The sequence below is a fragment of the Vombatus ursinus genome, unplaced genomic scaffold (assembly GCF_900497805.2).
Source record: "Vombatus ursinus unplaced genomic scaffold, bare-nosed wombat genome assembly UNPS02014778.1, whole genome shotgun sequence".
Lineage (NCBI taxonomy): Eukaryota > Metazoa > Chordata > Mammalia > Diprotodontia > Vombatidae > Vombatus > Vombatus ursinus.
In genome coordinates, this window is record NW_020954556.1 from 57230031 (window position 1) to 57374209 (window position 144179).

The following is a 144179-nucleotide window of genomic DNA, read 5'->3' on the forward strand; positions in this document are numbered from 1 at the left end:
CCTTTCAGGAGAAGAGGAAAATAGGAAAGAAGTCAAAGTAAGGGCACCTGGGAGGAAGGAAAAAGGAGAGGTGACTCTCCTACTCACAATTCTTTTCCCTGTTTGGCAGAAATAAACAAAACTTGACGTAGCTAAGTGGTTTGCCACTACTTTTTCAGTAAGCATGTTAAGAGCTAAAAACACAGAGTGACCAATACAAGAACACTAGATTCCTCCTATGAACTATGATTCCTACAAGAGACAGGACATTTGCGGCACTCTAGAGAGACGTATCCTTGGGGTGTGTTTTTATTAGGTACCTTGTGAAATAGACCAGCAGTCACCGAAGCCTATTTTGGGATAGGAAGGAAAACCAGGTTATTGCTGCCTGTCCTGGGAGAATTTTCTTACTAATTCAGCTGAAGTGCTATTCAATTAGGTTCAGCCTTTGGCACTCTCTAAATTGAAATGGACCGCTTACTTTCTACTCTAAAGGAAAATAATGTGAAATCCAGAATCCAGCCAAGGTACTTTGAAATGAGTATGAATTTCCCCAAGTATATTCACCTCCCTGTTAAGAACTTTTTAACAAAGACCCTTGTAGAAAGGAAAATGAAGATCAATCATAATCAAACTCTCAACACCCCTGTGTGAGCAGTACTATTTTCCTATTCAAAGAAAGCATTCTTTCTGTTCATTGTCTTGAAATACACCTACATTTTTGCTCACTCAGTTCCCCACGCCTTAACAGCTCACCTTCTCCTCTATCTCCATCAAAATCCATTTGTGTTTGAAGCCAGAGGACCTGGGTTCAAAGTCCAACTCCGCTCCTTATTACCTTTGGGCAAGTCACATAACCTTTCTGGGGCTCAGATTTCTCATGTGTAAAACAAGGGTGTCAGACTAGAACCTAATCTCCGAGCTCCCTTGCAGCTGGGATAGATACTTCAAAACCTAGGTCATATCTCACTCCCTCCGTGATGTTCTCCCTTTCCACTGCAGCCCATAATGATCTCCCCCCTCCGCTGAACTCCTAGAGCAATTTGTCTTTACCTTCATTTGGCACTACCTACCTTTTTATGCGTTGGCTTTGTCCATACACAGAATCACAGAAACTCAGAGTTTAATGGACCTTCAGAGGACCATCTACTCCACCCCATACCTGATCAAGAAACCGCTCTTCTCAAATACCAACAAGTGGTCATCCAGGTTTTGCTTAAAAACCTCTCAGGAGGAAGGGGAATCCACTGCCTTCTAAGCCAATCCATTCCTCTTTTTTGGATAGCTCTAATTGTTAGGAAGTTCTCCTATACATCAAGCTTAAAGCTTCTCAATCAGCCCTCTGGGACCACATCCAGTATCTTTTCTGCATGCTAACCTTCAGATAGAGGAAGACAACACGGTGGTCCCCCCATCACGCCAGCTGCACAGTCTCTGACCCTCCAATCCCTGTTCCCATGGTACCATCAATGGCTCTTCACAATTAGAGTTAGCTTCCCCTGGATGTTCTCCAACTTAATAATCTCTTCCCAAATAAATTATGAATCTTTGCAAAGCATAAATAATATGTATTAAATGCCTACTGCATACAGAACAGTGACTGTTAGGTCACTTTGTAACTATTATTGAAAGATGTCAAGAGACAGTGCTTGATTGGGCAGCTAGATGGCGCAATGGATAGAGCTCCAGCCTTTGAGTCAGGAGGACCTGAGTTCAAATGTGGCCTCACATGCTCGATACTTAACTAGCTGTGTGACCCTGGACAAGTCACTTAACCTCCACTGCCTAAGCAAAAAAACAAACAAACAAACGAACAAAAAGACAGTGTGTGACTTTAAAGAGTATATACATAGTACAATACTGGGTAGAAGAGCCTCAGTGGGGGGAACTGGTTGGTGGTGCAGTGGATAGAGCCCAGGAGTCAGGAAGACTTGAGTTCAAATGCAACCTCAGGAACTTCCTAGCTGTGTGGCCCTGGGCATCGCTTTCCTCATTTGTAAAATGGGAAGGATAACAGCCCCTACCTCCCTTCCTTGTTGTGAGGGTCAAATGAGGTAATACGTGTAAAGCTTTATAAACTTTAGAAGTGCAGTTTAAGTGCTGGCTATTATCAGAAATGCCTATCGAAGGCCTGAATGATGGAAAACAAGCTCCCTGGGACCAGGTCTGCACACATCCCAGGAAAGGGCACTCAACCTTGACAAATGTGGGCCAGGAACCCTTCCCCCTCACCAAGGGTGGGGTTTGTTTGTTTGTTTTAGGTGGGAAGGAGCCTACTGTTCTCTTCTAGGCAGTTAGGGGGTAGAGTGAACAGAATGCTGGGCCTGGTGCCAAGAAGACCCAAGTTCAAATCCAGCCTCAGACAGCTCCTAGCAGCGTGAACCTGGACAAGTCACTGCTTGCCTCAGTTCTTCAAATGTGAAATGGGGATAATAATAGAATCTGCCTCCCAGAGTTGTTCTGAGGATCATAGGAGATGATATTGGTAGAGGAGACAGGAATAAGCATTTATGTAACACCTTTGATGACAAAGGTCTATATAGTCAAAGCTACGGTTTCTCCAGTAGCGATGTATGGCTGGGAGAATGGAAAGCTGAGCACCACAGAATTAATGCTTTTGAACTGCGGTGCTGGAGAAGATTTCGGAGGGTCCTTCGGACAGCAAGGAGGTCAACTCAATTAATACTTAAATTAATTCAGGCTATTCACTGGAAAGGAAGCTGAAGCTTAAATACTTTGGCCGCATAATGAAAAGATGGGACTCGTGTGAAAAGACCTTGATGTTGGGAAAGATTGAAGGCAAAAGGAAAAGGGAACAGCAGAGGATGAGATGGAGAGATAGTGTCATGGATGCAAGGATCACAATGTTGGTCAGACTTTGAGAGACGGCAGCAGATAGAAGGGTCTGATAGGCTATGATGCATGGGGTCACTAACAGCAGACACGACTCAATTACTGAACGACAACAAAACACACCAGGTGCTTTTATAAACACTATCCCCTTTGTAACTATTATCTCCCACCTCCCCCATCTTCCTGACTTGATATGGTCTGAAATCAACACATTCCTCAGTTGAGGGCTCCACCTTCTTCAGAAAAGCCCATTCTCTTACACCCTCTACACTCTCTCCTGGCCCTGCTGCCAGGTAACAATAATAACAGCTGGCATTTATGTAGGAAGTACTGCGTGCCCGGCACTGTGCTAAACACTTTACGCATGTTCTCAAGTTTCTGTGTGTTCCTTACACAGCTGTGCAGGACTGTACATTATACTGCACCTAGCAATTCCCCCTGGACCAGCCCTTTACAGACTCCTTGTGACCTAAAATAGTTTTCTTCTGGAATCCTTCCCTTCCTGTGGACCCTGGAAACCCTATTATGATTTTTGCAAGCATAAGGCATTTCCATGAGTGAATGAAGCATTTATTAAGCACTTACTATGTGCAGAGCCCTGAGGATACAAATATAAAAGACAGGCTCTGCTATTAAGGAACCCACTCTCTAATGAGGAAGACAGCCCAGATTTTCACTAGGACTCCCATCCCTTCTGAGCAGGAAGACAGGGTTGGTTTTTTTTTTGTTTTTTTGGGTATTGGGTTTTGTTTTTGGTTTGTTTGTTTTTTTTTTCACCAAAGCTGTAGGGCTTTCTTTACTACTGAGAATCTTCCATCTTTCATGAGAATCAGCATGGTACAGTGGGATTTGGAGTCAGCCTAGCTTCAGATCTCACCTCTGCTCCTTAATCCTGTGACATTTATTTCATTTTTGGCCTTTAAAATGTATAAGAAGCCAAAAACATGAAGAACATCTGGACTGGACCAAATATACCTGGAGGACCTCTGCTAGAAGAGGTCCTATTTCAAGGGTATTGAGAAATCAATTTTTAATATATTTGAAAGAAAAAAGAATTCAAAACATGAGGGGAAAAAATTGGACCTTACTATTACTCCCCCCAAAACAGGCAACCAAGAAAATGTTAGTAACTATTGACCTAGATGCTTACTTTCCCATTTCTACTAAATTTGAGAATAATCTTTGTGCATGTTGCTGAACAGACACATTTTGACCAGTGATATTCCACAGCAGACTGCTTTCATGTGTCCATGTGTGTATAAAAGCATGACCGTATTAAAATGCCTAAACACTAGTGAAAGTATATGATCCTTACTGCGCAAGCTTTTAAAAGAAACAGACATGGAGGTATAATTGATATTGTTATAATTTTATTATCTAATGACTCTATTTTGAATGATGTAGCTTTTCCTGCTTGGCTCAATGACCAGACTATCCACACATGGAAAAAAAGTGGATGATAAATGCCTATTACTCAGTCTATGATATGCACTTGGGTCAATGGCTCACAAAGCTGGGCCATCAACATATTTATCTTGGACAGACACTGCACATTGACAAAGAATTGGGCTGAAAATTAAATAGGAGGAAAGCAGGCTATATCTCATTTGAGAAACTGCATAGTGCTTCTCATTATCCCAAGCTTCTCTCTGAAGCAAAGATCCATCTTTTACCATCAATAGTCTTCCAGTGATGCTAGTGGCTATTGTTCTCTAGAATGTTCAAATAATTAAAATAGTGGGTCACCCAAAGGGCATTGGATAGATACAGGGCAAGCATAAGTAGGTCGCAGCCCCACCAACAGAAGACTTTACAAGATAAGGATTTAATGAGAAAACTGTATGTCTGGGTGAAGAGGTGAAGTGTTCTCACTCAACAAGAATGCAATTGTAACCTATAGGTACTGACAAAACATCAGGAAAGCTAGAGCATGTGAGGTGGATGCCCTGCAGTAATTTAATGGAAGGATATGGATTGAGAGATGGATGGGTGAGAAGACGTGGGTGGCTTCTGATGGAGAGAACCGCCGTGTGAATAAGATCACATTTCCATATCTTTATCAAAATAGTATGTATGACCTACAATTACTGATGTTTGTGTAACGTTCTCTTGCTAACTGGATTGCAAGTTCCTTAAGATAGTGGGCATGCTTTATTACCGTTATTGGGGAGGTAACCCTCAAAGTACCTAGTGCCTCAAATGTAGTTTTTGTTGTTGAGTCGTTTCAGTTGTGTCCAACACTTCATGACCCATTTGGGCTTTTCTTGACAAAGATACTGGATTAGTTTGTCATTTCCTTCTCCAGATTATTTTACAGATTAAGTAACTGAGGCAAACAGGGTGAAGTGACTTGGCCAGGGTCACACAGTTAGTAAGTTTAGGTCGTATGTGAACTCAGGAAGATGAATTTTCTTCACTCCAGGCCCAGCATTACATCCACTGCACCACCTAGGTGCCCCCTTGCATGTGGTAGGAGTTCAATAAATGTTTACTGGTGATATGCATAATGGCACTAGAATTGAACCTGTCTGGACATTGTCAGTGACAACGATTTGACAAAACTGATTTTTTTTTTCACTCAGAACATAAAATTATTCTTTGCCACTAGCAATCAGGGTATACAATGGGGAGAATGGGGAAACTGGATTCCAAGTTCCGTACAATTCATGGCACAACTAGAGAAACTCAAGGCTGGGACAACATGGAAATTTGTTTTGCCTGAGTATGCATATTTGTTACAGGCTTTGTTTTCTTTTTTTTCCTTTTCTGGAGAAAAGTGGAAATAAGTATTTAAATAAATAAAAAATGGAGGGAAGAACAAAAGGAAGGTCAGAAAGAAACAGCTTTTTGTAGGACAGCTCTGAAAGCTACAGTTTGAATTTATACTTAAAAGTCATACATGGAAGAATGTGGGGAGGTTCCAAAGATGATTAAAGAAAATAGTGTATGATTTGGTAAAAGAAGTATTGAATTCTCTCACGTGTTTTATTTTTAATTAAAGACAGGGTCACCCAATTGTCTAAAAACTAAAAAAAAAAAAAAAAAAAGACAGGGTCAGCCCTAGCCAAAATGTCCTTTCCCCCCTTCATCAGCACCTACTTTAAATACCCAGCTCTCTGTACCCTTCCAATGTCCTCCCTTGCCTTCCCCTACTCCTAGAGCATCTTCCTCAGTGACCCCATGCCTTTAAGCCAAATGTGCTTCAGGCTTCATGTCCATGACCTAACCTCCAGGACTGGGGGTCAAAGATGTCTGCTGACCTCCTGAGTTCAATGCAACAAGCTGGCATTTGCAATGAGGAGCAGACAACAGCAGCACGGGGCATAGGATCACATAGTTGTAAGATACTCGAGAGATCACCTATTTCCTCTGAAATCACTTTGTATTTACTTGGGGGATGGGGGGGTTTTCTCTGATAGAATATAAGCTCCTTCAAGGAACCAGCTATTATATTTTTGTCTGTATCTCCAGGATGTAGTCCATTTTTTTTTTTTAACTAGACCTATAATTTCAGGAATGTAAGGAATGTCTAATGAGGTGACTTCTTCCACCAAGGCAATCTGCACTCTCTCTACCATTTAGAGTCTTACCAAGTGGCCTTAAATTGGCTTGCCCTGCACCATATAGCTACTGCACTGTAGAGGAAGGCCCAAATCTCAAACTTCCTGACTTTCCAGGTAGCTTTCCATCCACCATGCCGCCATGATGGAAGCATTGAGATCCAGAAAGAGGAAATGATTTGCCCACAATAATCTGGATTTATTGGACAAATCAATATATGCTGAGAACCCAGATTCAAATTTCACAATAAGACAGCATATTATTGTTATTGTTTCATTGTTTTCAGTCATATCTTACTCTTTGTGGTTTTCTTGGCAAAGATACTGGAGTGGTTTGCCATTTCCTTTTCCAGATCATTTTACAGATGAGGAAACTAAGTTAAACAGAGTTAAGTGACTTGCCCAGGGTCACACGGCTAGTAAGTACCCGAAAGTGAGTTGGAACTCAGGAAGATGAATCTTCCTGAATCCAGGCCCAGCGCTCTATCGGTTGCACCACCTAGCTGCCTATGTAAAACAGCACAGTGATTTTTTTTTTTTAAATATAAGCCTTCCCTTGAGTAATAAACAAAACTGACAATTTGGTAAAAGTTTGTCAATGGAATCCAGTCACTCTTAAGAGGCAGAGAAAGTCTGGATACTTTATCTAGGAAGCCAACTGGGAGCATAGAGATGGTAAAAGGCAGCAGCCTGAAATGTGGGCATTCAAATAACTCTAGACAGGGGTTCTTAACCTTTTCTTATGTCATGGACCCCTGGTGAAGCCTATGGACCCCTGCTCAGAATGATGCTTTAAATGCACAAAATACACAAGATTTCAAAGGAAACCAACTATGAGGTGATGAGAGCCTGTACCCTGGTAATAGTAGTGTCCAAGGAGAGAAAAAGCTATATTGGAAAGATGCTATTAGGATTAAATTGACAAGACTTTGCAACAGATTTGTGTGGAGGGAAGGGATGGTGAAAGTGAATGAGGATTCCAGGATAGCACTTGTCAAAATATTTTAAAAACAAGTCCACAGGTCTCAGGTGAAGAGTCCTGCAGAGGGCCCACTTCTCACTGTCAGGTGGTCAGCAAGCCTTTATTAGCACAAAGGATACTTTGTGCCAGGCATGGTGGGAGGCCCTGGGGCTACAAAAAAGGCAAAAATACTTCCTACCCTGAAGGAGCTCCCATTTTAATGGAGGAAAAAATGTGAGAAAAACTATATCCACACAAGATATATACAGTACCAATGGAAGGCCATCTCAGAAGCAAGGCATTAGCAGCGGGGAAGACTGGGAAAGACCTCCAGTATGTGTGAATCGAGGAAGGCAGAGAATGGAGGGAGGGTAGAGGAAGAGCATTCCAGGCATGGCAGGAGGGCAGCCTGTGCCATAGACAGCACAGAGACACTGTGGAGATAGGGTATCTCACTCATGGTGTGTGTGTGTGTGTGTGTGTGAAAAACGGCAAATAAGCCAGCGTGGCCAAGTGTAAGAAGACGGGAAAGGGAGGAAGGGACCAGGTGGTGAAGTGCTTTAAATATCAAAGAACGAATTTTACATTTCTTTCTGGAGCTACCTCTCATTATAACATTATAGCTTACTCGAATCTTAAAGACTCAACTATTCCCTATTAAGATATAAATGATGGGGATGGAGTATGTCGAAAGCTAACATTTATCAGTGGATAACACCTTTTTAGATATTACTGTACAAGAGAATTGAGAACAAGGATACATGCATGTGGGTGGATGGATATGTTCATGGCAAGAACTTGAAGGAAAGGCACAGATGAAAAGAAAGGAATTGAGAAGGAACCAAAGACAAGCTTTGCGTACTTGAGAATTTTGTTTGGGGCTGGCCCTAAAGTTTGTTCCTGGTCTATAACTCTCCCCACACTATAGGCAAGAAGGGAAAAGGGCTTGGGTACTCTTTAGAGGCCAAATTGTTAACTTTGTAAGGGCAGAAACCTTTTTTTTAAAAATATTTTTATACTTTCCATGGAATTTGGTAGGGAACTTAGCACACTAATCTTTATAATATTTGTTGAAGCTTTAATTTTTTTCCTCTACACATGTCCCAATGTCATCTCTCTCTCTCACACACACACATACACATTCCTGTTCCCATAAACTCATCTCTAATAACAAACAATTAAACCTAACCAATATATCAACCACGTGGAAAACATTTGTATTTGGAACCTGCTGTTTTCCACCTCTCTATTCGGGGAAGGGAAGTCTGTTTCATCAGCTGACCTCCAGAGCCAGTACTGGTCATTGCCTTCAATCAATGCTTCTTGATTGGAGAAGGCCCCAAAGCAGGAACCATCACCAGTCAGTAGAATAAAGGCCAGGAGCTTTTTGCTAATGGATTGTCTGGGACTTCTCATGGTCTAGAAGCATTTCTTTCTAAATAATTTAAGCTTAAGGCCGTCTGCAAAACTTTGTCCACTTCCCTCAATTCTAGCTCATTATCTTTCAAAATAGGTTCAGCCTTCCTTTCTTTTAACAATTGACAGACTTTTTCAGGAAAATATATTTTATAAGAAGTTTTATTTAAGGGTTTGTTAGGAAGTATCTGCTTTGTAAAAAAAATAAAATGCGTCTTTTTTTTTAAAAAAAGAAGTTCTCTTGAAGAGCTCTGAACAAGAGAGAAGAAAATGAATCTCTTTCTCCTTTGCAGAGGTGGCGGTCTGTGGCTGTAGAACATGGCATATACCATCAGACTTAGTTGATATGTTAATTTTATAGAATAGCTTTTTTTCTCTCTTCTTTAAAGAAAATCTTCAGAAATTTCTTTGTCTCCCAGACCACTAGTCCTGCTTCCAATCCAGCTCCCATAGTCATCACTAAAGGGGAGCACTCATTGAGAAGGGCCCAACATCCCTGTCCCTACTAATACCAGCCACTGGCCAACCACTAGTGATAGTCATGTAAGCCCAAAGGAGCCAATAATAGCAGTACCGCCCCACCATCCCAACTCTGCCACTGTCTTGCCTTTCTTTATAACCCCAGCACTTAGCACAGTACCTGGCCCATAGTAGGTGCTTAATAGATGCTCATTGACTTATTGTCATCCTCTCCCAACCCTCAGTCGTGTCCAGGGGTGCAAGCTTTGCAGAAGTGTGACCACCAAAAGTTTTGGCCTTCCCGGATGGTTGAATACCAGAAACAGATGTATTTTTACCAATGGAAATTACTTTGAATATGCATTATCAAATACTGTGCACCCTCAGGATCATGGGACCTTTGCTTCTGACCTGCAGCTGAAAATCATAACTGTTGTTTGGGGAGTTTTTTTGGAAATTCAGTCCAGAAAAATCCTGTTATAACATGGCTCATTGTCACCTGGCATGATGTGTAAGGATAAATCATGTATACCTTTGAGCCCTATAGAAATTATTAGCAATAACAGTATTATCCTTCCTGCTCATATTAGGAAGAGGCAGCATTGGTGCATAGAGGGAAAAGTACATTGGTTCTATAGTAAAGAAGACATAGAAGTGAATCCTGGCCCTGCTATTCTGAGGTAGCTAGGTGACATAGGGCATCTTGTAAGGAAGATCTGAGTTCACATCCTGCCTCAGGCATTTACTAGCTGGGTGACCTGGGTAGCAGCTGCCTGGGGACCTTCCTATCTCTAGAGGTCTTCCAAGCAAGGGCTAAATGAATGACTTCAGATCTGATAAATTGTAGAGGGGATCTTGGCCAGATGTGACTTGTGAGATGCCTTCCACCTCTGAAATTCTTTTGGATTCCATGAGTTCTTGAATTAAAAGTTTGGCCCAAATAAGGCTTGGCTGGTCATCATTAGTAAACTCTTGTCAAAGTTAAAGAACACATACTTCCTTTGGGTAAATCCTAAGCTGACTTTTGAGAGGGTGGAACCAAGTCACAACCCCTCTGAGCCTCAGTTTCCTCCTCTGTAAATGGGAATAATAATAAGCAAGGATATTATAGAATCAAATGAGATCATATAAATATAGTGCTTCATAAACCTTAAAGCAAAATATAAGTATTAGCTGTTAATTAGTTAACCTCTCTGGGTCTCAGCTTTCTCATCTGCTCAAGGACCAGAATGGTATAAGATCCCTTCCAAAAACAAATCCTACGTTAAACCTACATCCTCTACACAATCACATATAGTTTCTTTGTGCATCACAGGAAGCTTTATTCAATTCAACTCAACAGATATGACATGCCCACTAAGTAGGAGGCACTCTGCTAGGAGATGGAAAACCCCCCAATGAAACAGTCCCTGAGTCTGAAGGCATTTCCATTCTCTGGACGCCCTTTCATTTAAAAAAGGAGAATTCAGAGGCCCAGATAGTTAAAATGACTTGGTAACAAGGGTTGTGAACCCATGTCTGAAATGAAATTTGATTTGTAAAATCAGTATTATAATCTACTCTATATTAACATGGGCTATTATTTTTGTCTCCCATCTAAGCACTGTAAGATAAGATCTTCTCCTCTGATGAGTCTTTGAGGCAAGATGGCAGCCTTGAGTTCTTGAAAGTTATGCCAGTGGAGTGAAGGCAATGGCAGCTCCCACCAAGCTGGAAAGGCTTGGGGCATGGCATCAGTGATTAACCGGGTCATCCCCCTGCACCTGGGGCCATCTCCAGTTGTCCTGATCTATATCTTGCCACTGGACCCAGATGGCTCCGGAGGAGAAAGTGAGGCTGGTGACTGCACAGCCCTCCCCTCACTTAAATCCAATTCACTTACAAGTCATGGCATCACTTTCCTGATGTCATGGTCCTCTTTGAGAACAAAGGACAAGCAACAACAACACCAATCTGAGGTCTAGCTTAGCTGAGACTAGAGATATTCATTACTAGGTTGTCTGTAGGGCAAATACAACTTTTAACACCCTGCAACTCACAAAAATCATTTATTAAGGCATGAGGAAGAGAGATTGTGATTCATCCGGGGAGTACCCACACCTATGAAACTATTCCATATTTAAGTATTACTCTTACACAATTGCTGGGCTATCCACTTCCCTTATTTATTTATTGACTTCCTCCTTTCTGTTGCTCATCTTCCAGATGTTTTACCACTTGGAATCCCAGATGAAAACATAGGAAATTGTGAAAATAGTTGTTAATAACCAATATCTTGGGGAGATTCAGTTCTCTCCCCTTCTTTCAAGGTCCTGAAAGTTCATTCTCTCGAAGGACATCACTGATAATGAGATTGAAATAACTCTTCTGATCTTGCTTGAACCCCCTTACAAGGAATTTAACATAAGGTGCAGAAGGCCACTGTGTGCTACTCCAGCTTGGATGGAGACAGATCCTTTAGTCTAGATAGCCCAAGGCCGGGACGGGTCTGATATAGAGATATTTTCTATGTACAAGGGGGACATGATGATGGCTCAACTCAGCCCCTCATTGAAAGGGTATTTAAACTGTGAGCCCCCACTGCCATGACTGTCTTTGGTCTAAGAGAAATGACCAAATGACCATCCTTTTATAAATAATCTGATGGCCTTATTAATGAAATGATTACATTACCCCAAAACTGCGTCTCTCGAACCTTTTTAAATGTCACAAAACCAATGAGATATCAAAATCAAATCAGTCAATTTTGCTAATTGATTATCAACTTTTCACTGGACCCATTGTCAAGGCCTTTCCAGCTTAGCAGGCCCAGCGACTGATCTCCACAGCCACTGCTTTCGAGAATCCAGGGTCACTCCCATGCTTTAAGGAAACATTGGAATAGAAATTTATTGTCCAGTATTGGAACACATACTGTTGTCCAAGGACCAGACTAGATACATTCAAAGAGACTCATCATCAGGTTGGCCATAACATGATGAATTTTTCAACCACAACAATCCTCAAAGGCCATCTACTAATTTATAAAGAAATTGTTAGTTACACGTGATGAAGAGAGTACCCACTACCATGAAAACACGGATCCTTAAAGAACTAAAGTGGTAGCAGCTGCCTGGGGACCTTCTTGTCCCAATGGTGTTTCATGTAAAGGTTAAATGAGTGACCTCTGGGGCAGCTAGGTGGCTCTGTGGATAGAGCACCCGCCCTGAAGTCAGGAGGACCTGAGTTCAAATCCGGCCTCAGACCAAACACTTGACACTTACTAGCTGTGTGACCTTGGGCAAGTCACTTAACCCCAATTGCCTAAAAAAAAAAAAAAAAAAAAAGGCAAAAAACAAAAAAAATGAGTGACCCCTGATCAGATATGTTGCAGAGGGGATCTTGGCCAGCTGTGACTTGGCCTTCAAGGCCTTTGAGATCCCGGCCACCTCTAAGATTCTTTTGGATTCCATAAGTTCTTGAATGAAAAGTTTGGCACAGATGAGGCTCTGCTAGTCATTAGTATACTCCTGTTGAAATTAAAGGCCACATCCCTCCTTTCTATAAATTACAACCAAGCTGTTTTGAGGGAGGGTATAGGATATACACTTTGTAAAGGGCTTTCTTGGAGTGGTTGTTAAGAAGTATCTGCTGTAGGAGAACAAAATGTATCAATAAATTAAAAATAGACAAAAATTCTGTTCATTGATTTTTGACCTTTCATTTTTCTAAGTTACCTCTGACCTTTAATATCTTGGATAATTGAGAGATGACGGCACAAGATAAATTTCCATGTTCTTTAGGAAATGGATGTTTTAAATATGAGAATGAGAAAATGCATATTTAAAAGGAGAAATTAAAGTATATATTTTTAAATTATTCAAAAGCTTGGAAAGCTAAAAGATTATGTACACTGTCGTAAACTGGATTCTGAGTGGCAGGGACTCCACTTGGGTATTCAACAGGTGAAGCCAGGAATGTGCAGTGACTGGGCCTGCCGGTAAATGGAAACACTCTACTCCTGTCAAAAGGTGATGGCCAGTGTGGTGAGGTGAAAGAGCAGCAGGTTGTGAGTCAAAGGACCTGGGTTCAAATCTACATTCTGCCGCTTACTATTTGTGTGCCCTTGAACTAATTGTTTACCTCTCTCAGTTTGCTCAAACAATACATAGTTTATAGAAGATGCAGCAACTTACTAACAAAGAAATGTGCCGGCACAGTGTCAAGGATATCATGAGAAAGGCACTTGATCAAAAGAGGAGATGCGGGAAAAACTCAATTAGATAATAGGCTCTAATTTGTTGTGGCTGTTCAGTCACGGCTGCTTCTTCATGACCCCGCTTGGGGTTTTATTGGTAAAGATACTGGAGTAGTTTACCATTTCCTTCTCATTTTACAAATGAGGAAACTGAGGCAAACAGGCTCAAGTGACTTGATCAGTGTCACACAGCTAGTTAGTGTCTGAGACTAGAGTTGAACTCAGGTCCTGGGCCTTTGCTTTAACCCACTGTGCCACCAGCCGCCCTCATTAGCCTCTAAACACTTTTGCTAATTCTCCATTTAACTAAGGTCCAAACCTCAGGGCAGTTTGCTACTTCAATAAAAAGAATCAGAACTGAAAACCCTGAATCTGTGTTAGAATTCAGAGTGAAAAAGCATTTTAGAAATAAAACAATCCTGTCCCTTTATTTTTCACTTGAAGATACAGAGGCACAGAGCAGGATGTGCTTTGCCCAAGGTCATATAGGTAGCAAGTAGCAGGGTCTGGATTCGAATGCAGGTCTTCTGCCCCACTGGTCTTCAATCATAGGCGTAGGGCTAGAAGGGAGCTTAGAGGTCCTCTAGGCCAATCCATTTATTTTACAGGTGAGGAAACTGAGCCCCAAGACAGTGAAGTAACTTGCCCAACGTTATACAGGTGAGTAAGCATCAGAAGTGGCCGAGGTGGTACAGTGGATTGAGCGCCAGACCTGGAGTTAGGAAGATTCATCTTCCCGAGTTCAAATTTGGCCTCAGACATTTACTGTTAGCCTCAGCTTTCTCATCTGTAAAATGAACTGGAGAAGGAAATGGCAAACCACTGCAGTATCTCTACCAAGAAAACCCCATGCAGAGCTAGACACAATTGAAAAACAACTGAACAGCCATCACCACCTCTGGCTCCAGTCAGTACCCTTTTTTTCCTCTGCATCGATCACAATCTTCAGGTCTGATCCTTACAAATACTTCCTCAGGATGGCCGTATCTGTCTACTCTTACTATTTATTTTAAAGAGAATTAATTGTAGATCTCCTGTTACTGTCTGTTCCTTAGTCCTACATGTTTTCTTTGGCTCATTTTGTCAGAGATCCTAAAAGTGACCTACAAATTAAATAATCAAGTTTTGTCCTCCAGGACATCTAAATCCCTCCATAGCAGTAAGTTGTTAGGTGCCCAAGTAAAATACAGTAGGGGTGGGGGTAGGAAGGAAGGTGCACAGGGCATCTTCCCTAAGAGGTAATCAAGAAGGGATCACTGATTTCTTAATTAAAAAAATTTTTTTTTCAAGAAATTAATGCCAATGGATGAGCCTCAGAGGTGGAAAGAAAAGTGATTCCAAATCCAGAGGACCCAAGTTTAGACATCAGCTCTACCACCTCAGTTGTTAATTCACTTCAATTTCTTCATTTGTAAAATAAGGAAGATATATTACCTGCCTCAAAGGGTTTTGAGGCTGGGTTCTGTAACCTGTAAAGTTCTGTAGAAATAGGTTTTTGTTTTCTCCTAGTACATAAGACTCTAAAAGCATTAGGGAAGTCACTAATTTTGGAGAATAATCCATCCCCTGAAGTGATCTCATGTATTCAAATTTGCACTATTTGAAGTTATGCTTAGGTAAAATAAGGTCATTGCTTCCAGCCAAATGGAAATAGGTAGTGCATATTCAAATAATGTGACCACTTTGGGGGGGGGGCTGCTTATTCCTGGACCTTGCTAGAAAGAAGTATCAGTCCTAGTGATCTGAGAAGTTAATGCACCCTCCCAGCTCCTTCGTGGACAGCTATGGGGAAATGGGTGGGAGGGGGAGGTGTGGAATGGGAATAGATGAAGAAACCAGCAACTATCCCTTGAGCCCCTACTGCATGCAAGATGCTATGCTAGGGGTGTTAGTACTATCTTCAGTAGCCTCAAAACATCTCCCTTTAATTTCTTTATTTATTTTAGAAGGAGTTAATATTAGGTCTCATTTAAAATTAAAAAAGAGATAGACAATTTTCCTCCTTTCAAATACTGTTAGTTTTCTGATTAGTTTAGTTATCACTGATTGTGTGTCAGGAGGGCTTAAGGATTATTTAACCACAGTAAACTTGTGGGTACCAGTAGAATAACTAGAAACAAATGCTTTTCTCTTCACTGATGCTACATTCTCCAGAAGTAGCTGCGGTCAAAAGAGCCAAAGCATTTGTTGCAACGATACAGTCCCTTTTTTGCACTTCCCAATCATTTACTCCATATCCAGGATTTCATCACTGTGGGAAACTCCTGGTGTGGAAATTCCATCCACAGTTGCAAATCAATAACAAAGGCATAGAGAGTTCACCGAGGCATTTGCCTACGACTTCTGACTTGACCTTGGCCACACAACTAGTATACGGCAAAGCCCAGAACTTGAACTCTCCAGGTCTTCCTGCTTCTAGTCTGGACATACTATGCCAAGCAATATCTACTTCCTAATTATAATGGTTAACATTTAGAGACAGAAAGGGACATTTTAAAAATAGCCCACAAGATGATATAAAAATGAACTGCTAGATACTTAGAATATGTTTCCTGTTGGTTGATATGCATACATTCAGATATCAAGATTCCAATACTGTTTATGTAATAAAGACTTCTTTTCCCTGAATGAGAGAATATATAGCTTGTCGTTGTTTTCTAACCTGCCCCAAAAATGTGCTTTGTATTGGAATTCATTGATAAAGATACTCTGAATATGGTAGCAGGCTGAGTAAACTCTATCCATCCATGCCTTCATCCAGTTTCCTCCCAGTGACAAATAGCTTTGTGTTGAGGATTCTTAAGTAAGTTACACAAAGTCCTTAAACTGCTGCTTTAAATGAGATTGTCTACCAGTATAGTCTCTTTAATCATCCATTCCATTTCTCCTTCCTTAATCAGATGTAAATCTAAAGAAGTTTTCTAAATCTCTGCATATATGGAAATTGCATTCAGACAACACTACAAGATGGCATAGAGATAGATTATATTTGACTTGCTACTGTACCACAATGGTGAGGTTTTCTTTATGATCTTCCTGACTGTCTAACCCTGCCCCTATTCATGATCATGGATATATGCATAAAGCTCCAATCCTGAAATATTCAATTAAGATAGCAGAAGCTAACAGAAAAATATTGCAGCATTTTAGCAAGGGATAATAGGAATAATGATTTTACACCTTCTTAGATCTGTGGTCTCACTGATGTGGGTGCTTTCTCCAACCATGGAGATCAGAAATCATAAATATCCTCTCATCACGCTGGACTCTTGCCCATGTCCTCCCACAAATTCTCAGCCCATGAAAATATTTAACATTGCTACAATTTAATTAGAAATCTGACCCTTCAATGACTACCTGAAGTATCAGTTGATGTATTTTGAATTTAAATCAGTAAACAGTCCAATAAACACCTGATTTTTCTTTTTTGTAAAAAATTAAAATATCTCTCATTTTAAATAATTCAAAGCACATAAAAAGCATATCTACTTACCCCTACAATAGTTGCTATGATTAAATTCTTCTCAGGATCAGAGCTTGTATGAGTGAGAAATTAATGTAAAAATAAAAAGAGCAGCAGTAGAGAGCTAGCTTGTTTGACTTACCCTGGAATGAGACTGTCACATACCAATCAGTGACTTTAAATGCAGGGATAACTAATGCCTCTTCTCATTATATAATCTCTAGGTCAAATCCTAGCATCAACTGATCATAAAACCAAACTATGTTGAATTTCATAGAACAAAAAGAGATTGATAAAAAAGTTAATGATTTTGATCTTTAAAAAAAATAAAAATTGAAAGCTTTGTATTTTGAAATCATTTTATAGCATTAAAAAGTTAATACTTAAAGAGTAAACTTTGAAAATACATTTTCCTCCTCTGGTGTTCTTGTATAAATCAGCTACTTTGGTAGGGTGGTATTTTCAGGGAAAAGTCAATTTGAAAAGGTGACATTGAGAAGCAAAATACAAAGAAAATGAAACTTGTTTCAATGTAGTTATTTCTCTATAAATCGTTATTTTAAAATATTGATACAATTCTTTATGTCCTTATATCTCTTGAAATTTTGTTATACTTTCTTTTAGTCACCCTGACTTTATTCCCTTGGAGTGCCTACTACAATGACAATATGTATTATTTATTCAATAGTGTGGTATAGTGAAAATTAGTCTTAGATATGGAGCCAGAAAAATCTGGCTTTGCTCCCACTGCCTATATAACTTTGGACAAGTCATTTCAACTCTCTGGGCCCATGTTTCCCATATTTATAAAATGGGGAAGGGGGAGAAGGGTCCACAAGATAATTTCCAAGATCAATTTCTGTGCAAAGACTGTGATTCTATTAACACCTAATAATGTGCTTTATCTCCCAGAGGAAATAAATTTCAACTGATGATACTGTAAAAGCTTATATTTTCTTCCAAAGAAATCCTAAACACTGCTAATTTTCATAAAGATTGCTTTACTAATTAAGAACTATTCCCTAAGTGATATGTGGACAAGGCATATGAATAGTTTTCAAAGGAAAAAGCACGAATTGTCAACAACCATCTGAAAAATTGTTCAAAAGCACTAGTAAGCAGATAAATGAGAATTGAAACAACTCTGAGGAATCTATTCACACCCATCAAAGATGGAAAAATTTAATGCTGGAAGGCCTGTGAAATGACAGGCATGCTAATTCACTGCTGGTGAGGCTGTGAATTGGTCCAACCATTCTGGAAAATAAGGTAGAATTCTGCAAGAACTAGTGCATATTCTTGGACCCAGAAATCTAACTACTAGGTTTATAACTCAAAGAGATAATTGACAAGAGGAAAAGATATATGTGTGTTTGTGTGTATACACTATATACGCAAATATACACAAATATATGTGCATATATATATATATTCATAACAGCACTATTTAAATAGGAAAAAAGCTATGTGCCTAATAATTGGAGAATGGCTGAACAAGCTGCATGGTAGAGTATAATATGAGGGAAGGGGCCAGGTCTTATGCTCAAACACACCCTTGTGATATGTTAATTAATGGAATATGATTATACTATGATACTAATGATGAATATGAAGAATTTGGGAAGAATACTTTAATATCACCTTAAACAACCAGGTTCATCAACCTCTTAAACTCTAACGATTTCCATCTTCCCTTGACATTGGCCACACAAAGGGATAATTATAACCTCAATCTAACCAGCACCCATAGCTATCCCGTTTCCAGGATTCAGAACTCTGAAACTCTTCTTTTCAGTCATAGCCATCTATTTACTATTTAGACCTCTGCCCCACTATTCCTAACCCTATTGTTCTTCCTCACTGTGATTTCACTCATCCCTGGTAACCCAATCTATCACCCTTGTATTGCTGTCATTGAATAGCTAATAATAATAATAATGATGATAGCTAACATTTCATATATTGTTTTACATATATTATCTCATTAGATCTTCACACCAACCATATAAGGTAGGTATTATTATCATCCCCATTTTACAGACCAAGAAACCGTGACTTAGAGAGGAAGTGGCTTGCCCAAGGTTACCTAGCCAGTAAGTGTCTGAGACAGCATTTTAATTCAGGTCCTCCCAAGTCCAAGTTCAGCACTCTGCCTATTCATTATGCAGCTAGCTTCCTTTCACCATGTCAACTATATTATTAAACAGTTCAGATATACACTAACAGCTACCTTTGAATCTCCTGCCTCCTGCCCTATTGTACTATCACTGATAATGCTTTGCCAGACTCCTACCCTGGTTTTCTCTCTCTCCCATCCCCAGCCTGCCTTCCCCATCCATACTTACCTGCTGCAGAATACTGCTGAATAGAAACACAACTGTGCCAACTGGATTCACTTCAAGTTCATGTTGTCTAATCTTAACTGGACTCTCACTGCCGTCTAGCAATCCTCTTCTTCTCTGATTGATTCTAACCATAGCAGCTATTCCAAACTTTCTCCCTTCTCCTCAAGCCTTCTATACTCATTCCTCCACTCTCCCTCTTAGTATAGGACCTTCCTTTCTACTTTACTGGGAGGGAAAAGCCATGTCTTGTAGGCTTCCTTATTTCCTTTACTCCACACCTCAAAACTCATCTTTGTCATTCTGCAGCCTAAATTAGAACTGCTCTCAACAGCAACTAGCATAAAAATCAGGAGACAATCAGTTTCTCCTACTCATTTCAATTCTTCTACCTGTCCCAAATGGCTCCACAAATTGAGAAATTATGTAGTAACCCAGGCATCAGCACTAGGGAGAAGAAAAAGAAACTCATACACAAGGCTTAAGAGTTCAAATGAAATTTGTTCAAAGAAATTCTTTATAATCATCTGACAATGGGAGTGGGGGACTTCCAATTCTGCATCCAGACTGGAGAGATCATGTGGCAGTTCCCCAGATTGGGGTGGTGTGACAACTCCAAAATGGCTTTCCAGTTTTCCCTCTTTATGGAGGAAAAGTCTCATTTCTGACACATGCTGGAGATGCTCCCTTCTTTATGGAGTTTCTAGGATGGTGATTGATAGGGAGCAAACTACATTTCCAGATCGATATTTTGGCCATAGCATTGGAGCATAGTATGGGTAGAATGGGATGACAACATGGGACTGAAATGCTTCCTGATTTTCCTAAGATTTGCTGACAAGGGGGATAAAAAGGCTCTTATCTATGGTGTCATGACCCATGACACTGTGATGTTAAGTGAGTGGGAGAAGAAGGAGAGACCTCAGATGGTTTTAAGGGTGATAGCAAAAAGTAATGGACAAATAACACATTATAAATGCCAATTGTCTAGCAAATACAAGAAGAATGTTATCTCTACCACCCATAACTTGATGGGTTTGGGGTTATTCTCTCAAGAATCAAAGGATTTATTGAGGTGTTAATGTTTTATTTTTTCCTTTTAGAATGCTATTCATGAAGTAACTTTACTCAGATTCCACAGAAGAAAGGGAGTAAACTTCCAATACACAAAGATTCTAACAAAGGTACTAAGATCTAATTTATAAGTACAACTGTATATAAATATATATATATATGCATGTATATATTCTATACCAAGGGATAATGATTTATTTATATTTGGGGATTATAAAGTGAAGAAGGATGGCACTTGCAATTACAAAATTCTAAGAAACAAAACCACATACGTATACATATAAGAATTATAGAAATACAAAGAAATGGAAAGCATTGTAACAGTTAAAGTTTTGTTGGTCCTGCCACATAAGTCTCTTCCCCTCTACTCCAAGCTCTGAGAGAGAAGTGGTCTTTCTCCTTGCCAAGGCCAACTGCTACAACTGTGTTCTTGATCTCATCTCTTCCCATCTCTTTCAGAGTTTTCCCCCCTCTCTCATATCATCAATCTTTCCTTAGCTGCTGGATCCTTCCCTACCACCTACATACACATTCATATCCCTCTATCCAATAACAACAAAAACAAACCAAAAGGAAAAAAAACCCCAAAAACCATTACCTGATTCAGTCATCCCCTCAAGTTATTTTTCTACATTACTCATCTATTCTACAGCCAAACTGCTTTAAAAAAAAATAAATAAATAAAAAGCCGACACTCATTGCCATCATTTCATCAAGTCCCACTCTCTTCTCCTTATCTTGCAAGCTGGCTCCCTGCTTCTGGTCTCTCTCCTCTCCAAACCATGCTCCACATGATGATCAAATTGATATTAATAAAGACCAATCGGATCATGCCCCTCTCCCACTCAAAAATCTTCAGTGACTCACTTTTCCCTCAAAGATAAAATATATGATACATATGACTCCTACCAAATTTTCCAATTTATTTCATATTAATCTCCACATACCCCCATTCTGTCCATTCCAGCCAAACTGGCTTAACTGTTCCTCCATCTCCTATATTATTGCTTGCCCTCTCAGTGAGTGGGGGAAGGGCTGGAGAGAGAGAATTTGGAACTAAGTTTTTTTAAAATTAATGTTGGAAATAAATAATAAAACTCCCACAAAACTCCATCTCCCACCTCAATGCCATTACACTTGGTGTCCCACAATATCTAGCATGAATGCTTTCCTCACCTTTGCCTTTTAGAATCCCTAACTTTTTTTAAAAACAAAACTTAAATGTCATTTCTAAATAGGAAGGTATTATCAATTATGAGGTTTTTCAGAGGTGTTTATTGACAGATAATTGTGTTGATTGCATTTCGGTCCATAGTACTGCAGAATTTCCTTGGTGAGATCTATGGTCTGTGACCATAGATACTAACGTTGGGAACACAGAATGAGTGTTAAGAAACATTTATTGCCCAGTTTATGACATGTAGCTAGGCACTGAGTTAGCCCATCAATGAAGTTATCTTGGACAGTTACTGCATGGAATTGAATAGGTGGAAGAAAACGGGGTGGATCCCACTTGGCCAATTTCACAGCATTCTCAATGGTCCCAAGCTGTTCTTGGCCACAATATCCCATCTTTTAAACACCAATAGTGTTTAAACCACCATAGTGCTCCATGACTGAGAATCATGAAACACCATGATCTCCAAAGTCTCAAATTACAGGTGACCCAAAGGTACAACAGAAATGTGAAAGGTTGGTTTAATTAGGATCAAGGATTTTACCAAAAAGATGTATAACAGATACCATCAACGACACGTGTAACTGGAGGAGGCGGGGGGAGAGAGAGGCAGAAGATGTGGACAGGTTACCTAATAGGAGTAAAGGATAATGGAAGGACAGCTAAAGCATTGTATTCATATCCATGAAATATTAAAATAAAGGAAGATCTACAACAAAGTAAGATGATATACAGAGGATTACTTCTTTAGAATTTTTTATTATGAACTTTACGAACATCAAATAAAATGAACATCTATATATTCATAGAAAAGAAAAAGTAGATTATAAACAAAACTACTTTTCTTTTTAAACACATAAATTCAACACATGAATTCCAAAGCTGTCCTGCTTGTCAGATTCCTCCTGGCATATATGGAGGATTTACAGAAACACAAGATTAAGAATCACACAAGAACGTTCACATAGGCTATTATTTGTATTGATGGACAAAAATGAGATCACAAATCCACTTATCATCAAAGAGTAAGTATAATTTAGTAATGTGCTTTTCTCTTGTAGTCAGATCTAGGGGTAGAGGCTGTTCGAACTAATCAATAATCTCTCCCTACTTGTTAGTCAATGAGCCTTTATTAACCACCTACTATGTGCCAGGCACTATGACAATCTATGTTAAAACTCTTCAGGGCTCTCCTGAGAATCCTGAGGGGAGATGTAGCAGCCCTGCTCAGGGAACCCAGCCAGATAGTGTGAGTATAAGTTGCTCTCATTTTAAAATTCTATTGTTTTATATACATGCATACATGTATATACAAACACAATTTTGGGACATAAAAGACCTTTTCAGTTCTTACTGTGCTTAATCTTCAGAATCTCTCTGTGGTTACACATTTTTATGTTGAGGATGCATACGAACTCCATTTTCACAGGAGAAAACAAAAGCCCCAAGCTGATAATTGACTTTCCCAAGATTACACAGAAATTTTAAGAAACAGCTCTCCACTATGTTATATATTTGGTTTATTAGAACAGGCTGTTTCAAGTTAGGCTTCCTGCAACTTTTAAAATGTTTCTCCCAATTAATACTTTTTGTTCATTCATGCTTTTAAAGATATATATGCATACATCTATAGGCATATATGTGTGTGTATATGTATCACTTCCCAATATATGCCGCATTCACCGAAGCTCAGCCTTACTTGGACTGGTATCATTTACATTAATGTTGCCATTGTATATGTTGTTCTCATTTCTATTTTTTCCACGCTTTGTTAATTCATATAAGTTTTCCCAGGGTTCTCTGAATTGCTCATATTTGTCCATTTTTATAGTGCAATATTTCCTGACATTCCTATGCCACAATTTCTTCAGCCATTCCTTAACTGATGGGAACCCTCTCAGAATTTATTTCAAACTATCTTTTAAACTCTGAAAATAAAGTTGCAAACGGAGAAATGGATGGATGATTTTATTGGCTAACTCACAGTACAGTAACTAGCGTATGAAACTTTTAAGGGAAACATTCGGCCATAATTGCTTAAGATTAACATCAACTTGAACGTTTGTACTTTAGTTTAGAGACCTTCTACATCTGTAGCTTCAGTTTCAGCCCCGGCGCCGCTGTGTAATGAAAGGTACCACTCCATTCCAATCCACGAATGTCAGTATACTCTCCCTTACCTTCCACCCTGAAACAGTAAAAATGTAAGGTAGTTAATATGATGTACTCTGTTCAGAAGGATCTGTTCACTTGATGAGTAAAGCACTGCTGGCGTAACTGATGCACTTTGGACCCCAGACCCTTGTTTCTTTCCTGTTTCAAACTCTGGCTTGATATCAAAGTGTGAGATTAGTGCAGGGTTCCAGGATTTTATTCCAGCCAGCTCCCTGTCCCTCAGCATAGCTGATAAATGGGATATAGACAGCTAATGAGTTTCTGATGTGTTAACATCCTATTATCCCTTCAAGTATGAACACAGCTCTGATTTAGTCAGAAGAAAAGGATTTCATTAAATGATCAAAAAATGGGACAAATCCTTGTAGGATTTCAAACAGCCAAGCCCTGGAAAAGTTAGCAGTTTAGGTGAATGGAGGCAGGAGCTAGTACCTGAAGAACTAAGCTCTTCGAGGGAAGATAGGATTTTCTCTCCCCTTCCTCCTACCCTGCTTCGCCCCAAAGGCATGTAGCATCAGAGCTATTCACCCAGGGAACAGCTCATCAGAGAGTCAGCTGGAGGAAGAGGCAGCTAGAAAGAGTTCAAGGCACACTACAGACAGACAAAAATATAGAGTAAAAATACAGGAGCAGCATCTCTGGCAACGGAAAAAGGAAGAGTCTGGCAATGAAGAGCTGTAGAAAGGAGCAGACCCTGGGAACTCAAGGTTAGCTCTCTCTTGAATCTGTAGCCAGTAACTTGGTCACCTAATGGGAGGGTGGGGGTGGGCAGAGGAGAGAAAATCCTGAACGCTTCTTGTGTCTCCTTAAGAAGTGGTAAAATCCTCTTGATAATATGAACTCATCTAACTCATGGTAAAGTATAAACTCAATTTGTCCTGGGCATTCTGGGTCCTTCCACATCACATCTGAGGATGAGACTGAGTTATGGCTGGTCGTATACCCTTGGACTAGTCTTTGAAATGAGGTCTAGAAAGCTATGGACCGAAACAGAATCAGAGCTGAGCCAATCAGAAAAGAAGTCAGTGATACACAGACTGACATCTTTGGGGGAAGCCTGCCCAGCCATGTGACAGTGGCCCTTCTCTAAGGAACCACATAATCTCAGGAGAGGAGACACCCAGGCAGCACGACCGGCGGAGAAGGAGGAAGGGCAAGGAGTTCTGAGCCAGGAGCTACGGAAACAGGAGCCAGTGGAAGTGGAGAGGAGCTCCGGGGCAGGCAGAGTAATTCAAAGAGTAACTCTTCTGGATCCAGAGAAGGAGTTCCTGGGCTACAAACCTCCTGCTGAGAACAGGAAGAGTCCTAGACCAAGGGAGGGAGCGCTGGGACAAAGCAGCCCAGGTGGAGCTGAAGAGACTACATGGATGAGCGAACCCTTCTCTGGGAGGATCCAGGAGGAAAGAACAGACTCTGTCGCAATGCCAGAATGCTACCCTCTTGTTGGGAGTCTTAACCACCTGTGTTAAGTCTGGAGGACTGTGTCAGTCCCTGGGGGATCCCCTGGGGCTCACCATGGGGGAGGGCTGCTTGACTTTCTAGTGACCTGGGTGCTTCCCTTGTGCAGGGCCCTTAGTCCCAGCAAAGTATGCTACCCCTTGGGGGCTGTGGAGGCTCACCACAGAGCTAAGAAAAGTGGTTTTAACTGTTTGTGCAAGTCCCTTCTTTTGTGAGCTTTGTCAAGGTAAATAATGCTAGTGCTATATTTAATGCAACTGGAGTGCTGCCAAGGACCTAAGTGACTTTTTCCTTTTGTCATGGTGACCTAGTCATGAGCTACATAGTGATGCTCCCAGGGGAAATCCTGACATGGGAGCATGAGCCAGATAGAGATTTATATGAGAGATGTTCCCAAGATTTAACCCGGTTCATGAAAAAACAGTCCCTGGGCCATGGGTTCACCTAAATAGTCTTTTCATTACTAAAATATTTAGAGGGATTTTCTTAAATTAAAAAAAAAAAATTAAGATTTTTTCATTTGGTTTCACCAAAGCTGGCTTGAACCATTCTCTTTCCAATAGGATGCCATAAGATTGGAGGCGAGAGTTTGCCTTGTGGAACCCTGTTCTTTTAAAACTTGCTATTATTTTTCAATATGCAAATATATACTTTAAAAGGTCCTATTTTTATAACTTGTAATCTAACTTATTTTGCTCACATCTTTCCAAAAGATAAAAAAAAAAAAAATGCTATCACCAGCCGTAGCCATAGAGGAACCTCATAAAGTAAACTGAAAAGTTTGTGTAAGTTCCATGATTGGACCTCAATTATCAGAATATTTTAGGTGACAGTAGTTTTTTATCTGAATTTCTCAGAAAACTGCACGAATCTCCCACTTCATATGAGCTGTACACACAAGCATAACCAACAGAAGAAGAGCTTAGCAGGGGAGTGTTCCTGAAAAGCTAAACACGACAAAATGAAATCACTGATTATATTCTAACAAATATCTACTATGCTGCTCCACTTTAGAGAACATGTATGAAACATCTGCAAACATCAAAACAAATCAAATCCATCTACACCTCACAAATGAGTGTTGCTGGTTTTACATGTTCTTTTTATGCTTCTTTAAATTGCAAGTCTATCACTTGCCCAAGTGTGCTAGTTTAACCTAATTTGCTCCTAATTTCAATAGCACATTACATATTATTTTATCTCATTATCTCATTACATTTTATCTCATTATACATCTATTTTATCTCACTCGATTTCCAAAAGAATAGGACAATCCCTCTGCAAAGAGCCATCATATGGATCACAGAACCATATACTTAAGAGATGGGAGGGAACTTAGAGGTCCTTTGAGTCCAACTCCCTCATTTTATAGATGAGGAAACTGAGGCCCAGAGAGGTTAAGTGACTTGCTTGTAGTCACACAGCAAGCGTCAGAGGTGGAATTTGAACCTAGCTCTTTTTTTTGTTTCCCCAGCCAAAGACAAGGTTTATTAGAACATCTGCCATATTGGCCAGACTCTTAAGGAATCTAAGTGTTTGTATTGCTAATGCAAGAGGGCCAGATTTTAAGAATCTGAGCACTTTAATGGAGACGAGATGAATCTTATAAACAAAAAAACTGTAGGAGGGATCCGGGAGTGGCCAAGAAGTCTGGGGGGTGTCTGGAGGAGGGGTCTAATGAGGATCTGGATGGGAGTGGCCAGGAAGCCGGGGTGAACAGTACGCCAGGGACCCGGACCGCACGGCCGAGAGAGAATGGAGTCTAGATAGGACTAAGGGTGGGAAGTGGCCAGCGGCAATCAGGACGTAACAGAACAGAACTGGGAGATCAGAATCCAGTTCTTCTTGACTCCAATTCCCACATTCTATGTCGGTGTAGACATCTACTCTACAGTTAAACTGCCTTTAAGTATCATATTTATCATGCAACACACAGATTTTTAGTTTTTTCAGTGTGTTCTCTTGATATTATCTCATTTGATCGCCATAATCTTCCCCAGGTAGGTTAAGTATTATTACCTCCATTTTATAGATGAAGAAATTAAAGTACAGAAAGTTTAAGTAATTATCCTGATGTCATGTGAGGAGTTAGAAGTAAGGCTGACACTTTACTCCAGACTCAAGCATCGATGCAAAAGAAGAAAGGGAAAACCTGAAAAAAAAGTCAGGTCAGATTTGTAATGAAAAAAGTTCTGCACTCAACATGGAAGGCATGAATAAATAATAAGTAAAGAAATTAAAATTAAAGAAATGCAATTTAAAGTATATTTCCTTTTGGAAACCCAAAGCATAATTCCTGTTTTGGTCTTTCCCTCTCTGGTCTTCTCTCAAATAAGACTAACAATGCTTGGAAACTTAATTTATTTTAAAAGATTATATTTTATGTAGGTGTGATATTTAAAGAAACTACTCTGAAATGCAGCTAAGTGGCTCAGTGAATAGAGGGCTGGGCCTGGAGTCAGGAAGACCTCAGTTCAAATCTGACCTCAAACACTTACTAGCTGTATGACCCTGGGCAAGTCATTTAACCTCTGTTTGCCTTAAATCCACTAGAAAAGGAAATGGCGAACACTCCAGTATCTTTGCCAAGAAAACCCCATGGATAGTATTGGCATGCTATAGTCGACAGGGTCACAAAAAGCTAGACACAGCTGAAAAATAACAACTCTGAAAGGAAAAAGCAGTAATAATATGGTTTAACTAGAATATTACATTTTTGAAAATTTCACCTGTTTTCTACAAAACTTCCGGTGTATTTTGCTCCATTTGGGAATGTATAAGTCCCTATTCCGTGATACATGTTGTCCTTGAACTCTCCTTCATATACTGCTCCTGAAAAATGCTCAAGTCTTCCGATTCCATTCATCTGTTTAGATAAAAAGGAAAACTAGTGACTTGTTTTCATAGGCATTCCCAGATCTTATATAACTATGAGGGCGACTGACCAACGAGGGCCAGTTCGTAAAGCATTTGCAGATATTCTCTGCCTGGTTTCAGTCCTTAAAGCAAAGGTTCTTAACTTTTTTTGTGTTAGGGTCCTCTTTAGCAGTCTGGTGAAGTCTACAGATCCCTTCTCAGAACAATGTTTTCAGGTGCATAAAATACATAGAATTACAAGGGAAACCAATTATGTTTAAATACAAATAAAGTTTTTATTAAAAAAAAAACAATACTTCCAAGGACCCAGGCCTTAGAGTATGCTCAGGTACTTTTTGTCTGCTTCAGATGAAACCACATGAAAACTTTGGGGAGCTCTTTTTGAGCCAACTCTTCTAATTGGCTTCAGAACTGGAAAAACTGATGATGATTCAGGAGCTATTTCAAAATTGCATTAAAAAGCTGTGATCCAGGCCTCTCCCAATCTCTTTTCCTAAGAGGGCAACTACTTTGAAGTGTCGGGTGGGGGAGGGGGATCTGGCCTCATTCCTCAACCTGCTTGCCACATGTCACTGCCTTGGTTCCATTTGTGTTTATTCTTTCCTCATCTTAGGAGTATTCTGAAATGGGAATAGCCAGCGGCAGTAATCCCTGAAGTAGTGGTGGCTGACTACAAAAAGAGACAGATTGTGAGCCTTAGTGAGAGAAAGAGTGGTAGCTATGGATCTTATCAAGGCACTAACCCTCAGTGCCCAAAAAAGAACTATACCTAGAAGAAATTTCATGAGCACTCCACAAAGAAGAAAGGGACCTCCAGGGCCAGGCCAATACACACTGGCCATGTGTGTTCTCTAATACGTGCACCTCACTAACACTGCATTTCAAGGTTGAATCTGTATTTCCAGCAGGACTTTGTGAATGCAAAGGAGGTAGGTGCCTCAGGTTTAAAGGGAATGTTCTGCATTGATTCTTCTGTATCTGCCTTCTCAGTAAGTCCAAAGCTAATGGAGTTTCAGTTAGTTGAGTGATAATGAAGAGTACACAAAAGGGAAAAATTCAGGACAGAGTTGGAAACCACACTCCATCAGCATTACTGGATAGCACCCTAAAAGCAGTCAGGAGCAGCTGCTCTCTTCGGACTCAGTCAGCCAGCTGTCAGTATATGCAGCAGGAGTGCCCCAAAAGGGGTGCTACATGTAGTACAGATACAAGTCCGCCATCCACCCGAGTGTGCTAGTTTAATCTAGTTTGCGCTTAATTTCAGTAATCTGATTAGCAGATTATTCTAGTTCTATTTTACCTCTCACAAAAACAGGACAACCCCTTTCTTGAGAGCATTCATGTGTGTCTGTGGCCACATACAATACAGTTCGATTGTCTTTAAGCTTTAGATATCACATGCAGCGCTCCACACACTAGGATTATTTACCCATGCTGAGTACTCTACTAATAACAGCATACTAATTACAAGTGAAAAGAGCTTGTATTACTTTGTCATCTTTCCAGGCCCCTACATAGGTTATTCCATTGGGGGTGGTATGAACCCCTGCTCCATTTCTTTCAAAGACTCCAGGAGATATTCTCGTACAGTCACCCTCTAAAACAAGAAAAAATATCCAAGATTGGATGCAAACATAAAGTGTTTTGGCAGAATGTGCATTTTGTGCCTTAATGAACCTCTTCTTCTAGCCCTCTCTGTCCCATGGGTCTGAGGTGTAGTACATGATCTGTCCAAGGTCTGGAAGTCAGCATCAGAGCCTAAGGCTCAAATTCTGGAAGCCCAGTGCATTTTCCACCTAAGGGGTTCCTATTTGGGTATGCCCTTTTTAATGGCTAAAACATTTTAAACCCTCACATGATAGTAGTTACATAATAATAATAATAGTACTTATGTAGGGCTTTAAGTTTTACAAGGCACTTTACAAATATGAACTCATTTGACACATCAAACAATCCTATGAGATAGAGGCTATTATTACCCACATTTTACAAATGAGGAAAGTAAGGCACAGAGATATTGACTTGCCCAGGGTCACACCTAGCTACTGTCTGAGGTAGTATTCAGACTCAGGTCTTTTCTTACTTTAAGTCTTTTGCTCTAATCACTGTGCCAATATATGATAAAATGATAATTTTTGGTGCACATATGGATTTTCAGACCATTTGTAATAATTCAACTCCTAAGCCTTACTATATTCTACTATACTAAACCACTTACTATATTCTACTATACTAAACAAACAAACAAACAAACAAACAAAAACTTTTAATCTTCTACTTTGACTTCTGTGCTTTATGTTCCAAAAGACTGGCTCCTAGGTGATTAATTTGGGGGCTACTGAAATCCATTATGTTTAAGAATTAAAATGTTTAATACAAGTGTTACAAAAAAATGTGGCTCTCAGTTTTTATTTGTCATTTAATATTTACTTACATAAAAAGTAATTTAAAGAAATTCTTACCGTATTTGTCTCCATTTGGAAATATATAGCATATTTTATATACTTCTGGGTCTGTTTTTAGAAAGAACAAATATTATTTAAGCTTGAAGATTTTCTTATCACAAGATATATCACAATTAGCACACATTGACCCACTATATCTTATCACAGCAATATCACCATGATTTGGAGTGTCTTTGATATCTACTTGGTTAGTGCAGAGAAATAATGCAACACATCCACCTAGGTTCCAGTCATCCATCAAGCTATTTCAAGTCTCTTGCCTTTTGTTTACATATCTATACAATTTCAAAGTTCCATTTGAGACCTATCACAAAACCACCTGCAAAGTGTCCTCCTGATTAGACTCATAGGAGTAGAGTGGAGAATATTAAAGACAGAGGCTTATGCTGAGCTTTTGTTAATAGATGGGTAGATATATATTGGAATATTCTGAGCACAACTCCCATTCCCCAACTATTTTATTGAATGTAGAGCGGCAAACATCTGAGAGGTCTTCTAGTTCAACCTCATTATTTCCATAACTGAGGAGGCAGAGGCCCAGAGATAACTAAATGATTTGCCTCAGGTCTGACAGTGGTAACTATACAGAATTTGAACCCAGGTACTAACTACACGTCCAGGGCCTCTTCCATTACATCACACTACCTTTACATCTCTTTCCATTTCACCAAAAAGGCTTTACCCACCCCACCTTTCCTTTCTTTCCCTAATTCCCACCTCATTCTGCACCCATATTGATTCCAAACACCTCCACAGTTGTATGCTCCAGTTCACAATCTACCCATGCCTAACAGTTCAGCACAGTATGCATTCTTTTTAAAATTAAAGTGATTGTATTTTGGAGATGTCATGATACAACACAGAGACTGTGGAATTAAATTCCAGCTCTTCTCCCCTGCCTGTGTGTTACCTTGGCAAGATGGCTCAACCTTTCTGGGCCTCAGTTTCCTCCTCTGGAAACGAGGGGATTGGCCTAGATGCCCTTCTGGCTCCATGGTACCCCTCGGGACAAAGATAATCCTTCTCTGGTGGCACTGCGGGCACTCAGCTTTGGCACACCCTTTCCTGGGCACCCCACGGACACACCAGCAAAGACAGAGCCCGCAGAGGAGTTGTCGCAGCAGTTGTAGGCCCCCCCCCCCCCCCCCGCTGTATTACTCGGTCCAACCGGCTCTGTTTTACAAATATGGCAACTGAGGCCGGAGGGGTCGTGAACCTGTAGCAGCTAAAGGTTCCCTCATCTAGCTCAACTTCACCTCCCTCAATTTAACAGTTGGGGAAACTGAGGCCCGGGGCGGCCCAGCGATTTGTCCACTGTCATGCGGTAAATAGGGGGAAGGCTGGAGGTAGGGGCAGCCCCCGCCCCCACCCCGGCCACCTTTGAACTCTTCTGCCGGCACCTCGTTCATTTTCAGGAGGGGCAAAGATTTCCGGACGCTCGGCGGCGGCGGCTACTGGATCACCCCCTCCCACACCCACTCCCCACACCCGCAGCCCACCGAGCCGCCTCTGGTGCGGCCTCAAACTGGCTCCACCCGGGGAGAAGTCCGGCCAGACGCGCGCCCCGGTCGTCAGGGAGACGCCCTCCCTACCCCCAACCGCGCTTCTTACCCGGAAGTGGAAGTGCCGAGGTACCGCCCTCCGCGGAGGAGCCAATCAGGAGGCGGCGGGGTCGTGAGGGGGCTGGACCAGCACCGCCCGGGGACAGCGGCCTATCCGAAGCTGGTCCTCGCCCCGGACAGCCTCAGAGATCGAGCTGTCTGCCTCCTCCCGCACCCGGGGCGAGGTAAGCGGATAGGGAGACCAGACTCCTGCCGCCGCAGCAGCAGCCCTCAGGTCGTGGGCGCTGCCGCTCGACCTCGGGAGGGCTGAGGACTGTCGGGTCTGAGCCTGCGCTTGGTCGCAGGCCGTCGCTGCCGGTCTTGGGGGGAGGGTGGTGCGACATCCTTTTCTGGGGGGGATGCGGGGAGGGCCAGGATCCCGGTGGTGTGGGATGAAGGGGGACCGAGGGGTTCTCCGGCAGATTTAAGGTAAAGCTGGGCTTTCTGGATGGTCATCTCCATCCCGAAGAGAGTAGAAATGGGCTCCTGGGAGGGAGAAAGGGGAGGGGAGGGGGAGGCAGATGTGGAAGGGGTTCCATCGTGTGCCTAGAAATGTAGGGGTATTACGAGGAAGGGAGCGAGGATAGAAGGGGGTAGGTGCCGTGCAAAGAACCCTGAGTTTGGAGTGGGTAAATCTAGGTTCCAGTACCGGTTCTGCCACTCACTGGGTGACTTCACACACTGAACACCGAGTCTTAGCTTCTTTGTCTTTAAAATTAAGGGATTGGTTTAAATAATCTTTAACCACCCCCCACCCCCAGTTAAGGGATAATGGTAGACCAAGCCTAGGTATGAACTAGGGGGTAATAGCTTTTTTTTTTTAAACATTTTTTTTTTAAATTTTGAGTTCCAAATTCTCTCCCTCCCCCACTCATTGAGGAGGTAAGCAATATGATAGCCATTATATGTGTGAAGTCATGCATAACATATTTTAAAAGGTAATTTCTAATGCTAAAACCTAAGGATTAGAAATCTTTTCCTTTTGTGTCTAGAATGTAAGAAAATGTAATGTGAATCTGATACTCTGATTAAAATAGATTGGATAATATAGTATGTATATGTGAGTTATAGGGTATGTTTATAGCTCTTTATTTCCAAGTCTAGGAATAATGTGAGAAGGTAATGTGTGGGGAGAGTTATGTAAGGTGTAAGAAGAGTGTGACACCTCAAAACTTCAATTAATGCCACTAACAAGTTGCTCTATACCCTGATTAACTCACTTTATTAAATGAGTTATAGAATCAGTCAAAGGCATGAACTAGGTATGAACAATTCTGGGACACTTCTGTTGAACCTCTCAGTCGTGTAAACTAGAACAGACAAAGCATTAATTTGGGGGAAATGGAATACTTGAGTCACTGAATGAAAGCAGATGGCACTACATAGGCAATGTTTTGTGGTTGATTGAAGAGATCTAATCAAACCCTGTGAAGCTTTAGATATAAAGGCTACCTGATTTGGAGTTGGGCATTCCAGTAGTAGGCTAGCCTAGTGGTGGCACAGCTTTGGCCAAGTACCTGAAAGGGGTTCACTTGGGAGTAGGAGGTTCATTCTTCTACTCCCAACCCTCCATCAGAGGATGACTTTGTGAATTTCAAAAGGCCAAAATGTGGACTTCCATCAGTGCCTTGGGTAGCAGTGTCCTTGAATCCCAAGGCAGATACTGCCATTAGCCACTGTTGTTCTAGGGAAACTGATTCAAGAGTTAAGCTCTGGTAGCTCTGAGGCGCTATACCCAGAGGTTTCATGGGGAACCAAATCATAGGGAAGGGGGGGGTGTGAGGGGCTGGGAGGACTTCAAACAGATCAATCACCCTGATCTTGAAAAGGCAATGCAGGTAGTGCCTACCATCAGAGTGACACAGTGGACAGAGATTTTGGGGCAGCTGGTCGAAAAATAGATAAGAGTATGAACCTGGAATCAGGATGATGTGAATTCAAATCCTGCCTCAGATGCTTATGAGCTGTGTGACTCTGGGCAAGTCACTTTACCTCCCTCAGCCTCAGTTTCCCCATCTGCAAAATGAGGGATTTTACTTAATGACTTCCAAGGGTCCTTACATTTCTGAATCTATAATCTTTTGATCCTATGATAAGTCCAGGATCTTAATTTTGAATCTTTGGAAGCAGTGGTCAGGTAGTATACAGACTAATGCTACCACAACACTGCAACTGATCATGCTAAAGGAGCTGATTGATACTGAGATCTTACCCCCTTTGCTGTGTTAACTTTAGCAATGGTAACAGGGGTAGGGTAGAAAGGAAGGGAACAAGTATTTATATAGTGCCTACTATGTGCCAACCACTGTCAGACGTTTTTACAAGTATTATCTCATTTGATCCTCACAACAATCCTGGGAGGTGGGTACTATTATTATCCCCATTTTACAGTTCAAGACACTGAGGCAAACAGAGGTTAAGTGACTTGCCCGGCCACATTAGCTAGTATGAGTCTGAGGCCACATTTGAACTCAGATCTTCCTGACTCCTAGCATTCTTCTATCCACTTCACAACTAGCTTGCCTAACTATAATTCACATACCACAGGAATGGAAATCCACATAGTTGGTAAATCTACAGGCCCCACAGAAGGAAAGCACATACTTCTCACTGGTCTTATTCCTCAGTTTGATGGTTTTTATCAAAACTTATGGTCAGTGTTAGCCTTTTATTAGTATAAAATTTGGCACAGTGAACTCAATTGATGTGCTGGCTGAAGAAGAACAAAAACTGGTGGTACATTATCCATGATTGACATGCTGAAGTGAGGTTGTAAATGGAATATTTCTCTATGTATATTTCTGTCATATTCTAGGATCCCTTTTAATCATCTTCCTTGTTCATATTATTGTATAGCACCTGCTTGCTTTACTTAATGCTTTTTTATGTTTAAATACAAATGGACAGTAGAGGGATTCTTGATGTATAGAGCTGTTAAGTCAGTTTCGGAAGACTTTTTTTTTCCCCACTTTTTTTTTGACCAGAAGAATGAATTTTGGGGGATTGATAAATTGTCTTTAGAAAAACCAGAGAATCCCATGGTTGAGTGCTTGCTGCTTTGGAGCTTTTCTTGACCTTACCTTTGTGTAATTTGTATATATCTGTCTCTTTGCAAAGAAGGTGAGGGAATTTTACTCCATCCTCGTGTTGTTCTTGGATCAAGGCTGCAAACAGGAGCCAGAAGTCTCTTGTAATAGGAATTTTCATTTGGGTTGGTGGGGTTGTTGCTCTGCAGCAGAAAAATGATCTTGAGTCTAAAATCTGGTTGACTTTATTTTGCTTTAGTTACGACATTTTAAAACTTTGGAATTAGGAATACAGCGGGTGTAAATATGGTAAAGATATGCAGATGAGAGTGTTATTGTCCATAGAGTATGATTTTGTTACTGTCAGTAGACCTTAAACACAGTGAGATGGCTGTCTTAAAGTTCAGCAAACTCTTTAAGATGATGTTGGAATAAAATAATTTTCAAAGTAGGAAATAATAAAAATATCCTTGCGAAATTTACTTTTAACTTATTTCTAATTTGGGGAGAATGTCTACTTTACATATGTAAATGACCATTCACATAGTAAATATGTTTATGAAAAGATATGAGGCATGAACATGCAATTTCTTTGGTATAGGGAACTCCTACATGAGGAAACTCCTTCTACCAATGCAGATTGACACCTTCTAGTCTTAGCTGCCTTGAACATCAAGAGGGTAAGTGACTCACCCTAGGGTTACACAACCAGTATATGTCGACATAGGATTTGGACTCAGGTCTTCTTGACCCCAAAGCCATCTCTATGTCCACAAAGCCATGTTGCTTCTCTGTTTCTGAGAAGTTATATGGAAATTAAAGTTTGTAAATGTAATTTTTTAAAGTATTTTAGGGTTCCTTTCTTAATAGGAATCATGTGGTGAATCCTATTTCAGATTTGGATAAAACAATATGTACATGTAATTTAGCTAAACAGATTATGCAAATGCTTATGGTAAGAAGCCTTGAAATAATACTAATTTTATTTTCCCTCCTTTTAGGGAAAAATGAGCTCTTTTGTGAGAAGAAAAGGAAAGCCAAACAAAGGAGGTGGAAGAGGTGGTGGAAAAGGTGGAGGAGGAGGACGAGGTGGCAAGAGTCATGCTAATAAATCTCAAACCAGTGGCAGTAGAAAAGGCTCAAGTAAAATTTGGGATGATGGAGATGATTTTTGTGTCTTTGGTGAACCAGGAGTTTCATCCAGGTCATTATCCTTTTGGAGTTTTAAATCTGGGAACAATTTCAGTTGCATGAGTATAAAGCAACTTGAGTATAAAGTACAGATGTGTGAGAGAGTGTCAATAAATATAAGTTAATGTTTTCTTAAACTTATGTAAATACAGAAAAGCATCAACCTAAGATTCTATTTAAATATATGTGATAGAATGTAAGCTCCTTGAGAGCAGGGACTGTTTTATTTTTGTCCCCATTTTATCCTTATGTCCCTTCATGTGTTGTCCCTTACCATTCCCCTCTTCCCTCCCCGCCCCAACCTGGCATATACTAGGTACTTAATAAATGCTTATTAATTGATTAGTTGAAGTATAAAACTGCAGTTATCCTTTTTTGCAAAAAAGGTGCTTGGGTGTTGGTAAATTGAAATGCTGTGTTCTGGGAATAGTACATTTCTGAGACAGGCTAGCTGACAAGAGGATTTGAAAGTTGTTTTTTAGGTATTGCTGGATATCAGTAAATATTTTCGTTCAACAAATGTTTGTTAGGCTCCTTCTAGGTATTTGGGCTACAAAAAAAATAAAGAAAGAACAGTCCTTACCCTCAGTGGTCATACAACTTAATAGAAGGGATAAGACATGTTCACAAACAACTATCATTACAAAGACAAACAAGAGATCCAAACAAAGTGCTGTGAGAAATTTAAGGGTGAAGAGATCAATTCTACTTGGAGGTTTCATTAAAAGACCTTTGTCTTACCTTTCTTCTCTCTCTACCCCACCCTCAGTCAGTCACTTCACCTGACTGCCAGATCAATCCCTTTCTGCTGGCTCTGTCCAGCTACCACTCCTCCCTCCACGAGCTGCCTCCCAGTGTTCTATCCTTAGTCCACCGCACCTAACGACCAGGGAAGAAATTGAAAGTATCCTGCCCACGTCTGACCAGCCCTGACCAGTCACTAGTGTTTCTACTTTTTCTTCCCCTCATCCAAAAGGCTTTTCTGTGACCAATAAAATTGATTAATGAAGGGTTGAGACCTTTTTCCTTTGAAATCCTAATTTGTTTCATCCACCTACCTACCTACAATCCTGATTTTTCTCAGTCAGTGCTTAGGCTGTCAAATCAGGAAGGGGAACCTACAACAGTTGGAGTTCTTAGAGGGACAAACTAATGAATTAGCCTTCTGTTTTTCTTGTAAGAATTATTTTGTGCCAGATTCTTTCATTTATCATTATTGACTTTTCTGAATTTGGGGGTGGGGTGTTATTTGTATTATTTGGTGTACTAGAGAAGAGCTGTTTCTAGGAAATCAATTACTCTATCATCTTCCAAGGAATTTCAAGGACTCTTCCCCTTATTAGTCATCTTTATTCTGGGTTTTTGTTTTTTGTTTTTGTTTTGTTTTGTTTTTAGTTCTCCTGGCAAAGAAATGGAAGCAAAATAATTATTGATTAGTTCAACCTTCTCATCTTCTGTAATCATCATCCCATTTGTTCTAAGCAGTAATCCTGTGTCTTCTTTGATTTTACTTTTTTCCCCATTAGAGCGAGAAAAATTTCCTTTTTGTTCTTAGATTTCCTTTCCTATGTCAGCTTGTTTTGAACTTACAGGACCATGTTATGCTTTTGTATTAACTCTTGTTCACTTGCCCTTGCTTCTCTCTTCTGTATCATTCTCTAGGCTGGTTGATGACTTCCCTTTTTATCTATAGCAGTCTCTTTAGACAATTTCCCTTTTTCTTCCTCATCAGAATGTTTTTTATTTGTGCCTTCAGAATTCATCTCCTTGCAGACTCACACCTGGTACAGAATAGTAGGCCGAGAATATCCTACTTATATTTTCTGTGAACCATTAGAAATCAGTTCTGCTAACATTAATACCTCTCTGATGTGTTTTACCTCCTGTTGATTCTCACGGCCACCACCTGGTTATAGGTCTCATCACCTTTTATCTGGATTCTTGTAATAGGATTCTAACATTCTTCTGTCTGTAATTTATCCCTCCTCCAATCCATCCAGCACATTACTGCCAGAATAGTCCTGAAATCACAGCTTCCCTACCAATCAAAAAGCATCAGTGGTCAGAGAGGCAGTCTATTGTAGTGAACACAGCAGCGGACCTAGAGCCAGAAGAGCTAGATTCAGACCATGCTAGCTCTGGTGCCAGTCGTATGAGAATGGACAAATTGCTGTCTAGCTGAGACTCAGTTTCCTCACTGCTAAAATGGAAATAATGATACTCCTAGAGTTATTATTTGGAAAGCACTTTGTATACTTTAAAGGACTATAGGAATATGAATCATTACAAAAATTTAAGTGACACATAAAATAAACTGTTCACTTCACATTATCTTTCTAGCCCTATGTCCCACTACTGCCCTATACATAAGCAAACTGGACTACCCACTGGTCCTAGAATATTTCCTTCTTTCCCACCTCTACAACTTTGCTTATGTTCTTTCTTCTGCCTGAAATACTCTCCTTCTACATTACCATTAATTGAAATCCAGCCTGTTTTTCAAGAGTCAGTTTAAGTGACATTCCATAAAGAATTTTCAACATACCCCAATAGAATGATTTCTTCCTCCTCTACACTCTTATATTATTTCATTTGTACTCTTTTATGATACTTTTATTCTCTCGTTTTACAGTTATTTGTGTATTTGTTTTTTCCTCTTTTTTCTTCATTTAGATTGCAAGTTCCTTGAGGGCAGAGACTGAGTCTTGCCTTTATATCCTACAATATGTTGCACATAACAAGTTATACCTAACATTGACAAATAGGGAGAGACCATTAATTGTTTTCAGACTGCCACTGCCTTAGAGAATAAACTAATGATGATCTGACAACTTTGTGCAGCTCTGCCTCACAAATCCAATTCACACTTAAGTCAAGACATCACCTTATGATGTCACTGGTCCTCTTTGTGAACAAAGGATGAACAACAGTGATGATACCTCTTACTTCCAAAGTCTCGAGTCATAGAGTGAGTTGTGTTTTCCTGTTGTGCCTACTGGGTTAGTGAAAACAACCGTGAAACAGCTGTTTAACTGTTCATGTTCTTGTCAGGTTTTTCTAGACAATATAATGAGCTGGTCCCCTCCAGGGACCTGGAAGATAGACCTCTGTCCCTATCTTTACTTTCTTTGTCTTCTTTAGTAAGGTGCTTGACAATCCATTTAGTGCAAAGTGTGGTGGGTGACTCTGGGGGATAGGTAACCTCAGATCATGGCTAAATGTAGAATTCTGGTCTGATTTCCTTTTTAGGTCTAGCAGCAGCACTAGCAAAGGAGGAGCACACCCAAAACGGAGGCCTGAAACCAGAGTGCCCTTACAGACTCTCCATATGACTTCTGAGAATCAGGAGAAAGTCAAAGCTCTTCTTCGAGAACTCCAAGGACAGGACCCAGAGGCTGGATTCGAGTTAGTTGTTTTATCTGACTATGCCAAGGCCTTTGCAGACTCTTTTTAGTTATTTCTTCTTATCCACTGCTTTATTTTTGTGTCAATAATTGCTTCTGTGTCTCTCTTTGAAAAGAAAGTTGTGGTGGAACAAGTAAATTTGATCTTTAAGCAGGAGAATTTGAGTCCCTGAGCATTAAATATAGGACCACAAGAATCATAGAAATAGAACTTCAGGGGACCCATGGCAGTCATCCAGCCCCTAGTTTCACAATAAAAAATCCTGAGACCCACAGAAGTAAAATGTCTTACTCACAATTATCCAGGTTGTAGGAAGCAGATCTTGGCAATCAAGCCCATATCTTGTGACTTCCAGTGCAATGGTCTTTCCACCACACCATCTTACCCCCTATAACATAACAATCTTCCTGACACCATAGGCTTTCACCATAGCCTTGGTTATTTTCCTTTTTTTTTTTTTAATGGCATAAGACTCCCAACTTCAGATACAGAAATTGCCCATTTCACATCCCAAGAATTAATGTATAGTTAATTAACAGCTCCTTTTCCTTCGAATTCAATCATTAGTACCTGTTCCAAATTAAAGGGAAGGAGCTTTTGGGGGGAAATAAGGATTTTGGTGGTTGTTCTAGAAGGGAAAAGAATAGAGTGGGTGGTAGCTAAATTATTCAAGTCAACTAAGGCTTTATTGACCTTGGAGTGGTCACGATCTGCATCCTGAGGATTTGATTAGATTCCTCTTTGAAATAAACTAAAATTATATTATTATTTCAGTAATATGTTAATATCTCTTTTGTCAGAGGAGGTGCTTCTGGGGAAGAAGAAGAGGCTGATTGTTGTGATGATGAACAGTACTGGTCTGCCAGTCGGGAGGCTTCCCTTGTTTGTAACCATGACCCCATGGAACCTACTGGCTCTGTACTTGGGAAGCCTCACATTCCTGAATTTGAAATATCTCCATTTGCAGTCCAAAAACTCGCCAGGTAAGTTTTTATGCTTGGACACCTGCATGCCCTGCTCCTTTCCTCTCTCTTTGTATGTATGTCTCCTCCTTCCATCTTTTGTCATCCACTCTCCCTTCCTCTCTCTGTCCCCCCCTCACATATGCAGGTAGAGAGCCAGCTTGTAGGCAGGAAGATTTGGATTCAGACGCAGTGTTTAAGTGTTTGGGGTGCAAAGGGTGGCAAGGAGTGTGATAGGGCAGCCAAAAAAACTCATGCAATCTTGGGCTGTGTTGAGAAGCATACTCCTGTGTTCAGGACAAGGAAGGTGAGAGTCCTGCTGTACTTTGGTCACGTCTGGAGTGTTATGTTCAGTTCTGGGCATTGTTCTTTTTAGGAAGGACATTAATAAACTAGGGAGTGCCCAGAGAAGTGTAGTTAGTTTAGACTATAAATTTCAGGCAATCTTTTGATCGGTCAGCAAGCATTTAGCCCTTACTATGTGCCAGATGCTGTGGCAGGCACTCAGAATACGAGTATAAAGAATGGAACAATCTTACATTCTAAAGGGGGAGACAAGAAGTATATCTACAACATATTATTTTATGTATAAGGATGACTACATAACTATGAAGTAAAGAAATACAAAGTAATTAAATACTGTGTGGTTTGGGAGGAAGGGCAATTTGGGGGGTCAGGAAAGCTTCACCTGAATTTATAATGACCTGCTCTTGGGTCTGCTTGCCTCAAGTCTATCCTCACTCCAGTCCATCCTCTGTTCAGCCACAATCATGTCACACATGCTCTTCCGCCATCTTTCCCCTCCCCCAACTCCAGTGGCTTTCCTGTCTCTTCCAAGATCAAATGCAAAATTCTATGTTTGGCATCCAAAGCCTTTCATAACCTAGCCCCCTCCTACCTTTCTTTACAGTTTTCTTATACCTTACTACCTGACATACTGTGTACTCTTCAGTGCAGTGACTGTGGCTTCTTCGTGCTTCCATAAACAAAACACACAACCTCTCAGCTCTGGGCATGTTCTCTGACTGTCTTCCATGCCTAGAACACTCTCTGTCCTCATCTTCATCTATTGACCTCCCACTAAAATCCCACCTTCTATAGGAAGCCTTCTCATCCCTTCCAAATTATAGTGCCTTCCTCTGTTATTCCTATTTATGCCACATGTAGCTTGCTTTGTGTATATTTATTTATGTGTTGTCTCTCCCATTAGATTGTAAGCTCCTTGATGGCAGGGACTGTCTTTTGCCCTTTCTTGTATCCCCAGCACTTAGCATAGTGCCTGGCACATATTAGGTGCTTAATAAATGTTTACTGATTGATTGGGACTTGACCTTCGTGTTAAAGGAACAGTGGAATTGTGTGAGGCAGAAGTAAGGAGGTTGTACATTCTAGGCATAAGGGAGAAGCAGAGAAGATGGGGAATTCCCTATACCAGTGAAATTAATCTAGATCCTGGAGTAGGGGTGGGTACCTGTGGCCTTGAGGCCACATGTGGCCCTCTCAGTCCTCAAGTAAGGCCCTTTGACTGAATCCAAACTGTGCAGAGCAAATCCTTTTATTAAGGGGGTTTGTTCTGTGAAGTTTGGATTCAGTCAAAGGGCCTTACTTGTGGACTGAGAGGGCCACATGTGGCCTCAAGGCCGCAGGTTCCCACCCCTGTCCCAGAGTATATCTAAAGTCATTTTGGTATTTTCATCTTATATCTTGGAGCTATAAGACACTCTTACAATTTTGTTAGGCCTACTCAATAGAAGAACAGAGATCCTTATGACCAAAATCAGTCTGGCATCTACTGGAAGTTGATTCACTCAGAAATTTAAAAACAATTACTCAGAAGGGAAGAGGGAGAAGGGAGGAGACAAGCATTTCTATAGCACTATGTGCCAGACATGGTGCTAAGGACTTTACAATTATTATCTCATTTGTTCCTCACAACAACCTTGGGAGGGAGGTGCTATTATCACCCCCATTTTACAATTGAGGAAACTGAGACAAACAAGTGAAAAGACTTGCCCGGGGTCACACAGCTAGTAAGGGTCTGAGGCCACATGTGAACTTGGGTCCCTGACTCCAGGCCCAGTGCTCTGTGCACCAGAGCGTCTTATGTTCCCAGAGGCCTAGCTCGCCTCTTGGTTATTGATCAGCCTCCTTTTTTTAATGACAAATGAGCAAGTTTAAGACAACTGATAGTTTGTCTAACTGAGAAAGTCTAAAGCCTTTGGAATCCATGCCCGATGATCAGATGCAACCTGAGAAAGAAGAAATTCAGAGTCTATTTCAACTAATGGTCGTTAGTAATAGTGGATTTGTTTCTGTTACAGCAGGTAAGTATGACCATCTCCCTGTAATTGATAAGTTTAGAATGGATACTCCTGTTTCACTGTGTGTCTTCTTACATCACTGTCTCTTTCTACATCATGTTAGAGACTTGGATACTTGTCTTATCTTCCCAGTTAAGCTCAGAGTTCTTTAAATGATCTTGTCCCCAAAGTACCCTTTATAGTACTTTGCGCATTGTAGACAGTATAAAAGTATGAAAGTAAGTTTAATAATAATAAAAAATATTATTAGAGGGGCAGCTAGGTGGTGCAGTGGATAGAGCTCCGGGCCTTGGAGTTAGGAGGACCTGAGTTCACATCTGGCCCTCAACACTTGACACTGGGCCTAGAGTCTAGCCTTAGACATTTCCCAGCTGTGGGAACCTGGGCTAGTCATTTAATCTCTCTAGAGGTCCCCATGATTCCATATTAGCATATTTAGCAGAATTAAATTGCAGTTATTTCTTACTCCCATAGTAATTTCTCACTAATTCCAGGCTTATTTTCTCTTAATGTAGGTATGGTTTCAATACTGAATATTGTGAGGCAGCATTGAAGTCCTGTGATGGTGATGTTGGGGCCTCCCTGGAACATTTGCTCTCTCAGTGCTTTTCAGAAAGATATGCAGAGAGGATGGAGATCCCCGCAGCAGCGTCCTGTGTCAATCGGGAAGAGTGTATGGAACAACGTCAAGAAGAAGCCTTTGCTCTCCAGTCAATCTGTGGAGAAAAATTTGTGGAAAGAATTCAGAACAGAGTCTGGACAATTGGATTGGAGCTGGAGCACCTAACAAATAAACTCTGCAAATCCAAACAGAAGAAAAGTGCCAAAAATGTACAGACCTCACGTGAAATCTGTCAGTTCTATCTCCAAGGAAATTGTAGATTTGGATCAAAATGCAAATTTAGGCACGAAAATCCCTCAAGACAACTTTCAAGAAAAGCAGAGCGATCCATAGATGATTCTCATCTTAGATCTAATGGAGATGTCTCTTTTTTATATGAACTTGAAATTAGATTTTCTGAAGGTAGCAAATATCCCTTCCAAGCACCTCTGGTGGCATTTTATTCCACCAATGAAAATCTACCTCTGGCTTGTCGTTTACACATTTCTGAGTTTCTTTATGGGAAGGCCTTGACATTTGCTGAGACTGCTGAACCTGTAGTATATTCTTTGATAACCCTTTTGGAGGATGAAAAAGAAATTGCCCAGTTATTAACAAATACCCATCACAAGTATAGTGTTCCTCCAGTAAACTTGTTGCCAGTTCCCTCTGTGAACAGAACTAATTATACTGCCAGTCGTAAACCAGTGGTTCCAAATTGTTCCTTTGTTTCCAATCCTGTGCCAGAAGGTTTGTAAACTATCAAAAGTATTATTCTTTGGGTATTGAGTGGAGGAAATCCATATTGAATTTAGGAGTTAGACTTTCTGTTTGCTGCTTCCCATGTCTACCCATAATGATGGGCAAAGCATTTACCTTTTCTGCCATTAGAGTGGTCACAAGCAGAAAGTGAAAATGATTCCCACTTCCGGCCATACTTGTGAAGAAAATTATTTGACTTCTGTATGAGAAGTTTCTAGTTTTTAAATGAACTTATTTTATTTGCCCCAAAGATCTATTTGATTTAATTATAGACTCATGGGAAACCTGTATGATCTTAACATATGCATGAGAGGCAATATATTGCAATAGTCTTTAATGCTACATATTGTTTTTTTAATCGAATTTTTTTATGCTCAACAAAAAAGCACAGTGGGATTTTGTATTCTCTGAACATTTTAGTCATTTAGAATATAAAGTTGGTCTGCTGTGGACTTTCAAGAGATACTGTAGAGGTAGAAACAACATGATTTGGCTACTGATTAGATATGTGTGGTAGGAAAGAGTAAGGAATTGAGTATGATGCCAAGGTTGCAAATTTGAGTGACTGAAAGGATGAAAATAAGGAAATTCAAAAGGGGATTGGGTTTGGAGGAAAAAGATAATGAGTTCTGTTTTGGATATGTAGAATTTCAGCTGCCTATGGGACATCCAGTTCAAAATATCCAATAGGTGGTTGGAAATATGGGACTGAAGTTTAGGAGAAAGATTGGGCAGGATGTATAGATGTGAGAATCACCTGTTTAGAGATGATCATTAAACCCAGGGAAGCTGAGAAGGTCACCGACTGAGACTGTATAGAAGGAGAAAGAGGATGCCACACTAAAGAATGGCAAAAAGTTTGATATGGCAGCCAAGAAAATTCATGCAGTCTTAGGCTCTGCAGAAAAGAATAGTGTCCAGGAAGAGGAGGATGAGCATCCTGTCACATCTGGTCACATCTGGAGTACTGTGCTCAATTCTGGGCACCATTTTTGAGAAGGACATTGATAAACTGGGGAGTGTTCAGAGAAGAGTAACCAGAAAAGTGAAGGGCTTCCGATGCATAGGCCATATGAGGATCAGTTGAAGGCACTGACTGTAGAAAAGAATACATTAGGGGAACATGACAGACAAGTGTCTAACAAGCTGTCACATGGAAGTGACCTTAGATTTGTTCTGCTTGCCCCTAGTGGATAGAACAAGGAGAAGTTACAATGAGACATAAGGAAAAACTGCCTAATGGTGCTCTCAAAGTAGAATGCATTGCTTTTTAAGACAATGAGTTTACTCTCCCTGGAAGGCTTCAAACAAAGAACCAAGAAGAAGCAGTGTTTTCTGCAGGTCACTGCAAAATTTCCCTTGCTTGAAGTGAAACCTTCAGTCCTCTATTCTTATTGCTTGCTGTAGTAACCATCTCTAAAGGGAACTGCTATTGTAAACTACATGTTTGCCACACTTAATTTGCTAACCCTATGGACTCCTCAAGAATGCATTCTTTATAACTGATCTTTTCACATAAAATTTATTTCACATGGTTTCATGTGATAGCTCATACATTTTTTTAAAGCAATACTTCTTTATGCTACCAAAATTCCAACAGAAGCAGTGCCTTGATTTTTTATTTCACTGTCAGGTTTTAAATCTTACTTTAGCTGATATGTTCAAAGAAAGGTCTATAGACAGTTAACTATTTCAGAAGTTTTTAGTGGAATGAAAAGAAGCATCTGATTGAATATACTTTCAAATTTATCATAGCCTTAACCTACCTCCTCCCTCTCCATTTTTATAAATGTAATTGTTTTATTACTTGGACAGTGCCCTTTTTCTTTGTCAGTTTAGCTTGACGTTGAAAATGTTTCTTTTTTTTTTCTTTTTACTATCTAGTCAAGAAAGAACCAGAACTTGAGGAGGAGGAAGATGAGGATGAAGGTCTTACACCAGTTATGGTAGAGAATGAAAGCTATGTCAACCTCAAGAAAAAGATTTCCAGGAGATATGATTGGCAGGCTAAGTCTGTATATGCTGAAAATGCTAGGATTTGCAAGCAGTTTCAAATAAAAAAGGTAGAGTATGGTAAAACAGTGCTCAGCAGTTTATAATGGATAGAAGAAAGGAAGCCTGGTATTCCCCTTCCCACATCTTGTGGTCACTTTGGTCTGCTTAACTTTTCTGTATGTGAGGTTCTCTTCTGACTTTGAATATTAACCCACAGGGTAATGAACATAGTAATAGATGATTACGACATTCCAATCATTGTTAGAACCTTGTGGTTTTAGTGCAACAACAGACCAAGTGATGCTCTGAACAAAATTAGCCCTAAATTAGATATCTGCTAATAAAAAGATTAATTTCTGAAAGACACACATGATTTCAATAGCTATTAAGTAAACTGCCATGGCAAAGTTAGATCTATAACCTGGGGCAAGGCGTATCGCTATTTGAGGCCCATGTTTCCTCGTTTGTAAAATGGAACGGTTGGGCTGGGTGATCTCTAATGTCCCTTTCAGCTTCAAAACTTGATGATTTTACATTATGAGGAAAAATGCTAACTTGTATATTGTGAGGTCAACATTCAGAATCAGAGAAGGTTGTTTTTTGTTGTCACTGTAAATATCAAGGCAATCAAGCCTTTAAAAATAAGAATAGAACATCTCAGTTGTTCAGAAGTCACACATATATGCAAGTGAGATATGCTGGAAATTATAGGGTTTTATAAATTTCTTAGATGATAGAAAACTCTATTCACAGTTGTTCAAAAGTGGCGCCATGGCTGCTTAATGCTGAGCCGGGTCTCCAGATGAGGTTATTGTGCAAGAACCGTACTTATGTGAAGAAATTTGATTATTATTGTTATTGCTTTAGGTGATGGAGAAACTATTACTGGGTAAAGCAGGCAAAGAATTAAACCCAAGGAGTGAGTTTCTCTTGTGGGCTGTTTTTAATGTCCTCACGGCTTTGTGGGATAATGATTGCACAACCTGATTATCTTGATACCTTTGGATTATATTAGGCTTCCAGACAATACCAGTCAATTCTGCAAGAGAGACGATCACTCCCTGCTTGGGAAGAAAGAGAAACCATTCTTGATTTGCTGAGCAAGCACCAAGTGCTTGTTGTGAGTGGTATGACTGGGTAAGAGTATGATGTATTCATTTTTTGTTGTTGTTTTTTGGTTTTTGTTTTTTGGCAAGGCAGTTGGGGTTAAGTGACTTGCCCAGGGTCACACAGCCAGTAAGTATCATGTGTCTGAGGGCGGATTTGAACTCAGGTCCTCCTGACTCCAGGGCCAGTGCTCTATCCACTATGCCACCTCGCTGCCCCATGATGTATTCTTAGTGGAGATTTAATCTAAATGTTGGACTGTGGTAGGGCCCCTGGTTAACCTAGACCAATTATATTCTAGGAAAACAATATTTGTTTTCATCAGAGTAGAACTGTTTTTTGTTGTTATTGTTGTTTTTTAATAGAAGTTGGCACTATATTGTTGGTGGGGGTTTTTATTTATTTGGGCTATTTTAATTTTCTTTCTGGCAAGTGCTTACGAATAGGTGGAGGGATTGCCCACTTACAATACTTTAAGTATTGAAATACTTTTAGGGTAAGGTTCCCTAAGAGGGCTCATATTTGAGTTTAAAGAGAATAATTTCCGAGTATTCATTTTGAAGAGGAATTCATCTTTAGGATTTTCTGTGGTTTCTAGGTCTGTCATTTTGGGCATAATATATGATATCTTTTCCGTTTCTTCTTTCTCTGGTGGATAGGGAAATCTACCCAGGAGCAGAAGTAAACTTAATTTTGTATTGAGCAACTGTGAACCTAATTTAGTATATATTTTTTAACATATAAGCATATTTTATCAAGACTCAGAGGTATTTGCAATGGCTTCCCCCATCCTGCCTGAAATCTAAATGAATAAATATTAAGGGAAAAAATATTTAGTGATTAGTAATTAAGTATAATAATTAAGTATAATATTGTTATGTAGAAATATATGCTGCACTTTATAGTCTCTAGTGCATTTAGACATGAACTAATCTTTTAGCCAAAAGTATAATCTTCGGAAGTGTTATGCCTCAAAAAGAGAGGCAACTAGGTGGTACAGTAGATAGAGATCTGGACCTGGAGTCAGGAAGACCTGAGTTCAAATCTAGCCCCAGGCACTTATTGGTTATTTGGGCAAATCACTTACCTCTGTCTGCCTCAACTTCCTCATCTGTAAAATGGGGAAAACAATAGCACCTACTTTTCGGGGTTGTTATAAGGACCAAATGAAATAATATTTGTAAAGCATTTTACAAGCCTGAAAGTACTATAAAAATGCTAATCATTCTTATTGTTGTTGCTATTATCATTATCATGATCATCACCCCCATTTTATAGCCAAAGAAATAGATTTGTCAGGAGATTGATCTTTCCATCTGAGGTCTTCTAACTTGAAGATTCCTAATCCTTTGTTTAGCAACTATAAATTAAAAAGTTAAAGATTCTTTTTTCTCATAAATGAGATGAAGCTACACAGCTAAAAGTATAACTGGTTTTATCCTTTTCCCACAACATATGATCCCTTATTGATTTTTCTAGAGAAAAGCTAGGAAAAAACTACGGAAATTAAGACTTTCTCATATAAAGTTTGCTTGGGGTGGGGGGGGCTCTTTTTTCATATAGATGTGGGAAAACTACACAGATCCCTCAATTTATTCTGGATGATACTCTGCATGGGCCACCTGAGAAGGTAGCAAACATCATCTGTACCCAGCCTCGACGGATCTCTGCTATTTCCGTAGCTGAACGTGTGGCTAAAGAGAGAGCAGAAAAGATGGGTCTTACTGTGGGATACCAGATCCGCTTAGAGAGTGTCAAGGTTTGTATAATTTGTCCACTTATTGGTAATATATTTACTGTTGTTACTTTTTTTTTTTTTGGTGAGGCAATTGGGGCTAAGTGACGTGCCCAGAGTCACACAGCTAGTGAGTGTTATGTGTGTGAGACCAAATTTGAACTCAGGTCCTCCTGACTCCAGGGCCGGCGTTCTATCCACTGCGCCACCTAGCTGCCTCTACTATTGTTACTTTTAAAAGAATACTTTTGATCTAAAGATTTGTAGAAAATTGGATGATAAATCTTCAGGCAATCATCCTTAGAATACTGTGAAATGCTTTTAGAGAAATTTGAGGCAACTATTATTCAGATACATCTCTATTATTTCTATGGAGGTCTTTTATTTATTTTTTTTCACTTTGATTTTTTTTATTAATTTATTTTGAGTTATCTAATAATCACTTCCATAAGCTTTTGAGTTTTAAATTTTTCTCCCCCTTCCTCCACACCTTCCTCCCCAAGATGGCGTGCAATCTGATATAGACTATACATATACATTCCTATTAAGCATGTTTTCACTTCAGTCATCTTGTAAGGAAGAATTAGAACCAATGGGAGGAACCACAAGAAAGAGAAAACAAAACAGAAGAAAAAAAAGAGCAAAAAATGTGCTTGGATCTGCATTCAAACTCCATAGTTCTTTCTTTGGATGTGGATAGCATTTTCCATCATGAGACTTTTGGAGATATCTTAGATGCTTGCATTGCTGAGGACTAAGTCTATCAAAGTTAGTCATTACACAATGTAGCTGTTGCTGTGTACAACATTCTCCTGGTTCTGCTCACTTCAGTCAGCATCAGTCCATACAAGTCTTCCCAGGTTTTTCTAAAGTCTGCCTGCTCATTATTTCTTATAGCCCAATAGTATTCCATTATATTCATATACCACAACTCGTTCAGCCATTGCGCAGTTGATGGGCATCCCCTCAATTTCCAGTTCTTTGCCACCACAAAAAGAGCTGTTATGAATATTTTTGTACATGTGGGTCCTTTTCCCATTTGTATGATCTCTCTGGGATATAGCCCTAGAAGTGCTATTCCTGGGTCAAAGGGTATGCACATTTTTATAGCCCTTTGGGCATAGTTCCAAATTGCTCTCCAAAATGGTTGGATCATTTCACAACTCCACCAACAATGCATTAGTGTTCCAATTTTTCCACATCTTCTCCAGCATTTATCATTTCCCTGTTTTGTCATGTTGGCCAATCTGATAGGTGTGATGTGGTGCCTCAGTGTTGTTTTGATTTGCATTTCTCTAATCAATAATGATTTAGAGCATTTTTTCATATGACTATAGATGGCTTTAATTTCTTCATCTGAGAATTGCCTGTTCATATCCTTTAACCATTTTTCAATTGGGGAATGACATATATTCCTATAAATTTGACTTAGTTCTCTATATTTTAGAAATGAGGCCCTTATCAGAGAGACTGGTTGTAAAAATTCTTTCCCAATTTTCTGCTTCCCTCCTAATGTTGGTTGCATTGGCTTTGTTTGTGTGAAAACTTTTCAATTTAATGTAATCAAAATTATCTATTTTGTATTTCATAATGTTCTCTCTCTCCTGTTTGGTCATAAATTCTTCTGTTCTCCATAAATCTGACAGGTAAATTATTCCTTGCTCTCCCAGTTTGCTTATAGTATTAGCCTTTGTATCTAAATCATGAACCCGTTTTGACTTTATTTTGGTATATGGTGTGAGATTTTGGTCTATGCCTAGTTTCTGCCATACCCTTTTCCAATTTTCCTAGCAGTTTTTATCAAATAGCGAGTTCTAATCCCAGAAGCTGGGGTCTTTGGGTTTATCAGATAATAGATTACTGTAGTCATTGACTGCTGTCTTGCATATCTAATCTATTTCACTGATCCACCACTCTGTTTCTCAGCTACTATCAAGTAGTTTTGATGATTGCTGCTTTATAATACAATTTAAGATCTGGAACAGCCAGGCCACATTCCCCTGAATTTGTTTTCATTAGTTCTCTTGATACCCTGGACCTCTTGTTATTCCAAATGAATCTTGTTATTATTTTTTCTAGCTCTATAAAATAATTTTTGGTAGTTTGATTGGTATGGCACTGAATAAGTAAATTAGCTTAGGTAGAATTGTCATTTTTATTGTATTAGCTTGGCCTTCCCATGAGCAACTGATGTTTTTCCAGTTATTTAGATCTGACTTTACTTGTGTGAAAAGTGTTTTGTAATTGTGTTCATGTAGTTCCTGGGTTTGTTTTGGTAGGTAGACTCCTAAATATTTTATAATGTCTACAGTAACTTTAAATGGAATTTCTCTTTCTATCTCTTGCTGTTGGGCTTTGTTGGTAATATATAGAAATGCCTATGATTTATGTGAGTTTATTTTATAGCCTGTAACTTTGCTAAAGTTGTTTATTATTCCAAGTAATTTTTTACTTGATTCTCTAGGATTCTCTAAGTATATCATCATATCATCTGCAAAGAGTGGTAGCTTTGTTTCTTCTTTGCCTATTCTAATACCTTCAATTTCTTTTTCTTCTGTTATTGCTAAAGCGAACATTCCCAGTACCATATTGAACAACAGTGGTGATAATGGACATCCTTGTTTTACCCCTAATCTTATTGGAAATGCTTCCAGCTTATCCCCGATACATATGATGCTTGCTGGAGGTTTTAGATAGATGCTACTTATCATTTTAAGGAATACTCTATTTATTCCTATACTCTCTAGTGTTTTTAATAGGAATGGGTGTTGTATTTTGTCAAAAGCTTTTTCTGCATCTGTTGAGATGATCATGTAGTTTCTGTTAGTTTTGTTGTTGATATGATCAGTTATGCTGATAGTTTTCCTAATAGTGAATCAGCCCTGCATTCCTGGTATAAATCTTACCTGCTCATAATGTATTATTCTTGTAATAAGTTGCTATAATCTATTTGCTAATATTTTATTTAAAAATTTTGCACTTTTATTCATTAGAGAAATAGGTCTATAATTTTCTTTCTCTATTTTGACTCTTCCTGGTTTAGGTATCAGCACCATATTTATATCATAAAATTCCTTGCCTATTTTCCCAAATCATCTATATAGTATTGGAATTAATTATTCTTTAAATTTTGATAGAATTCACTTGTAAATCCATCTGGCCCTGGAGATTTTTTCCTAGGGAGTTCATCAATGGCTTCTTCAATTTCTTTTTCTGAGATGGGGTTATTTAAGTATTTTATTTCCTCTTCTGTTGATCTGAGCAATTTATATTTTTGTAAATATTCATCCATTTCACTAAGATTGTCAAATTTATTGGCATACAGTTGGGCAAAATAGTTCCTAATTATTATTTTAATTTCCTCTTCATTGGTTGTGGATTCACCCTTTTCATTTTTGATACTGGTAATTTGGCTTTCTTCTTACTTTTTTTAATTAAATTAACCAAAGGTTTATTTTATTGGGTTTTGTTTTGTTTTTGTTTTTTTCATAAAACCAGCTCTTAGTTTTATTTGTTCAATAGTTTTCGTAATTTCAATTTTACTAATCTCTCCTTGGTTTTTCAGTATTTCAAATTTGGTATTTAATTGAGGATTTTTTTAGTTTTTTTAGTTCCATGCCCAATTCATTGATCTCCTCTTTCTCTATTTTATTCATGTAAGCATTTGGAGATATAAAATTTCCCCTAAGAACTGCTTTTGCTGCATCCCATAAGTTTTGTTATGTTGTCTCATTATTGTCATTCCCTTGAATGAAGTTATTGATTGTTTCTATGATTTGTTGTTTGACCCACTCATTCTTTAGAATTAGATTATTTAGTTTCCAATTAATTTTTAGTCTATCTTTCCTTTATTACATATTTTATTACTTTATTACATGTAATTATGTATTTATTTTACATATATACTTTATGTGTATATGTAAATATATACTTTTTATATTTACAGATATTTTACACATGTAAAATTATTTTTACATATGTATTTATTACATATAATTTTTATTGCATCATGATCTGAGAAGGATGGATTTAATATTTCTGCCTTTCTGCATTGGATTATGAGGTGTTTATGCCCAAGTACATGGTCAATTTTTGTGTGTGACACGTACCGCCAAGAAAAAAGTATATTCCTTTCTATCCCCATTCAGTTTTCTCCAGAGGTCTACCATATCTAATTTTTCTAAAATTCTATTCATCTCCTTATCTTCTTTCTTGTTTATTTTGTGGTTAGATTTATCTAGTTTAGAGAAGGGGAGGTTGAGGTCTCCCACTAGTATAGTTTTGCTGTCTATTTCTTCCTGTAATTCCCTGAACTTCTCCTCTAAGAGTGTGGATGCTATACCACTTGGTGCATATATGTTTAGTAATGATATTGCTTCATTGTCTATGGTGCCTTTTAGCAGGATATAGTTTCCTTCTTTAGCTCTTTTAATAAGATCTATTTTTGATTTTGCTTTGTTTGAGATCAGGATTGCTACCCCTGGTTTTTTTTTTAACTTCAGCTGAAGCATAATATATTCTACTCCAGCCTTTTACCTTTACCCTGTGTGTGTCCCTCTGTTTCAAATATGTTTCCTGTAAACAACATATTGTAGGATTAGTTTTTTAATCTATTCTGCTATCCACTTTCATTTTATGAGAGAGTTCATCCCATTCGCATTCACAGTTATGATTACTATCTCTATCTTTCTCTCCATCCTATTTCCCCCTTTATGCTTTTTTCTCCTTTCTCCCTTTCCCTCCTCACTAGTGTTTTGGTTTTGATTACCGCCTCCCTCAGTCCCCTCTCCCTTCTATTAGCCCGCTCCCTTTTCTTCCCCTTTACCACTTCTTTTTTTTTTTTTTTTTTTTTGGCTAGGCAATGGGGTTAAGTTACTTGCCAAGGGTCACACAGCTAGTATGTGTTATGTGTCTGAGGCCGGATTTGAACTCAGGTCCTCCTGAATACAGGGCCGGTGCTCTATCCACTGCACCACCTAGCTGCCCCTCTTTTACCAATTATTCCCTCCCTTTTCTTTCCCCTTTTCCCTCTTATACCTAACTGATTATGTTATTCCCTCCTTGAGCCAAATATGATGAGAGTAAGATTCAAACAATGCTCATCTCCCTCCCTTCTTTCCCTCTAATGTAATAGGTTTTTGTGCCTTTTCCTGTAACATAATTTACCCTTGTCTGCCTCCTCCTTTCCTTTTCTCCCAGTACAATCCCTTAATTAGATACAATTAATCCACTTACTTAGATCCATTTAACCCACTTAATTAGATTTTTTTTATCATTACATCAAAGTCAACCTATACCCACCCCCTCTGTCTATGTATACTCCTTTAAAATGGTTGGTGTAATAACAATACAGTTCTCAAGAGTTACAAGTGTCAACTACACTTGTAGGGATGTAAGCAGTTTCCCCTTATTAATAACATGTTTTTGTTTTTTTTCTGTCCTGTTTACCTTTTCATGTCTCTCTTGAGTCTTATATTTGAAGATCAAATTTTCTGTTGATCTCTGGTCTTTTCATTAGGAAGGTTTGGAAGTCCCCTATTTCATTGAATGTCCATCTTGTCTCCTGAAAAATTACATTCAAGCTGCTGTGCCTTACAAATACCATATTCCGTGCCCTACTATCTTTTAATGTAGAAGCTGCAAGGTCCTGAGTAATCTTGACTATGATTCCATGATATTTAAATTGTTTCTTTCTGGCTGCTTGCAGTATTTTATCTTTGACCTGGTAATTTTGGAATTTGGCTACTATAGTATATCCCTTGGCATTTTCAATTTGGGATCTCTTTTAGGAGGTGATTGGTGGATTCTTTCTATGGCTATTTTACCCTCTAGTTCTAGGACCTCAGGGCAGTTTTCCTTGATGATTTCTGGAAAAATGCTGTCTAGGCTCTTTTTTACATTGTGGTTTCCAGGTAGACCAATAATTTTTAAATTGTCTCTCCTGGATCCATTTTCCAGGTCATTTGTTTTACCAGTGAGGTATTTTACGTTTTCATCTATTTTTTCGTTCTTTTGTTTCTGTTTGACTGATTTCTCACTCTCTCATAGAGTCATTAATTTCCACTTGCCCAATTCTATTTTTTAACAAATTGTTTTCTTCTATTAGATTTTGTACCTCCTTTTCCGTTTGGCCCATTTTACTTTTTAAGGAGGTCTTCTCCTCAGTGAGTTTTTGTGCCTCCTTTTCAGTCTGGCCAATTCTGCTTTTTAAGGAGTTGTTTTCTTCAGTGTACTTTTTTTTTTCCAGTTGGCCAATTGTATTTTTTAGGGACTTGATTTCTTCAGTGTGTTTTTTTTCCATTTAGCCATTTTTTTTTTAAGGACTTGTTTTCTACAGTTAATTTTTATCCTTCCTTTTCCAAGCTATTGACTCTCTCTTGTATACCTCTCATGTCTTTTCCCAATTTTTCTTCTACCTCTCTTATTTGACTTTTAAAATCTTTCTTGAGCTCTTCCAAGAAGGCTTTTTGGGCTTCAGACCAGTTCACATTCCTTTTTGGGGTTTTGGATGTGGGTTTGTTGACAGTGTTGTCCTCTTCAGAATTTCTGCTTTGATCTTCACTGTCCCCATAATAAGAATCTGTGGTCATTGTACGTTTCTTTTTGCTCATGGTGTTTGCTTATTTCCTGGCCTTTAAAAAAATTGAGTTGTCCTGCTGGGGACCAGGAAGCACTGACCCAAGCTTCTTGTGCTGGGAGCCCGGGGCCCGGTCACTAGCTTTGTGTGCTGGGGCCTCAGATGCTGGCAGTTGGAGGCTGTAGGGTTGTGGCAGCTTACCCGGTGTTGGGCTGGAATCAGCAACAGTGGAGCTCTGGGGGTAGGGGTGGGGAGTCTGGCCCCAGAGGATGCCTGCTCACCTGGGCCTTTCTCCTTTCTTTGGCTCCACGTAGATGGATGTTTCACTGCTGCAGGATGTTTCTACGCCTGTAGCTTTCCCTCTTGGAGATGTGCTTCCCAGAGTTTTGCTGAGGCAGTGGGAGACTCGGCTACCAGTAAATGCCATGGCATGTGGTGATTTTCCAAGCCTGCTTCCACTGGTTCCTCTGCCCATTCTGAGGCACTTGGGGGTCCTGGTGTTGGTGTTTGCCTGCTCTACCACCTGGGGTTCAGGATCTCCCCCTAGTATGCTAAGGTGGGACTTTCTGCCAGCTTGCTGGGATGTCTATCATTCTGTACTGCTCCCCCTTCCCCAGGGCAAGACGGGTCTTTCCTGTTAATCCCTCAAGCTTCCTGGGCTACAGGACTGCTGCACTCCATCTTTCTGCTAGTTCAGTTGTTCCAGGGTTTTTCCTGGGGTGATATTTTCTGGGCTTTCAGAGGTTAATAATGGAAGGTGAGAGCAACTTATTTCTCACTCTGCCCTCTTGGCTCCCAGAAGCACAACCCTATTTAGGGTCTTTTAATCTTCACTGACAGAAATTACCAATCAGTTGTTTTTTTTTTTTTAATTTTAATTTTTTGCTTTTTGTTGGGCTAGTGATTTATTGACCTTATTCAAACAAGAAACAGCTCAATTCTGATTTGTATTTACTGGCTATAGTCACTTGTCTGTTTTATAGTACTTTTGTATTTTATATTTGTAATTTGTATTTTGTATTTTATAATACTCTTGTTTTAGACTTGAAATTGTTATGTGAGGTAGAACAGTATTCACAGCAAAAATATTAGTTAAGTTTAGGTGTAAATGAACAGAATAAAATGATAGAGAATGCTAATTTATAAGGGCCCTTCAAGTTCAGTCATCTCAATTTACAGATAATATTAATTAGTTTAATTTTAATTAATTAAATTAATATTTTTTTAGTGCTTTAAGGCTCACAAAATTTTTTTCTCATAACTGCATTCAGATATTATTATTGCCATTTTACAGGTGAGAAAACTGAGTCCCATGACCTAGAGACTTAGTCATTTGACTAGATTCACAGAGTTGGTGTCAAAGCCCAAGGACTCCAGCCCAACTACGCAAACTGCCAAGCCAGTGCTTTTTCCTATTCCATATTGTACTCTGGTTATTCTATTAGTTTGTATCCCTTCCTATTCAGGGCTGTGGGATAGCAGAACTTTTGATGTTTATGTCTTGGTTTTTTTTGTTTTTTTTTTTTTAGCTGACTAAGTATCTGTCTTTTGTCTTTTTACATTTAAGTCCTCAGCTACCAGACTGTTATACTGCACTGCAGGAGTGCTGCTGAGAAGACTGGAAGGAGACACAGCTCTCCAGGGAGTCACCCATATTATTGTTGATGAAGTTCACGAGAGAACAGAAGAAAGGTAAGAGGCACAATTGCATAAAATTAGGACATAGTTGAAAGTTACTCCTAGGTCAGCTTCATAACACTAGTAATTATAGAGTGCTATAAAGAAGACCCAGGCTGGAGATTATGTCAAGACGTAATATCTCGTTTCTGTGGGACTGAAAATGCTAGACTGGCCACATCTACTCTAGTGAAGATTCCTTCATCATAGAAGGTTATGATGGTAGAGATAGCTACTTGTCAACATCATCATTATAATATATATTTTATGTATACATAGATATATTTTTTCACTTTATATCCTTTTTTTATTAATTTATTTTTAGTTTTCAATATTCACTTCCACAAGATTTTGAGTTCCAATTTTTCTCTCTCTCCCCTCCCTGCACCCCAAAATGGTATTCATTCTGAATATCCCTTCCCCCAATCTGCCCTCTCTATCACCCCCCCTTTTTTTATCCCCTTCCCCTTCTGTTTTCCTATAGAGCAAGATGGATTTCTATACCCCACTGCCTGTATACCTTATTTCCCAGTTGCACATAAAAATAATTTTTAACACTCATTTTTAAAACTTTGAGTTCCAAATTCTCTCCCTTCCCACCCACCCTCATTGAGAAGGCAAGCAATTCAATATAGATTATACATGTGTAGTTATACAAAATACTTCTGTAATAGTCATGTTGGGAAAGACTTAACTATATTTTCCTCCATTCTATTGCACTCCCTGTTTTTTCCATTTTTTTCCCTGTCCCTCCTCAAAAGTGTTTGTTTCTGATTACCCCCTCCCCTAATCTGCCCTCCCTTCTATCATCCCCCTTTCTCTTATTCCCTTCCCCCCTATTTTCTTGTAGGGTAAGATAGATTTCCATACCCAATTGAATGTGTATGTTATTCCTTCCTTAAGCCAAATCAGATGAGAGTAAGATTCATTCATTCCCTCTCACCTCCCCTCTCTTCCCCTCTACTGTAAAAGCTTTTTCTTGCCTCTTTTATATGAGATAATTTACCCCATTCTACCTCTCCCTTTCTCCTTTTCCCAGTAGAATCCTCTCTCACCCCTTAATTTTATTTTTTAGATATCATCCCTTCATATTCAACTTACTCTTTGCCCTCTATCTATATATGTGTTCCCTCCAACTACCCTAATACTGAGAAAGGTCTCATGAGTTACAAATATCATCTTTCCATGTAGGAATGTAAACAGTTCAACTTTAATAAATCCCTTATGATTTCTCTTTCCTGTTTACTTTTTCATGCTTGAGTATTGTATTTGAAAGTCAAATTTTCTATTTAGCTCTGGTCTTTTCATCAAGAATGCTCAAAAATCCTCTGTTTCATTGAATGTCTATTTTTCCCCCTGAAGGATTATGCTCGGTTTTGCTGGGTAGGTGATTCTTAGTTTTAATCCTAGCTCCTTTGACCTCCAAAATATATTCCAAGCCCCACAATCCCTTAATGTAGAAGCTGCTACATCTTGTGTTATCCTGATTGTGTTTCCACAATACTTGAATTATTTCTTTTTGGCTGATTGCAATATTTTCTCCTTGACCTGGGAACTCTGGAATTTGGTTGTAAAATTCCTAGGAGTTTTTGTTTTGGGATCTCTTTCAGGAGGTTATCAATAAATTCTTTCCATTTCTATTTTACCCTCAGGTTCTAGAATATCAGGGCAGTTTTCCTCGATAGTTTCTTGAAAGATGATGTCTAAGTTCTTTTTTTTAATCATGGCTTTCAGGTAGTCCAATAATTTTTAAATTATCTCTCCTGTTTTCCAGGTCAGCTGTTTTTCCAATGAGATTTTTCACATTGTCTTCTATTTTTTCATTCTTTTGGTTTTGTTTTATAATTTCTTGATTTCTCATAGAGTCATTAGCTTCCATTTCCTCCATTCTAATTTTTAAGGAATTACTTTTTTCAGTGAGTTTTTGGACCTCCTTTTCCATTTGGCCAATTCTGCTTTTTAAGGCATTTTTCTCCTCGTTGACTTTTTGGACCTCTTTTGCCATTTGGGTTAGTCTATTTTTTAAGGTGTTATTTTCTTCAGTGTTTTTTTTGGGGGCCTCTATTAGCAAGCTGTTGATTCATTTTTCATGGTTTTCTTACATCACTCACATTTCTCTTCCCAATTTTTCCTCTACTTCTCTTACTTGCTTTTCAAAATCCTTTTTGAGCTCTTCCTTGGCCTGAGACCAATTCATATTTTTCTTGGAGGCTTTGGATGTAGGAGCTTTGACTTTGTTGTCTTCTTCTGGTTGTATGTTTTGATCTTCTTTGTCACCAAAGTAAGATTCTATAGTCTGAGTTTTTTTCCTCTTTTTGCTCATGTTCCCAGGCAATTACGTGACTTTTTAAACTCTTTGTTAAGATAGGGCTCTGCTTCCAATGTGGAGTGTGTACTGTCCCAAGCTTCAGGGGTTTTGTGCAGCTGTTTTCAGAGATACTTCTAGGGACCTGTAAATTTTCAGTTTTTCCAAGGTGGTATGATCAAAGGAGAGGTATTTACTCCATTCCTGGACTGTGCTGTGGTCTATGAGTGACCACAAGAACTTTTTTCTGCCTTGGAACTGCGAGGAGGATTCCTTCTCCGCCACAGGCACAAGTTACACCACAGTAGCACTCCTCCTTGCTTCAGGACCACCACCCAGGACCACGACCCAGATCCAAGCACAGGCAAAGCAAGAGAATCCTGCCTCAGGGCCAACAAAGAGATCCCTGCAGTCCCCCTCTGATTAGCTGCTCTATCCCTCCACCATCTGTGGGCTGAGACCTGCACCAGGGCTGGTGCTGGACCACACTCCTCTGTTACCCAGGTCCAACAGATCTTTCCTACTGACCTTCTAAGTTGTCTTTGGCATTTGTGGGTTGAGAAGTCTGGAAACCACCACAACTGCCCGTGATTCAGTCCTCCAAGGGCTGCTCCAGGTTCTCTGGGGCCCCGTCTTTGCCTGCACAGCCCACGCTGAACTGCTCTCCTCTTTCAGCCCGGCACAACAGACCTTGCCATCAACCATCCAGGTTGTCTTGGGCTGGAAATTTGTTTTACTCTGTCTTTTTGTTGGTTCTGCTGCTCTAGAATTTGTTTAGAGTCATTTTTTACAGGTATTTGGAAAGGTTGGGGGGAGAGCTCAAGCAAGTAACTGCTTTTATTCCACCATCTTGGCTCTACCCTATAAATATATATTTTTTTAAAAACAAAAAAAAAATCTACTTGGGCATAATGCCATGCTTGATACATTTCATTCTGCCCCAGTCACCGGCTAACTCTCTTAATGTCTTTTAATCATTTAAGAGTTGTTAGTTGTTCCGAAAGAAGTTGGACTATTACGTGATGTAGTCCGGGGTTCAGGGCATGCTTCAGAGCTCTCTTAAAATAATTGGAAAAGGGGAGAGGCACCAAAATAGAAGTCATGTAACTATCCCCAACCAAAACAGAGGTACCTTGGGGCAACTAGGTGGTGCAGTGGATAGAGCACCAGCCCTGGAGTCAAGAGGACCTGAGTTCAAATCTGGCCTCAGACACATAACACTTACTAGCTGTGTTACCCTGGGCAAGTCACTTAACCCCATTGCCTAGCAGAAAAAACAAAACAAAACAAAAAAAGAGGTACCACAGCAAAGTGGAATGGCAAGACTATTCTGACTTAGTGACAGGGATAATCTTGAATACATTCAGTTTAACAAGCATTTATTAAGTGCCTGCGGTGTTCATGACCTTTGCTTCATGAATCTGTGATTTCACCCCATGAGAGATGTGAGGATGCTCCTGTCCAGCGTCAGCTAAGCTAGTCCTTGATGACAGATATCACTAGGCTAGCACTGCAAGCCCTTCAGCATGGTAGAGCCTGCTGGGCCTTGTTCTCTGTTGCCACTGCTTTCAAGAACCCAAGGCCAAGACAATTCCAAAAGACTCATGATAGAAAATACTATCCATATCCAGAGAAAGAATTGATGGAGTCTGAATGCAGATCAAAGCTTACTATTTTCACTTTTTTAAAAAAATTTTTTCCCCTTTTGTTCTGTTTCTTCTTTCATAACATGACTAATGTGGAAATATGTCTTCTGTGATTGCACATGTTTGACCTATATCAGATTGCTTGCCATCTTGGGGAGGGAGGGGAAGGGAGAAAGGGAAAAAAACTTGGAACTCAAAATCTTTCAAAAATTGAATATGAAAATTGTCTTTGTATGTAATTGGAAAAAAATAAAATACTATTAAATTTTAAAAAAACAAAACAAAATCCAGGGCCACCTCTGTGGCACCATGAGCAATTGGAGGAGGACGACCTAGAAAGACAAAGACAAAAACGAAATGTCCCTATCCCTCAGAGAGCTTATATTCTACTGAGGAGATGTAGCATGTACACAGATATAAAGATAAAATATAAATTGGAGGAGGAGGAAGCACTAACATGTATGGAGGAGGAGAGTCAGAGGGCATCAACAAAGGTGTTGGTACATAGTCTGTGCTTTCATGAGAGGCGGAGACAACGAGGGTGTATTCCAGGCAGGGTGGTGCAGTTTATATGAGTGCACAGAGGTGGGAGATCAAACGTGAAGTTTGGGGGCGGCCAGTTTGTTAGAGACAGAGTGCACAATGAGGAGTAATGTAATACAGGGCAGAAGGCTGTGGTAGATGTTTGTCTTTTATCCTAGAACAACAGGGAGCCACTGAGGATTTTATACAACCATTGAGGAGCACAGTCAAATTGCTGCATTAGGAAGTTTATTGGGGGCAAGGGGGTAAGTTAGGAAGCTACTAGATGAGAGGTGATGGGAGCATGAAATAAGTAGAAATAAGGAGATGGACAAGAGAGATTTTATAGAGCTAGAATAGACAAAACTTGGCAACTGATTGGATATGCGGTTGAGAGAAGAAAAAGTCCAGGATAACTCTTAATTTAGGAAACTAAATGATTGGAAGGGTGGTAGTGTTTTCAACAGAAATGGAGAAGTTTGGCAGACAGGCATATTTAGCGTGGAAGGTAATCAGTTCTGTTTTGGACATGTTGACTTTGAGATGTCAGTAGGGCATTCAATTAGAGAGATATCTGATAGGTACTTGGCAATTTAGGATGAGTTCTATAGAGATTAAGATTGGATTTATAAGTGTCACCTGCTTTGACATGCTAATTGAACCCACAGGAGTTGGTGATATCACCAAGGGAGAAAACTGAAGAGAGAAGAAGGCCCAGAACAAAACCTTGAAGGGCACTCATGATTATAAGGCAGGAAATGGAATGTGGTCCAGCAAAGAAGATTGAAAAGAAGTGGTCAGGCAGCTTAGAAGAGAAACAGGAGAATCAGTCATGGAAACCAAAGGAAAAAAGTGTAACCAGGAGGAAGAGATGGTGCAGGAGGCTGAAGACGTAAAAAAAAGTCCACATTCAATCAGTTCCTGAATCCTGTTGATTCTGCCTCCACAACACTCACATCTCACCCCTTTTCTCCACTCATACTTTAGGCCTGGAGAAGTAAGTGGGAGCCAAATTGTAGAGGGCTTCAAGTGCTAGGCTGAGGAGTTTATCTTTTATTCTAGAAGCTATAGCTATTAAAGACATCGCCTCTACTCTAGTTCATCTCTTGCCTTGACTATTTCAGTATGTACCTGACTGGTCTCCCTGTTTCCAGTCTTTTCCCTCTCCAATCCATTCTCCATCTGTCTGCTCAATTGATAGTCCTGAAACACAGATCTGATTATGCCATCTCTATAGTTGCCTCTAGGGTAAAATATGAACACCTCAGACTAGCACTTACAGTCCTCTACAGTTTGCCTCCCAGTTACCTCTCCAGGCCTAATTCATATCATTTCCCTCTGTGAATTCCCTATTCCATTCAGATCAGCCTGTGAGTTGTCACTGTGCATCGCTGTGACTTACTATGGGTCATCCCTGCCACTCCTTCCTTACTTCCCTTTCTTAGCATTTTAGCGTCTTTTTTCATTCAATTTTATTTTCAGTTTTGAATTCTCTCTATTCCTCCTTTCCCTTCCTTACCCATTGAGAAATATAAAACCCAATACTAGTATATATTGTCATGCAAAACAAATTCCTACATTAGACATGTCCCCAAAAGAGAGAGAGAGAGAGAGAGAGAGAGAGAAAAGATAAAAAAAATATGCCTCAGTCTGTACTTTGAGTCTATCAGGTCTTTATCTGGAGGTATATAGCATGCTTCATCATGAGTCCTTTGGAACTGTGGTTGATCATAGTGTAGATCAGAATTCCAAAGTCTTTCAAAGTTGATTATCTCTACAATATTGTTATTGTATAGATTGTTCTCCTGGTTCTGCTTACTTCACCGTGCCATCAATTCATACAAATCTTCTCAGGCTTTTCTGAAACTACCATGCCTTTTAGTATCCCATCACATTCATAGCATAACTTATTTAGTCATTCCCCCTTTGATGGGTATGCCCTCAGATTCCAATGTTTTGCTTCCACAAAAAAAGAACTGCTATAAATATTTTTGTACATATGGGTCCTTCTCTTTTATTATTTCTTTGGGGTATAGACCTAGTTTCAGTATCATTGGGTCAGAAGGCATGCACAGTTTAGTAACTTTGGAGGCATAGTTTCAAATTGCTTTCCAGAATGGTCAGACCAGTTCACAGCTCCACCAACAATGCATTAATGTACCTGTTTTTCCATAGCCCCTCTAGCATTTGTCATTTTTTTTGTCAACTTTGTCAATCTGATGAGTATGAGGTAGAACCTTAGAGTTGTTTTAATTTGCATTTCTCTAATTATTAGTTATCCAGAGCGTTTCTTCATATGACTTGTGATAGCTAGATTTCTTTCTCTGAAAACTGCCTTTCATATCCTTTGACTACCAATTAGGGAAGGAATATCAGTTGCATAGCTTAGTGGAGGATGGGCTGGAGTGAGGAGAGAGAGACTTGAGGCAGGGATTTAACTAGCAAGTTACATCAATAGTCCAGGCAAGAGATGCTGAAGGTTGGCACTAGGATGCTATCAATGTCAGAGTAGAAAAGTGGGGGCAGATACAAGAGATGTCACAAAGGTCAAAATGGAAAGACTTGGCAACAGATTGGGAAAAGAAAGCATGAATTGTAGTGGCAAAGTGATAGAAGGGGCCATGGGGAAAAAGGAGTATGTTGACTCTGCCTGACTTATTGTATCAAGGTGGGGAAGGAGCAGTCTGAACCTCAGATACGTCCAGAAATGCAGTGTCTTTCAGAGAGATCTACTGAACATCAAGAGAGGTCTAATTTTTAATGAGATGAAAGAGCCCTAGAATGGAAGGGTAGTCTATTCATTACAGTTGAAGAGACAGAGGAGGGTGGATCAGGACTGCAGTAAGACATAGCAAGAGAAAAGGATTTTTTTTTTTTGTTTGTTTGTTTCTTGGTGGGGCAATCGGGGTTAAGTGACTTGCCCAGGGTCACACAGCTAGTAAGTGTCAAGTGTCTGATACTGGATTTGAACTCAGGTCCTCCTGGCTCCAAGGCCAGAGCTCTATCCACTGCGCCACCTAGCTGCCCCGGGAAAAGGATTTTTGCATCAACAGACAGTGATCCTAAATCATAGGGATTAGGAAACATGAGGGTGGGAGTTGACTAGCCATACATCTGTAGACTTGGGATTTTATTCTCTAGGGTCCTGGGATGAACAAGGTCAGGAAAGGGGCAGCTTCCACAGCTGCTTTTTAAAAACTCTACAGAACTTGGAGTGGACAAGGCCAGGGAGAACACCCCACCTGTGGAAAGACAGAGATGAGAGATGGGATGATGTATGTGAGGGCTATGCCACAGAATGACTAATAGACCATTAGATTGGGAAGGTGGATTGTAGTTGAGAAGAGCTTTATACACTAAACAGAGAAGTCTCTGCCTACAGCTTCTCATTTGATCTAAGCAACCACTTGGTTAGGGAGGCAGGTAGTGCAATGAAGAAACAGAAACTCAGGTAGGTGAAGGAATTTGCCCAAGGATACACACCCAGTAAATGTGGCAAAGTTGGGGTTTAAATTCAGACTCTACTATACCACATCCTTAAAATTTAAATAAATTATTCTCCTCCTTCCTAAAAGAAAATAGCTAGTAAAATACATGTATAAAAGGCCTAAATGGCCACAATATCAAAAACACAAGTGGGTTTGAAGAAAAGACAGATGTTAAAAAAAGGAAAAGAAAATACAAAGATACTAAAATGTGGGAAACAAATTTAAAGGGTTGCTATTTTAAAAATTGTCAAACCACCTTTGGGACATGTAACTCATTTAGAGTCATTTTCAAATTTGCAGAGTTTGAATTTGTAAAGGTTATAAAGTTTTTAAGGAAATAAATGTGATGAAAAGGAAAAAGAACATGACAATGAGTGCCTATTGGGAAGTCTGTTTCTATTGCAAGGTAATAGTCATGAATAAAAAAAGAGGAAAATCTGAATGGAATAAATACTTGACATTGGATTTGGTTGCCATATGGGCATCTTTTTTCTTCCCTTTAGTGATTTCTTGCTGCTAGTTTTGAAGGACGTTATGTTACAGAACCCAGATCTTCGTGTTGTTCTGATGAGTGCCACTTTGAATGCTGAGCTTTTCTCAGAATACTTTAATTCCTGCCCAGTTATTAATATACCAGGTGAGAAAAAATATATTCTTAAATTTTGTATTATTATCCGTGCCTAAATATGTACAAAATATTTTTAAATTGTGCTTCACTAAAGAAATATATTGATACTTTTTTCTGGGTAAGAAGTGATTATGTTAGCAGAAAGTCAAACTATAGGCATTTTATGAAATTGACATGTTAATATTACCCCTAGTTTAGAAATTTTTAATTGCATCTATGATTTAAATTCTCAATTATTTAGAATTCTTGGCTTCCCCATCATGTTTAATATGCAACCTAAAATAGTTTTATCATAGAAAGAAGCTATCTTGTTATAATATGTGCTTTAATTATAAAGATCACAGAATTTAGAAAATATTCTGGTACTCTTAAATAGCATAGTTAGAATACCTTTTAGATATCTTGATGCTAATTTGCTTCAGATCACTTATTGTCTCTGGGTTTTAACTTCTCTGGGAATTTTTTTCCAAAGGAATGGTCTGGAAGAACTGATTGGTAAATTGTTAATAGTATTTGTCTGACCAAAGTAGATATTGGTAGTGGATTAGGAGTATATCAAGTATACAGCATGGTGTACTTGATTCCAGATAGATCCTTAGCTGAAAGAAATTCCTTGAGTCTATCAGGTTTAAAAAATGAGTGAGCTGGCCAAATTGTAATTGTCCCCACCTTGTTAAGGCTACTTGCCATCCAATCCCCACCTTCCTGTCGTCATTATTGAAAAGCATTTTTTAAAAATATTTGATGTAATGGAATTATTTAGTTGAACTTTATTTCATAACTTCAAGATCCTGTACTTGTTTTTTGTTTTACTAAAAACTTAATACTAAACATCAAGAAACCTGATCAAACTTGCTAGTGATGATTCACTTTTTAATTGATTTTAATGCGGAGGTGCCCTAACCATCCTCCAGGCCCGTCCCTTAAGTCCCTATCAGTGTCCTTTCTCTTCTCATTTCTATTCACTTTTCCTTTTGTGTGCCCATAGTTTAATCTCTGTCTTACTTTTTTCTTTTTCACTTTGTGTCATTTCAAAAAAATCCAGATTTCATTGCATTCTTCATATTTATCAATTGTCTTGTGTAGTCTTCATTTATGATTTCTTGAAATATACCTCTGGAAAACCAGGCTTTGAGAAAGCCCATTGGGATTCAGATGGAGCTACTTTAAACCCATATAACTCTGGCTCTCACTTATTGGCCAGTAGATTGCCACCCAAATCTCAGCTGTTTCTTGTTTGGGTTTGATGGCTCAGAGTGAGTGTAAATAACAGTTGTTTCTGTTCTGGCCAGAAACTGAGGGTGTTCCCTTCCCAGATTGATTCTTTTGTAAAGGCAGACTAGGCCATCTTTTGCCTCAGTTCTTACTTGCCTTTAATCACTGAATGGATGTTGCCTCAGACAAACTGAGACCTGGGAAAGACCTTAGCTTAAAAAGGCCAAGGTCTCCCACTGCATCTGAGGCCACTGCCAGTCATCTTGACTGGACTCAGATGACTCTGGAGGAGTGAGTGAGGCTGATGACTTTGCACAGCTCTGTCTCAGTTAAATCCAGTTCACTTGCAAGTCAAGACGTCACCCTCCTGATGCCATTGGTCCTCTCTGAGAACAAAGTATGATGAACAACAAAACAAACAACAAATAGTTTTAAATTTTATTATAGTATTACTCTATATTATTGTAGCACAGTTTAATTAACCATCCCCTGTTGTTGGACCTTTAAGTTGCTTCTAGTTTTGCAATTAAGTAAAATGCTGCTTTGCAAATCTTTGACCAGGCTTTTTTTGTTTGTTGTTTGATGTCCACCAAAATGGAATTATTGGGTCAAAAGATAGGGTTATTTTTCTAACTTTTACTGAATACTGCCAGACTATTCTCAAAAAGATTCTGCAATGGCTACACATGTATAACCTGTATCAAGTTGGTTGCCTTCTCAATGAGGGTGGGTGGGAAGGAAGGGAGAAAATTTAGAACCCAAAGTTTTAAAAACAAATGTTAAAAATTGTTTTCACATGCAACTGGGAAATAAGATATACAGGCAGTAGGGTATAGAAATCTGTCCTGACCTACAGGAAAATAGAAGGGGAAGGGGATAAGAAAAGGGGGAGGGAGATAGAAGGGAGGGCAGATTAGAAGAAGAGATATTCAGAATACCTGCCATCTTGGGGTGGGGGGAGGGAAGAGATAGAGAGAAAATTTGGAACTCAAAATCTTGTGGAAGTGAATGTTGAAAACTAAAATAAATTAATTTAAAAAAGATTCTGCAAGTTTGCAATTTTATCAGCAATGAATGAGTGTTTCACTCACTACCAATTATCTAGAAACTTTTGATACTTTAGTGGCTACCAATTTATGAAGACATTCTTGCTGGCTCAGGAAATAATCTTAAATTGCTGTTAATCCAACTTCAGGGTTTGGGAGTTTGTTTGTTTTTGTTTGGGTTTGTTTGTTTGCATATGTGTGTCTTTAGTGAAAAACTGTGGATGGACCAGTACAAATTCATCCCTACTGTGAGAAACAAGTCAAAGGCCATGGTCCTTAGTGATAGCAAGTCAAATAGCTTTACTTCTCAATAGGAAGGAGGACATAGGACTCATTACTGATTCCTGAGAAAATTCCCCCAGCAAGTAAGAAATCAGTACAAGTTATATGTTCAGAGACACAGACTTGCATACTCAAATATTTAAGTATTGCTTAACTGGAAAAAAAAATTCCATGCACAATTAAACGAAAGGAAAGAGCATTATTGTTCCTCTAGGCTCACTGTCAATTTTTATTTTTAAAAAATTATGGGGAAATTGAGACTCAGAGATGTTAAATAACTCATCCAATATTATATAGTGAATCTTTTGACTCCTTGAAATCAAATGAGTGTTCAGTTATGGAAAAATAGATAGTAGAGAGATAGTCAACAAGCATTTAAGTGCTTACTATATTCCAGGCACCATACTAAGCCCTGGAGATACAAAGAAAGGCAAAAACACGGCCCCCTGCCCTCAAGGAGCCTCACATTCTAAGGAAGGGAAGAGAGGGGCAGAGAGACCATGCAAATAACTGCACTCTATATATAAGGGTGACTGTGGCTGTGTGTGTGTGTGGTATTAATGGAAGCCAATCTCAGACGGAAGGGACCAGCAAGGATGAGAAAGGGAAAATAAAGGGAGGCGATTGGAATAGGCCTCCAGAAGATGGGATTTGAACTGGGTCTTGAAAGAAGCCAAGGAAGCCCAGAGTGGGAGGTGAGGGGAGAGAGCATTCTGGGCATGGTGGGGCAGCCTGTGCAAATAGCAGCAAGAAGGCTGGTGAGATTGGATCTCAGAGGGCATGGAGGGGAGTAAATTGTAAAAAGACTGGAAATGTAGGAATGGGTCGTGTTGTGGAGGACTTTAAATGTCAAATTGTATTTTATATTTGATTCTAGAGGCTTTAGGGAGCTGCTGGAGTGTATTGAGTTGGAGTAGGTGGAGCTGGGGAGGAGCACTGACAGGCTCAGTCTTTTGCTCCAGGAAAATCACTTTGGCATAGGAGCTGCCTCCTGAGTGGAAGGTGAATTGGAATGGGGGAGGACTCAAGGCAGGGAGGCCAATTAGAAGACTATTTGATAGCCTAGACAAGAGATGACAAGAGCCTGGATTAGGATGGTTGCTATGTGAGAAGAGGACACATGTAAGGTGCTATGAAGGTAGAAATTACCGTAGTTTGGATGTTTAGGTGAGTGTCTGTGAAGAGCTGAAGTTCGGAGCCCAGGAGATTGAGAGGAGGGATGTTGGCCTGCCACAGTAACAGGAAAGCTGGAAAGAAGAGGAGGGTTAAGTGAAAGGGGCAGATGGGCAGGGGGAAGATAACGAGTTTGAGATGCTTACAGGCCTAGAGCTCAGAAGAGAGGCTAGAGCTAGATGTATAAATCTGCTAGAGATAATAATTGAACCCATGGGAGCTGATGAAATCGCCAAGCAGGACAGTATAGAGGGAGAAGAGAAAAGGACCTAAAACAGGTTTAGGAGATATCCAATTGAATGTCAATAAAATATTACAACCTACAGTTCTTTTTATAAATGATTTTTTTCAATGAACAATAATCAGTTCTCTCTCCCTCCCACTCCTACCCCCCACCACTGAAAAAAAGAAAAATAAAACCCTTATAACAAATATGCATAGTCAAGCAAAATAAATTCCCACATTGGCCATGTCCAAAAACATGTATCTCATTCTGTACCCTGAGTGCATCACCTACCTCTCTTTTCAGGAAGTGGATAGCATGCTTCATCATCCATCTCCTGGAATCATCTAATTGATTAGAGTTCTTACAGCTTTCAAAGTTTTTGTTTTTATTGTAAGGTTGTTTTTGCATAAATTGTTCTCCTGAGGTTCTGTAGCCATTATGTAAAGTGGGGTCTGGTAAATGTTATTTCTAAATATATTTTTTTCTTCCAGATAAATTGCTAATATCCATAGAAGTAGAAAAGGAATAGAATCATGAATAATAATAATCTTATATTTCCATAGTGCTTTAAGGTTGGCCATGTGCTTTTGTAAGTATTAATCATAGCAGGCAAATAAATACCCCCAATTTTTTATCCTTCAAATATTTTCATCAGCCCCCTGTTGTGCAGTGCTGCACAGCCTTCAGCTATTGACCTGACAAAAATTAATAAATGATCTGCTTGTAAAATTAATGGATTTTTTACTTACCTTATAAATAATGACAATATAAATTTAACATTAAATGTTAGTCAACAAGTCTTTCCTTGCAGTTGTTTACATGTAAATAAATGACTTTTTACAAACAAAATGTCAGTTTTTCAGTTACTTCCTCTAAGACTCCATCAAGATTCTTTATCTGTTCACATTCCTTTTTCTTATTATGTGACCACAGCTAGGGTTGTTCTCTGTTCTTGAAGTTTTACTTTTTTGTTTTGTGTTTTTTCATAAATTTCTTCCCAGATTTCTTGATACTCTTCATACTTGTTTGTTTTAGTTGGGGTAGAGTCCATAAACAATTTATTATATCATTCTCCTATCATTAGGCATTTAGGCTGCTTCTATTTTTTTTTGCAATTACAAATAATGCTGGTATAAGCGAACAGATAACTATCTTTTTAAAAATTCCACTTTCAGGGTATATTTCCAACAGTGATACTCTAGAATCAGGAGTTATTTCTGCAACTTTTACTTTTTGCTTTGGACTGCTACTAGCAGTGAATGAGAGTACCTGTTTGTGTTCCATAATCCTACCACCATTGAGTTTCATTGCTTTTCATTATTTTTGCCAGTTTGATGGATTCATAATGAGGTGGTACCTCAGAGTGGTTTTAGTTTGTATACCTTTGATGATTAATGAGATTGAACATTTTTTAATAGTTTATAAACAATTTGTGTTTTTTCTTTTGAAAATTATGTTCACATCCATTTATCCCTTCAAAAACCATTTAAGATATTGTAAGCCTGTTGTTGATTTAGCCTTTACACAGAAAAACTATGCACCCTTCTAAGAGCTTACTTCAACCAAGAGGCATTCTTTTCATATTTATTTTCTCTTTGTAGGCCGGACATTTCCTGTTGATCAGTTTTTTCTGGAAGATGCAATTGCTATGACTAAGTAAGAAATATATTAAGGTTTGCTGAAAACCAGTGAAAAAAACAGGTTTTTTTGGTTTTTTTTTTCCCTCTACAAGCCATTATCTAGTAGTATGCCAATCCTTCATTCATTTATTATTGATTAGTGTCCTCCTTTTCCAAATTTTGACATTTCCAATTACATATGCTCCTTAATTTTAAGTGGTCTCATATTTGAATCTATCACATCTTCAGGCCAGTTCCAATTTATTGCTGATATCATGAATATAATTCTGTTTTGTGCTTTTTCCTTAATATCCCCTAGTTCTTTAGGCAAATCTGGTATAAAAATCCATATTCCCTCAAAAGATAAGTTAGGGAGTGAGTTTTATAAAATGAAGAATCCTTTTTAAAGTCACAGCAAGATTTTTGTAAATGGCTAGCTTCCCCAGTACATTTTAAACTTACTTTATTTAAATACAACTTTCTGAGTTTTAATTTATTGTGGGACAAGTGGTATGCTAATATTTAATAATTCATTATAATATGTAAAGAAGGTCAGAGATTTTTGTTTATAAGGAAAATAAGGCTGCATCATTTAGTGGCTAGCAAGCCAGCTGCAGAGTCCAGAAGACCTAAATTCCGACCTTTGACACATACTAACTTTTTAGTGTCCCATACAGCTCTAAGAGTATGTATAAGTTGAAGAACAGTTGTTGATCTGCATTGGTGGAAAGAGTTTCCTTACTAGGGTCTTCCCTACACCAATGAAATCAGAGATCTGGACCCAAACAAAGGAAACTGTGATGGCAACCATTGAAGTGGCATACTCAAGTACTACTGAAATTCAGTAGCACAAGCAGGATTAGACCCTTAGTTTCAGTGTACCTGCTTAATATCAATTTTATGGATACACATGTATTTATGATTACAAAACATATCAAAATCTAGTTCTTCCTGTACTTTTTGGAATTCTCCCAATTCGGACAAGGTTGACTTTCCAAATCTAGACCAAAGAGAACACTTGTTATTACCAGCATTATTTTCTACTCCTTAATTAAATTAACTACATACATCTCATCAATGCATTTGACAAGAGCAGTATCTAACAACTTTATCAATTGAAATTAGGCAACATTAAATTAATTAAAGGATTAAGATCTTGCAAGGGTTGGAGGTGGTGCAATGGGGCATCTTGATTTAAACCAAAACAGAGTTAATGTGGTCTTTTACAGTTATTTTTAATGTAAATACAGTGATTTTAGTTGTAATATTTGTGAGTTCTAGCAGCTTCACCAGATGGGCCTGTTCCCCATAGACAGAGCTAGATTTCAGGCATGGCTCTTAACATATATAAACTCTTCAAGTTTACTACAGGCTATATAATTAAATTTTTAAAGGTAGCTGAATGAACCTGCCCAACTTGCTTCTCGACAAAATTGAGGGCAACCAGAAGGACTTTGGAAGAGTAGTGTGGTTAGGGAAAGATATGGCACAGATCAGAGCTACAGTCTCCTATTCCTGGGGAAGCAGTATTGTCAGGAGGCTTGCACAGGCCAGAGGCCACTGTGATTGGTACATCTATCTCCCATTTGCTTTTGTTCCTCAGGTATGTGATCGAGGATGGTAGCCCATATATGCGTTCCACGAAGCTAAGTTCAGAGGAAAGAAAAGCAAGACGCAACAGGACTGCATTTGAAGAAGTAGAGGAGGACCTGAGGCGTTCCCTGCACTTCTTGGATGAGAGCTCTGTTAAGGATTCGGTGCCAGATCAACAACTAAATTTTAAGCAGCTCACAGCCCGCTATCCAGGTAATATATTTTCCAGAGTGTTTATGAACTTATTTTAATCTCTAAAGTTGCTTTCTCCTCTTTTTTTCCTCCAACAATGATTTAGTACCAAAAATGGAAAATGAGAATTTATAACAAGTGAAGCAGAAATAAAGGAAATTATTAGATACTGTTTTTCAGTCTATGCCAATAAAACTGACAACTTAAATGAAACAGACAAATATTTACAAAAATATAAAATGACCAAATCTAAGAGAACAAGAAATGGAGAACTTAAATAACCCAGTCTCAGAAAAAAAGAAAGAAAAAAGAAATGGAACATGCCATCAATGAACTCCCAAAAGGGGAGGGGGAAGTCTCAGGACCAGGTGAATTTACAAGTGAATTCTAGTACATATCCCAAGAATAGTTAATTATAGTATTATGTAAAATGTTTGCAAAAATAGGAAAAGAAGGACACTTACCAAATTCTTTCTATGATATAAATCCCTAAACCAAGAATAAATAAAACAGAAAGAAAATTGCAGAACAATATTCCTAATGAATCATGACATAGAAATTTTAAATAAAATATTAGCTAAGAGGTTACAGCAACATGTCAAAACAGATTATATACTCTGACCATATTATATTTAAACCAGCATTCAGAGTTGGTTCAATATTAGAAAAACCACAAAAACTGTAGACTATATTAATTTTTAAATGAGCAAAATCACATTTTCTCAATAAATGTGAAAAAAAACACTTTAGACAAAATGCAACACCTTTTTCTGTTAAAAACACCAAAAACATAGGAATAAATAGATTTCCCTTAATGTGGTAGATAGCATCTATTTAAAACCAAGAGCCACCACTCTCTGTAATGGGAGTAAACTAAGAGACCTTTCTAATAAGTTTAGGGGTAAAGCAAGTATGTTTATTATCACCACTACTATTTAATATGGTGCTAGAAATTCTAGCTGTAATAAAACGACAAGAAAGAAAATGAGAGAATAAGCATAGGCAAAGAACAAAATTACTGCTTTTTACAGATAATGTCATAGTTTACTAACCTTAATGAGTCAACTAAAAAAAGTAATTGAAACAGTTTCAGTAGATTTGCAAGATATAAAACAAATCCATATAAACTATAAGTCTTTCAGGACAACAAAGAGAAATTCCATTCAAAATAAATATTGAATAAAATATTTGTCTGCCTACTAGCACACACACAAGAACTATGTGAATACACCTCTAGAAGTCTCTTTACAAAAGCAGACCTAGGTAATTGGAGAAAAATTAATTGCTTATGAATAGATAGAACCAATACAATAAAAATGACAATGCAAGTGGAAAGGAAAGGGGCCTGGTTGTACCCCAGTAGTACCAGACTTCAAAATATGTTACAAAGCAATAATCACTAAAACTATTAGACACTGGTTAGAAAATAGAGGTCAACAAATGGAAGAGATTAGGTACACTGCATACAAATGCAAGCCAACATAGTAGCCTGTTGTTTGCTAAACCCAAAGACCACAGCTTTTGGGGTAAGGACAACAAAAACTGCTTGGGAACACTGGAAAATAGTCTGACAAAAACTGAGTTTAGACCAACATTTCACACCATCTACCCAAATAAACTCCAAATGGATATCTGGCAGAAATAAATGATCATATCACAAACAGATTAGAGGAGCAAGGAAGAAATTACCTTTCACAGTATGGATAGGGGAACAGTTCATGACCAAAAAGGGATAAAAAGGATCATAGAAGACAAAATGGATAATTATGATTAAAAGGTTTTGCACAAACAAAACCAATGCAGCTAAAAGTATAAGGCAATTAACTGGGGGAAAAAAATCTTTGTATCAAGTTTTTTTCTGATAAAAGATTCTTATTTACATCATATGTTAATTAATTGAATCAAATTTATAAGAACAAAAGCCATTGATCAAAGGATATGAACAGGCAATTTTCTGAGGAAGAAATCCATACTATCAACAACCAAAAGACAAAAATGCTCCAAATCACTAATAGAGAAATTCAAATTAAATCTGCTTTGAGGTTCTACCTCATGCCTGTTGGACTGGCAAAAATGACAAAAAAGGAAATTGACAAATGTTGGAGGAGCCACAGGAAAACAGGCATATTAATGCATGGTTGGTGGAGTGGAAACCAATTTGGAATTATGCCCTATACCAGAACTATACCCCAAAGAGATCAAGAAAGAGAAAGAAAATCTAGATGTTCAAAAATATTTACAGCAGCTCTCTTTTTTGTCGTGGCAAAGAGCTGTAAACTAAGAGAGTACCTATCAATTAGGGAATGGCTGAATAAATTATAGTGTATTAATATAATGGTATATTATTAAGCCTTAAGATATGATGAAGGGGGGGGCAGCTAGGTGGTGCATGGATAGAGCACTGGCCCTGGATTCAGGAAGACCTGAGTTCAAATCTGGCCCCAGACACTTGACACTTACTAGGTATGTGACCCTGGGCAAGTCACTTAACCCCATTGCCTCATTAAACAAAAAAAAAAAAAAGGAAATAGGAGATCAAGTGTTTGAGGGCAGCTACATGCTATAGAGGATAGAGCACAGGCCCTGGATTCAGGAAGACCTGAGTTCAAATCCGACCTCAGACACATAACACTCACTAGTGTGATTCTGGGCAAGTCACTTAACCCCAATTGCCTTACCAAAAAAAATACATACATACATACATATATACATACGTACGTACGCACGTACATACATATATATATGATGAAAGGGACAGTCTTAGAAAAATCTAGGAAGATTTGTGTGAATTGATGCAAAGTAAAATAAGCAGAACCAAGAGAATTTATACAATAGGAACAATGCAAAAATGAATAACATTGAACAACTTCACTGATGAGTGTAATGACTACCCATGATTTCAAAGGACCAGTGAGGGACCATGCTCTCCATCTGACAGATACGGAAGTGATAGACTGAAAATGCAGAAGAAGACACACATTCATAACCTGCCCAATGTGGGCATTTGTTTTGCTTGTTTGTTACAAGGGTTTTATTTGTCAGTTTGGGGGATAAAGGATAGAGGGAGACTAGGGGAAAAGTTTTGCTGCCTCCCTACAAATGAGAAGATAAGAAGGAATCACACACAAGTAAAACAAATTTAAAGGTTCCATGTCAGCAAACCTGTTGTATTAAGTACTTGCTGTGCCATGCAGTGTGCTAAAGCACTGGGGATACAAATACAAGCAGAAAGAGATAACATTCAATTTATGTTGAATTTATTATATACTCTATAAGCTTTACATAATAGAGATTTGCAATTTCATGTATATAATCCTCTCCTTTTTTTGTAATCTATATAGAAATGCTCATTTATTTGGTGTTAAGTTCAGAATTTTAAAAAAATACAATAAAATAATTCAGTTAGATAAACTAACATGTCCATTCCAGCTCAAATATTCTGTGATGTTCCTTATTTCTAACTGAAGAAATCAATGTGTCAATAGTGAGTCCCTCTTTCAGGCAGACAGATACATAATAAATATTTTAAAGTATTATAATATATGTATATAATAGATTATAAATTTATATATTTTAACTAAGTAAAATATATATAAACATATGATTTACACATACATATATTTTATATATATATATATATATATAATTATTCATGGACCTGATCACACTGCTGAGCTGCTGTTTCTGACCTGGACCACTTTGCCCCTTTATGAAATGATTGAAATTCATTGAAATACTGATTTGTGTTATTCTGTTGGCCTTTATTCATTTTTCAGGGTTTAGTAAATCTGTAATCAAAACAATGTCAGTCATGGATCTAGAAAAGGTTAACCTTGAATTAATAGAGGCCTTACTAGAATGGATTGTGGATGGAATGCACACATACCCACCAGGTAATTTCACTATTTGTGTTTTTTACATGCGCGTGCATACACACATGTACACACATGTACACACACATGAGAAGAATAGCAAAAGCAGGTATAAAGTTGTAGTATAATGGAAGATAGATGTAGAAGGAAGGAATGGAATTAACAATGGCCCCAAAACATTACTTTAGCCATTAAGTTTTATATCTTCCTCTAATAAAATGGTAATGTGAACATTAATAAGATGAACTAAATCGGCTAACTTGTGTTTTAGCTCTTCCTTCTGCCCATGTCTGCACTCTATAGTGCCTAAATACCTATCTGCTTTTTCGATGGCACATAGCTAAGAGGAATCAGTATTACACTAAATGACAGAGTCCAGTTCCAGAAACAAATCATAACAAAAAGTTAAATCCAATGAATAATGTGACAACTATGTAATTAATGACAGTAGCAACAATAAATCTATGTTAAAATACACCAAAAAAAATATCCAAAGGGGTAACAGAAACAAGCAGGTTGATTTACTGTTTTAAAGACAATATACACATAATTTGTTCTATGTTTAACAGTAAGAAACAAAAGTTTATGGACAAGAATACAATTTTTAAAAATTTTGTTTTTTCTTGCTCTTTTGTTCATTTTAATATTTGAAATCTTATATTTGTCAATGGAAGGTTTTATTTTCAATAATCTAAAATCCTGTATTTGTATTAAAAAATTAACTGTACAGTTACAGGATGAGGAAGATATGTGTTAACATATTAATATGAAAGACTTCAACCTTTTGTTAATTACAACATCAGTATGAGTCAGCAGTGTAACATGACTGCCAAAAAAGTGGTATTCTCTGATAGCATTAATAGAAATACAGAGTCCAGGGCAAAAGAGGTAATAGTCTCCATTATAATTGCACACTTGATAGATCTGAAGTAATCAAATTCACTAGACTACATTTTTTTTTCATTGTTATGAAAGAGGAAGGTCGGTATTGGGATAGAGTTAGCAAAAGTGGGAGGTACGACGAAAGTGTTATCTCTTGTCAAAAACATTAAGAAAAATTGAATAGTAGTCGAATAGAAATTGATCAAGGAATAGCCACACACATAACAGAAGATAGTTGTAGCTAAGAATTAGTTCTATGGCATTTTGAAATCTTCTTGACTTTTTATTACTTTATGTTTTCATAATCCACTATCATGTTTGCCATTAGGGAGAAGTGGCAAACAGATGATTGTTTTCTTGAGGGCAGATATTATTAGCAGGGAACCAGGAGTGCCATAGGTGTTCAGTTAATATTTGACTGAAGGGAAGGGTTGGTAGTAACTCCCACTCATGTTAATGACATGTTAATGACAAGGGTAATCTTAGGCATTTCATTTTTCGTGCCTCTTTTTCCAGTTATTTAGAAAGAGTCAGCTTGGTGTAATGGATTGAGTAACAGACTTGCGGTCAGCAAGATCTGTATTGAAATCCTTTCTCGGACACTCACTAGCTGTGTGACTCTGGGCAAGGTATTAACCTTTCTGAACCTCAGCTTCTTCATTTGTAAAATGAGGGGGTTCAACTAGATGGCCTGTGCTGTCCTTGCCGGATTTTATTTGTCAGGATGTTGGGTCCCAGGGAACATTCATGGTTATTAATTGAAGTCATATGCAGATATATAGATTGTTATTTAAAATTCCCAAAGCCCTCGTGAGAGAAAAATAATCTAAAGAATACAAATTATAAGATTTTCAAAATGCTAATTATGACTTTGTTGCTTAAAACTGATGAATTCATAACATTTTATTGTTACAAATTGGTCTTAGTTCCTTCACATTTCATCAGAATAATTCTCATATATTTAGGTGCTGTATTAGTATTTTTACCAGGACTAGCAGAAATTAAAATGCTTTATGAACAGCTACAGTCTAATCCTCTCTTCAACAACAGACGTAGTAAGCGGTAAGTTCTGTTTTCCATCATACTACAACTAGATAAGATAATGAGAAAGAGTACTAGTTCTGGAGTTACAGAACCTGGGTTCAAATCTCACCTCTGATGCTAATTACCTGTGTAACCTTGGATGTTTTCTGAATGGATGATTGACACTTGAAGGTTTACAAAATTAGATTAGCACAAATGCACCGTGAGGTCAGTAGTGCAAGTTTTTGTCGCCATTTTAAAGATGATGAAATTGAAGTTTAGAAAGATGAAGCGTTGAACCACTAGTAAGTGCCTACGTAGGACTCCTCCAATTTTCCAATTCCAAGCCCAGTGTTCTTTTTTGTAGATTTCTGTGCCTCTAATAACAGGTATACAAATATACATACCTAAACAGTTAATACACTTATACCATCCTGCTATTCGACACCGATTCATTCAGAGTTCAGTATGTCCACAGAAAGCAGTGTCCTGGGCACTGGAAGAGACTAAAAAAACAACGTATGCCCCATTTCCTCAAGTCTGTGTCAACTATGGCTTTCAACAAAACAAGAAAATATATTTCATGCAAGATAACAACATTTTTTCTATGTCTGCTGAACTCATTTCAGAATCATTAAAGGATTTCCTATCTGGTCTTGTTCCGCAAATGTTCTGATTTGAAAATGACCCAGTACATATTGAATCAACCAGAAATACTCCAAAGCCTCCCTTGGTAAATACAGAGCAGCGTGAGTGACCACTCAAAATTATCCACGCTGGGAAAAAAAAAGTGAATAAAATATAATTGTGGCTGCTGCATTGTATGTAGCTGAGTAGGCATCCCGATGAATTAGTTCTTCAGTGTGTGCCCCTCCACCGCTTCCCATCTCATTCTAATCATGCTACCTCTATTCGAGCTATAACCTCCCCACCAATAACCTGGACTCTGCCTCTGCATCCTTTGGACCTGACAGATTAGCAGCTAACCTAAACTTCACAGAACAAATCCCCTTAATAAAAAGATTGCTTCTGTAAAACTTGGACTCTGTCAGAAGGCTGCACCCAAGGACCTAGAAGGCCACATGTGGCCTCCAGGCTGCAGGTTCCCCACCCCTGGGTTAGCTTCTGCATTATGTTGCTGGGGTCTCGGGAGCCACGCCATTGTCAGGCCCACCCCACACCACATCTCCTTCCAGTTCCCCTGTGCGTCTTCCCACGTTAGAATGTGAGCTCCTTAAGGGCAGGAGCTATTGTACTTGCATTTTTTATATCTCTAGAATTATCACAGTGCCTGCTTAATAAAAACTTCATAGTAACTCTGGACCTCAGTTTCTTCATATGTCAAATGAAAGAGTTGGCCTAGACAGATAGTCTTTGAAGCTCCCTCCAACTCTACAACTACGATGAAGATCTTACTAGACACCTACCCTCCCCACATATTTATGTGTTTATAAAAGCCAACTATTAATGAAAAAAATCTTTCCACTCCAGAAAGTCAGTTTATTCCCATTCTGTTAATAAAATATATCTGTTTGCCCTACATATTGGCTGAACCTACTTTCAGTAGCCACTTTCGGTTAGCACTTCCTTGCCTAGAGAAAGGCAAACCAGATTCAATTACAGGGGATAGGAGTCAGTTTTCAGAGAGATATTTTGATCAGTGTCTTTTCCTATCTACTTTTATGGTGATCTAATCAGCTCCCATGGTTACAGTTATCATCTCTGTGCTAATGATTCTCAAATCTATCTTTCCTCCCCAACCTCTCTGCTGACCTCTAGTCTGGCATTTGTAATTGCCTTTCTGATATCTCAAACTGAATGTCCAACATCTTAAACTCAACATGTTCAAAAGAGAACTCATTATCTTTCACTTAAACCCTGTCTCTCTTACCTTCCCCATTACCGTAGAGGGCAACACCATCCTCTCAGTCCCTCGGGCTCACAATCTAGGAGTCATCCTGGATTCTTCACTATCTCTCTTACACACCCCCAGCCCCCAATATCTAAGGTGTTGCTAAGGCGTGTTGATTTCACCTTCCAAACAGCTTCTCTCTTTTGACACTGCACCACATGAGGTACAAAGGCCCTCATCATCTCACACTTGGCCTACTGCGATAGCTTACTGCCTGCCTCAAATCTCTCCCTACTCCAGTCAATCCTCCACTTAGCCACCAAAGTGATTTTCTTAAAACACAAATTTGATCATCCCCCTATTCAATAAATTCCAGTGGCTTTCTCTTGCTGCCAGAAGCAAATACAAAATGATGTGTTTGACATTCAAAGTCCTTCATAACTTAGGTCTCCCCACACCTCTCCAGTCTTCTTACACCTTTATATTGTTGTTCACTTGTTTCAGTCATGTCCAATTCTTCACGATCCCATTTGGGGTTTTCTTGGCAAAGATACTGGAATGGTTTGCCATTTCCTTCTCCAACTCATTTTACAGATGAGGAAACTGAGGCAAACAGGGCAAGGGACTTGCCCAGGGTCACACAGCTAGTAATCGTCTGAGGCCACATTTGAACCCAGGAAGATGAGTTTTCCTGACTTCAGGCCTAGCACTCTTTCCACTTTGCTACCTAGCTACTCTCTTATACCTTACTCCTCAACATGTACTCTTCAGTCCCGTGACACTGCCCTCCTGGCTGTTCTACAAAACAAGACACTCCATCTTTTGGCTCCAAGAATTTTCTTTGGTTGTCCCTGATGCCTAGAATTCTCTCCCTCCTCCACTCTACCTACTGACTTCCCTGGCTTCCTTTAAGTCCCAACTAAAATCCCACCTTCTACAGGAAGCCTTCCTCTTAATTCCAGTGCCTTCCCTCTGTTAATTACTTCTTATTTCTCCTGTATATAGCTTGCTTTGTATAGATGTGTTTACATGTTGTCTCTTCCATTAGACTGTAAGCTCCTTGAGAGCAGTGACTATCTTTTGCCTTTTTTGTATCTCCAGCACTTAGCACAGTGCGTGGCACATAGTAGGTGCTTAATAAATGTTTATTGAATTGCAGTAGGAATAAAAATTCTTTATTGGACGTTTTAATATCTGAGGGAAAGGTAGTTGATGAATGAATATAAAAATGCAATATTTGCATTTTGTGAGCTTCAGAACTAATGATATGAAGGAGAAAAATTGCTGTATATTGTTTCTGAAGTTTTATGGTGGATAAGAAATAAGATACTTTCTTCCTCAATTTGGTAAACTTCTCAAATATTGAGTTCAAATAATTGAGCAGATACATACTGAGGGATCAGAAAGAGCTTCCCACTCAAACATCTGCACTTTGAGAAAAGGTTTAGAAGCAGGTGCTGTTGGTTACAGCCACGATGTTAGTTTTTCATGAGAATTGTCTGTGAACAAGGATTGGCTCTCTTAATCCAGTGCTAGCTGTTTTTGTCTCTTTTCAGGTGTATCACTCTTCCACTTCACTCGTCTTTGTCCAGTGAAGAGCAGCAGATTGTGTTTGTTAAACCTCCTGTAGGAGTAACCAAGATCATCATTTCCACCAACATTGCGGAGACATCTATTACCATCGATGATGTTGTCTATGTAATCGATTCTGGGAAAATGAAAGAAAAGAGGTATCCTCCTTCAGTGATTTCAGGTGTGGGTTGGCACAAAGTAAGACAGGGGTATGTGAAGGGGCCAAAGAAATGTTGGTGCGTGAATAGGGCACAGGACCCCAGAGCAGTTGTTCTCTCCTCATTTTAACTAGAGCCCTGTTCCTGCCTTTGTGTACCAGATGAAGTATGGACATATTTATATTATGTCTCCCCCAAAAATCCTCAGCAACCTTACCAGCCCCTGCCAAGTGTTATTTTAATTATGCTTGAAACTATAGGTTTAACTTATGCCTTAAGCACCACTTAATAAAGAACCATAGGAACTTTAAGAAACAAAAATTTGTTAAAAAAAAAATCAGATTTTCTCATCCAGTAATCTTAGGGGGATGCTTTTCCCTTATTTAAAGTGTAGTTAATTCCATTAACGTGCTGTTAATCATAGAATATTTAAAATGCTGTACAGAATGTAAAGCCATTTTACCTATCAAACTTGGACAGAATTAGACCAGGTGTGAAGAGTAAAAGAATGGGTTTTATATGGTGTGACTTTAAAGTAATGAGACACCTCTAACTGTGGCTTATGGAAATGTGTCATCATTTCACATATTCACATATGCAGAAATGGTCTCTATGCATAATGTCTAACAATAGGTGCTTCCTCAACATCTAACTATAACAGAAAGAAAATTATATTCCACTCTCAAAATAACAGTCCTTTCTTTCTATCCGCAAGTGAAGTCTTGGTCATCCTTTCCCAGGGTCACTCTTTTCCTTCATTGTTATAGGTATGATCCAAGCAAAGGGATGGAAAGTCTAGAGGATACTTTTGTGTCTCGAGCTAATGCTCTGCAAAGAAAAGGCCGAGCAGGGCGTGTTGCCTCTGGTGTCTGCTTCCACTTATTCACCAGTTATCACTACAATTATCAGCTTTTAAAACAGCAGCTGCCAGAAATACAGAGAGTGCCATTGGAACAGCTGTGTCTCAGGTACACCTGAATATCTGTAGTCTGCTTCTGAGTGTTCTCAGTTTCTCCTGATTGACTTGGTTATAACCATTCTTTTTCCAAAAGGAAGAAATTTTGACCCATATTGGCATAAGAGAACTAATTCATGTGTCAGGTCTATATGCTGAGGTATATAGAAGCTCCTCAGGGGTGCTTCTGCCTTATTTCTTAAGTGACCTTAGTCCCTTGTTTTGTAAAAGTAGCCCATTTATGACAGGCTTCATTCAAAATGATTATATTAAATGAAACCCATTTTGAAAGAACCTTGATGGATAAAATAGACCTTAAGAAAAAAATGAGTAAGTTGAGGATTTTCATCTGAAATGTCAGAAATTTGAAATGTTTGGTCATATTTGCTTAGCCTTCTAAGAATAAATTAAATAACCAAAAATGTATTGAACAGCTGTTTTGAACAAGGTGATTTGGAGGATTCAAAGACACATAGGACAGTAACTTAAGATGCTTACAGCCTGCTTGAGAAGACAAAACACAAACATGTGAAAGGTTAAAAAATCAACAAATCATTTAAGTAACAGTTCAAAACAGTCTATCACAAGGCATATAGGGATAGGTTTAGGGGTTGGACCTATGATTTCATCAGTATAGGGAACTTCCAGGTAATGAAATTTCTTCTTTCAGTATCTTCTCTGCAATTTTGAGTCCTGGAGTGTTGCCCAGAACACTGCTCAGAGCAGAAAGGAGATTTGAATCTAGGTCTTCCTCAATTTAAGTCTGACTCTCTAACCGTTAAGCCACACCTCTCCACAAGGTAGACTGTTGAGTTGCCGTATTAGTTACATAGACAATAATTGCTTTAAGAGATATGTGAGAATTAAGTGGAATCAGCTCCCTGTTTGTGCTCACTGGGAGAGCTGAGGCATTTGGAACACTGAGAGGGAAGATTCTCCTCACTGTAATCTGAAGTTTTCTGAAGCTTAGACTCTTTCCAGGAGAACCTCATCAGGGACCCAAAGTGGCCTTTGAAGCTGGTAATTTGGTCATTGGAAACATGTGAGAGGTGATCTGGGAACTTAAATGTTATTTTTGTGTTTAAGGAGAAAAAGTATTCAATCTTCTGTGTCATCATTCCATCAGTGACAATGGTCTGCATTAGATTGATGAATAATTTTCTTTCCATTTTAAGAATTAAAATTTTGGAGATGTTTACTGATCACAGCCTTCAGTCTGTGTTCTCTCAACTCATTGAGCCACCTCGAATCGAGTCTCTCCGGGCCTCTAAAGTACGACTTCAAGACTTGGGAGCTTTAACTCCAGATGAAAAGTTGACCCCCTTGGGGTATCATTTGGCCTCTTTACCTGTGGATGTGAGAATTGGCAAGCTCATGCTGTTTGGTGCCATCTTCCGTTGCCTGGATCCTGCCTTAACAATTGCAGCTAGTTTGGCCTTTAAGTCCCCTTTTGTAAGTATTGTAGCCTGGACAATATTTCTGTAAAATGACAGGATCTAAATTCTGTGTATGGTCTTGAGTGGCCATAAAAACTATTGCTTAGATTCCTCAATGAATACTGTTATGTGGTACAAAGGCTTGTTTGCACAGACAGGGATTCAGACTGATTGAATACTTTCTTTTCAGCTCAGATGAACATTCAGATGATACTTTTAATAGCATGAATCCTTCACCTCAAAGTTCAACTATACTTCTCACGTATAAACCATTATCTTTTGTTCTAATACTGTTACATTACATTGAGAAACATTTGTATTGGCAGCAGCAAACATTAGGGACCCATAGCAAGACTGTCATTTTGCTAGTACTATATGAGTAACGTTATTTTCCAAAATGTTAACCTTTTCCTCTTGGCTTTCTTCAATTAGAATGTTTTCTTTTGTTAGAGAATGAAAAGTAGATTAAATGCCTAATTTTTAAACTGGATAAAAAAAAATTTGTTTTACAAGTAGGCTACTTCTGCAAAACTGAGAGAAGTAATCTAGATAGAATACAAAGAGGATTAAGACTTCAGATATTGAAAAAAGAGAGAAGAATGAAGATCAGGCACCAGGGGATATCGTGAAAGTAAAAAAAAAAAAAGCATTAACTACTTATGACTGTGAGAGTAGGAGGGATTCAAATACTTTTAGACTTGAATGTTGTGATTCTCCTAAAATCTGCTAAACTGAAGATGTCAAAGGGCTAATAACTTACAGCATTTAGGATTTGATACCATCTTTAAGTGTGGCTTTTTTTGGTGGAATCTTGCCAGCTCGAAGTCAAAGATCCACACTAGTTTATTGTGGGTGGACAGAAACACAAGGACAGATCAAAATTGAGTTTGCAAGAACACCCTAATTGCAGTTAGTCAGCCACAAAACAAGTATGCTTTGTTTTAGACTGTTTTCCCGAGCACCTGGCACCCACAGTAGGACAGTGCTAGTTAAAAGCTCCGATGAAACGTGGCTCTCAAATCTTAATTTCTATTTAGGTGTCTCCCTGGGATAAAAGGGAAGAAGCCAATCAGAAAAAGCTGGAATTTGCATTAGCAAACAGTGATTATCTGGCCCTTCTCCAGGCATATAAGGTGAGGACAAAACACGTGTGACTGACTTTTTATAGGATCCTAAATTTAGAGCCGTCAGTGTCTACGTTGACCCCAAGACAATGCACACTTCAAGTTCAGTTTGCTTTTTTTCTCTGGTGTTTAGGGTTGGAGGCTATGCACCAAAGAAGGCGCTCGTGCAAGTTATAATTACTGCAGAGAGAACTTTCTGTCAGGAAGAGTTCTGCAGGTGAGTCAGTCTTCTGCAGGATGGCAGCTTCTTCCCTTGCTTCGTATAAGCATTCCCACCTCCTTACTTCCTCTTGGGGGAAGGTGGAGAGATTTGTTACAGCTAAATCACACCTTTCTCCCTTAGCAGATGAAAGTGCTATTTTTGTAGAACCCTTGGCTTTATCTGCAAATTCACCCCATGGTCTAAAATTATTATGCAAAGTCTTGTATTTTAGACTTTCATTGAGCTTTCTTACAAGCCTCATTATTCTCCTCCTTGATATCCTACTTAACTCTCTTTTCACATATAGGTATTTGGTACTGCATGAATGATTAGACTAGACAATGATAGCATTGAAGAATTAATTGCCTGGATTTGTGTACAATGTAAATTTATTAGATGTCAATTTTTCTGTATCTGGGTGACATTGTCTACCCATATAGAAGTACGTTACATGAGCATACATTCTCCTTTAATAGTTGATGAGAGTTAATTACATTTTTAACCAAAGGCTCTTCCCTACCTAAAGAGTATGTTATTATGAAGTTCCTATCATTCAGTTACATAAGTTACCTCTAGTCTTTAAGACTGAAGAGCATAATATCCACATCTTGCTTCAGAAGATCCAGGTTTCGTAGATGTGAGTGCTTCCTTGACTGATATCGATTGAAACCTCTCCACGCATCAGCGAACTATTTTGTGAAATTTTATGCCTAGAAAAAGTATCCATCCCCTCGTGGCTACCTTTCTGGTGATGTAAAACTGGAATAGGTGTGGTGCACCTGTCAGCCTGCCAACCTCCTGTTGATGAGTCTCACCACACATAGCTGGCAGCAGTCTGTCTCCAGTAGATTTGAAACTTTATCAGTTGTCTCCAACAACCTGGGGTCACCTCCATATCATGTTACAGCATTAGAATAGGTCTCATTTAGTGAGTAATTTATAGGTTTCTTCAGGATGTATAAAGAAGTTTGAATGTGGCATATGTGTTCCATTAAATAGATTCAGCCCTATGCACATGATAGTGCCAAGCTTCCACTGAACTCAAGTTCATATTAGAGTAACTGGAACCTTATTAAGAGGGCAGCTAGATGGTACAGTGGATAGAGCACTGGGCTTAGAATCAGGAAGACTGATCTTCACGAGTTCAAACTCAGTCTCAGATATTTACTAACTGTATGACCCTGGACAAGTCACTTTAACCCTCTTTGCCTCAGTTCCTTATCTGTAAAATGAGCTGGAGATAGAAATGGCAAACCCCTCCATTATCTTTGCCAAGAAAATCCCAAAATGGGGTCATGAAGAGTCAGACATGACTGAAACAACCCAACAACCAAAAAAAGCCTTCAAAAAAGAGCTCAGTAAAAGCTGATTTTGAAGCAGGTATGTGCAGGAAACTTTCAGTCTTCTTTTCTCAACTTGGATTTGTGGCTTACTGAGCAAATTTTTGGGGTATCAGGAAAACAACTGGAAGGAGAATTTGAGTAGTGCTCATTTGTTTTCAGTTCTATTATTAGCCACTTATAACTAAATGAGACCTAGAAGAGATACCTTGAACTTCCCTGTCCAAACATTTGTACTCAAGCTATAAAGAAAAGGCCCTAAAGCAAAAGCATTTCATTATCTTCTCCTCTTGTCCCAAGTCACATAATATGTGCCCTGGGTAAACAATAAACAGGAAGGTGGAAGATGGGATAAGTTGGTGCTTTGCATCCGTTTGAGAGAAAAAGCTGTCCATTCTAAGCATGCAGTGGGGGAGCAAGGAGTAGTCATGGGACAGGATAGAGACCTTCACAAGTTCTCAGACTCTTCCTGACTTGGGTCTTCAAACAAAATACTAAAGCTGCAGTACTGTGAATCACTACAAATCCGCTGAAACTTGTGCCTATGTAATATTCAAATTAAAATGCAAATGTCTGGAAAAACTGTATAGCTGTGTTATCCGCTGCTTTGGAACATCTCTACTATTGTTCCTCTTTATTAAGTTATGCGAGCAAGATTTGATTTATCTTAGTAACTCATAGATACTGTTTGTTATGCCAAGTAATACAGTAAAACTATGCACGTAAATTTTTTGATACTTTTCGTCAAGTGCTATTTTGATAACTGAAAGCATCCATTGGTGAAGATTGTAACCCCACACTGTCCTCTTCTTGTCTGTGTCCTTCCATAAATTGTCAAGGGATGCCCTCACTGAAAGATCTCATCTGTTTCTTTTAGGAAATTGCCAGCCTTAAACGGCAGTTCACTGAATTGTTATCAGATATAGGGTTTGTGAAGGAAGGATTGAGAGCAAGAGATATTGAGAAGAGATGGTCCCAGGGTGGAGATGGTGTACTGGATGCTACAGGAGAGGAGGTAAAAAAAAAAATCTTCATTTTCTCCTTAATTAGAAAGAAAATAAATAAACTGTTATTTTTACAGATAGTTCATTAGGCATTCTTCACTACATAACCCCAGGGCTGGCTCAGTGCTATTTTTCTACCCTGGATTCTTAGTCCTTTCCATAACAGATATCAGCTGTTACTCAAGAAATGGCTATTTGATTTCCTGTTGATCCTGCTCAAACCCACAAGGGCTATGAAGGATCATTCCCAAAAATGCACATTCAAAACAGTCTGACCTTTTTCTACCAAAATACGACTTCCTTTGTGACAGTTGTAAGATAGACACTTCCTCAGGCTATGCATGGTACCACTTTGTTCCAAATGTTACCAGATATTTTTATATAGAAAATGTGAGCATTCATGAAAAAGACATCTGCTCCCCACCCCCCTTCCACTAGCTTTAGAAACAGAATATAGGGCAGCTAGGTGATGCAGTCGATAGAGCACTGGTACTGGAGTCAGGAGGATCTGAGTTCAAATCCGGTCTCAGACACATAATACTCACTTAACTGTGTGACTCTGGGCAAGCCACTTAACCCCAATTGACTCACCAAAAAAAAAAAAAAAAAGAAAGAAAGAAAGAAAGAAATGGAATATTATACTTATTCTACAACTACTTCATGGATGTCTACAAAGTGCCTTCAGCTCTTTGGCCGGTGTGAATGTAGTGAGAACAACCTTATATCTCATTTGTAGCAAAGAATGTATTTTTATTTTTTACTAGGGCAAAAAAAAGATAATATTTTTAAAATCTGGGTGCTAATTAAATGTATTCATAAGTGTTCTATCACTCAAGAGAAACATAAAAAGGTAAACAGGAAAGAAAAAACATAAGTTTTATTCAATAAGGTTAGACTGTCTACATCCCTATATAGGAGGATAATACTTGTAATTCTTAAGAACTGTTTCTTTATTAGGGAAGTTACAAGGAGCATACACAGACAGAGGTTGCAAGTATAAGCTGACTGTGATGGAATGATATTTTAAAAAATTAAGGGGTGAGAAAGAGGATTGCACTGGGAGAAGAGGAAAGGGAGAGACATAATTTACCTCATTCTATCACATGAAGGAGGCACAAAAGACCTATTACAGTGGAGGGAAAGAAGGAAATAGGGTGAGCATTGCTTGAACTTTAGTCTCATCAGATTTGGCTCAAAGAAGGAATAACATACACGCTTAGTTGGGTATAGAAATTTATCTTACCCTATAGGGAAGTAGGAGGGGAGAGGGAAAAAAGAGAGAGGGCTGATAGGAGGGCAGATTGAAGGAGGCAGTGGTCAGAAGCAAAAGTGTCCTATCACAGGCATAAGTGACCATGACTATTAACAGATCTTTTCTATTTTTCCTAATTTTCTAATTATTAAAGAAAAACATCTTAACTGTTCTCTAGAGCTGATAATTTAATCATATATTTCTTACACAGGCAAACTCAAATGCTGAGAATACCAAGCTGATATCAGCAATCTTATGTGCTGCTCTGTATCCAAATGTAGTCCAGGTAACAGAACATTTCCCTGGTTTATTATTGTTGCCTGCCCATTTTTAGACTATTCTGCTGCATGAAAGGGATAATTTCCAGGATGTTCATTCTGTAACTTAAAAATATTCCTTTAATTAGCAAACGTTTTAGACTTTTCTGAAACATCCTTTGAATGAAGTGAGATAATCCTTTAATCCTTCTAACTTACTGGAATAGACATAAATATTATTGGATCAACCAGCCTTTCTCCTTTGCAGATTCCATACCCCAACAAAGAATGCTAGATGTACATTTGGACCTACTATGGGACCCTTCTTCCTTTGATTAGCTCTGCTTTGCAGTAAGAATACCCTTTAGATGTGGATTAATGGTGGCATGGCTTCCTTCTATTGGAATAAGTAGTCTTTGGAGGGGAGTGCCCAGCACACTTGGCATTCTGGAAACCCAAACCTCACCCTGTCTCTTGGACTTTCAAACCAAGTGTTGAACTCCAGCTGCAACAAGCTCTCATTTCAGATTCCTAGAGAATTGTCAGCTTGTCAGCTGAAATTCTAAACCATTTCCCAGTGCTTTGCACATGTTATACATTCAGTTATTATTGGTTACTTTTCAGATCACCATGGATATGCTTTTAAGATCAACTGAAACCTACATTAGAAAGCCATTTGGAAATATTTTGCTAGGATCCTGAATACAATCCAGTCTTTACAATGGCAGTCTGATGGTTTTTTAGAGAATGGGCACTGCACGGTCCAGTGTAGAAGGATAACTTCAGACATCATCTCTTTAACATAGCAGCTCTGTGGCGTGGTGACTCATATCTCCTCACTTCTTTCTTTTATGACTTCGTAGAAAAGAAATAAAACTAGGTGTAACTATCAGTCACAAGGGTTGATATAAATTAACTAGAAAACAAGGGGGAAGGAAGAGGAGCAAGAACCCTCAAACAAAGCTATGTTTGTTGCCCATGAATACACCTTCTAAAAAAATGTCAATTATGCATTTAGTTTTTCTTCTCATTTAGGTGAAAACTCCAGAAGGGAAATATCAAAAGACCAGTAGAGGAGCTGTTAGAATGCAACCCAAAGTGGAGGAGTTGAAGTTTGTCACCAAGAATGATGGTTATGTCCACATTCACCCTTCTTCTGTGAACTATCAGGTCAGTATCACTGTGTATATTGCAGATACCAAGGAAAAAACTCATTTGGTTAAATTCAGTTCTATTCCTGCCTCTGCCTGGTAGCCTAGAGCAGTAGTCCAAATTAACTTAGTGGGAATGGCATGAATGTAAAACGAATTAGAAGCAACTCCACTATTTCTGAGACCTTTTCCATTTTAAGAAAACTCAAATAAAGCACAGGGCAACTTTCATATGCAAAATGGCCTTGCTACTGTGGTTGTTCAAAGCAGATTCATAGCACCAACAAAGAATCTCCAAATGACTTGAGGAGGTGGGATATGATTATATTACTGAATAGTTGCATTGAATGGGAATTTTAAGAGTTCTTGCTCAGAGATCAAAACCAGTTACTGATTTTTCTGCCTAGAAATTAGTCTTCTACTTTTCCTTTCTCTTCTTACATTGGTACCTGCACACAATAGGCACTCAGTAAGGATTACTGACTATCTGGCTTTTAATGTTAATAAATCTCATTTCTTTTCAGTTTCATGCAGATGGTGGGTTGAATGTAAGGGGTTAAAGTAGAGCTGTAGTTAAGGGGCTGTAGTGTTCGGAGGAGTAGAGGGCCAGCCTTATCAGGCTAGAAGATGAGGGTGGATATAGACCAAGGCGGGGTCAGGGAGAGGGCATGTTAGTGAATGGAAACTAAAAGGGGCTGGCTATTTGGGTAGGCCTGAATAACAGGTAATGAGATAATGGGAATTTAGCTTCTTTTCAGTTGAGTTTACTGAAGCAGGGAGTAGATACTGCAAATGATCTCACTGATGCCACTTGGGGCTACATGTTACAGATGAGACACTTTGATAGCCCCTACCTGGTATACCATGAGAAGATCAAGACCAGTCGAGTGTTCATCCGAGACTGCAGCATGGTGTCTGTGTACCCACTGCTATTGTTTGGTGGAGGCCAGGTGAACGTGCGGCTTCAAAGGGGAGAATTTATTGTCTCCCTGGATGACGGTTGGATTCGTTTTGCAGCTGCCTCCCATCAGGTAATGAGGTAAATTGGTGAGATGTTAAACACATTGTCAGCATAGTCTCTGATAATGTGAAGTATAATAAGGGTTTCCTTTAGGTGCAAAAGGTAACTAATGAACTAAGAATTCAAGGGATATATTTCTGAGTTCTGTGCTGAGATTATTACCCTTTCTTTCAAAAAAAACATTTTCAATATTCTTTTTTTTTTTAATTTTGAGTTCCAAATTTTCTCCTTCCCTTCTCCCTTTAGCCCTTCCCATACCTACTGAGAAGGCAAGCAATATGTCAGCAATGCATGTGAAACTATGCAAAACATTTCCATGTTAGCCATGGAATACAAAAGAAGCAAGAAAAATGAAGTGAGAAAATTATACTTCAGTTTGCACTCAGAGTTAATTAGTTCTCTGTCTGGAGGTAGATAGCCTTTTTCATTATGAGTCCTTTAGAATTGTCTTAGATCATTGTATTGACCACAGTAGCTAAGTTTTTCATAGCTGATCATCATTACAATATTGCTGTTATTGTGTACAGCGATCTCCTGGTTCTGTTCATTTTACTTTGTCTGTTTGGATTTTTTTTTTTTTGGTGAGACAGTTGGGGTTAAATGACTTGCCCAGAGTCACACAGCTAGTAAGTGTTATGTGTCTGAGGCCAGATTTGAACTCAGGTCCTTCTAACTCCAGGGCCAGTGCTCTATCCCCTAATCCCCCTAGCTGTCCCTTGTTAATTTTACTTTTCATCAGTTCATACAGGTCATTTCTTATAGCACAATAGTATTCCATCACCATTATATACCATAACGTGTTCAGCTATTCCCCAGTTGATGGGCATCCCCTCAATTTCCAATTCTTTGCCACCACCAAAAAACCTGCTGTAAATACTTTAGTACATATAGGTCTTTTTCCTTTTTCTTTGATCTCTTTGGGATACAAACCTAATAGTAGTATTGCTGGGTCAAAGGATATGTATAATTTTGTATAAACAGCCCTTTAGGCATAGTTTCAAATTGTTCTCCAGACTGGTTGGATCAGTTCAAAACTCCACCAACAGTTTATTAGTGTACCTTTTTCCCATATCTCCAGCATTTGTCATTTCTAGAACTATTACCTTTCTTAAATAACAGTTTTCAGTTATCTACTTTATGTATTCTATAAGACAAATATTTAACCTAAAGTCTACTTACTAACCTTACTAACCCAACATGCTTGTTGCCTATACCACAAGGTAATTTATATTTAAAGAAGGAAAACTCAATTTAACATTAGTCTAATTGAAATATAATCAGAATGTAAATCTTCTGCTGAAAAAGTTATAATGTAGCTCAAAACCAAATGAAAATTACTATTATCTGCTTTGACTTAATTTCACTGCTTCTCTCCATCAGTGCAGGCAATGAAGGTGACTGTTGTTAAGTAAGTTTGTTGTTAAGTGGCATAATAGCCGCGTTTCTAAGGGGTAGGTTCTTTAGGACAGGCCTTGTTCATGCCATAAAGGACCATCTATAAGCCACATGTGAATTGTTTACAGTTTACAAAATGAAGGCGCTGCTTTTCTTTTTCAGGTTGGGATGAAAACACTAGAGATTTTTGTCATCAATAAAGTATATTTTCCTTTAATGATGTATTCTTACTGTTTTCCTTGCCACTGATTACACCTTTGCATCTTTTTTCAGGTGGCAGAATTGGTTAAGGAACTTCGTTGTGAACTTGACCAGCTACTCCAAGATAAAATCAAGAACCCCAGCATGGATCTCAGCACTTGCCCAAGAGGATCACGGATTATCAGCATGATTGTAAAGCTTGTTACTACCCAGTAATAGATGGCCTTGGTGGTGGAATGATTTCTTCTCACCTGTTTGTAATTCTTCTAGGAAATAACAGTACCTCTACCTTTGGAATTATCTGGTGGTTCTAGCCTTGGTAATGGCACCCATTGTTTACAAATAACTGAATAGCAAAGTTGTACCTTTCTGAAGAGTTTCCAGGATATATTGAGGTACTTTGACCAAAAGTATGGGCAATCACAGCATAAGTTGTGGGGGAGGGTGATAACGATGAGACATCCTATAACCAGCTTTACCTGTTTTCTTTTTCTATGACAGCTGCAGTGAATGAGATTTGCCTGGTAACACAAACACAATTTTAATATATTGTTAGTCTGTTATTTTTTTCCAACACAGTCCTGATTGTCATGAGCCCTGGTGAAAGTACCTATTGCTTATTTCCAGGGCAAAGATCCTGTTGACAGATCAACTAGAACAGGCCTGCACAACCTGTGGCCTGCCAAAGGATTTCATATATGAGACTCATTTTGAGCCACTCAAAATTGTGGATACTTGATTTATGAAGTATTTTTTGCTCATTAAAAGTCAGCTTAGGAAACAATGCTAATGAGAATGAATTATATGCTGAAACATGTATGAGTTGGTATAATCATTTACCACTCACTGTTCTTGGAAGCTAGACAAAATATGGCTGCCTTCCTCTGTGCAGCTGCTCCCCAAAATGCTATCTTCATCTTTCCATTTAGAAATTTTTATTTTTTTTTAATTGTTTTAAACTCATCTTCATATAATAAAATTCCATTTTCATACATGAAGTATAATCAGCAGTAATCAATAAGGCAGAACTGATATATTTTAAATAGAAAAGATTGTTTGTATGTCTACATCTGAGCAGTCTAGCATTTTATGTCTGTAAATGCATCTGCAGTTAAACTACTGCTTATTTTAATGATGTATTAACATTTGGGAAAGTAAACCATTTATCAGAAGAGTGGCCATAATGCTCATATGGTTGAATGGAAGAAACATCTATTTACATTTTCTATGCATCAGCTAGTAAAGCATTGTAATCCTTTCACACTTTATCAGTTTTCTCTGGAAACCTATTAGCTAGCCACATTAATGGTGGTAGATCATTTTCATGGTATCGTTTTTACTTACCTTTATAGGAAGCTTCCCAGGTTATCCACAGTGATCATTAACAACATGTTTACAATCATATCTTATCAAATTGTTCAAACTTTGGGGGGAAATAAAATGGCTTATTTAAGGCGCCATATAAAAAGAACAAGTAATCCCATGCAATTCATTTAAATAAAAACAAAGATATTTCTGTATCTAGTAATATAGCACCTAAATTATAGTTTGTGCTTCTTCTTGAACGTTTCAAAATACGGAAACTGCTAGATTGAATAGCAGATTCATTTAGGAGAAATGACCAGGGATACTGAGTTACTCCATAAGACCATTGGCACAAGAAAGCTGGCACTGCCATCGTTAACAGTGTACATATGTGGGCCTTCTGTTATTGGCACTATTGTTATAATACACATCACAGGTATTTAGTAGATAGCTGGCAACAAGTATTGCTATGTGACTTAAGGAATTTTATAAAGGTGAGTGATGCCTTTTATAAGCATGAATCTTCTTAAGGCTAAACATTAAAATCATGACAAATTATATAGGAACACTTTTACAAATGAATACTAGAACATTATGTGCTACTTCAAGGTGAAATTTTGATTTTTTTTAAACACCAACAAAACAGGTAGTTGGTATTTAGTGTGGTTTTAAGGAGTGCTTGCTAAATGGTTTATTAAAATCAGATATTTATTTTACTATTATTGGAATCTAGCTAAAAAACTAAAGTATGTCACTAATTAGTATGCCCTAATGTTTGTGCCATGCATATTATACAAATAGCTTGTGGGAAAGTTTCAACATGGCTGAAAACTCATGGATGTGGTTATGGGACATGGGGTGTTAATGATGTGGTATCTTCATCTTTCTGCTCCTATTCCATATCTGATTGGAGGCAAAAGGAAAAGCAAAGAAAGGATGGAACTGCTGCTTTTTTGCTTTTGTTTTCTCCATCAAGGAAGATGATCTTCAGACTGGGGAGCATTAAAAAAGGATCAAAAGCAAATTGAAACCCTAAATACATTGAAGATGTGGGAAGAGATTTCTGAGATCAGACATCTCTGAGCAAGTACACAAAGTTCTCAAACAGGCTTTCGGGGAGAAGATTACTATGACTACTTGGGACAGACCATTGGAACTTCCTTTTAACGTTGGAAAAAGTTGAACTGTTATTGATCCCTACAATTTGGTGCAGTTGTACATTTTGTCATTTGTAATTCTCATGTGGAATAAAGCCAGTGTTTCCTAATTGGCATTTTGTAAGCACTCTCATTATTAAGTTCAACAGACCTTGATGGATTACATTCTGGGGTGCTCAACTTACTGATTTCATCTGTTAGTCTTTGTCATCATGAAATGAAAATTCGGAGAGGTACAGCATCATTAGTTTCAAAAAGGGAAGGTATAATAGATTCTTTAGACTTTAAGACTTAAATTTGATGTTATTTCCTGACAAAATCCTAATTCTTACCAAAGATATGATTTATGAATACACTTAGAAAGGGAAATGGAAAGAACTAAAAAGCAGAATAGGTTCAACAGACTTAACTTTTTTTGAGAGTTTTTCTGGACTGCTAAATCAAGACAGAGCTGTAGATATAGCAAATTGGTTTCGTGGAAAGCAATTAAGTTTGAATCCCACCTCTGACATTTTAAAAAATATTTTTTTAGTATCTTTTGTTTTTACAATGCCTAGATTTTCCCCAGTATCCTTTCCTTCCTCCATTCAAGGAAGCCATCCATTACAATAAAGATTTTTTTTTAAAAAAGAAAAAGAGGAAAGAGAAAAAAGTCAGCAAAACCAATTAATATACTGGAAAAAATCTGACAATAAATGCAGCGTTCTACACCTGTAGACCTCCATCTACTACACTGATACACAACTTCTTTAGCCATTCTCAATCAATGGACATCTATTTTGTTTATTCTGACATATACTACCTGTGTAATCGAGAACAATTCACTGAACCTCTTTGAGTCTCAGTTTCCTTGTTTCCAAAACAGGGATAATAATTGTAAACTATAATTTTATAGTATGAGAGGTGGCATGGTAGAATTGCAGAGGTATCTGTAACACTCAAGTGCTTAGGGCCCTAACCACATTAAAATTTAATTGGGAAATATAAGTCAATACGCAGCCCAGCAGGATCCTTATATATGGTTTAGTGGCTGCTTTTCTATTTGAGTTTGACACAACTGGTGTGGAGGAGAGAACACTAGAGTTGGTATAAGGAAAGACTTGAGTTCAAATGCCACCTCATATCTACTAGCTGTGTGACCCTGGGCAAGTCACTTAGTCTCTTTCCCTGAGTTCCTCATCTATAAAATAACGAGGTCAGACTTGGTTGTCTCTAAGGCAATTCAATTTTATTTCATTTTCAGTTACTAATGCTTTCCTCTCCTTCCCATCCCTCACCCATCAAGAAGGCAAGAAAAGCAAAACTCATTACTAATATGTATAGCCTTAAAAACAAATTCTTGCCTTAGCCACGTCAAAAGAAAGAAAGAAGGAAACAAGAGAAAGGAACAAAGAAAGAAAATGTGCTTCAGTCTGCACTCTGAGTCTATGAGGTCTCTATCTGGAGGTGGACAGTATACTTCATTATGAGTCCTTTGGAATTGTGGTTGGTCACGGGTTGAACAAAATTACTAAGTCTTTCAAAGTTGATTATCTTTACAACATTGTTATTGTATAAATTTTTCTGGTTCTGCTCCACTTTGCATCAATTCACACAAGCCTTCCCAGGTTTTTCTGAAACTTTCCCCCTTCATTTCTTATAGCACAGTAGTATTCCATCTCATTTATATACCATAACTTGTTCAACCATTCCCCAGTTGATAAACATGCCTGTTTCCCAATTCTTTGCCATCACGAAGAGCTACTATAAATATTTTTGTTCATATGGGTCTTTTTTCTCTTTGATCTCCTTGGAATATAGATCTAGTAGGGGTATTTTTGGGTCAAAGTGTATGCACAGTTTAATAGCTTTTTGGGCATAGTTCCAAATTGTTTTCCAGAATGGCTGGACCAGTTCACAGCTCCACCAACAGTGCAATTCAGTACCTGTTCTTCTGCAGCCCTTCTAACATTTGTCATTTTCCTTTTTTGTCAACTTAGCCAATCTTACAGGTGTGAGGTGGTACCTCAGAGATGTTTTAATTTGCATTTCTCTATTTGATAATGAGTTAGAGCATTTTTTCATAGAAATATTGATAGCTTTGATTTCGTCCTCTGAAAACTGCCTGTTCATATCCTTTGACCATTTATCAATTGGGGAATGGCCCTTATGTTTATAAATTTTGCTCTGTTCCTCTTATAGTATTCTTATAAAGTTCAAATGTGACATTATGTAAAGCACTTTGCAAACCTTAAAGCACTATGTAAATGTCAATTATTACTATGCCCAAATCTCAATAAAGCATTTTTACAGCCTCATTATCCTTGCAGACAAGATGGAGAGATGTGAGCTACATCATAACAGAGCTAGGTAGATTCATAGGAACATAGATTTGAAACTGGAAGGGGCTTTAGAAGCCATATAATCCAACCCCCTCATTTTACAGATGAGGAAACTGAAGCCCAGAGAGGTTAAGTTATTTGCTGAAGAGAACAAATAGTGTGTAAAAATAACGGAACAAAAATTGGTAGTTAATAGTTCAATGTCAACCTGGAAACCTAAAGGAGCTGATAGAGTTGCTTTGTTACAGTACATCTAAAAGTAGTAAGTAACATTAAGATGTGCAAAAATTCTGTGATGAATTCTGACTCCAAATTAAATTAACATATACTTGATGCTCTTGACTTCAAAGCAAAAGAGGAAATAGATGAGGTTGGTGAAAAAATACGTTGGAAAATATAAATCAGGAATAAAGAATGAGAAGCCAAAGATTTGTAGACTACACAGAAGCTTCAGCTGTGTGTGTGTCTGTCTGTGTCTGTGTGTGTATGAATTGGAAGGTGCTGGACATGGCAAAATAGCAAATTAAATCACCAAAAACTGTGATTACATTTTAAAACAGAAAATTACTTATTGCTGATTAGTCAATCTTGAATCAGTTGTTCAATGAGATCACTGATCCACTAGAGCTAAGCTAGAGCACAACTTTTTTAAAAATGAGAAAAATATATGGGATACATTCTCCAATTAAATGATCAAAGGATAGTGAATAGGCAGTTCTCAAGGGAAGAAATCCATGCTATCTATAGAAATAAAAAAAAATGCTCCAAATCACTAATAGGGAAATGAAAAAGCAACTCAGGATTCACCTCACATGTATCAGGCTGGCAAAGCTGACAAAAAAACGAAAATACTAAATGTTAGAAGGGCTGCAGGAGAACAGGCCCATCATGAATTGGTATAGCCATTCTGGAAAACAATTTGAAATAACTGCAAAAAGTTACTACATTGTGCATATCCTCTGACCAAGCTATGCCACTGCTAGACCTAATGGTATCAAAGAAAGAGAAAAAGGTCCCCCTAAGTAAAAACATAGAGAAGCTGTTTTTGTAGTGACAAAGAACTGGAAAATAAATTAGAGAATAGCTAAACAAATTATGGTTTCTGAGTGTAATGGAATACCATTATGCTATAAGAAATGAAGTTTTCAGAGAAATCTGGGAAGACTCAGCTAGATAAATTCATAGTGGTGTGCAGAAACAGACTAATTTATACTATAACATCAACACTGTAAAAAAGAACAATTTTGAAAGACTTAAGACTTTGATCAACAGAATCATAATTCCAGAAATCTAATAATGAAGACTCTACCCATCTCCTGACAGAAAAGTGATGAACTAAAAGGCAAAATGAGATTCACATTTTTGGATATGGCCAATGTGGGAATTTGTTCCATTTGACAATCATGTTTACTGTAAAAAAAAAAAAATTTCTTTTTTTTTTCAAGAGGGTGTGAAAATGGGAAAGAATAAAAATAAATGCCTGTTAATTTTTTAAGAATGAAACTTTTTTAGTACAGAAAACAGAAAGGTCAATAGGAATCACAGACAAGCAGGAGAGCTTTGAAATTTACATGCTGAATTACATACATAAAAAGAAAAGCAAGTGACATAGAACAGAAATTCAGTTTAGTGTTCAATGTTTTCTATGTAAATTAAAATGCTCATGTTGATTTTAAGTTGGGAATAAAAAAATTTTTTTAACCTTACAGAGAAAAGTGAGGGAAGATTATGAGCAGTATCACCTAATAAGTGGTGATGGGTAAAGCCAATTTAAAGAAACCTTGGCAAAAGACACAACTAAGCAATACCATGCCAAAGCCACTTAAGTATAAAACTAGAGAGGAAACAAAAAGAATATGGGGAAATTTTATTAAACCTTTTATGACATTTTTACCATTAAGGAAAGAGAAGTTTCCACATTTGGACTCTAAAGTCACAGTCCAGGATGTGCTCATAGAGGAAACAAAAATAAAACTAAAGAGAACATAAGATGAGGAAAACAGAATCAGACCAAACGTACACTGAGATCTTTGCTGGAGACAATTGTGAAGGTAGTAAGGAAACAAAACAAAGTACACGAAGTCAGGAAAGGTACCAAAGATAAGGGAGGTGTGGAGGGGGAGGGGCTGCGAGGAGCTTGAATGACTGAAGCATTTACTAGGATACATGGGGAGGATACAAATAGAAAAGCAAGGCAGCCCCTGCTCTCCAGGAGCTCACATTCTAATGGGGGGACAACACACATGGAAGGCTGCAAGTTAATGGAAAGGTCTCATGGTCCTTAGGGTCTATCTGCAGGGCAAATGGTAACGGTTCTTTAATGTTATTTCCACTGATAAACATTTTATCAGTTTCTGAGGTTGAGCCATTTAACAGCGCAAGAACTTCCTGATCCTCTTAGGATCCCCCAAAAAGCAACTGAAGGTATATCAACAACCATCAATCCATATGCCAACTTTGCCATTTTTAAAATTTCTAAGAAGAATGTACACATCCTTGATGAGACAGTATTAGTATGGAATAAGCAGGCCAGCAACATAATAGCCCACATCTTTACCAACACACAACTGAGTAAAAAATGTAGAGAATATGAGATCCCACTATGCTTACCTTTCGTCAACTAAAAGATTTTTGATTCAATTGGTGTCTCCCTTGCAAACATCAAAATTACACAATTCAAAACCACCCAGATCACGTGCACAATGATTTTCAAGTTCTTGCAGTGATTACACCAAACTGTTCCCCTCTGACTAAGAACATGTATTTGTTTTTCAACCTATCATCAAACTGCTTCCAAACTATCACAAGAGTTTGACATTTAAGTGCAGACTACCAACAGATGGTCAGAAACATGCAAATAATCTCATTGGCATTCTGTATTCTACTCTAGAATTATTCCCACATTCCCCTCTGTTACCTTATAATGTACCCAATCAACTGTGTAATTACGTAAGTAAGATGTTATGAATATTTGCATTTTTGGTCAAGCTATTAGAAAACCACGATTGCTGAGTATGTGCATTACAAGCCATCTTAAAACTATCCTGGATCATCACAAATGCTCTGCAGAAACCTTATTCTGCCTCTCATTTAAGTATCAAGGCTATTTTCTGATCATTTCCCACCTATGTTACTATTCTATGTGGTGAATTTTCAAATAAACGATTGGCCAACACTGCTCATTCATTCAGTAGAGTTTCTGTGAGAGGGTAGATGGTGTGCCAATAGCAGAAGAGGAGAAAGTCATGTCTGAAGCTATTTCTAAAAAACAAAGTAATATATGTATGCAATTGAATTTCAAGCACATTTATCATTTAATATAGCACTTTCATTAGTCAGCATATATTTATATCATAATTGCTATTTATTTTCATTGATAGAACCTATCCTTTTATTAAGGGGATTTGTTCTGTGAAGTTTGGATTCAGTCAAAGGGCCACACTTGAGGACTTAGATGGCTATATGTGGCCTCGAGGCTGCAGGTTCCCCACCCCTGGGCTAATTAGATAGACATATCTTCTGGATGAAGAGTAGTGTCTCAATGCCTGTATTACTATGAAACACAATTAACTGAAGGAATACATATTTATTCAATTGTACTGGTACATTGGGGCCATAACTAGTTGTCTTGTCTTTTGTCTTGCCACTGGACTCCAATGACTGGAGGAGTGAGGCTATGACTTTATGCCGCTCTGCCTCACTTAAACCTAATTCATGCACAAGTCAAGATACCACTTGAATGATGTCATTGTCCTTTTGGAGAATGAAAAATGAACAACAACAACATTATGTTCAAAAATGTGTTAATAAGGAATCTCATGAGTAGCTAGGTGGCACAATAAATAAGCATGCCAGTCCTGGACTTAGGAAGACTCATCTTCCCTGAGTTCAAATCTGGCCTCAGACACTTACGAGTTGTGTGATCCTGGTCAAGTCACTTAACCCTGCTTGCCTCACTTTCCTCACCTGTAAAGTGAGCTGGAGAAGGAAATGGCAAATCATCCCAGTATCTTTATCAAGAAAACCTCAAATGGGGTCTCAAAGTTAGACATAGCTGAAACAACTGAACAACAACAACAACAAAGGAATCTCAAAATCATTAATCAGATTTAGGACACTGAAATCAGGAAATTCTCAAACACACAAAGATGTTTAAGATACCCATATTGCAACAGATGTGAAAAAGAGGAAATACAAAGAAGAATGCAGTAAATTTAGCTTTTCATTCCTTGAAGATATGTAATTTGTTGAGTTTTTAACTCTCATTTTTTAAAAAGTAGCTTAAAAATCTCTTTTGTTTCAACTTTTAGAATTAAAACATGAAAACTATGTTAAGTCTGTTGAAAACACGCAATATTGATTCATTTATTTCTGCAAATAAACAAGACAGCAGAAAATTGATTGAAGCTGTATATTTAGTAACTTATCAAACTGGAAAAAATAATTGGCATATTACAAAAAAAAAATTAATTTTGCCCTATGCCAAAAAGCAATTATCAAGTGTATGTTTGGAGACAATTCCATTAAGAAGTTAAAAGATGATACCTTTTTCAATCAGGTATTCAATCATGATATGTCTGATGACATTGAATTCGTTATTGTAGAAAAAATTGAAAAAAGTAACATTTACACTTTGCAAATAGATAGAACTGATGTTTGCAACACAGCTATTTTAATTGTATTTGTAAATTACTTGAATGAGAGTAAAATGAAAGAGAATAAGCTGTTTTGTCATCAACAGAATATACAATTGGGAAAGACATTTTTAATCTAATAAATTCATACTCTGAAGAAAAACAAATCAATTGGTCCTCTTTCAGAACATACACAGATGGATCAAAACAGATACCAAAAAATTTGGGGGAATTGTTTCATATATTAAAAAATTAATGCTAATATAGTATGGACATACTGTAGCTTACACAAAGGAGTTCTGGCATCAAAAAGCATTCCATGCCAACTTAAAAGAGTGTCAGATAATTCTGTCAAAATTATTAATTTTATAAAACAAGCCTCACTAAGTCTCAGTTGTTTACCACTTTATGCAGAAATGGGCAGTGAACATCATGCTTCTAATCCGCACTGATGTTAGGGTGTTGGGTGGCTTTCTGAAGCAAAGTTGCTGCTCATCCCTTACAACAGAGAGCAGAGCTAGTTGTCTTCTTCAATGAGCATCCTTTTCACCGGAGTAAGCCTACAAGTGATATGACATGGCTACAGTTTATATATCTTTTCAAAGTTAATGAGCTCAACACATCATGGTTTTTTTGTTTTGTTTTGTTTTGTTGGTTAGGCAATGGGGTTAAGTGACTTGCCCAGGGTCACACAGCTAGTAAGTGTTATGTGTCTGAGGCCGGATTTGAACTCAGGTCCTCCTGAATCCAGGGCCGGTGCTCTATCCACTGCGCCACCTAGCTGCCCCTTCAATACATCATTACAGGTACAAATACAAACATATTAAATATTCAAGACAAAGTAAAAAATAGGAATAAGAAATTAACATTTCGAACCACAGAATTCAGAACAATACTGAGTGCTTTGGGACATTAAGCCAGCAACACCTGAGTTCAAGTGCTGACTGATTTATGCTTGCTGTGTGACCCCGGGTAAGATACTTTAACATTCAGTGCTCTGGGCCAGTAGTATCAAACTGTACATAAGGATCCCAGGGGGCAGCACACTGACTTAGAAAACCACATATTAACATTATGTTCTATCATATTTTTATTTCTTTTGTTAAATGTTTCCCAATTGCATTATAATCTGATTGGGAATAAGTATTAAGTCTGACACCTCTGCTCAAGAAAACTCTCTAAGACAAGGGTTCTTAACCTTTTTTTGTCACAGACCCCAGAGGCAGTCTAGTGAAACTAAAAGACTCCTTCTCAGAATGTTTTCAATTGCATAAAGGACTACAAAGGAAATCAATTATATTGAAAAGTCAAAATATAAAAAATGTTCAGAATTTGTTAAGAATCTGCTCTAAGATGGTTCCAAATTGCATTGGAAGAGGAAGTCCCTCACCAGGAGTTCCAAAAATCAGTGAAATCACAAGTTCAATCTCTATCCTCTGTCCCTCATTATTGTTATTGTAAATAATTTAAAGAAGCAAATAACCAAAGCCAAAGTCAGGATTCATTTTTAACGTTGGGGAAAAGGAGGGGTGAGGATGGGGGGATCTTAACTCTCTTTTTCTTTTTCTTTTTTTTTTTTAAGGCAGTTGGGGTTAAGTGACTTGCCCAGGGTCACACAGCTAGTAAGTGTTATGTGTCTGAGGCTGGATTTGAACTCAGGTCCTCCTGACTTCATGGCCGGTACTCTATCCACCTAACTGCCCCAAGGGATCTTAACTCTCTATGGGTTTAGAAGCAAGTCCTCTCTGTGTTCTTTATAGAGTCATAAAAACGTTCTCTTTGCGGGGCCTTCAGGTAATGTTCTATGATAAGTAAAAAACAAAAATGGAGTCCAATATTTTAGACCTTCTACAATTTCACTGCTATAAAATGGGAATGAAGACCCCAAAGTATTACAAAATCCTGAATTACTTTATGCTAGTATGCTATACTAAAACTAAAAACGTATACTCATTTTGCAGTTTTTCAACAATAATGGTCAAAGAAAAGGATTTGGGGGTGAACTTATTCGGTTAATTCAATTAAATAAAACATCCTTATCTCCCTACCCCAATTTAATCAAGGTTTTACTATAAATGATTTTGAAGTCAGTAAATTTCTTTCCCTTGCTGCAGGACTTAAATGTCAAGAGCACATCACTAGAGGGGAAGGATCTCTTTCACAATAAAAAAGGCAGAAAGAATTCCAGGACCTCCATGCCCAAATTTTCCATTTTCTTAAATTTTCCCTTTAATAACTTTTACCTTGGTCTACGCTACATTGTACCAGATGTACTAGAACATTAGTAGCCTCTATGTAAACTCTTTAAAAGGCTGTATTTTATCTTGAAAGATGAGTGGTTATAACCTGTAATACAATTATAAGGCCCCATTAAATCAAGAGGGCTAGTTACACATAAGAGGCAGCTAAGTGGTTCAGTGGATACAGCACTGGACCTATAGCCATGAAGATGGGAGTTCGCATTTTGCCTCAGTTTCCTCATCTATTATGTAGGGATAATAACAGTACCTACCTCCCAGGGTTGTTAGGAAGAAGAGATATTTGTAAAGTGCTTTGCAAACCTTAAAGCTCTTTGTAAATGCTAGCTGTTGTTATTATAAGTACGTAACTCAAAAACACTTCCTTCTAGGAGAAAATATTTCAAAACTCATTTCTTTTGGAAATGTAAAGATAATCTTTAGAACTACCCTAAAACATGTTTCTGTGAACATGATATAGGTACAAAACAACTGAGAAATCATTCCTATTTTCACTTTCTTCTATGAAGTTGAAGTTTTCACACACTTAAACTCACAAAAAGGCAGGGGAAAGAAAAGTCCTTGTTCCTTTGAAGAGCTGCTTGTGTGACAATGGTGCAAACAACTCTGAGAGACCTTCACACTGGACTGCAATGTCCTGGTATAAAATGAATCCAAAAGGCATGATGAGGCAAAGAAGGCATACCTACTGAAAAATGAATGTGCTATAAAAGTGTTCAATGTCATCTTAGAGCCTAATTCGGGACCATGTCTTTTAGTCTCTATCATCTTTCTCAGCAATCTGGAGTAAAATAATTGTGGCTTAAAAAAAAACAAAAAACTATTTGGTGCTATGAAAATCAGTTTGCTGCAGGTGGTCATTAATTACATTGGAACAACTGTCCTAACAACAAGGTAGAAAGGGCTGCTTAATGCTCCCTGCACAATAGATGGCAGATGTCTATACAAATCCAGGGCCAACTGTACTTAAAACACAAAGGGAATGTCTCACACAATGGCAAAGCCAGCCAACTAATTGCAGGCTAGGGTAAACATGCATTGATTGAATAGAAATTTCTGTTAATGCTAGCATCTTATGCCCCTCAGATCTCACCTGGACTTGGCCACTTGAACACCAGGCGTCCTCATTATTTCTAGCCCACAAGTCTTTATTTATGCAATCTTTTAATGGTTAAATAGCTAAGACTGGATTAATTGGGGAAATGTAATCTGGTTACTGTCAATTAGGAGGCTGTTTATCCAGACTGGTGGCTCTGTGGCAAATTGCTAGTCTTGAGGAGTGAGGGAAGATAAAAGGAATTATAAATACTGCATTTATTCACAACTTTCCTCTTTTAAGCAAATATTTCACCATTAAAACATGGGGCAGAGGAATGAGGAAATTTACTTAAGTAAAACCAACCATCCACACAATTTATACATCCCACTCCAAGCTTCTGAAAGCTTGGTCATATTTGCTGAAAATGCTGAATGCCAAAGCTGAAGTACCAAATTGCTCTGTTGGAGAAGTAAGCTCCTTTCCTAATACTTTCTGGGAAAAGGATCATTCATGTTACAGCTACTGTGAACAAGCCTTCAGAAAAACTTCTGCTAGCCTCCACCAAAGCAGTAGGTATAGGATTAGATTTAGAACAGCAATGGACCTTAGAGATCATAATAGTTCCATTCCCCCCAGGTTCCCCCCCACACCCTCCACATAAAACACACAGTTTTACAGACAACTAACCTAAGGACCTAAAAAGTTAAGTGCTTCACCTAACGTCACAAAGGTAGGACATATCAGAGCAGGGCAATCTGAACCCAGGATAGCCAACTCTAAAGTTTGCAGCTGTGGGAAAAATTGATTGCTTTGTTTGAACCTCACCCTGCATGGCCGAGAGACCAGACCTGTTGCTTGGAGACCAAATTTGTGTCACACTTAACTCAGGATTCCAGGTTATGCTGACCAAAAATATCTTCCAGGGAGCAAAAGATTGATGCAAGGAAAGTAAGGAGTTTTCTCCCATCACACATCTCAAGCAACCCAAGTCTGTCTTATCTGGAAGCTGATCAGACAAGGTTTGTTCCTTTTTTTGAACTCTATGTAATGTACAACTTCCAAACACCGGGGGAGGGGGGGGGCAGCGGGGGGGGGGAGTGGGCCACCCCTTTTCTGCTAGATGACTTAATAAACTCCCTTCTAAGTTATTTCAGTTCTGAGTTTGGTCTCTACCAATACAGAGATCACAGCAGCACCCCATTGCTAATGAAGGAGCACTTCCTCCAAATGCCTTTGGCAGATGGTGACCTATGCTGCTCTGACTTCTTCCAAAACTGAGAAGTCTTCAGGCAGCAATTCTCAGGCATGGCTTCAATTTAAGAAGCATTTACCTATTTTTCCTCAAATATTTTCTTTTCCCCCCAAATACATGTACAACCAATTTTTAACATTCATTGTTTTTTTTTTTAAAGTTTTGAGTTCCAAATTCTGCCCCTTCTTCCTCCCCCTCTCTGAGAGGGTAAGCAATCCAACATAGGTCATACACATGCAATCAAGTAAAACATTTCCACATTAGTCATTTTGTGGGGCAAACCTCAAAATTAAAAAAAAAAAGGAAGTGAAAAATAGTATGCCTCGATCTGCATTCAGACTCCATCAGGTCTTTCTCCAGAGGCAGACAGCATTTTTCATCGAGTCCTTTGGGATTGTCTCGGATTATCGCACTGCTAAAAGTAACTGTCATTCACAGATGTTCATCATACAATGTAGCTGTTACTGTGGATATGTTCTCCTGGTTTGCTCACTTCACTTCGCATCAGTTCATGAAAGTCTTCCCAGGTTTTTCTGAAATCAGCTTGCTCATCATTTCTTATAGCACAATATTCCATTATAATCATACACCACAAGTTTAGTCATTCCCCAACTGATGGGCATTCCCTCAATTTCCAATTCTGAGCCACCATAAAAAGAGCTGCTACAAGTATTTTTGTATAAATAGGTTCTTTTCCTTTTTCAATCTCTTTGGAATTCAGACCTAGTAGTGGTATTGCTGAATCAAAGGGTATGCAGTTTTATAGCTCTTTGGTTATAGTTGCAAATTGTTTTCCAGATTAAGTTAGTTCACAACTCTACCAACAATGCATTAGTGTCCCAATTGTCCCAAATCCCTTCCTACATTTATCATTTTCCTTTTCTGTCATTTTAGCCAATGTGATAGATGTGATAGGTGGTACTTCAGAGTTGTTTTAATTTCCATTTCCCTAATCAATAATGATTTAGAACATTTTTTCATATGACTACGGATAGCTTTGATTTCTTTGTCCTGCCTGTTCATATTCTTTGACCACTTGTTAATTGGGGAATAGTTTCTTAAAATGACTTCTTATAAATTTGACTCAGTTCTCTATATATCTGAGAAATGAGGCCTTCATCAGAAAAACTTGCTGTAAAAATTTCTTCCCCAGTTTTCTGCTTTCCTTCTAATTTTGGCTAAACTGGTTTTGCTTGTGCAAAACCTTTTTAATTTATATAATCAAAATTATCCTTTTACATTTTATAATGTTCTCTCTCATTTGGTCCTAAGTTCTTCCTTTATCCATATATCTAACAGGTAAACTATTCCACCCTCTTCTAATTTGCTTATGGTATCACTCTTTATGTCTAAGTCATGTATCCATTTTAACCTTATCTTGGTATATGGTGTGAGATGTTGGTCTATACCTAGTTTCTATCAACAGTTTTCCCAGTTTTTGTTCCAAAAGCTTGGATCTTTGGGTTTATCAAACACTAAGTTACTATGGTCATTTACTACAATGCATTGTGTACCTAGTCTATTCCACTGATCCTCCATTCTATTTCTTAGTCAGTACCAGATGGTTTTGACGATTATTGCTTTATAATAGTTTGAGATCTGGTATAGGTAGGCCACCTTCCTTCACATTTTTTTTTTTTGGCATTCATTCCCTTGATATTCTTGACCTTTTGCTCTTCCAGATGAATTTTATTATTTTTTTTCTAGCTCTATAAAATAATTTTTGGGTAATTTGATTGGTATGGCAGTGAATAAGATTAATTTAGGTAGAATTATCATTTTTATTATATTGGCTCAATCTACCCATGAGCAATTAATATCTTTCAAACTGTTTATATCTGACTTTGTGTGAAGTGTTTTGTAATTGCGTTCATATAGTTCCTGGGTCTTGTCAGGCAGACTCCTAAGTATGTTATATTGTCTAGTTATCATAAATGGAATTTCTCTATCTCTTGCTGCTGGACTTTGTTGGTAATATATAGAAATGCTGATGATCCAGGTGGCTTTAGTTTTTATCCTGCAACTTTACTAAAGCTGTTAATTATTTCAACTAGTTTTTTTGGTGGATTCTCTAAGTATACCATCATATCATCTGCAAAGAGTAATGATAGTTTTGCTACCTAATTGCCTATTCTAATTCCTTCAATTTCTTTTTCTTCTCTAACTGTTATAGCTAGCATTTCTAGTACAATGTTGAATAGAATAGTAGTGACAACAGGCATCCTTGCTTCATCCGTGATCTTTCTGGGAAGGCTTCTACTTTATCCCCATTACAGATGTTTGCTGATGGCAAGAAGCATTTATCAAACATCTACACATTTATCTTATACACTGCTCCACTTCACACATTCTACAATCTGGCCACACTAACCTTCCTTATCCTTATGGACTATATATGGTCAAAGGCAACTCAGTAATGCAGGAGATAAGTGTGCTCAAAGACCTGAATTGAAATGGACCTTAGACATTTACTGTACAACCTGTCAGCCTCAGTTTCTTCACCTGTTAACATGAGGATAACAATAATACCTACTTCCGAGGGTTGTGAAGATAAAAGGAAATAGTATGTACCAAGTACTTTGTAAACTTTAAAGTGCTGTATAAACACTAGCCATAATACTCCATCTTCCTTCTACGTTTCTTTGCACTGGCTGTCCCCCATGACTAAAATACACACCCTCCATCTTTCAGAATCTTTTGTTTCCTTCAAACTTGGAAGAATCTCTACTGTCTACATCAGTGGTTCTCATTTAATGGTTTGAGAATATCTTGGAAGTTCTCAAAGATAGTCCAAGATAGCAGCTTAAGCAATAAATGACCAACTGTTTCAAATATATTCTATCATCTCAAGCATGTATGTTTTTTATATAATTATATGACGTAACTTTTAACTTGGAGCTTTTGGGGACAAAAGTTATCATTTTAGTTATTATAAACCCTTAATGAATAATTCTAAAAGAATATTGTGACAAGTACATTAAATTACCCTGGGAGTTCACTCCTTAAGGGCAGGGCCTCATTTTTGTCTTTGTATCTCCATAGCCTAACCATTACTAGAACACAGTACGTATTTAATACTTATTGACTGCTTATGTGTCAAGACACTATGTGTGTATTAGATGGGGGTGAGGGGATGAGAGAGGGGTGGAAGAAAGCCATCAAATTTTTATAACAAAATAAATTTTAATTCATTTTTTAAAATACTTAGCATTTTGGAGGAACAACAGAAAATCAGAGACCTTGTTGAAACTTAAATTGAAAATCACTGGTCTAAAAGAGCCATAGAAGAAATCACTGGCGAAGGGATGGATATAGGAATGAATAAAGACTTTCCTCTTGTATGAATCATAAAATCTTTGACTTGGGGGTTTTGGAGATCATTCAACACTCCCTCACAATGCAAGGATAGTCAAAGACAACCTTGGATACTGAGACCAGCCACTGGTTATTTATGTGAGATGCTAACTCTTTTTGGAAATAGGAGGAAACAGGGAAAAAGGAAGATCCCAGGATTCACTACAGACTTGAAAAAGGAGGGTAAACTGAAAATAGTCCCAAAGAAATTATTTCCAGCATCCACCTGACCTTGATTCTCTAGCCAAGCAGCTTTCTAAGGTGAAGTCAATTCATTCATCCTGGGGCCCTCAGGTTTTATTTGCAAACAGATTATTTAAACCACTTAACTACTTAGTAGTTGCCAGGAAATTATGTCTTCAGTTTATTAACCTCCAAACACAAAAACCTACCTACCACCCCCCTGGGTTAGGCATTAGTGACTGCCTACCAGTAATCTTCACATAGACCCTAATAAAGTCTGATAATAAAGTAATTTCCAGTACTTTTTTCTTAGACTCAAGTTCTTACTCTCCTTTGAGAATAATTTCCACTGCTATTATTAACTAGCGAATCTGACTGTAGCATTTAAGGGCACCAAACAACTCTAGAATTATAAGAGTCAAGCACAGCAGATTTTCCTAATGGTCAACCAAAGGTGAGAAGTTTCAACCTAAAAATATTTTCAAGTATTGTAATTAATTGGGCCATTATACTAAGAATATAGACAATCAATAAAAGGCCAAAATACTAATAGTATTCAAAGTGAATAAAATCAAAGCAATACGATAAAAGAATAGGCAGCATGATAGAGAGCCAACCCTAGAATTTGGAGACTTGGGTTCAAACCCTGCCTTTTACACATATTAGTTGTGTGACCCCTGGCCAGTCATTTAACTTCTGAGTCTGCTGGCAATTCTCTTAAGACTTGAAGATGCAGTTATTCTTCTACATCAATGAAATGAAGTTCCATATAATCAAGAAATCACAGATCTTGACGTTTCCCTCCCCTCCCCCTAAAAATGAATTTATAGGCTGTGCTTAGCAGTGACAACTTTTTCTATGGGCTCAGATCATATTTCCCCCAGTACTTAATCATTATCTCTTGGCTAACAAAGGAGGAGTAAGGATCTACATCACAAAAGTGGATCCTACAAATAGGAGTTTCCTGTGCCTGTGAGTCTCTCTTTTCCCAGCTCTCCTATATCCAAAACACAAGACAGCATACCACTGGCAAGTGAATCTCTGCACTCACTTGCCACACCAAAGTTTTCAAAAGCACAAAATGTACTCAAAGAACTCCAGAAAATTAAGGGCTTAATATTCAACTAACTTTACTAAGAAAAAAAAAATTAAGTCTTTCTGCAAGCTGAGCAACAGGTTTTAGTGTCTCACTGGGAAGTTGTAAGATGTCCCTGGATAAGATCCTGAACTCTGGACAAAATAATTTCATTTGAACTGCTGCAGTCTTCAGGTCCATAGGGTGGCTCTATGGTCAGGACCCCAGCAACGCAGAGGGTACTTTGTGACTCTCCCTGTTCAGTGATGGGGATGTGATTCTTCTCCAGCCAGGACTTGAGGCTGATCTTCCTTTTTTCCAGGTCCTCAGGGTTGTAGGCCTTACTCTCTTCCGGCATGAACATATGCATCAGTTTCTCTCTCACTTCCTGGTTGTCTTCATTCAAAGTTTCAACAGTCTGCACAGCATGTCCCATGACTCCAGTCACAGCCACCGTGCCATCTTCAAGAAAATTCACAAGGACGATACTTTGGGATGAGAGAAAACACACAGCAGGGGAATCAATAAAGATTTACAGGCCTCCTAAATTGGGAAGGATACAAGTTAACAACCCAAAATTAAACAGCAGAGGATGGAGAAGCAAGCTGCACCATTCCTGACACACCACCTGTTACCAGAAGAAATTGGAATGCTTTCCATCTTCAAAATGACACAGAAACAATGACCAACTGTGAATGATTTAGCTCTTCTCAGCAATCCCAAAGACAATTCCAAAGGGCCTAATGATAAAAAAATGCTATCCTACATTCAGAGAAAGAACCAATAGTCTGAATGCAGACTGAAGCATACTATTTTTCACATTTTTTTGTGTGGTTTTTTTTTTGGAGGGGTATCTTTGTCTTCTTTTACAACATGACTAATACAGAAGTATGTTTTGCATGACTGCATATGTATAACCTCTATCAAACTGCTTACCATATCAGGGAGGGGGAGAAAGGAAGGAAGGAGGGAGAGAGAGAATTTGGAACTCAAAATTCTAAAAAATGAATGTTAAAAATTGTTTTTATATGTAATTGGGGAAAAAAAATTATTTTTCTTAAATGACACAGAAGTTCATTCATTCATCAAGCATTTATATTAGCTGCCTATAATATGCATGGCAGTGTTCAAAATATCTACTCTTACATGACCAAACTCTAAGCAGAAGTTCATATGATACAAAAACAGGGGTTTAAAAGATCTAGGATGGAGAGAGGTAGGAATCATTCTGGACTCCATCCAACTCAATGGATGACCCTCAACAAGTAACTCTCAGTTTCCTAAGCCTATTTTAAGATAGGATAAATGTTTATTAAGAAGTGCTATAGTTTAGGACATAAATGTTAATAAACTCAACATGATTAGGAGCATAGGATTTGCTTGTTCCACACACCCTTATATGTCACTTTAAAATAAACTTTAAACAAAATGAAGAGGCATATTCAGGTCTCCCTGCTCTGAACACCTACGGCGGCCTAGTTCTAGCTACTTCTGTTTCCCTAGCTCTCCCAAGTTGGGAGAGTTATGCCTAATGAATGAAGATCACTTATCTGCTATGAGAAAAATGCTCATAATGTATAAGGGCCATCAAAATTCTAGATGGCTTAGAGTAACAGTGCTCTGGCTATTGCTGATTAATCTCTTTCTTCCACTCAGTCACCATTTCCTTGACACACTCCCCCATGGCAGAAGATGGAGCACTAATCTGCCTGCAGAAGCCACAGATTCCTGGAGGAAAGGCCAATGAAAAAGAAACAGAGGGAAACTTGAGAATTACTTCCTTTAGCTTGCTGCCTAATTTTTCAAAGGAACTGTATGCATTTATTAACAGATCTTTCCTCTCTCACTTCACACAACACTTTATTTTACAACTCTAATGCCTTATGATATAATATCAAATATTACTGTTATCTGCTGCCTTCTCCCATAAACTTCATGAGGGCAGGAACCAGGACTTATCAAGCACAAGGCTGGATAAATTGTAGGTGCTTAATGTCTGCTGAATGAAAGAATGGAGGAGGCTCTTACCACCACTGATCCACCAGGATAGGAATAGCAGATGGACTCTAGGCTTCCTCCTCTTAACTCTCCCTGTGCTAACCCTAGTTCTATCTGTCCATTGATAAAAGGGGGTGGGAGGAGAGGAGGGAAAGGCCTTAGTGCAAAGGAAACTACAAATATATCTTGTTTTATGCAACAGATGTGCTGCTTTTAAAACTGAATAAATCACTGTTTTGAAAATCATTCATCCAAATACTCATTCAATAAATATTTGATCACTTAGCTCAATACCACAATGACCAGAAAATGATGAATTTTGGGGCCAAAGAAACTCTCAAAAACTGTTTATTAATTAACAGAATAGGTGTCATCTGCTTTGGTGGCAGGTGTACCCATAGTCACAAGATTAAAGATCCTGAGGTGCTTTAGTATCTTTGGATACTGAGAGTTGTTTCTGGTGGAACGGAAGCTTTTCAGGACAGGGATGGTCAGCCTCACTTTTGTACTCCTGTCACCAGTGGCTGGATGAGTGCCTGGTATAGGAGGTGCTGAATATTAAGTGTAAGCTTGCTTGTTGCCTGTGGATTCCTGATTGTCAGCTGTCAGAAGTCCCTAAAGCTTTACCTGAAAACTTTTGGTAAAATTCTCTGCCCTCAGCATCTAAAGGAAGCAGGAGCAGCATCGAAGAACATTGCAGAGAGTCATAAGTCCTCCCTTCAGTCTCATTGTAGACATGTAAATACGAGCTGCATGGCCCTGTACAAGTCACTTAACTCTCACTGCCCCCAACAATGACAGCAGGGACTTCACTGGCAGAGTCACCTTATAGGGTGTTTCTCATACCAAAGAAATCATGGGTTTGGTTCCCTCCCCCAGATGGGAAATGGAATGCTCTTGTGATTCAATAACAGATATTTATTAAATGCCTGCTTCATAGAAAGCACAATGCATCAGGAAAAGAAAGATAATCACTCCCTAACATCTGATTTTTAAGCATGGATTTTAATATGCAGTCATACTGATAAACCTTATGGATGAAAAAATAGGGAGAGAGGGAATAAAGTTAAAGAACTCAGCACCTATAAACTACAAAGAGATAACACGCCATGCCATACTCACTTGGCAGAGACTGGGTCTGTTGTTAAAACCCATCCTTTATATTCATTCTTCTCACTGGCTGTCACTCTGACTTCTTTATATACATAGTCTTGCCATTCTAATGGGCTTTTCTTCATCCATTCATTCATGGTCGTCAGCTAGAACAATTCAAACAGCAACGAGTTCAGATTTTAGAAATGAAGGCAATGAAAGATGACTCTGTATGCCTATGGTGCCCACTCAAGGCCCCAAGAGCATCAGTGATTCACCATATGTTCTAAAGCAGTTGAAGAACCAAGGTGCTGAACTCCTGGCAGAACTGGATTAAAATGTAATTAGGAAATGTTTAACAAAATAAATATACAACACAGATATTAATTTGTGATCTAAATCAATATGAAGCTTGCTGGAATTTTTTTCTATTTGTTTGACATTATTAGGTAAGAACTTAAGGGTTCTACAGCACTGTTCTAGAGGAAGACTAGTCCCTGCCCTTCAATTAAAAATAATATAGGCAGACAACATAAAAGCATGAGGAAGTTTGAGAACAATTACAAAAGAGCCAACACAACCAAGAGATCTGGGCTGCTCTCACCATCAGACTAATGTGACATACGGCATTCCTGGTTTCCTTCAAATCTCAGCTCAACCGCCAGCTTCTAAAAAAGGTGTTTCCTGATGCCCTCAACTACTACTGCCCCCTCCCCCAAATTACCTTGCATTTACTTTGTGGATATTTATAAATGTAACTCCCTTAAGTATGTACGCCCATAGAGGCAGGGGCATTTCAATTTTTTTCTACATGGATTTTCCAAGCTAGCACAAAGCAGACACTTAAAAAATGCCTGGTGGTAAAATGAAGTTGGACTGGATAATAGCTAACTGTCCAGCTCTAACATTTTACATATCAACCATGCTATCATGTATTATTATGCCATTCATGTATCGTACCTACTACAGTGGCCCAGTAGATACTATTGGACTTGAAGTCATTAGAGCCAAGTTCTAATCCTGCCTCAGAGGACTACTAGCTGTGTGACCCAAGAAAAGTCACCCAAATTTGCTAAGCCCGTTTCCTCATCATAACATGGGGACAAATACCATCACCTAACTCATGGGGCTGGGATGGGGATCAAATGAGACAATATATGTAAAGTGCCCTGCAAATCTTAAAACCTTATTGTTACTTAGTTCTGCCCGGTGAATGGAGTGCTGGACTGGGACATCAGGAGGGCCTGAATCCAAATCAATCATTTATTAAGAGCCTAGGAGGTGCCAGGCGCTGAGCTAAGCAAATCCTCTCTCACACTTGCTAGTTGTGTGACCAAAGGCATATCACTTAACCTCTCCGGCCTTCAGTTTCCCTGTCTGAAAGAGGGTTAATAATGTGGGTAGTACCTACACTTCACTGAGTTATTGTGAAAGTAAATGATCACCCATGTAAAGCGCATTTATCCATTGTCAGCTCCATTCAACAAGCTTTATTAGGAGTGGAATCAGCCAATCCAGGGGCGAGGAACCGGCGGCCTCGAGGTCACACTTGGCCCTCCAGGTCCTCAAGTGCGGCCGACTGACTGACCCCCCCCCACACCCTCACTTGAAGACCTGGAGGTCCTCACCCACCAACGAGCACCTAACAAAGTGCCTACTATGTGCCAGGCACGATGCTGCGAGCATTCTGACCGAAGAGGCCCAGGCCTGGTCCCCGACCTGATGACCCTGCTCTATTTTAGCCAAAGTTCGAGGCGAAAAATTGATGCCATCAATCGGTGGGGCCGCCAGGCAGCGCTGAGAACCGGAGGAGGCTGGGTGTGGGTCAAATAGAGACCTCGGGCCCTCGGTACAGGCCGTGTGACCCTGGGGGAGTCGTTTAACCGCTACGTGCCTCAATTCCCTCACCAATAAAATGGGGATAATCACAGCACCTACCTCTGGGGGGGAGGGGAAGTGAGGGAAAATGCGGTATCGGTAAGGTTTTCAATGTACTCTCAATGCTAGCTATTCACAGGAGCTGGCTTCCCCGCCCCGCCGCTCACGAGAGCCCACTCTGCGTTGGCCCCCAGGCCCCCCCCCGGAGCTCCTCTCCCTCTCGGGGCCTCCCCGCGGCGGGCGGGCCGAGGCACACGAGCCGGCCGAGCGCTGGACCCCGCCGAGCGCTGGACCCCGCCGAGCGCTGGACCCCGCCGAGCGCACGCGCCAGGCGCGCTCACGTGCACAACGCTGAGACCAGCATGCCTCACTCTCCCTCTCGTCACTTCCTTTACCCAGGATCCTCTGTTTTGTAGTCCTACGTCTAATGCAAGGCCTAGAAGTGACCCGGGTCGCGTAGGGCGGGCTTGAGTGCGCCTCTCAAGGGCACGTAGGGCTAAGGTTTTTGTTGTTCAATCGTATCTGCAGTGTCTGACTCTTCGTGACCCCATTTGGAGTTTTCTTGGCAAAGATACTGGAGTGGTTTGCTGTTTCCTTCTCCAGCTCATTTTCGAGATTGCCCAGGGTCCTACAGCTAGTAAGTGTCTGAGGTTGGATTTGAACTCAGGTCCTCCCGACTCCAGGTCTGGCACTCTATCCGCTGCAGCCACCTAGCTGCTTGCTAATAAAGCGAGATCTTTAATAGGCCTAGACTTGGGGCTGGGAGTAACCTTTGGAGTCATAGCTCAAGCTATTTTAAAACTATTTTATTTATCCCTCCTCTTTCCACTCCCCTCATTTTTACACATGAGGAAACTGAGGCCCAGAGAGGGTAACACAGGGACGGAGGACTCTGACCAGCATGGCACATTCCTCCATGGACCCCAGTGCCCACGTTACAAACGAGTCCTTACAGCTCTTTAAAGCCCACGTGCTGGGGCCAGTGGCACCCTGCAGGTAGATTTTTATTTTCTAGGTCTGATGCTTAGTGTTATGGGGTGGCTTCGGAATAGTCCAGGCGGGAAGTGAAGATTGAAGATGAACAGTGTCAGTGACCTCCACATCCAGCTAGCTGAGCACATTTCAATGAAGCCAGGGCACTTCCCCCACCTTCACCCCCACTCCAACCCCACTGTAGAGATAATACAAATTACTCTGCCATTTACCTGCTCCAGGGGGCCTCTGATATGGGTTCAACCTTACCTAAGTTATGCTATGTTATTAATGTGGTGGAAACATGAAGCACAATCATTTCATGTCATCTTGATGGACTAACAACGTAGAAATCCCCTCAACCACCTGTGAGAAATGCAAGGACCCAGACTGTCACATCCACTGTTTTAACAGCTACTTGCTGTCTTTGGATAAGAGAACCTGCAGTTTTGTCTAAAAGGGCTGCTTTCACAATCATAAAACTATTTTACTGCTACCCCTTCTCTCCAGCCCTGAACGGGAATGTTTTCTTATTCAGCTCACAAATCCTGCCCCTTGCATTACAAATATTCCCCCTTTTTTTCTCTTGGTTGATCGTCTCTTTACCACTCCCTCTACTGTGAAATGCTTTACTTTTCTATCCTAATTCGCCTTAGATTGCTTCTTGACTCTGTACTCTAAGCAGGCCTTATCTGTAGCCTGGTAATATGAACTTGCTGCCAGCTAAACTTTAGATTCTTAGCATGCTAATAGATCTCTTTGTCATTTCTACCTTTTATCTTTGACCCACCCTCAACAAGTAATCCTCCCTCCTCACCTGTTTTCCTCCTCTCCCCCTCAGGTAAACCTGCATCTCCCAAAAGGGAGAGAAAATCCCTTAACACTAGAATGGCACAAGTATTTAGTTTAAGCTTCTGTCATTTCAGTTTGTTTTCTAAGGGAAAAAAGGACCTTGAATTGTACTAAAACAATTAATCTTGGGATTTGGTTCTAAAATTGTCTATGCCCAAAGGACAATCAAACTGTGCATACCCTTTGATCCAGCAATACCACCACTAGGTCTGAATCCCAAAGACATCATTAAAAAAAGGGGAGGAAAGGACCTACATGTATAAAAATATTTATAGCAGCTCTTTTTGTGGTGGCTAAGAAGTGGAAATTTTTTTTTAAATGAATGTACAAAATAAAAAGAGCGAGTTTCTATATTTGGGAAGCTTACATACTGAAAGAGGGAGACAACACATATAAGGGATTGGTGGAGAGAGAAGGGAGATTTGCTCTGGGAAATCACAGGGATTGTGAGTGGAACCAGAGGGTGGCCCCATGGTTAACTGACATGCTCAAATCAGGAACTTGCAGAGCTTGGAACAGAAAGATAGCAATCAGATTTCTGTCCTGGATTAGACCACTCTGGGTACACTGAAAGCTTGCAAGTTGCTAGTTGGAATTTCCCCTGAGATCCTGGATTAACATAACATTCAATAACCTGAGAAATCAGCAGTTGGACCCAAGAAGATATAAAACAAAACCAAGCATAGCCTTGCCGTTCTCTCCAGAGGCGCACAAAGTCTGAAGTTAGGCTTAAAGAGTGAGTGAACGTAGAAGAAGAAAAAAAGAATCCCACCATAAGGAACTATTATGATGACAGAGACCTTCAAGACACAAATTTAGAAAAAGAGAATGACTTCAAAACATCTACTAGCAAAACCTCAGAGAAAAAAAAAGTTTCAGTACAAGTTCAAAAGTTCAACTAGAATTCTTAGAAGACAAATATCAACAGTCTTTTAAAAAGAACTAAAAATAATTTTATAAGTAAAATGAGAATGCTAGAGGAACTAATTGGAAAAGAAATGAGAGCGCTAAGGGAGAAATAGAAAAGAGTTATAGAAGAAAGAATTGAAGAAAGAGAATTAACATTTTAGCACAAGAGATACAAAAACTTAACTAGACAACACTGCTTCAAAATTAGAATGGACCAAATAAAAGTTAATGATTGCACAAAGTAATAAGAAATGTTTTTTAAAAAAAAAGAATCAAAGCACTGAAAAAATATTAGACATCTCATATCAAAAACTGGAAAACTTGAAAACTGGATCAAGGAAAGAAAATGTAAAAATCACTAGACTACCTAAAACCTTGACCAAAAAGACAGCCTATCAAAAAATCATAAAACTACCTGGATCTCTTAGAACCACTGGGCAAAGTGAAAGATTAATTCATAAGTCACTTCCCAAAAGAATCACCAAAATAAAAATTACATCCCAAATCCAGAGCTTTTAGGTCAAAGAAAAAATACTGCAAATAGAAAGAAAGAATTCAAGTACTAATTCAAGGACAAATTGTGAAGATCACACAAGATTTAGCAGTCACCACTATAAAGAAGTGGAGAGCTTAGAATGATATTCTAGAAAGCAATATAAGCTTACAACCAAGAATAACTTGGCCAGAATATCTGAGCATCATCTTATAGGGGAAAAATAGACTTTTAATGAAACAAAAGACTTCCAATCATTCCTGACTAAACAATAATTGTGTAGAAACTTTGAAATACAAACATAGGAGTCCAGAAACATAAAAAGCCTTCTCACTCTTGAAGATGCCTCCATTCCCGCAACCTTCTCACTTTGGAATACCTCCTATAGCCCCTCTCCACAGATTAGTCAGTTCTTTCTGGAACCTCCATTTTAAGGAAGTGCCCAGGCTAACCATATTCATACTTTCATTCTTCTTTACGCTCAGCTCTTGTTCCTTTTTGGACTTCTTTCTCCACAGTACCTTTGCATGAGTTTTTTCTCCTCCTCTTGCCTCTCCCCATCTTTTCAACTTTATATGTTGTCCTTCTCCATCAGAAGGTGAGCTCCTTCTCTTTTTGTGGTGGCAAAGAATTGGAAATCGAGGGGATGCCCGTCAGTTGGGGAATGGCTGAACAAGTTGTGGTTTATGAATGTGATAGAATACTATTGTGCTATAAGAAGTGATGAACAGGCTGACTTCAGAAAAACCTGAAAAGACTTGTATGGTCTGATGCTGAGTGAAGTGAGCAGAACCAAGAGAACATTGTACACAGTAACAGCAACATTGTGTGACCATCAGCTTTGTTAGACTTAGCTCTTCTCAACAATGCAATGATCTGAAACAATTCCAAAAGACCCATGATGGAAAATACTATCCGCATTCAGAGAAAGAGCCATGGAGTCTGAATGCAGATTGAGACATACTATTTTCTCTTTTTTTTGTTTTTTGTTCCCTTTTCTGATTCTTCTTTCACAACATGACCGATGTGGAAATATGTTTAATATAATTATACATGTATAGCCCATATCAGATTGCATGCTGTCTTGGGAAGAAGAGGAAAAGGAGGGAGGGAAATTTAGAACTTAAAATCTTATAAAAGTGAATGTTGAAAACTAATAATCAATTAATTAAAAAAAAGTTCCTTGAGAGCAAGGACTGTATTTCTTTTTGCTTGTATTTATGTTCTCAGTATTTAGCATGGTGCCTAGCATATTGGAAACTCTTAATAAATGTTTTGAAAAAAGAAAAATGAGGGAAAGTCTGTATGTCAGGAAGGTATTCAGAGTAGTACATGGTATAGGGGGACATGCTAGATTTGATGGGTTCTCACCAATCCAAGTGAAACCTTCCTTCCTATTTTAGAAGACATTAAACCTAGAACTTTGAAACAGATTTTCAAATTATTAAACCAATATGTTTTAGAACAATGAAACATTCAATTACGTTCTCTTACAAAGAATACTATTAATAAGAAAGTGAGGAGAAAAGGTTCTATATTCTTTTTTTGTGGCAATCACGGTTAAGTGACTTGCCCAGGGTCACACAGCTAGTAAGTGTCAAGTGTCTGAGGCTGGATTTGAACTCAGGTCCTCCTGATTCCAAGGCCAGAGCTCTATCCACTGTGCCACCTATCTGCCCAGGGTTCTGTACTCTTAAAAGTAAATAAAATAAGTATTTTGAAAGTTTTTTTCTTTATATCTTCCTTTTAATAACACTTTTTGTGTATGTTTTATAATATACATATTAGTACAACAGTAATGTGTATAATTTATAAATGAGTATACATACATAAAGAGTGTATGCTCAAAAAAATTTTATTGGGGCAGCTAGGTGGCGCAGTGGATAGAGCACCGGCCCTGAAGTCAGGAGGACCTGAGTTCAATCTGGCCTCAGACCAAACACTTGACATGTACTAGCTGTGTGACCTTGGGCAAGTCACTTAACCCCAATTGCCTCACTAAAAGAAAAAAATGTATTGATGATCTGTGTGATCAAAAAAGCTGGGTGACCACTTCTCTAGTGCTTAGAGTCTAATTAGAGTATATATGTAAGAAGCAGTATAACATAATGGAATGAGCAATAAACAAAAAGTCCAGAGATCTGTATATTTGGTGTAGCCCTGTCACTAAATAACTATGTGACTTTAGGCAAGCCATTTAACCTCTTTGGGTTAAAATGTAAATGTAAAATAATGGTTAACCAGAAGATCTTTGAGATCCCTTCCAATCCTCATATCTGTGATGCTAAAACATACACACATCAATTAAGTAATAGTCCAAGGCAGTCTTTTTTTTTTCTCTTTTTTTGGCTAGGCGGTGGAGTTAAGTGACTTGCCTAGGGTCACACAGCAACTAAGTATGATGTGTCTGAGGCCACATTTGAACTCAGATCCTCCTGAATCCATGGCTGGCACTCTATCCACTGCAAGTCAGTCTTTAAGTGCTAAAATGGAGACAGTAGTTAACACAATATTGTTCACAGAAGGGAAAGAATAGCTAATACTGTTCACCATACCAAGCTACCTTGAAGCCTAAGAAGACATGATACTAAAGAGCCTATTGATTTATTTCTTTTGTACTGAAATTTGTTTTTAGGGCACAATGATAAAAACTTTTATCTATCTTTTGGTAAGTCTTAAAAAACTCCATAGTCTCATCCAGTGACCACTAGTGTTAGTTGATAAAGGTGAAGAAACCTTCCTATGGCAAACAAAAACGAGATGATTGAATGGAATGAAATAAATGAATGAAAAAAGCATTTGTTAAGCATTACATGCAAAGTACTGTGCTAATCTCTGGTGATATAAATACCAAAGTGAAAATAGTCCCTGCTCCAAGGAGCTCACATTTAATAGCACATTTTAGCATCATATCAGATGGAAAGGCCCCATGACCCTGAGGGTACAGTGGCAAAGCAAATGGTAATGCAGTGTCTATTTTAAAGTGTTTTGCAAGTTTCCCCTCCCCCCTCCAAGAAAGCTGGTTGTTAAACATGTACTAGTATAAGCTACCCTCAAGGTTACCCAGTAGGAAGAACCCTGAGAGAATAGCGGCAGCAGTTCCCTTCTGGGGACTTCAGCATGACAGTAAGGGTGAGGCCCCCCAGTGCCACCCACTGAAATGAGAAGCACCTTCACTGTGGTGGGGAGAGCCCTGGACTGGGAGCTAGGAGACCCAAGTTTGATTCTCATCTTCGCCATTGGTTAGATATGTGACCCTGGCAAGTAACGCCACCTCCTAAGCCTTGGTCTTCATCTGAAAAGTGAGGGAAATGTAGCCCTGAGATGTCAAAAATTACATTCTAATATTTCAGCACTAAAAGGTTACTTTCATGACTACTACCAAAGTAAGTTAAAGAAATACCAATTGGGCTTCAACACTGACATTTCATACTTTGGGGGATAATGGATTATAAGCAAAATATAACACATTCTATAAGTTTATTAATTTCTTCTCAAAGACATCAGCATTTCTTTGTGTAAAGGTCACATTTTTCCAGCTTTCTTTTATAAATTCTATAGGTAACTAGAGATAGTATATTGTTTACTTATTTCAAGACTCAGCTCAAGTATCACTTCTACAAGAAGCCTTTCCTGACCCCCAGCTGCTAGTGCCTCTCTCCTAAACCACCTTATTTAACTACTTTGCATTTATTTACTTATTCTGAATACCCTTAGATACATACTCTTCATCCCCACTGTTAGAATGTAAACTCTTTACAAGAATAGATTGTTTCCTTCTCTGCATCTATGTTCTTAGTACCTAGCACAAGTGCTTCCAAATACAAATACTTCCTTCCTAATTATTGCCCTAAAATTCCTTTACCTTCTCCCTACCTATACTGCATAATAGATATCTGACCAGCAGTCAGACGATAACTTGGCCAGACACTGCAAAAAACATCCTCAGTCTTTTCTCCTGGAGAATCGTCTTCATTTTAAAGGCTTTAAAAAGGGGGAAATTTTAAAAAAATTTTCACGTTCATTTTTTTTAATTTTGAGTTCCAAATTCTCTCCAAATCCCTCCCCTGCCCACTGAGAAGACAAGCAATATGAGATACCCATTAGACATGTGAAGTCATGCAAAACATATTTCCACATTAGTTATGTTGCAAAAAAAAAAAAAGGTAAGAAAAAGAAAGTGCAACAATTATGCTTCAATCTGCACTCAGAGTTCATCAGGTCTCTCTCTGGAGGTAGACAGCATTTTTCATCATGGGTCCTTTGGAATTGTTTTGGAACATTGTCTTGATCAGAGTAGCTAAGTCTTTCACAGTTCATCATCATTATAATTTTGCTATTACTGTGCACAATGTTCTCCTGGTTCTGCTCACTTCACTTTACATCAGTTCATATAAGTCTTCCCAGATTTTTTGAACCCATCCCCCTCATCATTTCTTATAGCACAATAGTATTCCATCACAATCATATACCATAACTTGTTCAGTCATTCATCCCAGAAAGGAGAAATTAAATAAATTAAATTCAAACATCCATTAAATGGTAGTAAAGTACCAAAGCATTGGATTCCAAGTCAAAAAATCTGGGTATGAATCCTTACTTTACTACCTATATGAACTTGGATAAGTGATTTCCTTCTGGAACACAATTTCCTCACCTATAGAAAGAGAAGTTGGACTAGGCAATCTTTGAGATTTTCCTGTTCTAAATTCTAGGATCCTATGGAGTCAATGCAAAATAGAATAGTCATGGAAAGGCTCATGAAAAAGGTGATCTTGAACATATTGGATTTGTATAAGTAGAAGGGAGACAACATTAACGAAGGCATAAAATTGGTAAAGAGACTATGTTTGGAAACAGTGAGAATTGTCTAGTTAGAGTATGGGGTTCCTGCTGGGGAGTAGTTAGAAGTAAGATTAGCTGGATGTGATGAGGTTTGATTCTGGAAAACCTGGATGGCCACAATAAAAAATTTAAACTTTTTCAGTTAAGGGCCAGGAGATATCCTCAATCCTTTAAACAACGACCTCATCCCCTTTTAACCTCCCCAGATCAATCTTCTGCATTTTATTATTCAAGAATGTACATTACTTTATTTGCTAAATTGAACCTACAAAGCATTTGATAGCTATTGAAAAGACGGGACTGTGAGGAGTGACATGAGCAAACCAATATTATAATAAATAACTTCATGGGTGTGAGTAGAATTCCCTGTTCATAGGGAAGAAATTGTCTATCAATTAGGTAGAGGTATATGGTGGTGCTATGGTAGTTAGAAAAAAAAAAGAAAAGACAAATTTGAGAGTCATCTGAAGGCTTCTTAACATTGGATATAATAAGAGAGTAAGGAAAAGGAAGGAAAATTAACACTTTCAAAGCTGAATGCCTTCAAAAGAATGATGGTGCCATTATTGGAAATTCATTTTGCCTAACCAGTAAGTGTGCAAAATTGGAGAAAGGTCTGTTTTCCAATATCAAAAATATCTCTTGAAGTCCTATAAAGATAGGATTCTTCGAATGTGCATCTTGAACAACAGCCTTGAGTTCCGCTCCATTCTCTTCTTTCTAAGAGGCTAGCCAGGAACACCCCCTTCTCTGTCTAATACAGGAGTGCGGAACTTGAGGCATTGAGGCCACATGTCCATTTAATAAAAGGATTTGTTCTGTAAAACTTGGACTCAGTCAAAAGGCCACCCCCAAGGACCTAGACTGTAGAAGATCCTGAGATCTTCTCTCTAAGATATGCTATCAAGCAACTCCCCCTTCTTTTTCTAAGAGTCTGTCCTGTAATTCTAGATACTTTTCAAAAAGGCTGGTATTCAGGAACTCTCTTGTTCTTCAAAACATAGGAATTTGGAAACTATTGCTACTGACCATATAGTTCTCTCCAGGGCTGACTTCTGGGAGTGAAAAGACCCTAACTGGCTTGGCCAATCCACAGGCTTCATACCCCAGGGATCAAAGTCTGTCTCTTTTTTTTTTTTCCTCTTTCTCCCTCTCCCTCCCCTCTCTCTAGGGTCCAGAGGGTCCTATTATTTTCTTTTATAGGCCCAATACAAAGGGGTAGTTCTCATTTATAACAGCTTGAGTCCATCAAATTATTTCCCAATGCTGAGACAAGCAATCAATGAGGAATAAACTAAGATGCTAAGAGCTTAGGGCCAGGTTGTTATTGTTCAGTGGATTCAGTCATTTCCAAATCTTCATGAGCCTGTGGACCATATTGTCCATGGGGTTTTCTTAGCAAAGACACTAGAGCAATTTGCCATTTCCTCCTCCATGGGATTAAGGCAAACAGAGGTTTAATAACTTGCCCAGGGTCACACAGCTAGTAAGTGTCTGAGGCTGAATTTGAACTCAGGTCTTCCTGACTCCAGACCCAGGCTCTATGCATTGTGCCACCTATCTGCCTCTTTGGCAGCTAGGGCCAGGAGATATCCTCAGTCCTTTAAACAATGACCTCATCCTTTTAACCTCCCCACATCAATCTTCTACATTTTATTATTCAAGAGTGTACATCACTCTATTTGCTAAATTGAACCTACAAAGCATTTGATAACTATTGAAAAGAGGGGACTGTGATGATGGCAGATACCTTACTTATTGTTCAGATACTTCTAGCAACCACCTATTCTTGGATTCCTTCCATACAGAACTGATTTTTCTACTTGTTAATGGCATCTTGTTTATTTTAGACATTACATTTATATGAAATAAAACCACTTCTTATTTTAAAATCATTTTTCTTCAGTCATTTGCTGAAGGGCTAAATGAATCCTAAACCGTAACCTGATCTCCATGGAAAAGCCTTTAAAGTTTTTAATCTGCTTTATGGTTCTTATTGCTGTACTCTTATCTCCTCGTAGATACTGTAATATTCCCAGCTCATAGTATGCATATGGCACCAAATATGTGTCAAATTTGATCATTTTTTCATTTTGAATAACACGGTTGAAGTATTGCTCAGCTTTCCAATATTTGGATAGATATTTCAGGCAAAGACCTTTTAGTAAATATACCAAACACATATCATCTATTTGATAATCTTTGTTTTGATCTTCCCGCAAAACTGCCTCTTCTTGTTCAATTAGTACTAGCCAGAGTGAAATGAGGTCTCGTCTTTTTCTTATAATTCGGAAGCCACTCCAGATATACATAAGCTCCAGGACAGGTTGTGCTATGTGCCATGAGGTAATACTACTATAACGTCGGGATTTCACAGCGGCAAAGTTTTCCACTGGGAGAAAATGCCCTAAAATTTTTACTTTCATACTTTCTACTTGTAAAAACAAAGATGTTATATCCTCACCTATTGATTTTGCAAATTCAGCAGGGAGCATAGTCAAAATGACAGCTTTGTTGTATGTGTAGGAAGCTCTGGACCACTTGCTTTGTTGACAGAGTAGATCTGCATAGTGGTAAGCAAAATGCCATTCCTGCTGGAAAATGTAGCACCACATAAGTTCCCAGTAACAGAAGTGATGAAGCTGCTGCCATTCATTTTGTAAAAAAATGCATTGTTGCAGTTTTATTTCTGCATACTCAAAATTCCCTTTCAGCATGCTTAAGCGTCCATAACAAAAGACAAGGAAGACACACTTTGGAAACTTCCTGAGATACCTTAAAAGGAGATCTTCTAAATTATGCTTCTTTTCTTTTCCAGTGCCAAGGGTTACACAGATGTAACTGTTATATAGGAACAAGGTCAAAAAACACAGTACGTCGTGAATACTGGAAGATGATGCACCTTCTTGGAGTAAAGTGAGACCTGATTCTAAATTTCCAGCAAAACCAACAAAATTCAATAGTGGAAGGAACTTAGGTGGTAAAAGTGCTGCTACCAAATTGAATATTCCAATTCCAAGTTTTATTCCTCCAGCCAAATGTTTCTGGGTTTTGCTTTGGTAGTCCGGTAAATGCAATAAAAGCTGTTGACAATCTTTATATATTTGGTAACTTAGCCCAAAATTGATTCCAGATTTGAGAAAACCAAGCATACTTTCATCTTGTAAAAGTATCAATAATGCTTTCAGGGATAAACTTTGCACATAGCATATTTCTGCATGAAATTCTTCTTCTGTAACATGACTTATTCCCCGTTTGTAAATTAGATGAGGCAGTGAATTAAACAGTGAGGTTTTTTTTCTTAAGTTTTCACAAGTTTTCAAAACTTCATTCATTGTGGTGTTTGCCAGTTCTATATCTCCAGCATCAAAAGTGAGGAAAGCCCTAAAAACCATAATAGCACCATAGATAAGGCCGTGGTACATGCTTTTATTATACAATGGGTGAAGTGAATCCAATGCTTCTGAGAATTTATTACTTAGAAATAAATATAATCCTATTGTACTTTCTTCTATGGATGAGGGAAGGTCAATTGATGTTGCTACTGGAATTTCTTCAAAGGCATCTTCAAAATGGTCCTCCTTGCTTTCCATTTCCATTCTAGGAAATGCTATATTTGCTTTCCACTCTGGAGAGGATATAAAACATATACAGGATAGCCTATATCAGATTGCACACTGTCTTGGGGAGTGAGAAAGGGAGAGGGAGAAAATTTAGAACTCAAAATATTATGGAAGTGAATGTTGAAAACTAAAAATAAATACATAAATTTTAAAAAATTAAAAAAAACATATACAAGGTGCAGTGATGTAGTTAAAAGGAAGGTTGCTTCTTCTTTCCTGAGTAATGAGAAAGTGACTGGTGTGTCACATGCAGGGCTCTGGTCAATATTGAAATCTTCAAGTTGTTGCTGTTGCAATAAAAATAGAATTTTTAAAAATAAGAATTCAGATAGTTGGGTAATACAATATGATTGACACTTTTAACAAGACAAGAGAAATAAAGGAAGTCACACAGATAGATAGGAAAGTAGGGCTAGAGACAACCAGCTACAGGGAAGAAAAGAGGCAACAGACATGAAGACAGACACTGAGGCAGAGAGAACTTCTGGGTCAAGTTTCAGTTCAGATAAACTGCTTTTGTCAGACCTTATTATTGACATGGGCTATGGGTTTCATAGTATTATCAGCTATAGTCACTGACCTTTGAAAGCAACTTAACCATTCTGTACAGAAATGTGTTGTAATTGTGCATTAAGCGTGGACCTTGCAAAAAGAACCCCCTTTTCTCTTTCCACAAAATAGCTCTGTTGAGTTCTCCACATCCTGTACCCATTTTTACCTTTTAAACTCAATTTTAAAATCACTGTATTGCAAGGAAGTTGTATGCAAAACAAATACTATTTTAAAATGTGCTATTATTTAAGATGTACTGAAGTAGTTTCACTTGAAAAAAAGAAAGGTAAATGCTGTTCACAGTTATTCAATTACTCTGTCTTAAACCTTCAAAAGGTTCAATTCTTAAAGACATGGCCACAATAGCCCAGTAGGGAGTTGGGGGTGTGGAATAATTCTCTAGACTGCCTTAAAATGATTTTTATCTTCAGGGAAATCAAGCAGAGGATCAGTTCTAACCCACAGACCAAAGATTCCCTACTTCTAACTCAGATGAGGGCTCCTTTAGACATTTCTAGAAATTTCTTAAACACAAGTGTGGGCAGGATTGATATATTTAATGAATGCCTCATCATTACCAGGCCCATTTAATATCATACAAAGACATTCCTTGTAAGAGGATTTGATGTATATATTATTTTTGTTTTTTATTTTTGTATATTATTTTTTGTTTTTCGTATTGTTGCTATTGTAGTGGATACAAGCCTAATGTTTTGGACCTTTGATATATGCAATATTATACAGCTCCTTCCATTTTTAAAAAAAAAAGTTGTGAGCAGACAACACTGCTTATAAAAGAAACAGACATGAAAGTTTAATGTTAAAATTAAGTAAAACAGAATAAAGTTAATCTGATATACTTTAATAACATGGATAGCCATGTACACCTAATAGCATATATGCCTAATAGCATATATGACAAGTAATTTGTGTAAATAACTATAAAAACACAGTCAAAATAAATAGTTCTATAGCAAATGGACCATCACATAGCTACCTAATCCAAACTATACTTAGGACTAGTAAGATATCTAAATTTTCTACTGCTAAGTCTTTTGCCCTCTGTAGACTCAGCATATTGGCTTTACTTGATTGGCAGACAGAAATGAAGAGAGGAAGAATCAGTTGTTTAGCCAGTGTATAGCCAGTATTGAAACCTAGAACTCTCACTGTATACTCAAACACACTTGATGAGTATTTCAAAATAAACAACGATATGCTATCCACAGCAGAATTTTCTGGCATTAAGCATCTACTCATTTATAAAAAGTATTATTAATAGTATCTCTTATTCCACCTCTTTGTATGCTACACTCTAAGTGGTTGCCTACCTTTTCTACCCCTAGTTTTAGTTATGCTAGGTATCTCCTTTTGGTAACAGTCTGTCTACCGACAGTTTGGGGAATCCAGGATCTCCTAAATGAAGGACATATTAATTTCCAAGTGTTTGGATCTGGGATGGCATTGACACTTAAGAATGGAGTATCATTTGGCAATTTTTATCCTTTTTTTATTGAAAAAACTCAGACAGGAAGGGAAAACGTGGTGGTGCCATTGTTTGTATCTATGGAGGGAAAACATACTGATGAATGACTTCAGTGATTGATCCATGAAGTGTTAACAGGCAAATATTTCCTGGAAGTGTTAAGATTAAGACTTTTAATTATACCTTAATGTGAGTTAGCTTAATCAGAATGCTTTTCTGATGCCCCAGCTGCACTCAAAGGATGAGAATTGGGTATAGGGAAAGAGTGAAAGGAAATTTTGAAACATGGGGCACTTCATGGGAGGGCAGGGCTGGTTTTGAGCAGGCAGAAAATGGGATTAGGGCAGTGAGTGCCTAAAGGATAAAGGAAACAGGAAGACAGGTGCAAAAAAAGTCAAGAAAGAGAGAAAAGTGGGTTCAGGAAAAACAAGGGAAGAAAAAGTATCAAGAAAAAAAGGAGTGGTCAACAGTGTTATATGCTGTGGAAAGACCACTGAATGATGACTAAGGGGGAAAAATGACTTTGGTGACTAGGAAGTTATAGATGACCTTAAAAGTAGGGATGACCTTCAAAAGATAAGTGGAAAAAAGAGCAATTTACAAGGGCTTGAGTGAGTGGTAAGAAAGTGACAATAAAGAATGAATTATAAAGACCATTCTTTTTAGAAGAATTACTTAATAAGTCAAACAAATATTTATTAAGTGCCAACTATTCACACTATGGTAGATATTGGGAAAACAAAGAAGGAGGTAGGAAAACTTCCTATTTATGTCCACCAAGCTGACAAAACATTGTAAGATGAAGCACAAAAGATATCCTGAACAAAAATTCCATAAAGAAGCCAACAAGAAATGACATGACTTCAGCTGTCTACACACCAAGGGCTCTAAACCATTTTTTGCTTGGACCCTTTGGATGTCTGGTGAAGCCTATAAAACCCTTCTCAGAATTTCAAAAAAAAAATCCATAATCAAAGGAAATGTTAAGTTTCAGTTAGAGGATAGTAAAAAAATTTTTTCTATCCAAGTTCACAGATCTGAAATCTATCCACAGACCCCTTGGGTTAAAGAACCCATTTGTTATACACAAATGTACAAAATACAGATGAAAATCAGAGTGATGTATAGAACCTATGGCAAAAAGGAAAATTTGACACAGATATCAAGACTTGGTGGGATTAGGTTCATAACTGGAATATGATTCTGACTGGCATGACTTATCTGGAAAAAAAAAGGCTAGGCAAAGGCATAGGTGGGAATGGGGGTATCACAATGTTGTAGAAAATATATTTATATGAGAAATACAAGAAGCAGATTGGAGAAGCATGATGGAAAGCATTTGGGTAAAGACCAATGGAGGGAGAAATAGAAGTTATATATAATCTAAGTATACCATAGTTTATCTGGGAAGAAAGAGGAAATACAGAAGTTTGGTTAACAGATCACACAAGCTTGGTAGGAAACATGATTTAGTAGTGATAGAATATTTCAATTTTTTAGACATCTGCTAAAACTCTGTCTGCCCAAAGCAGAGAAACTAATAATTTACTGACTTGTTTTAATATAATTTTATCCTTCAAAAGTAAAGGAACCAATAAGGGGGTCACTTTCTGAGTCTATGCCTATGTGTATATAAGGTTCAGTTAAGACATCTGAACTGTATCACTCCTGAGTTGTCAGCTAGTTAAATTTTATTTTTGCTACAACTTTGAAACTTTGAACTTAAGGTCCTACCAGGAAAAAAAAAAAGGCAAAATCAACTGGGTAATGAGGACCAGACAAGGAAAAACTTTATACCTCCAAAAATGTCACACTTTGCCCAGAGAATTCATATTTACCCAAGAGCCCATAGAGAAGGAGGTGCGTTACCTAACTCCTCCTGCCAAATGCATGGGAATGCTGCTATGTACATAAATAACTACAACTTTTTTCAGTATTTCAATTGATTTATGATACCAAATGCTCCCTCAAATTATAGTGTGCAACTTATCTATACATTCTCATATTCTGACTTAAATTTTTTAATCTCTTAAATGTTTATGATTTAAAAAGAGAAAAACATAGTTCAATAAAACTTACATAGACATTGTCCTATCTCTTCAATGACCAAGCTTGGTCATTATAATTACGTAGAATTTAGTTTTGTTGTCTTGTACTTTCCATTTACATTGTTGAAGTCATTGTATATATTTGTAAGGAGGCTTGCCTGTGCATACCCAGATATCCTAATTTGGAAGTGCCCTGCTTCCCAAAGTTCCCTATCACGTAGGTGTGGGTAGCATATTTTGATTGTCTACATAGCCAGAAAAAGCTGATTTCTTGCTCTGTCTTTAAAAACTGCTAGACTGTAACTGTCTCTCTCTTTTCCTGTTGGCTCTTTCCTGCTGCATCCTGAAGGTGAAGATCATAGTTCACCCACTGCATGAGAGACATGGACTGAACTGGGAGTGGGGTATACCTCTGCTCTTTTATCTCAGCTCTGAAAAATGGGCCTGGGGTTTCTGTTCTGTCTTATGTGTGCTTCTCAGTTTCAGGTGCCATGGTGATCCTCCAGAACCTGAATTTTCAAGATATGGCAACCTCGGAGCCAGGATTACAGTACAGACAGGATGATGCGGCCAGCAATTCTGTTAGGGAACCTTAGCAAAAGCCCAGGAAAACCTAAGCTTTAAGCATAAAAGGATGGGAGGTGGGGTTGGAGTTGGAAGTGGGTCTATTGTGCTATACAGAAACTGCCCAGAGATGGGGGGGGCGGGGGGTTATGCCACACATATTAGGGAATAAGTTTGCATGTTTGTCATTATACCTTTGAAGTAAATATTTCTTTGTAAAAGCTAATCCTACTGTTAGTGGTAAAATGGAACTGGGGAGCAGAAGACCCATCCCTATAGTTGAGGGAACACCATTGGTGGAGGCTAGAGCCATTTGCAGAGATCCTAGACACTCCAGTCCCCCTTAAGGATACTGAAGAACCCTCAGGTGAAATATAACACAGCTGATCTTAAGGAAGTGGGTGCCAGGGTGGTGTTACATATTGTTTTCCTGGTTTGCCTCACTTAACTCTGCATCAGTCCATGTAGGTAATTCTCATGCTTCTTTGAGCTCTTAATATTTGTCATTTAACAGTTCAGTAATATTCCATACTGAGTACCACTGTTGTTCAGTCATTCCCCAATAGATAAGCATCTATTTTGATTTCAGTTCTTTGCTACCACAAAGAATGCTGTCATGAATATTTTGGTACACATAGGATCTTCCTTTTTGTCTTTGACCTCCTTGGGGTATATGCCTTAGCAGTGGAATCTCTGAGCCAAAGAGCATGGGCATTTTTGTCACTTTTTAAATCATAATTCCAAATTACTTTCCAGGATGATGGGAATAATTCACAGCTCCACTAGTAGCGTATTAATTAGATTTCTCTGAAGTCCCTCAAACACCAAATATTTCAGGAGAGCAATCATTATCCTGGAGGTCTTCCTCTACATATTTTAACATTCTGAAGGCATTAAATGCAGCATTCAACTTTCCCACTATCGTACCCTCCTTCAACGTCACGGAATCTCAGAATTGGAAGAGCCTCCAAACACCACTTATTCTAGACAATACCTGAACGAGAATCCCCTCTACAATATGGTCAGTAATCTACCTAGTCACTTTCATTATATAACTGGCTTATTTTCTTATCATACATTTCATGAATGGCATATTTTATGCCATGTCTTCTATGCAAGTCATCACATATATGACACATGAAGTGAGCCACTCACACTCACCATGGGTTTGATTGGCAACTTGGAGATCACAGTGTTGCATGATTTGCAGACATTTCCTAGCATTACAGAATACTAAAATATTCATATAGTTCTGAGATCTCATCATTATGGATATTGCCTCCAATAATGAAGATCACAACCCATCCATACCTGTATTATATGCCATTCATGTCCATGATCACTCTCGCCATGTGAAGAGCCAATCTTCTTTAATACTCATACATTTCTTTGATAATATATTTTGAGTTCTACTTCGTAATTCCTTGTTTGTACTGTGCTGTGGACTAATAAAACCCACTATGCATTTTTCCAGCATCTCTAGGTGAAACTAATTTTTGTTTCTTTTCTTTCAATCCATTGTAGTGTTCCACGGCTGGGTTAACATTAACATAAAAATATGGGGTTTTATAATAGACAGCAGTTTGAAACAACTAAATATATTGCATAGTCTCACAATGATCTAGCCTGCTGTCCAGCATTCTAGACCCAGCTCATGGTTAACCTGCCATGCTTATTATGAAAGATACTAGAATTGATGAACTATCTCAATGGGTTGTCCAGCCATGTCAAAGTCTATATGAAAAGTACTCCTTCATCTATTTGGTTTTTCGTGTGTGGATTTATTAGACCAATCTCTTTTAAACCCTCTCACTGAGCACGTCCTATAGTATTTAGGGGCTTGCTGCAATCAGCACAATGTCATCAACAAATAGGACCATTCATAGGGAATAACTTGCCTTTGGGTTCTAACACCCCCCCGATAGTAGCAAACACCTTTGGTGGACGTACATCTTCCTGTTTTATGACATCCTTAAAAGTCATAATCAGAGAAATATTAAATATTAAATCAGATAAATATTAAACAAGTTACTTCTGTAACTTTTTTTTTTTTTTTTTATGGTGAGGCAATCAGGGTTAAGTGATCTGCCCAGGGTCACACAGCTAGGAAGTGTCAAGTATCTGAGGCCAGATTTGAACTCAGGTCCTCCTGACTCCAGGGACAGTACTCTATCCACTGTACTACCTACCTGCTCCACTTTGTAACTTTTCAATTCAATTTTCTGTAGTGTTTTATAGGGGTGCATAGCTACACAAGAATAGATTTTATAACATAACCAACACATAGTCATCTGACCACTTCTGATTGTATGTATCAAAGAATCTTAAATGATCTTAATATTTATGGACGATACTTTCTTTAACAACAGCCTTTAAATGTGCATTTTGCTCAAGTGTCCATTTCTTTTTATAATCAGTAATAATCAGTTGAATCTTGTGTTCTCTGTAGCTTTTCTATCGCTTGTTACTTTGAAGATGTGGACTGCTGTAAAAAATTGTTTGCCAAAACCTGTCTGTCTTATTATTATCTAAGATATCCTTGATAGGTGTATAGAACATTCCCAGATTTTGTAAAGATAAGACTATAAATATATTAGTCGGTAGTTATTGACATACTTTTGATTATCATTTTTTTTGTAATCTCTGATTTTGTTATTTAGTTGTTTTCAGTTGTGTCTAACTTTTAGTGACTTCACTTGGGGTTTTCTTGGAAAAGATATTGGACTGGTTTGCCATTTCCTTCTCCAGCTCATTTAACAGATGAGGAAATTAAGGCAAACAGGGTTAAGTGACTTGCCCAGGGTCACATAGCTTAGGACAGATTTGAACTCAGGAAGGTAAGTCATCCTGATTCTAGGCTAAGTACTCTATGCACTGTGCCACTTAACTGATTTCCTAATGATTTTAGATCTTTTGCTCTTTCAGGTATCTTTAAAATTAATTCATTTATGCTTTCAAATTGTGTGACTTCCTGTGAAATTTTTTCAGGTATTTTGTCTGGTCCAGCTGCTTTACCAGACTTCATTTTCTTAAATTATAGTTTCATCTTTTTCATATAAGGAACTGAAGTATTTGTGTCCAAATATAGTGGTTCCACTGCCACAGAAAGACAGAATCTCATAGGTGGAAAGGATCTCAGAGGCCATTTAGTGCAACCTATAACCATAGATAAACACAGCTGAATAAATTTGTACACTCAACAACATCAGATCTTTGCTTGAAAACTTCCAGCAAGGGAGAACCACTCCCTCCTGAGTTGGCCTATTATACTTTTGGGTAGCTCTAATCATTAGGTAGTTTTCTCTTACGTTGAGCTTAAATTTGCCCCTCTGCAACTTCTATCTACTGGTCCTAGTTCTACTATCTGGGATGCACAGAGCAAGCCTAATTCTTCCCCGACAACCCTTCAAATACCTGAACACTATTCTATTCTTCTTTAAGTCTTCTCCTCAGTTCCTTCCACCAGTCTTCACATGGATCTCAAGAGCCTTCATCATCCTTGCTGATCTCCTCTGGATCCTCCCCAGCTTATCAATATCTTCTTAACCTGTGGCACCCAGAACACAACACAATACTCCAAGACGTAGCCTGACTATGGTCAGGTACATTGGTGTTGTTACCTCCCTAGTTCTGGGCACTCCGACTTTTTTTTTTTTTTTTTGGTGAGGGAATCGGGGTTAAAGTGACTTGCCCAGGGTCACACTGCTAGTACGTGTCAAGTGTCTGAGACTAGATTTGAACTCAGGTCCTCCTGACTCCAAGACCAGAGCTCTATCCACTGCACCACCTAGCTGCCCCTGGTACTCTGACTCTTAATGCAGCCTAAGATCACATTAGCTTTGTTGATTGCCATATACACTGTTGACTCATGCTGGGCTTGTATAACACTAAAATCCCCAGATTATAGGATCATGGATTTAGAGTTAAAGGGATCTTTTGAGGTCATCTAGCTCAAATCCCTCATCTTATAGAGGGGAATAGACAGGTGAAATGACCTGCCCAAGGTCACAAAGGTTGTATGAAACACAAACAGGATTTGTACCTAGTTCCTCTGACTTTAAACTCAGCGTATTTCACTGCATCTACAATTGACTTTCGGTCCAGACCCACGATTTCATCTGTGGAAGGAATTTCCTAGTGAGGAATTCCCTCTATCATCTTTTTCAGACAAAATTCTGTCTTGCCATGCTTTCCCATTGTGTAGTTGGGAGCTTATTATTAAGTTTAAGCTTATTAGATTTGGCCCAATATTCTAGCCTATTAAGATATTTTTGGATCCTGACTGTCATCAAACGAGCCAGTTATACCTTTTTGCTTCTTGTTTGAAAACTTGATAAGCGTGCCATTCACGCACTATCCAGATTATTGATAAAACGGTTTAATAGTAGATTGCTTTGTTCCACTGAAGACCTTCTTCCAAGTTGACATTGAACCACTAATAATTACTGTTTGATTTTGATTAAACAGTTCTGAATCAACCTCACTGTAGTATTGCCTAGCCTGCATCTCTCAGTTCTACCCACAGAACGTGAGAAATTTTATCAAATGCTTTGTTAAAGTATAGGTAAATTGTATCTGTAGTTTTTATCAGACTAGTAACTGTCTAAGAAAGAAATGCGGTTAGTTTGGCAGACCTATTTTTAATGAGGTAATGCTGTCTCTTTATGATTACCAATTGGTTTTGCATATTTTTGCTAATAATCTATTATTCTTCTCCAGAATTTTGCCAGGAATCAAAGTCAAGAACACTGACTTATAGTTTGCAGACTGCATTGTTTTCTCTTGTTTTGAAAATTGAGACATTTGTCCTTTTCCAGTTTTGAAGTATCTCTCTTCTTTATTCAAAATTGTTCAAAGAACACTAGCAGTAACTCGGCAATCATATCTGCCTGTTTTTTTTAGTACCTAAGGAAGGATATAGTCCAGCAAGCCTGGCGACCTGAACTCATCAACAGGTGCTCTCTCACTCCCTACTTATATTTGATATGACTCCCTTGACCATTTTTGTTTTGTCCTTTCCACTTCAAATATCCTTCTCTTTGAAAGAGAAAACAGAAGTAAAATAAAAGCAAGTCTGCCTCCTATCATGTTATCATTGTCTCATCCAGCATCTCTGATTTTCCTTTCTCCCTATACAGTATTTTAAAAATCCTTTCTGTTGTCCTTTGCTCTGTGTGTGTGTGTGTGTGTGTGTGTGTGTGTGGCAATCAGGGTTAAGTGACCTGCCCAGGGTCACACAGCTAGTAAGTGTCAAGTGTCTGAGGTCACATTAGAACTCAGGTCCTCCTGACTCGAGGCAGTGCTCTATCCATTTTGCCATCTAGCTGCACCAATGTCTTTTGCTTTCTTTAACAGGATCAAATCATTCTGAGCATTAGTACTCCTGACAGTATTCTTTCTTTTGTTTTGCATTTTCTTTTTTGTTATTATGAACTTGAAAAATATCAACAAATGTGAAAATTTCTATATACAAAGAACAGAAAAAGAAGATTGTATCTGAAACTATATCCACTATATATGGCTTAATTTTTTGCAAATTTCTAATTTAATTAAGTAGTTTCAACGATGTCCTATTTGTATCTTCTGAATTGTCTTCTGCTGTTTATTTTTCTAGTGACGTCCCTTTCCTCTCTTCCCCTCCCTTTTTTAAATTACCACTATCCCTACTCTATTCCTCAACTCTCCTCTCCAAAGAAAATAAAAGATTTCCCTTATAACAAATAAGTTTAGTCATATAAAACAATTCTGAAAATGTCTCATTCTGTACCTGCAGTCCATTGTCTCTCTTTCAAAAGAAAGGAAGCATGAATCATCATGAATCTTTTGAAGTTGTAATTGGTCTTTGCATTGATCACGGCTCTTAATTCTTTCAGAGTTGTTTTCCTTTATAATGTAGTCCTAGTATAAATTGTTCTAGTTCTGCTCACTTTATTCTGCATCAATTAATACAAATGTAAGGTATGTATTTATCCTGTAGGTTATGTGTGTCCACATGAGTTTGACTAGATGTGGCTCATAGGGCAGTGTGACTAGATATCTCTACACTGCTCATGATTACTTTGGATAGGAAATTCCCTTAAGTCCCCTTATGAGTGTGATAAGCTGGGGAAAGGGACATGCCTCTTTGGAGTCTTTCTTTTCCTTCAAGGACCTTTCTTTGAAGAGAAATTGGTACTACGTGTATCCTCTTCTGAAGCTGGTATGATTCTCTCCTCTCCCAAGCTCTCACCAACTCTGCCCCTCATGCAGGCATGGACCATCAAGTAATAATTCTCTGTCATTTAGGAGAGTTTTATGAAAATGTGCTTGAGCTCCAGATTACATAAGTCTTCTCTGCTTTCTCTGAATATGTCTTTTTCATCATTTTTTTGGCACAATAAAATTGCGTTAATTTTGTATGCTATAATTTGTTCTATCACTTCTTGATGATGAGTACCCATTTTGTTTCCAATCCTTTGCTACAAGAAAAAGTGCTATGATAAATACTTTTGTACATATGAGTCCTTTTCCTATTTCTTTGTTCCCTCTGTGATATAATATCACTGGGTCAGAGTATGCAAGAATTTAGTGACTTTTTGGGCATAGTTCCAAATTGTTTTTTAGAATGGTTGGACCCCTTCACCATACCACCAAGAGCATTAGAACATCTCTCCTGATACTATTCTTACATACCTGCTAAGCCCTTGTAGTCCTCCTTGGTTACTCCCTTTGCTTCTGTCTTTTGTACACTTCTTTTGAAAATATAAGTCAGTTGATGAGTTCCCTGGGTATCCATAGATTTCTCTTTAGATAACTCTTCCTTTTGCTTCTAGTAAGAACAGTCTCTCTGTTTTCAGAATTTCATTCTTGTGAACTAACTATCCCTCCCCAAGATGACTTGCCCTAAAGAATTTTAGTCCATGGAATCCTATCTTTTCTCTCTCTGACCTCTCTGAAATCTGGTCTCCAAAATCTAGGGTGAATGCTTTCTTCTCTTCTAATCACAAATTCTCAGCTCAAGAATCACTTCTTCCCTGTTGGTGAGGATCAGATTTCCCCATATTGGTAACTCGTACTTTGGAAGGATGGATGATCAATAATTTGATGATGAAAAGTTTTAATAGAAATACTGGCAGATCTCTTCCATTTTTAATTTGTTTGCTGTCTTTCCAGTTTTATCCGTGTATGCTCTTGGTATGATCCTTCTATATATTACTCCATCTTGCACCCTTTTTCCTTCATTTCTCTTTGCTGTATCATGAGCTACTCATAATGTTTCACTATCCTCTTCTTCAATGTTTCACAAATGAATTTATATTCTAAACTAGTATTGTCCAAGGATGCCATTTCTGTCTTCTTGACAAGGATATCAAGAAAGATTTACTGACTGAGGTAGTTTCTGGGCTCTTTGGGACTCTTCATGTTGGCACAGCACCTCCTCTGGGAGCAGCTAGGTGGCACAGTACATACGCCAGGAAGACTCATCTTCCTGAATTTAAATCCAGCCTCAGACACTTCCGAGCTGTGTGACCCTGGGCAAATCACTTAACCCTGTTTGCCACAGTTTCCTCATCTATAAAATGAGCTGGAGAAGAAAATGGCAAACCACTCTAGTATCTTTGCCAAGAAAACCCCAGATGGGGTCAGGAGGAATTGGACACTACTGAAAAATTACTGAAAAACAAATTCCTCTAAGACTAGCCCAATTTTCATTCACATATTGTGTCTCCTAAGAGACAACTACTCCAGTTTCAAGGTGTGGCATGGGTCCACATTACTTGTAAATTCACAAACCCCCTCATACTTTCACTTTGAAAGCCAGTCAACAATTAGCTCAAAGCAAAGGCATTTATTGAAAGAGCATAAACAGTTGTAACAAAAACATTCCCTGCATAAACCTGGGTTATCCTCTCCCACAAATACACACAGCATTAGTGGGAAGAGCGGACACGTACACAGACCATACTGGCGGAGGCACACACATGAGGAACACGTGGTCAAGGTAATTCACATCTTAGAACTGTAGACCCCTGGTATCTCTTCTCTTCTTGGGGTATCCTGATGCTGTTCCTGCTAGGCATGTTTCTCTTCTGGGCTCCCTGGGTCTTCTTTGTAGCCCAACTCAACTCCGCATCTAAACTCTCTGAGCCTATTCTCTTCAGAGTTGCTCCTGCCGCACACTGCCTTTGTTGATGGGGGGATCTGAGAGAGAAATTTCCTCCTGTTAGCTAAAATCTGGAAAAGCTAAGGAAAAGCAAAGAATGATTCTCAAGAACTGAATTTTTCATCCATAGTTGGATCTCTTCTGGATAGCCATACGTGATGGACTCCTTAGAACTTTTTAAGGTTACAAGTGGTGTGGTTGATTCTTTAGCCATCTAATGGCTAGCCTTCCTATAAATCCACCAGATTAAATAAGAAATTTCTTCACATATCCTAAAGAATCTCTTAATCTTCTCCGTACCACATCCCTCCATTTTTGCAATTGCTTTGTATTGGTATATTTCTATAGGAAATAAGGATAATCACATTTGATGTCTTTTCCCAATTTTAGTGTTAATAGGTTGTTTGCATAAGTCAAGCTGGTGTTACTGTGATTGTATGCCATGTCTTCTCATCTTTATCCTTTTTTCTAATGTGGTGTTAATTATGAGTTTTTCTAGTTAATGGCCTGACAGTGTATCTGTACTTGATTCTGATATGATTCACATATCAATAAACATTCACATTAATATAACACAAAGATCTGCAAGGTGCTTTCCTCAAAACAATTCTGTGGGATAGACAGTAAAAATATTATTAATCCTATTTTACAAATGAAGAAAGGACGTGAGAAATTAAGTGATTTGTCCATGCTGTTAAATGTCTAAGGCAAGATCTGAACTCAGATGTCCTGATAGCACATGTAGTACTCTAACCACTACGCAATATTACCTCTAATCAGTAATTGAAAGTTTTTGATTTAATTTTTTGTCAGGTTATTTAGCCCTTGCCATGGTCAGTGCCTTCTGACTCACTTTTTGAAACATGTTCATGACATATAGAAATAATACTTCTAAATAGATCTAAAACCTTTGGTTTCTTCTATTTAATTCTTTACTATTCTTTACTACTTTACTATTTTTACTACTTTCCTTTATTGACTGATGGACTTCACCATCTTCGCACGCATATAGCTGTATTAAAATTGCAGAGTGTCAATGTATATGTTGACTTGGTTTGGAGGGTCTTAACGAGTATTTAGAGTATCTCTACCTCTTCATCCTCTGCCATAGATGTTGTCACATAGGGCACAGCGATCTTTTTGTGGTCTTTCCTTTACATTCATCACGAATGCAAGAGGAGATGACCAAACATCCCGTGGTGCTTCTTCTTGCCTTATTTAGGTTGCATAAAAAGCCAATTCTTTACCTGCTTCTTTAAGAAGAACTTGTGGACGGCTGTTCCATTCAGCAGCGACTTCCTCATGTATTCTGGTTTCATTTATGTCACGAATGTCAATAAGTATGTAAGCCATGGCCTTGGCCCCTCCTCTAAAAGCCTGCAACCACACAGGCTGGGTCTAATGCAAGGGGCCTTCTTCTTTGGCCTGTTACGCCCTAACCATAGTTCATTCTGATAAATTTCCAAATATAATTTGAGTCTAGATTTCCACAGATATGGGTAAAAGGGGTCCCCAGCTTCCATAAGTGCACTCAAGGTAATAAAAGTATATTAAATATAGGATAGCCTTTTTTATCCTACAGAAAGTGAAGATGCAAAGGACTCATAAGAACCCATAAACAAATACAGAAAATATATAAAGTGCTGAAAGAACCCAAGTCGACTACAAATAGAGTAAACACATAAAGCACTGGCGAAAGTTCACCTTAGGAGAAATTAAATTTAGGGTTGTCTGTGGGGTAGTAATTTAACATTCTGGTGACTCCCTACATTTCTCACAAGGGTCACATAGTCCCTCCCAGATTCACAATACTCCCCCGTGGTTTGACCAACCAATTGGAAGGCAAATACACTTAAAAACTGCTATACAGAAAACCCCTTTTCCATCAGATCTTCATTATCAGCATGAAGTATTAGAAAGAACACTGAATTTGGAGTCAGAGGTCCTGTATTCAAATCCTGCAGGACTTCTGGTAATTACTTAACATTCCCGGGCCTCAGTTCTTTCCATAATGAGAAGGCTGGACTACATGGCTTTAAGATCCCTTACAACTCTAAA

The 144179-nt window shown here is 38.5% G+C and overlaps 4 protein-coding genes across 7 annotated transcripts; 1 reads left to right on the forward strand and 3 right to left on the reverse strand.

Moving 5' to 3' along the window:
• Positions 1-23474: 23474 nt before the first annotated feature.
• Positions 23475-32083, reverse strand: MORN2 (MORN repeat containing 2). Of its 4 annotated transcripts, XM_027865265.1 has the most exons (5): positions 31875-31974; positions 30494-30544; positions 29522-29628; positions 27884-28020; positions 23475-23709 (listed from the first exon to the last, which is right to left on the reverse strand). In XM_027865265.1, exons 1-5 carry the CDS (start codon positions 31903-31905, stop codon positions 23607-23609), a joined length of 429 nt encoding a protein of 142 aa, XP_027721066.1. In that variant the 5' UTR covers positions 31906-31974; the 3' UTR covers positions 23475-23606. The 4 variants fall into 4 exon arrangements, with proteins under 4 accessions (XP_027721066.1, XP_027721069.1, XP_027721068.1 ...); XM_027865268.1 differs by lacking the exons at positions 29522-29628; positions 31875-31974 and adding an exon at positions 31996-32083; XM_027865267.1 differs by lacking the exon at positions 29522-29628 and having other exon boundaries at positions 31875-31961.
• Positions 32084-32187: 104 nt separating this feature from the next.
• DHX57 (DExH-box helicase 57) lies at positions 32188-96660 on the forward strand. The gene is made up of 25 exons (XM_027865257.1): positions 32188-32282; positions 35725-35803; positions 36125-36327; positions 39564-39719; positions 40520-40702; positions 43518-44353; positions 46250-46428; positions 47376-47497; positions 49031-49226; positions 57347-57471; positions 65921-66054; positions 71589-71643; positions 73210-73412; positions 77168-77284; positions 79111-79207; positions 82577-82750; positions 83518-83718; positions 84881-85157; positions 86179-86274; positions 86399-86482; positions 88685-88822; positions 90275-90349; positions 91356-91490; positions 92302-92502; positions 94161-96660. The coding sequence occupies exons 3-25, from the start codon at positions 36131-36133 to the stop codon at positions 94302-94304; spliced, it is 4125 nt and encodes a 1374-aa protein (XP_027721058.1). The 5' UTR covers positions 32188-32282; positions 35725-35803; positions 36125-36130; the 3' UTR covers positions 94305-96660.
• Positions 96661-112696: 16036 nt separating this feature from the next.
• On the reverse strand, positions 112697-117845 carry GEMIN6 (gem nuclear organelle associated protein 6). The gene is made up of 3 exons (XM_027865242.1): positions 117695-117845; positions 115787-115923; positions 112697-113154 (listed from the first exon to the last, which is right to left on the reverse strand). The coding sequence occupies exons 2-3, from the start codon at positions 115912-115914 to the stop codon at positions 112779-112781; spliced, it is 504 nt and encodes a 167-aa protein (XP_027721043.1). The 5' UTR covers positions 115915-115923; positions 117695-117845; the 3' UTR covers positions 112697-112778.
• Positions 117846-127597: 9752 nt separating this feature from the next.
• Positions 127598-141921, reverse strand: LOC114045175 (tetratricopeptide repeat protein 39B-like). The gene is made up of 3 exons (XM_027865018.1): positions 141907-141921; positions 129486-129544; positions 127598-129341 (listed from the first exon to the last, which is right to left on the reverse strand). The coding sequence occupies exons 1-3, from the start codon at positions 141919-141921 to the stop codon at positions 127598-127600; spliced, it is 1818 nt and encodes a 605-aa protein (XP_027720819.1).
• Positions 141922-144179: the final 2258 nt, after the last annotated feature.

Excerpts from the sequence above, each read along its gene's own strand:
- GEMIN6 (XM_027865242.1), bottom strand. The coding sequence starts at position 115,914 with ATGAATGAATGGATGAAGAAAAGCCCATTAGAATGGCAAGACTATGTA. Across the intron at positions 113,155-115,786 it reads ACAGACCCAGTCTCTGCCAA|TATCGTCCTTGTGAATTTTC; the intron begins GTGAGTATGGCA and ends CTCATCCCAAAG.
- MORN2 (XM_027865265.1), bottom strand. The coding sequence starts at position 31,905 with ATGAACGAGGTGCCGGCAGAAGAGTTCAAAG. Across the intron at positions 29,629-30,493 it reads TCCAAATGGAGACAAATACG|AGGGTGACTGTACGAGAATA; the intron begins GTAAGAATTTCT and ends TTCTTGTTTTAG. Across the intron at positions 28,021-29,521 it reads GGGCCTGGAAAGATGACAAA|ATGAATGGAATCGGAAGACT; the intron begins GTAATACAAGCT and ends TTATCTAAACAG.
- DHX57 (XM_027865257.1), top strand. The coding sequence starts at position 36,131 with ATGAGCTCTTTTGTGAGAAGAAAAGGAAAGCCAAACAAAGGAGGTGGA. Across the intron at positions 36,328-39,563 it reads GAACCAGGAGTTTCATCCAG|GTCTAGCAGCAGCACTAGCA; the intron begins GTCATTATCCTT and ends TTTCCTTTTTAG. Across the intron at positions 86,483-88,684 it reads TGTCAGGAAGAGTTCTGCAG|GAAATTGCCAGCCTTAAACG; the intron begins GTGAGTCAGTCT and ends TGTTTCTTTTAG.
- LOC114045175 (XM_027865018.1), bottom strand. Across the intron at positions 129,342-129,485 it reads CCTTGTATATGTTTTTTTTA|CTCTCCAGAGTGGAAAGCAA; the intron begins ATTTTTTAAAAT and ends ATGTTTTATATC.